The sequence below is a fragment of the Salmo salar genome, chromosome ssa19 (assembly GCF_905237065.1).
Source record: "Salmo salar chromosome ssa19, Ssal_v3.1, whole genome shotgun sequence".
In the NCBI taxonomy this organism is placed as follows: Eukaryota; Metazoa; Chordata; class Actinopteri; order Salmoniformes; family Salmonidae; genus Salmo; species Salmo salar.
Genome location: NC_059460.1, coordinates 65,020,016 through 65,150,822, shown reverse-complemented (window position 1 = coordinate 65,150,822; position 130,807 = coordinate 65,020,016). Strand labels below are relative to the sequence as shown.

The 130,807-nt window shown below is 41.7% G+C and overlaps 3 protein-coding genes across 10 annotated transcripts; 2 read left to right on the top strand and 1 right to left on the bottom strand.

The window, feature by feature from the left end:
- Window positions 1-12,758: 12,758 nt before the first annotated feature.
- cabp5a (calcium binding protein 5a) lies at window positions 12,759-18,815 on the bottom strand. The gene is made up of 7 exons (XM_014159346.2): window positions 18,617-18,815; window positions 17,658-17,707; window positions 16,369-16,399; window positions 15,828-15,971; window positions 15,392-15,501; window positions 13,659-13,806; window positions 12,759-13,342 (listed from the first exon to the last, which is right to left on the bottom strand). Exons 2-7 carry the CDS (start codon window positions 17,703-17,705, stop codon window positions 13,314-13,316), a joined length of 510 nt encoding a protein of 169 aa, XP_014014821.1. The 5' UTR covers window positions 17,706-17,707; window positions 18,617-18,815; the 3' UTR covers window positions 12,759-13,313.
- A 22,074-nt stretch (window positions 18,816-40,889) lies between these two features.
- Window positions 40,890-113,453, top strand: taok2b (TAO kinase 2b). Of its 6 annotated transcripts, XM_014159280.2 has the most exons (21): window positions 40,890-41,299; window positions 54,122-54,273; window positions 57,581-57,721; window positions 58,313-58,384; window positions 58,519-58,620; window positions 59,060-59,105; window positions 59,388-59,484; window positions 59,973-60,086; window positions 63,915-64,006; window positions 69,702-69,795; window positions 70,106-70,187; window positions 70,674-70,841; window positions 72,523-72,729; window positions 74,458-74,663; window positions 76,722-76,899; window positions 77,364-77,492; window positions 92,848-93,051; window positions 93,609-93,848; window positions 101,514-101,726; window positions 103,332-103,514; window positions 111,683-113,453. In XM_014159280.2, the coding sequence occupies exons 2-21, from the start codon at window positions 54,271-54,273 to the stop codon at window positions 112,574-112,576; spliced, it is 3,465 nt and encodes a 1,154-aa protein (XP_014014755.1). In that variant the 5' UTR covers window positions 40,890-41,299; window positions 54,122-54,270; the 3' UTR covers window positions 112,577-113,453. The 6 variants fall into 6 exon arrangements, with proteins under 6 accessions (XP_014014755.1, XP_014014750.1, XP_014014749.1 ...); XM_014159275.2 differs by lacking the exons at window positions 101,514-101,726; window positions 103,332-103,514; window positions 111,683-113,453 and adding an exon at window positions 47,153-47,194 and having other exon boundaries at window positions 93,609-99,093; XM_014159274.2 differs by lacking the exons at window positions 101,514-101,726; window positions 103,332-103,514; window positions 111,683-113,453 and having other exon boundaries at window positions 93,609-99,093.
- A 3,389-nt stretch (window positions 113,454-116,842) lies between these two features.
- mazb (MYC-associated zinc finger protein b (purine-binding transcription factor)) lies at window positions 116,843-128,773 on the top strand. 3 transcript variants are annotated; one of them, XM_014159273.2, is made up of 7 exons: window positions 116,843-117,803; window positions 118,109-118,259; window positions 118,718-118,824; window positions 119,427-119,674; window positions 123,888-123,960; window positions 124,259-124,430; window positions 126,465-128,773. In XM_014159273.2, the coding sequence occupies exons 1-7, from the start codon at window positions 117,771-117,773 to the stop codon at window positions 126,809-126,811; spliced, it is 1,131 nt and encodes a 376-aa protein (XP_014014748.1). In that variant the 5' UTR covers window positions 116,843-117,770; the 3' UTR covers window positions 126,812-128,773. The 3 variants fall into 3 exon arrangements, with proteins under 3 accessions (XP_014014748.1, XP_014014746.1, XP_014014747.1); XM_014159271.2 differs by having other exon boundaries at window positions 118,718-119,115; XM_014159272.2 differs by having other exon boundaries at window positions 116,844-117,803; window positions 118,718-119,115; window positions 123,888-123,951.
- The last annotated feature ends 2,034 nt before the right edge of the window (window positions 128,774-130,807 follow it).

Below are 130,807 nucleotides of genomic sequence, written 5' to 3'. Positions count from 1 at the left end.
AGACAAACTGATATCTTTCCGACGGATAAGATAAACCAGGCAAGAACTTGTCCGTGTAGACCAATTTGGGTTTCCAATCTCTCCAAAAGAATGTGGTGATCGATGGTATCAAAATCAGCGCTAAGGTCTAGGAGCACAAGGACAGATGCAAAGCCTCGGTCTGACGCCATTAAAAGGTAATTTACCACCTTCACAAGTGCAGTCAGTGCTATTGTAACGATTTTGACTTGAGGTTATAATTTATAGGGGTGCCAGGTAGGCTGTGCCTACCAGAGAAAATATTAGTTTCTCCTTTTAGTTTGATAGGGAATGAGTCCCATCTGGTCCGTCAAGTCTACACCAATACAAAGGACTCATGAAAATGTCAGGATGGAAATACACTTTTCATGAACCCTTAAAACATTGGAAAGAACTTACAAAACAACTGTATTATTTTGCGTGGTTGTATTACTAACATAAACGATCACACACAACAATATAACAATAATGAGCTTTAAACAGCTCTGGTTCCTCCAGAAATGTCCTGTACCTCGGGCCTAAAAAGAGTCCAGCCCGGTAAACAAGTTCAGGGAACTCAAGTGACCTTAGTCACGCAATGGTTGTCCGTTCATACAGTGTAGCGTAAACCCAGTGTCAATCATTCAATCAAAATTACAAATATTGTACCACACATTTCAATAAATCCTCAACTACAACTAACTACATAAATCATCACGGTATACATCACACCAAAACAAATGAAATACCGTATACAAAAAAGGTTGTAGTCAGTCGGTCAGTCAGAGAAGCCAATCCGCCGACAGATCTCCAGCGGAGAAAGGCCACGAAAACCAACGGAGGTGTAGTCCACGGATGCAAAGAGTGGATCCGATCCTGGGTAGATTTTCTATTAGGCTACACAAAGCACACTTTTACGGCAACACAACAAACGGAAGAGAGAAGCTTCAGAACTGAGGGTTTAACACATCCTCATTCACGTTTCCATCACAACTCCACTTTTGCACAGCTGATGCTGGCTATTTAATTGGGAATTAAAGGGGAAGCGCCCTATTGGAAGGAGAAGCACTAATTAATTGAGAATTAAAGGGAAAGCGCCCTATTGGAAGGAGAAGCACTGAGACGGTTCAGAAACATTCAGGGCCGTCACACTATGATGGGGTCTAAAACCAGACTGAAGCGTTTCGTATACATTGTTTGTCTTCAGGAAGGCAGTGAGTTGCTGCACAACAGCTTTTTCATTTTTTTTGTTGAGAAGAATGGGAGATTCGATATAGGCCGATAGTTATTTATATTTTCTGGGTCAAGGTCTGGCTTTTTCAATAGCGGCTTTATTACTGCCACTTTTAGTGGATAGAGTGCCGTTTATTATGTTCAACATAGGAGGGCCAAGCACAGGAAACAGCTTTCAGTAGTTTAGTTGGAATAGGGTCCAGTATGCAGCTTTGAAGGTTTAGAGGCCATGATTATTTTCATCATTGTATCAAGAGATATAGTACTAAAACACTTGAGTGTGTCCCTTGATCCTAGGTCCTGGCAGAACAATGTGCTTAAAATATTAGGAAAGTTGAAAATATATATATATATTAGGCCTAGCCTATAGAAAGCTGATGGGATCCTCCTCTTTTTAATAGAGGCCATCATTCTGTTTTCTCGCGCAATTGCATAGCATTTAGAAATGTTGTGCCACATGAGCTCATGGGCCCTCAAATTGTTTGATTAGATTTTTGATTACATTTGCATTGATGTCAGAGTGATTAGAGGGACAGTAGAGTGCTGAGTACCAGGCAGTTATCAAGTTTGGTAGGCTACTAATGACCATCAGCAGCATCAGAGCATGGAGAAGCCTAATTACCGTGACTAAACGGTCACGTGGAATTTGACTGCCTTCATGACTCGTGACCGCTGGTGTGGCAGTAATACAGTCACAGCAATACCCCTAGTGTTGATCCAGAGTCACATTTTCTGAGATTTACCAGAGATGAGTATATCACTTGTGATTACTATAATATTAAACTGCCATGAAGGTTGTTAAATTATTTATCTAATTCCAAGACAAGCTTATTTTCTACCTTTCATTTGAACGTTCACAGTCTTCCTAAAAATCATGAAAAATTCAGAAAAATGGTTGACTGAAGAGACAACCATGCTTTATGACGGTTCCTTATAATGCTGTTCACCACTGTAGAACATCAAGAGTGGGAGGAGTGTTCATTTTTGTTCATAATCGTTTTCAATTCTTTGTAAGAGAGGATCTCACACTTACAGTTGAAGTCGGAAGTTTACATACACCTTAGCCAAATACATTTCAACTCAGTTTTTCACAATTCCTGACATTTAATCATTGTAAACATTCCCTGTCTTAGGTCAGTTAGGATCACCACTTTATTTTAAGAATGTGAAATGTCAGAATAATAGTAGAGAGAATGATTTATTTCAGCTTTTATTTCTTTCATCACATTCCCAGTGGGTCAGAAGTTTACATACACTCAATTAGTATTTGTTATCAATGCCTTTAAATTGTTTAACTTGGGTCAAATGTTCTTCCACAAGCTTCCCACAATAAGTTGGGTGAGTTTTGGCCCATTAATCTTGACAGAGCTGGTGTAACTGAGTCAGGTTTGTAGGCCTCCTTGCTCACACACACTTTTCAGTTCTGCCCACATTTTTTCTATAGGATTGAGGTCAGGGCTTTGTGATGGTCACTCCAATACCTTGACTTTGTTGTCCTTAAGCCATTTTGCCACAACTTTGGAAGTATGCTTGTGTCACGGAATTCTAGGACCAGTGGAGATGCAGAATCAGGCGCAGGAGACAGAGGGCCGGAGCAACAGAGTTTTAATGCAACGGGCAAAACACAATAGCCGAAAGGCACAGGGCGCTCAAAAAGTCCGCCAGGGAAAACACATTCCCAAAATAAACACGAGGGAAAAAGCGCACGGGGCGCAGCCCAGCAATAAAGCTTACACAGGCCAGCGAAACAGGCCACACACACAACTGTCCTGAGTGGCCATTATACAATCCCGCACGAGAACTAAACTGAAAATACACACTAAATAACCCCCCACTAATGACAGACACGAAACAGGTGCGGGATAGACAGACAAAACCAAAAGACACAGAAACATAGATCGTGGCAGCTAATAGGCCGGCGATGACGGCCGCCGGGCGCCGCCCGACCGAGGAGGGGCGCCACCTTCGTTGGATACTGTGACAGCTTGGGGTCATTGTCCATTTGGAAGACCCATTTGCGACCAAGCTTTAACTTCCTGACTGATGTCTTGAGATGTTGCTTCAATATATTCCCATCATTTTCCTGCCTCATGATGCCATCTATTTTGTGAAGTGCACCAGTCCCTCCTGCAGCAAAGCACCCCACAATGCTGCCACCCCCGTGCTTCACGGTTGGTGTGGTGTTTTTCGGCTTGCAAGCCTCCCCCTTTTTCCTCCAAACATAACGGTGGTCATTATGGGCAAACAGTTCTATTTTTGTTTCATCAGACCAGAGGACATTTCTCCAAAGAGTCCTATCTTTGTCCTCATGTGCAGTTGCAAACGTAGTCTGGCTTTATTATGGCGGTTTTGGAGCAGTGGCTTCTTCCTTGTTGAGTGGCCTTTCCGGTTATGTCGATATTGGACACATTTGACTGTGGATATAGATACTTTTGTACCTGTTTCCTCCAGCATCTTCACAAGGTCCTTTGCTGTTGTTCTGGGATTGATTTGCACTTTTCGCACCAAAGTACGTTCCTCTCTAGGAGACCGAACGCGTCTCCTTCCTGAGCAGTATGACGGCTGCGTGGTCCCATGGTGTTTATAGTTGCGTACTATTGTTTGTACAGATGAACGTGGTACCTTCAGGCGTTTGGAAATTGCTCCCAAGGATGAACCAGACTTGTGGAGGTCTACAGTTTTTTTTCTGAGGTCTTGGCTGATTTCTTTAGATTTTCCCATGATGTCAAGCAAAGAGGCACTGAGTTTGAAGGTAGGCCTTGAAATACATCCACAGGTACACCTCCAATTGACTCAAATGATGTCAATTAGCCTATCAGAAGCTTCTAAAGCCATGACATCATTTTCTGGAATTTTCTAAGCTGTTTAAAGGCACAGTCATCTTAGTGTATGTAAACTTTTGACCCACTGGAATTGTGATACAGTGAATTATAAGTGAAATAATCTGTCTGTAAACACTTGTTGGGAAAATTACTTGTGTCATGCACAAGGTGATGTCTTAACCAACTTGCCAAAACTATAGTTTGTTAACAAGACATTTGTGGAGTGGTTGAAAAATGAGTTTTAATGACTCCAACCTAAGTGTATGTAAACTTCCGACCTCAACTGTACATCTGATAATATTGATGTTGAATCTCTTTTCATAGAAATTCCCTACTGTTAGATGTATCCAATTACCACTTTTTTACCATAAAAAACTATCGGCCACCCGATTCTGACCTTGATGGTTTCATTGATATCCTTGCATCAACCTTGGATTTGAATAATAATGAAGATAAAATGTTTTTTTTTTATTGGGTGATTACAATATAAACTCATTTAAAAGTGAAAACCACTCACTGAGATCTGACTTTTTTAATACTTTGTAATCCATCTATCTCTATCCCCTCATCTATAAGCCCACAAGAGTGACCAGTTCATCTGCCCCCCTTATTGATAATATGTTTTTTTACAAATTCTTTGAACAATGTGGCTAATACAGGTATACTATATACTGACATTTCTGACCACTTTCCAATTTTCTACTTCTCTTTGGCAGCTAGAAATGAACAGATGGGAGTGATTAGTAGCATTAAAGGTATACTATTTATCAAAAGTAATTGTGAGCACTTTGAGATGTTAATTGATGATATTTCACCAAACATTTTAATAATCAAGCTGATGTAGAGGCTGCTTACCACACTTTTCTCACATCTTTGAATTCTGTATTTCACCACTGCATTCTCTTTGTTAAACCATTAATTTTTTAAATACTCAGTATAAAAAGTTTCTCACAAATCCCCTCCCATGAATTCTGCAAATATCAAAAAGTACAAGGACAGATTTACTTTGTATACCCCAAAAAATAAATGTTATTAACAAATTCCAATAATCTTTAAATAATATCAAGTCAACATGGAAAATCATCAATCTAGTGTTGAATAAGAAAAAAACATCACATTGTTTGGGGTGAAAATAAGACCTACATTGATCCTGATGTTATTTGATGTGAATTTAATACATTTTTGTGAATGTGGGTTCCTCTCTGTCAAAGAAAATGTTGACAAACTGATGAAAATCCTTTGAATTACATTAAGGGAAATTTCCCTTCTCTGCTTCAGTTTGATCCTCCTGATGTAATGGTAACTTAATGATATCAGCAGCAGGTCATGATGAGATTGGTGCCTCTTTGGTGAAATCAGTGTATTCCTGGATTACTGGTATTATTCCTAAAGATTTGAAAATTACAAAAATGATCCCCCTCTATAAATCTGGGGATCCAAGATCTTTTACAAATTATCGCCCAATATCTGTACTGTCATGTTTTTCAAAAATCCTAGAAAAATTGGTGTATAAGAGAATGTTGAAACATTTAAATCACCACTGTATTCTATATGAGCACCAATGTTTTTTGTAAAAACGTCTCTTTTATAACTTTCGGATAAAATCTTTAAAGCTCTGAACAACAATGAATGCACTCTTGGCATCTTTTTCAATTTATCCAAAGTGGTTGACTCGGTGGTTCATGAAATATTACTTTCTAAATTGCATTATTACGGTTTTCATGATTATACTGTCAGGTACCAAGGTAAGACCCAGATGCAGACACGTCGAATTGACAATGGTTTAATATTCCAACAGGGGCAGGCAATAGACAGGTCAAGGCAGGCAGGTGTCAGTAAACCAGAGGTGGGGCAACGGTACAGGTCGGCAGGCAGGCTCAGGGTCAGGGTAGGCAGAGGTCAACAATCCAGAGGTGGGGCAAAGGTACAGGTCGGCAGGCAGGCAGACTCAGGGTCAGGGGCAGACAGAGTGGTCAGGCAGGCGGGCTCAGAGTCAGGACAGGCAAGAGTCAAAACCAGGAGGGCAAGAAAAAGAGAGACTGGGAAAAGCAGGAGCTGATAACAAAAACGCTGATTGACTTGACAGACAAGACGAACTGGCAACAGACAAACAGAGAACACAGGTATAAATGCACAGGGGATAATGGGGAAGATGGGCGACACCTGGAGGGGAGTGGAGACAATCACAAGGACAGGTGAAACAGATCAGGGTGTGACATATACATATAATTGTCTCTATAGTTATGTTTATGTGCACCAATTATGCACTTTCAACTACAAATACTCATACCTCCCAGACAGTTTACCTAAACCCTTCAATGGATTCTTCCAGGTTAATTCTGAAATCCATCTATATAACACAAGACACTGCAATAATCTTCACCCTCCCCACTGCCGCACCTCACATATTCAATTCTCCATCAGATATAGAGGTACCATACTCTGGAATTCTTAATACCATCATCCCTAAATAACTTCAAGCGAAGACTGAGGATCAGCCTGATGAACTATACTACTCAGTTATCTCCTCCATATAGCCTAATTCTCACACACTCACATGCACACATGCATACACACATTTAAATTTACTGATCAATTCATTTATACATTTATAATAGTAGGTTTTGTTATCTGTTTTAACAAACCTTTTTGTATTTTTGTACTATATATTTTGTATATAGTTTTTGTTGTTGTGTGGTTTTCATATATAAGCCCTTGGGCTTCCAACCACACCTGCACACTGTTTATTAATTTTTGTTCATCTGTATTGTTGTCTATCACCTGTTTTCTTTGGTGCAAATAAATAAATCAAATAATAAATAAATCAAATAAATGATGGACCTCGATTTCAGACAAAAAGATTGTTGCCCCATTAAATCTTTCTCTAAATTGATGTGTGACCTTCATAACATTCCACATTGCTCTGAACTACATTAATGAATGATTTTCCCTTTTTTTCTATTGGTGAGAGACTGACCGTAATAGTGGAGGCTGGTGAAGGTGGAGAAAAGTAATGGACGAGCTCAAATCAAATTAAATCACATTTTATTTGTCACATTCGCCGAATACAATGGGTGTAGACTTAACTGTGCAATGCTTGCTTACGAGCCCTTCCCGACGATACAGAGTTAAAAAAAATGTAATAAAAAAATCATTGTAGCACAAGAGGAATACTCCTGAACTTATTTAGGCTTGCCATAACAAAGGGGTAGAATATTTCTTGACTCAATAAACTGAACACCATCCAAAATGTAATTATTAACTCAGGATAGATAATAATACAAGTAAAATTAAGAATAGAGTAGCAGCAGCAAAAAAAAAGTGTGTGTGTGTGTGTGTGTTGGTGTTGTTTCGGTATGCGAATGTGTGTGTCTGTGTGTATGTGTGTTGTTGGTATACATGTGTGTGTTATGTGTGTGTGTGCACATGCAGTGTATGTGAATGTGTGGGTTTTGTGTGAAAGTGTCAGTGTAGTGTGTGTTTGAGTGTGTTCAGTGCCTTCATAAAGTATTCATACCCCTTGACTTATTCAACATTTAGTTGTGTTACAGCTTGAATTCAAAATGTCTTAAATAGATTTTTTTTCTCTCACCCATCTACACACAATACCCCATAGTGAAAACTTATTTAAAACATTTTTTTTTACAAATGTATTGAAAATGAAATACAGAAATATCTCATTTACATACACTACCGTTCAAAAGTTTGGGGTCACTTAGAAATGTCCTTGTTTTTGAAAAAAAGAAATTGCTCATTCAAATATCAGCAAATTGATCAGAAATAAAGTGTAGACATTGTTAATGTTGTAAATGACTATTCTAGATGGAAACGGCTGATTTCTAATGGAATATCTACATAGGCGTACAGAGGCCCATTATCAGAAACCATGTCTAGTTTAAGAAACAGATGCCTCACAAGTCCTCAACTGGCAGCTTCATTAAATAGTACCCGCAAAACACCAGCATCAACGTCAACAGTGAAGAGGCGACTCCGGGATGCTGGCCTCCTAGGCAGAGTTGCAAAGAAAAAGCCATATCTCAGACTGGCCAATAAAAATAAAAGATTAAGATGGCCAAAAGAACATAGACACTGGACAGCGGACTGGCCAGTCACCGGATCTCAACCCTATTGAGCTGTTGTGGGAGCAGCTTGACCATATGTAATGGTACGTAAGAAGTGCCCATCAAGCAATTCAACTTGGGGGCGGGGCTTCAGGAAGCATGGGGTGAAATCTCTTCAGATTACCGAAACAAATTGACAGCTAGAATGCCAAAGGTCTGCAAGGCTATTATTGCTGCAAATTGAGGATTATTTGACGAAAGTTCGAAGGACACAATTATTATTTCAATTAAAAATCATTATATATAACCTTGTCAACGTACGTCTTGACTATATTTCCTATTCATTTTGCAACTCATTTCATGTATGTTTTCATGGAAAACAAGGACATTTCTAAGTGACCCCAAACTTTTGAACGGTATTGTAAGTATTCACACCCTTGAACGGATGGTCATATGTAAAAAAAAAAAAAAAAACTCAGATGATCCATTCTCAGAAGTGTTAACAGGAAATGGAGTCGTTTAAAAGGAATTCAATCCGGACACATGGAAAGGGAGAGAGAGAAAGAGAGAGAGGCTTCAGGGATACAGGAGGTTAGACCCTAAGAGCGTAAGGGTTAATACTGTCATGGATGGACTCACTATAAACTACTGTAGCCAGGGTTGCATCCAGGCATGTTGGAATTGACAGGGAGCAGAAAGAATATCTATGTCCCAATGGTAGTGCATTATAGAAATGCACTATATAGGGAATACGGTGCCATTTGGGACACAAGAAGAGAGAGAGAGAGAGAGAGAGAGAGTGCGAGCGAAAGAAAGATTAATTTGGATTAATGAAAGTGAAGCCTGCCCTGGATGTTAGAGGGCTCACGCCATCAGCATTACAGCATTTTTTTATCTCCCCCCTCCCCCCTAAATGATTAATCCCACATTTTGTTCAGTATTATAGTTTTTTTTTCTTCTATCAGGGACTTGGATTATGGACTTTGTCATCTGGCTGTGTAATTGCTTGATATTTCATTCTTAAAGGGCCAATGCAGCCATTTTTATCTCAAAATCAAATAATTATGAGCGGTCTGACTAGGGATGGGAAATCTGAAAACTAGCTGTTATTGGCAGAGAGCTTTGTTATTGGTTTATTAACTCATTAACTCATTTAACTCATTTCAGCCTGTTTTGGTGGGATGGAGTTTTGGCCTGCCTGGTGTTATCATCTGGTGTTATCACCTGGTGTTATCATCTGGTGTTATCACCTGGTGTTATCATCTGGTGTTATCACCTGGTGTTATCATCTGGTGTTATCACCTGGTGTTATCATCTGGTGTTATCACCTGGTGTTATCATCTGGTGTTATCACCTGGTGTTATCATCTGGTGTTATCATCTGGTGTTATCATCTGGTGTTATCACCTGGTGTTATCATCTGGTGTTATCACCTGGTGTTATCACCTGGTGTTATCACCTGGTGTTATCATCTGGTGTTATCACCTGGTGTTATCATCTGGTGTTATCACCTGGTGTTATCATCTGGTGTTATCATCTGGTGTTATCATCTGGTGTTATCACCTGGTGTTATCATCTGGTGTTATCACCTGGTGTTATCATCTGGTGTTATCACCTGGTGTTATCATCTGGTGTTATCATCTGGTGTTATCACCTGGTGTTATCATCTGGTGTTATCACCTGGTGTTATCATCTGGTGTTATCTGGTGTTATCATCTGGTGTTATCACCTGGTGTTATCATCTGGTGTTATCACCTGGTGTTATCATCTGGTGTTATCACCTGGTGTTATCATCTGGTGTTATCACCTGGTGTTATCATCTGGTGTTATCACCTGGTGTTATCACCTGGTGTTATCATCTGGTGTTATCATCTGGTGTTATCATCTGGTGTTATCATCTGGTGTTATCACCTGGTGTTATCATCTGGTGTTATCACCTGGTGTTATCATCTGGTGTTATCACCTGGTGTTATCATCTGGTGTTATCACCTGGTGTTATCATCTGGTGTTATCACCTGGTGTTATCATCTGGTGTTATCACCTGGTGTTATCATCTGGTGTTATCACCTGGCAGGTCAAAACTCCATCCCACCAAAACAGGCTGAAATTTCAGGCGGTCTTTTCAAACAGCTCTTTCAAAGGGCATTATTATAATTTTCACAATTTCCCTTTATTATTTCAACCTTTCTTCATATCTTCACAGGAAATCAAGTTTTTGACTTTAAAATGTGCCAAAAAAATGCCAGTTGAAATGTACATTTCTCTCTCTGTCTCTCTCTCTCGCTCTCTCTCCTGCAAATGTTAATATCATGAAACTTTACAATTAAGCAAGTATAGTGGACCTACTTATTTAATATCATGTTATAATATAATGTTATAGTGCACCTGCAAGGGACTCCTAGGGATCCATCCCAACACTGTGAACAAAAATCTGCGCAGCAACACCTCTGACGCAGCTGTAGGAGTGCATCCCTTCTCAAATCTCATCTCACTAAAATCACAGAAGTGCATTATTTTCTACCTCAGTATGAATCCACAATTTGACACTGTAGTACGAGGCCTACGGTGTATGCGCTTTCGAACAGCTGTATTTAATCTCTAGATTGCCTGTTTGACAGATGTGCAAATAAGTTATTAGGTCTGGAAACGGTGTTCTGCGAGGGTGTCACATCACTTTTGTTAATTGGTGCTCTAAGCCATCGCGCCCCAGCTGTCAACCCGGTCCGATAACCTGCCCAGTCTGTCACGCATCTTACACTACCAGGCCTCTGTAGAAAAGTCGGCGTCCAAAACAGCACCCTATTCCCAATGTAGTGCAAAACTGGTCAAAAGTAGTGCACTACATAGGGAATAGTGTGCCATTTTGGACTTTCTCACAATGTCCACGTCAGCACTGTCAGTGTGCTGCAGTATGTTTCTTGTTCAAAAATAATTGGCTTCCGAGTCTAATGAGTCGAACAAATGTGCAAAGACCAAGTAGAAAATTATGTAACTCACTTCTACTTCACTAGAATGCCACTGGTCAGATTAACATACAAATCCCCACCACTCTCCCCCAAAAAAGAGGGGGTGAGAATTTAATCAAAGTTAGAGCTTCTTAATTTAAGGAGGGACTCAGAGTGCACTTTTTCCTCTGCCAGATTTTTGGCTCAAGAAAGCGTTCCGTGTTTTGGCTTTTAATAGCTCCAAATCCGATGTTTTGACCAATTGACTCACTATGTCATCATTTTGAGACTGTATAGCATGAGAGGAGCTCTGTTAAATCACCAGGGTGTCCACTTTTGGTCACGCAATAACTTTTAACCTTCAAACGTCCTTCCTATCCCTATGCAACCAACATCAAATCCTGAACCTTTTTATCCCACTGTGTAATCACAATGACTTATCTTTTTCATTGCCCAAGCCAAGCACCCATAGTACCCACGTGTTCCGTTATGCAAACTCATCGTCATATCTTACTCATCATAAAAATATTTTTTACACCAAAATGTATAGTTTCTTTGAAGTCTTTGCTTTACGATTATGTAAATCAACGTAAGGGTCAGCACTCAAATAATAGAATCGTGATGATGGTAATGTTGGGTCAATAGTAGTTGGATAACTGAATTCTTAGTGTGATTGTTGCAATATGAAGACCTATTGATGATCTGTCAATACCAGTTACAAACATTTTATTTAGACTGATTAACTATGTGTATAAGTATAGCATTGAATAGCTATGTATGTGTAATTATTTCTTTCTCTCTTTCTTCATATCTTCCTTCCTTCGTATCTGCCTTTCTCCCCCTTATCCCTTTCTCCACTCTTTTACATTAACTTTTTCCTCTTATCTCATGTAGCCACTTTAAGACAGCTATGTTACTCCCCAGCTTTCACACTCATCTTTCTTTCTCCACCGTCTGTTCTCTACCAAACTTCCATTACACAGATTACAGAGATTCTGATGATTTTCAAAGAAATGCAGATTAGTGGACATGTTGATTATTTACGGGGTTGATTCTGTCTGACTCCATTCATAAATTGATGGTGTCACTCTTATTTCACACTGTGTTGCCTCTAACCGTCTCTATAAGGGGTCTGGATTTATGGGGTGTTCACCTGCTATCAGAGCTATCTGAAGTTCATAGTTCCGACTGGGAAATTTCACTTGAATGACCCTCCTGATCATAATTACAAGTGGGAAACTCAGAGAAAATGTTAATTAACCAAGTTGTGACGTTTCACCACTGGCTTTTCACTTTTTCAACTAAAAGATTACCACAAATTAGTTTTTGACAATTACAAATATGTAAAGGTGATGAATGTAGCTAGTTTGACCATATTGTCAATGATAAGCAAGCTAGATAACTTTATTATCTAGCTAGCTAAAATCTTATTGGTTGAACAATTGTTCTGACTTAAAAGCACTTGAACACAAACATGTTGGACTTATGACCTCCTTATTGGGAAGTTTCCCACATCCGACGAACATATGAATGCCCCATTAGTGTAGAGATACTTGCAAGATCATATGTTTGATCACGTCTGCCAAATATCATATGCATGGACATTGATAACGGGTGATTGTTCAACCGAAATTGGATTCAGAATGGTGTGTTAATGCTCCTTTGACATAGGGTGAACATAACCAAAGTATTTTTTCAGAATAATTTATTGTAGAATACCTTCAAAAACAAAACAAAACACAAGCTAGACAAATAGCATTGCATAATTTCCCATATATATACAAATTACATAAAACAATGTATGTGCTTGAAAAAAAACATGTATAGTTTGTGGTCATGTTACTAATGATTGTATTATATATTGTAATTATATTAGGTGTGTGTTAATAAAAGAATTGTATTAATATAATTTTTCAAATTGCATAAAAGCATCCTGAAGATTGCATAGACATTCTCTCTTTCTGTTAATGTGTGGCTGTGTATCAATTGCAGCCCTGTGTGTGTGTGTGTGTGTGTTGTGTGTGTGTGTGTGTGTGTGTGTGTGTGTGTGTGTGTGTGTGTGTGTGTGTGTGTGTGTGTTTGGTTTTGGTTTTGGTTGTGGGAACATTTCGTCGGTCCCAACAAGGAAAAAGGCTATTTTAGGGTTAGGGGTTAGGGAAAATAAGATTTTAACGGGAATCAATTGTTTGATCCCCACAAGGATAGTAATACAAACGTGTGTGTGTGAGAAATAATAATTTTTCCAAGAAGTCCTCCTCACTGGCGTGACATCATTCTAACAAACTCTGTGGGAGAGAAAAAAGGAGAATGTAAGATACTACACAAACATACAGTACCAAACATAAATACAGTTCATTAATTAATACATACATCTCTATCACTTATATTCTGCAAATAACTCCTCATTCCCCACAGTAGGATTCAATGGTCAACAACAACAATGTCACTGTGTATTGCTGCTGTGTTTTTTTTGTAATCTATGTTGTTTTGTCTATGCTGCCATTGTTGACGTCTATGTTACTGCTGTTTGTGTCTAGAGTGTTGTAGCGTCTGACTATGTTATTTGTTGTTGTTCAGATGACCATTGTCAATTCTCCTTACCTTCAAAGTCTACTGTCCCATCACCGTTGTTGTCAGCCTCTCGTACCACAGCGTCAATCTCTCTTCGAGACATGTGCTCCCCCATCAGCTTGGTCATGGCGTTTCGTAACTCCTCTGTTGTGATCTCTCCATCTCCGTCCGCGTCAAACTAACCCGAGAGGGGAAAGGATTTGAGTTTGCATAATCAACCAGCTAGATAATATTATTAAACAGAGGGTAGCGAGAGTACAATTCCAATGAAACTGAGTCAGACTAATTGAAACAATATTGATCCAAACCCTGGTTAAGGGAATGGTATGAATGTACAAAGTCTTACCATCATACAAAATCATAACAAAACTAGAAAAAAGTGGTTCTGAGTAGGATTATGGTCTTGATAAGGTGATATTGAACTGACTTTCTTGCACTGACTCTATGCACACACACTGGACTCATTTATTGTTATTCGTTATTCACTATGTATTTATTCCTCGTGTCACTCTTACTATGTTTATTCAAGATTTTTTTATCTTTATCTTTAACTCTATATTGATGGAAAATAACCTGTTAGTAAGCATTTCACTGTTAGTCTACGCCTGTTGTTTACACAACATGTGACAAATAACATTTGATTTGATATGGTCAGTGGTGGAAAAAAAATACCCAATAGTCATGCTTGAGTAAAAGTAAATATACCTTAATAGAAAATGACTCAATGTCACGGATCCCTCCGGAACTTTCATCACGCACACCTGCCCCTATTCCCACTGATTAGTATTGGTATATATGTGCCCTTTGATTCTCATGGTCTTGTCGATTATTGTTAAAATGTCCGTTGGTGCGTGTGAGTACCTGTGCTGTGTGTTTTGGGGATTTCGTGCCCCTGTGGATTGCGCAGATGATTATGGGTCTCGTCCGGTGTGATAATCATTGTGCATGTGTGTTATTTAATCGAGGTATTCCTCGATCTTTTGTTTGGGTTTCAACCCTGTGTTTTTGTATAGTGCTTGTTTGGTCTTCGTCCCCGTGCCTTTACACAGCACACTGTAATTTGGGCTTATTCCTGCGTATGCCTCCCGATCCTTTATGCCAGCGTGACACTCCAGTAACAGTGATAGTCACACAGTAAAATATTACTTGAGTAAAAGTCTAAAACTATTTGGTTTTAAATATACTGTAATTGCTAAATGTAATTGCTAAAATATTCTTAAGTATCAGAAATCAGAAGTAAAAGTATAAATCATTTCATATTCATTATATTAAGCAAACCAGACAGCACAATTTCCTTTTATTACGGCAAGCCAGGTGTACACTCCAATAGTTAGGCAATAATTTACAAACAAAGCATTTGTGTTTAGTGAGTCCACCAGATCAAAGGCAGTAGGGATGACCAGGAATGGTCTCCTGATAGGTGTGTGAATTTGAACATTTTCCTGTCCTGCTAAGCATTAGCAATGTAACGAGTACTTTTGGATCAGGGAAAATGTGTGGAGTATAAAGTACATTCATTCTTTTTGGAATGTAGTGGAGTAAAAGTTGTCAAAAATAGAAATAGCAAAGTAAAGTACAGATACCCCCCAAAAACGACTTAAGTATTATTACTTAAGTACCTTACACCATTGGATATGGTTGGATGGGGAGAGCATCAGGAAAGTTTTTGTTGTTGTTAGGGTATCATGTTGGTTGTCTTTGAACAATTCCCTGACCATTTCAGATGGGTTATTCAGGGAACTTGGAAGACTTCTCTCTCTCACCTCTTTGAAAGCGTCCTTCAGTTCTTTAACGCCAATCATCCCAGCAGTCTCAGCCAGCAGCTTTGGGGCCATCAGCTCAACAAAGTCCTCAAAGTCTACTCTCCCACCAACTAGGAAATTGAAAGAGATTAAAACAATTATAACGAGAATTCCACTAACCTTAATTTGCTCTAGTTATGACTGTTATTCTGGTACTGTGGTCCTCTTCAGTATTGTATATTTATCTGAATTACTTCTAGGGTTGCAAAATTCCTGCAACCTTCCCAAAGTTCCCAGGTTTTTCTGAAGTCCTGGCTGGAGGATCCCCGGTTGGAGGATTCCCTCCCTGCTTATTCCCTCCTCATTCCTGCAACCGGGATTTCTGACAAACCTGGGAATTTTCTAGAACCTGGGAAAGTTTCTTGAATTTTCAAAAGAGAATTGTCTAATGACTCACGGTTCATGTTGATGTTCTGGCTCAGCTCGATCAGCTCCATCTCAGTGGGCATGTAGCCCATTGTCCTCATCAGGTTGCCCAGGTCCTTGCAGCTGATCAGCCCATCCTTGTCCTTGTCGAACTCAGCAAACGCCTCGCGCAGCTCTGAGAGACAGTAGGAACAACTTATCCGTCTAAAAAGATACTGTGAGAGACCGAGATTCGGCAAACCTCTTGGGGAAGTTGGAACATTTCTTTCTCTGTATTTTCATTTACTTCAGAGGGAACATCTATAATGAGATGAAGACTGTTTTTGAGTTTTCTTCAAGATACATGATAAATGAAACATAATTGGTTGATGGACATTTGAAATGTACTGTAAGGATAATCTTATAAAAAAGTATTTTCCATTTTTTATCAGAAATCAACCAACATTGAACATTTATTTAGAAATTGGTTGTAAAAAAGGTACTAATATAACTTAGAAACCCTGTTACATTGACCAAATGGAACGGAGGACAAACGGAAAGGGTGAGATGACGCTGACACCATTTTCTTTTACCTTCAATTTCGTCATCGGCCAGCTCTCTGTCCTGCAAACAGTATTTACCAGAGTCAATGTATGTCGGATTTGATAGAATGTTTGCTTAGAGAGATGGTATAGTAATTTGCATGAGGAATACTTCCATTGAACACATTACCATAAAGTGCGCTTTTCATTTGATACATAATAATGCAAATAAATACTTCTCCATAACACAACACCTCATATTTTTCTACTCTCTCTCACACACACGCGCCACACACACACACACACACATGTGCGCGCTCACACATGAAAAGCATCCTTTCCCTATTGCACCCAACATTTTGATTTAAAATGACACAAACTGAAATGAGATTATGCCCAGATATTTAGAGAAGTTCGAGTGCATGTGCATGGCAGCTACCCATATATGAAGATAATGCCCATCTAGCAGGCAATATTTGGGGAGTAGTGAACCACATGTAGTTCAACTAGTAATTTAACTACATTATTTGCAGTAGCTTGGTGGTAGTTCAACTAAATTCAAATCTAGGTAGTTTTTTCATTAGTTAATTACTTTTTTGCCATGTAGTGGTGTTGCTAACTACAGGAACTACATGTTTTCAGACCTACCTAATTGTCACTTGAAAAATTGTTTTTATGTTAAATATGCTAAATTACACATTCTGGTAGCATATGGCTGTGAAAGTGATCTGTTCTTGTAAATTGTAGTCTATTCACATTAGAAGAAGTTAAGCTATACTAAAGTTATCCTTAAGCTTTTGTGTATGTGTGTTGTTTTTTTTATAAATGTAATGAATGACTTTATCAAAGTAACTTTAGTTAAGTAAACTACATTTTCTTGAGGGTAGCTTTAGTATAGCTTAACTTCTTCCAGTGTGAATAAATTGGTAGCTTGGTAAACTATATTTTCAAAGTAGCTTCCCCAACACTGCTAGCAGGTAGAGAGATAACGCCCATCTTTCTCTCTTTCTCTCACTCTCTCTCAATTAAATTAAATTCAAAGGGCTTTATTGGCAAAGCAAGTGAAATAGATAATAAACAATAAAAAATGAACAGTAAACATTACACTCACAAAAGTTACAAAGGAATGGAGACATTTCAAATGTCATATTATGGCTATATACAGTGTTGTAACGATGTGCAAATAGTTAAAGTACAAAGGGGAAAATAAATAAACATAAATATGTCTCTCTCTCTCTCTATAATATATTTTTTTCAGAATCCACTCAACATATCATATTAGTTTGCCAGCACTTCCACACATACAGCATATTTTAGAATAAAATGTTTGTAAAACTTACAATATGCTTCCCTCCCCTCAGGAAGACACATGCTGCTCCTAAACTCATGTCTGTTAGATAGGGAAACAGTCAAAGATTAGCAAAGGTCCCTTGTCTTTCTATAATTAAATGTATTTTACTTTATTGTACTCTACTCTTCTGTCTTTGGCATCACTGGGGAGGGGACAGGATTAGTCTGCAGTGACTAGTCTGTTTTTGTGATCGACAGGATTTAATATTTATATATGTTAATATTTAAAGTATATGTTTGTACTTTGAGTGTTTGTACTTTACATTTACATTTGAGTTATTTAGCAGACGCTCTTATCCAGAGCGACTTACAGTTAGTGCATTCATCTTAAGATAGCTAGGTGTGACAATCACATATCTCAGTCATAGTAAGAAAATTTTTCCTCAGTAAAGTAGCTATCAGCAAATTCAGTGCTAGTGGGGGGGAGTCAAGTGTTAGTTCACGAAAGGCAAGTTTTGTACTTTGTATAAAGTGTGTGTGTGTGTGTGTGTGTGTGTGTGTGTGTGTGTGTGTGTGTGTGTGTGTGTGTGTGTGTGTGTGTGTGTGTGTGTGTGTGTGTGTGTGTGTGTGTGTGTGTGTGGCAGGTAGCCTAGCGGTCAACAGTGTTGGGCCAGTAAAACCGTAAGGCTGCTCGTTCGATTCACCAAGCCGACTAGGTGAAAATCTGTCGATGTGCCCTTGAGCAAGGCGTTTAAGCCTATCAAGTCACTCTGGATAAGAGTGCGTGTTGTTTTTAAATAAAACATTTGCGATAGTATGCATTGATACTAAAACTATATGCATGGTGAAAATCCATTGTAGTTTCCATTCCATTTCCATTGTAGGCTTTTTAATCCACATACAGCATCTATGACTGTCACAGTAAATTAATGCAGGCATTATCATCATGATGTTTATCTGCAAATATTGCTATTTTGTAAACAAAACAGAATGGTGTATATTCACTTACCGTTTTATTTTCCTCTTCACTGAAGTATGTGCATCAATATCCCTACTGTCGGAGATGAGTGGATAGCCCTCTTTCTCTCTTCACCTCTTTTTCCCTCTGCTCTATGTGTCCACTCCCTCTTTCAGCAGTCTGTCCTGCCTCTCTGTCTGACTGACCAACACTCTTGAATTCTGTGAGGATGGTGAGAAGGTGTGGTGTGTCTGAGGTTGCATTTAGGATGGAGGGGTATTTGAGTGACAGGAGGGGGATGGGGGAGGGTTTGGAAGGCTGGTCACGGATGATCGAATCAGTTGTCCCATTAGTAAACTCTGCCCCTATGTCACAAAATTAAACAACACACAGTAAAACAAATGTATAAATACAATTAATTTACATTAGATACCATTTATATTTTTTATTCATTTTCAAGCAATATACAATTCATAAATTAGAGGGGTGGTGACATTTCAATGATATCATTATCATTCAACAAATATTCATAAAAGAAGGTGGTTGTATACATAGACTGGCGGAGGAGGAACATAATACAAGTAGAGGGTACACACGTATTAGATACAACTGTGGATACAATTACTTGTTCTCATTTGCTCTTATGAATTCATAAAAATCTGCACTATTTGCAAAGTTTTCTTTAATTCATATCACTATCTAAATGTTGTTTTAGCTCATTGATTACCTCAATGCTCTCGGTACCCATTATTTTATCATAGGGCGCTGTTGTTGCTTGTTCGATTATCATGTTTAATGTGCATTCGTAAAGTGGAGTTGTGCCTCAGACTTTGTGTAATCCTACCTATGTTTACAGAGGCATCAATGGAAAGGGTATTTGAGGACTGGATTTGGAAAATCAACTTGTAGCGACAATACACAAAATCAGTAACACAGACTATGTCGACTTCATAGAAGTGAGACAGAGCAAGAGAGCAACGTAAAAATATGTACAGTATATTCTGCACAATTGCATATATTGAAAACATTTAACTTTTTAACCACTTTTTTATCCATTATATTATTGTTATATGTAACCTACATGGATTAAGAACCGGAAATATCAGATTCAGAACCGCTAAATGATTACAACTGATATGGGTCTTTTTATAAACTAGGGTACCAGTGAGGATTTCCTACACTGGACAACTTGTTACAGCTGTTGATAAGTCACTGATAGTAATCTGGCAATTTTTTTCATGTCATTCCATGAAGATATAATTGATTAGTTGATTTAAAACCTATGTTTAACACTTTATCATGGACATGGTCGGTGTCTTGAGGGATTTGTCCAAAATCATGTAACTTACTTTTCTGTCCTTGCATTTATGGCAGTGTAAGTTGTTATTATATCATAAATTAAACATTACTCAGTTAAATTAGACATTGAACTTGAACCCTGTAAAAATCCTGGATCTAACTTTTGGACAGTGTTTTGTATAGAGATCTCAGAAATGCAGTATAACTTCTTAACATTTCGTTAAGCAAAGCGTCAACACAGGACTAAGATTGAATGGAACTAAACCGGCTCCGACACTCGTCAAATCTGTCAGGACTTGCAAACTATGACAGACTACAAAGGGAAGCACAGCCGAGAGCTGTCCAGTGATACGAGCCTTCCAGACGAGCTAAATAACTTCTATGCTCGATTCGAGGTAATTAACACTGAAACACGCATGAGAGAATCAGTTGTTCCGGACGACTGTGTCATCATGATCTCTGCACCCAAGTAAGACCGTAACACAGGTCAACATTCACAAGGCCGCAGGGCCAGACGGATTACCAGGACGTGTACTCCAAGAATGCGCTGACCAACTGGCAAGTGTCTTCACTGACATTTTCACCTCTCCCTGTCTGAGTCTGTTATACCAACATGTTTCAAGCAGACCACCATAGTCCCTGTGCCCAAGAACACTAAGGTAACCTGCCTAAATGACTACCGACCCATAGCACTCACGTCTGTAGCCATGAAATGCTTTGAAAGTCTAGTCATGGCTCACATCAACACCATTATCCCAGAGACCCTAGACCCACTCCAATTTGCATACCGCCACAACAGATCCACAGATGATGCAATCTCTATTGCGCTCCACACTGCCCTTTCACACCTGGACAAAGGAACACCTATGTGAGAATGCTATTCATTGACTACAGCTCAGCGTTCAACACCATAGTGACCTCAAAGCTCATCACTAAGCTAAGGACCCTGGGACTAAACACCTCCCTCTGCAACTGGATCCTGGACTTCCTGATGGGCCGCCCCCAGGTGGAAAGGGTAGGTAACATCCGCCACGCTGATCCTCAACACGGGGGCCCCTCAGGGGTGTGTGCTCAGTCCCCACCTGTACTCCCTGTTCACTCATGACTGCACTGCCAGGCACAACTCCAACACCATCAGTAAGTTTGCAGATGACACAACAGTGGTAGGCCTGATCACAGACAACGATGAGACAGCCTATAGGGAGGAGGGCAGAGACCTGACCGTGTGGTGCAAGGACAACATCCTCTCCCTCAATGTGATCAAGACAAATGAGATGATTGTGGACTACAGGAAAAGGAGGACCGAGCAGGCCTTTTATATGAACAATTATATAAATTATTCAAATGTATAACATTGCGGTCCTTGGAAATTACAATGAAGTGCTTGAAAAAGTCCCTGAATGTCCTTGAATTTGACTTGCCAATGTCTTTATGAACACTGCTTAAAGTTAAAGGATGTATAGTCCTTGGCCTATGTCGTTGTATAGGTAGAGTTATGGGCTAATTTGAATATATTCACTTTTATATATTCCTCTAAGTACACGTGGAACTGCATGAAAATCCTTTTTATTTTTGTTTTAAACCATCCCAATGTCACACATTGGCCCCAATATTTATAGAAAGACCCATATACATCATCTGAAATAAGTCTCTCACTGTTGCCGCCTGTTATAGACCCCCCTCATTTCCCAGCTGTGCCCTGGACACTATATGTGAATTGATTGCCCCTCATTCTGTTAGGTGACCTAAACTGGGATATGCTTAACACCCAAACAGTCCTACAATCTAAGATAGATGCCCTCAATCTCACACAAATTATCAAGGAACCAACCAGGTACAACCCTAAATTCGTAAACATGGGCACCCTCATAGATATTATCCTGACCAACTAGTACTCCAAATACACGTCTGCTGTTTTCAATCAGGATCTCAGTGATCACTGCCTCATTGCCTGCATCCACTATGGGTCCGCGGTCAAACGACCACCCCTCATCACTGTCAAATGCTCCCTAAAACACTTCTGTGAGCAGGCCTTTATAATTGACCAGGCCCGGGTATCCTGGAAGGATATTGACCTCATCCCGTCAGTCGAGGATGCCTGGTCGTTCTTTAAAAGTAATTTCCTCACCATCTTAAATAAGCATGCCCCTTTAAAAAAATGTAGAACTAAGAACAGATATAGCCCTTGGTTCACTCCAGACCTGACTGCCCTTGACCAGCACAAAAACATGCTGTGGCTGACTGCAATAGCATTGAATAGTCCCCGCGATATGCAACTGTTCAGGGAACAGGAACCAATACACACAGTCAGTCAGGAAAGCAAAGGCTAGCTTTTTCAAACCGAAATTTGCATCCTGTAGCTCTAACTCCAAAAAGTTTGGGGACACTGTAAAGTCCATGGAAAACAAGAGCACCTCCTCCCAGCTGCATTGAAGCTAGGTAACACGGTCACCAACGATAAATCCATGACAATCGAACATTTCAATAAGCATTTCTCTACGGCTGGCCATGCTTTCCACCTGGCTACCCCAACCCCGGCCAACAGCTCCGCCACACCCTGCAGCTACTTGCTCGAGCCTCCCCAGCTTCTCCTTCACCCAAATCCAGATAGCAGATGCTCTGAAAGAGCTGCTAAACCTGGTCAGTCATGCTAAACGACCTGTATGCTCTAGTCGGCGAGCCCTCGCTACATATCCATCGCCAGACCCACTGGCTCCAGGTCATCTATAAGTCTATGCTAGGTAAAGCTCCGCCTTATCTCAGCTCACTGGTCACGATAACAACACCCACCCGTAGCACGCGCTCCAGCAGGTATATCTCACTGGTCATCCCCAAAGCCAACACCTCCTTTGGCCGCCTTTCTTTCCAGTTCTCTGCTGCAAGTGACTGGAACGAATTGCATTAATCCCTGAAGCTGGAGACTTTTATTTCTCTCACTAACTTTAAACATCAGCTATCTGAGCAGCTAACCGATCGCTGCAGCTGTACATAGTCCATCTGTAAATAGCCCACCCAATCTACCTACCTCATCCCCATATTGTTTTTATTTACTTTTCTGCTCTTTTGCACACCAGTATCATTACTTGCACATCATCATCTGCTCATCTATCACTCCAGTGTTAATCTGTTAAATTGTAATTACTTCGCTACTATGGCCTATTTATTGCCTTACCTCCTCATGCCATTTGCACACACTGTATATAGACTTTCTTTTTTCTATTGTGTTATTGACTGTATGCTTGTTTATTCCATGTGTAACTCTGTGTTGTTGTTTGTGTCACACTGCTTTGCTTTATCTTGGCCAGGTCGCAGTTGTAAATGAGAACTTGTTCTCAACTAGCCTACCTGGTTAAATAAAGGTGAAATGAAAATAAAGTAAATAAAAACTATACTGTATAGTGTTATAAGCTCAACGGATATTGTTTACATTCATATGTAACTATAGGAATAAACTATTTTCTCCATAGAATACAAGTTACAAAACATTGTAACTCGAAGAGTATAATAGCATATCAGTGGACCAGGGTCCTGACTGTATGTGTGTGTGTGACTGTGTCCACTGTCCTGACCCTTTCCCCTCTGCCTGTCTCGAGCTGTTATGTAAAATCATCAAAAATCTGTTTGCATAAGAGATTTAATCCACGGCTTTAGCCCGACAGGAACTTATACAGATTTCATTATAATTTTGGTTATTGCGCCGCTGGGGCAGCGGCTGAGGTTATATAAGGCTGAGTTAGGTGAGAGAGGGAATGGGGGGAGAGGAGGGAATGGGGGGTGTGGGGTAGAGAGGGAGGAAGAAAAAGAGTAAAGAGTGCGGCATGTTTTGATTTTATTTAATTGAACCTTTTTTTAGGCAGGGGAGTCCCTATGAGACCAAGGTTTATTTTCCAAGGGAGCCCTGAATGACAAGACCAAGCAAATACAAAAACCACAATCATAAAAAACAACCATATTCCTCAGTTAAGAAGTCCTCTACCAACAATCTGAATTGCCCGAAAGGCACCAATGTGCTCATCTGTAGGGTATTCTGAAGATTGTTCCATAAGTGGGGTGAGAGGAAATTTAAAGCCATTTTACCTAAATCTGTAGTGACAGAAGGAATTTCAAGAGTAACTAAACATACTGCGCTGTGGTAAATTGCATCTAACGGTTTTAATGATGTGGCAGCTGCATTCATGTTGATGATGTCGCCACAGACTAGGACCGGAAGGAATGTCGACTGAATGATCTGCTTTCTACTCTTAAGCGAGAGGCACAACCTACTGTATTTCTACACAAGAAGCCGAGAAATGTTTTGGGCTCCCGAGTGGCTCAGCGGTCTAAGGCACTGCATCTCAGTACTAGAGGTGTCACTACAGACCCTGGCTCGATTCCAGGCTGTATTACAACCGGCAGTGATTGGGAGTCCCATAGGGAGTTGCACAATTGGTCCGGTGTTAGGGTTTGGCCGGGGTAGGCCATCATTGTAAATAAGAATTTGTTCTTAACGGACATGCCTGGTTAAATTAAATTAAAAAGGCCAGTTTTATTTTCAGATTCTTAGTAAACTCATCTATATTAGACAACTGTCACAGTATCCAACGAAGGTGGCGCCCCTCCTCGGACGGGCGGCGCTCGGCGGTCGTCGTCACCGGCCTTTTAGCTGCCACCGATCTATGGTTCTGTGTCTTTTGGTTTTGTCTGTCTATCCCGCACCTGTTTCGTGCCTGTCATTAGTGGGGGGTTATTTAGTGTGTATTTTCAGTTTGGGTTCTCGTGCGGGATTGTTTATTGTCCACTCAGGACAGTTGTGTGTGTGGCCTGTTTCGCTGGCCTGTAAGATTTATTGCCGGGCTGCGCCCCGTGCGCTTTTCCTCGTGTTTTATTTTGGGAATGTGTTTCCCTGGCTGACTTTATTAAGCGCCCTGTGCCCTTCGGCTATTCTGTTTTGTTTACCGTGGCATTAAAACACTGTTGCTCCGGCCCTCTGTCTCCTGCGCCTGATTCCGCATCTCCACTGGTCCTAGAATTCCGTGACAACAACTAATTCTCTATTCTAATGCACAGATATTTGTACGCATGTGGAGATGGACAGAGGGAAAGATATGGAGGTGAAATAAATGGAAGGTTTTGAGAGGGATAGATGGATTTCAAGTCAAGCTGGGCAGCTGTCAGAGTTTGATTTGCGATTCAAACAACAACAAAGTAAGGGTAAACAGCTAATGGATGGGGCTGGAGAAATGTAACCAATCTCAAATGAACAGACAGAGCTATGGATGCAAGAACTGAAATGGATAGTTTTCACTATATTTTCAAGCCATACAGTGTTTGTTTACAATTACATTGTTTACAAACAATGGAGTAAAACATGCTTATGTACAGTATTTGGGGTTAAGTTGGCGAAAGACAGTTGAACTTAGCTCATGAGGCATGTATAAGTTATATTCTTCAAGAATCAATGGCATTTGTTTTAAGAGTCCCAAATTGGATGTAGCAATCCCAGATTGCCCCTTCAAAGAGAGAGGGGGGTTGGTGGGGACATTGTCGCGGAAATCCCAGACAGGACTAACATTGTTAACATTGTGGGAACATGTCTGTCTAGAGAGACTATAATCTCTATATAGTGTGACAGAATAATCTAAAATATGGTCAAATTCCAATTGCAAAGGATGAAGAACCAAGGTACAGATAAAGATCAAACATTTTGGATGAGTCTGGGAAAATACATAAGGAAATGGATAATCTAGAATTTAGTGATGTCATTGTTCGTTTGGGTGTTTTTAGACTTAGCAATCAAAAACATGTTATCTGCAGTCTGAAGGTTTTAGAAATGTAAATGTTGTGATGATTTTCTTATGTTTGGCGATTAAAAGCTGATCATGATGATAATAATGAATTCATACAGTTTACACATTTTTTTATTTAACTAGGCAAGTCGGTTAAGAACAAATTCTTATTTACAATGACAGCCCAGGAACAGTGGGTTAACTGCCTTGTTCAGGGGCAGAATGACAGATTTTTACCTTGTCAGCTCTGGGATTTGATCTAGCAACCTTTCGGTTACTGGCCCACGCTCTAACCACTAGGCTGCCTTCCACCCCACATCTGTAGTAACTCTTAAATACAGGGTCCTTAAAACATTTAAAAGCATGAAAACGTTGTCACATCAATAGCACTTCAGAACATTTGCACTACACATTTAAATCTATAAGCCTATTGTATTGTGTATTTATGTGTTTTGTATTTTTTATGGTATGGGGTGATGTATTGTATTGGGGAATGGGACTTCTAGTGTATACTGTATTTTTTATGTTGCGGGTTTTGTGTCGGTTTGATATTTGAAAAACGGACTTGCCTTTCTTAATTGCCCCCTGGGGGATTAATAAAGTTGAATTGAATTGCATTAAATTGAGTTGAATTGAATTAATGTCATTTAACTATTACACCTTCATAAAGTATACATAATTAATTGTGAAATATGAATAATTGCAGGCTGCAGCAGATTGACATAGTAGGGTTTTCTATACCAACATACTGCTTAGAACTGGAGTTCATGGTCTCAGATTTGAAAATAATTAAGTCAGATGGTCTACAAGAAGAGAAACAGAGAAACAGAATTGAGTACACAATATTGAGTGGTATAAGCATTTTTTCTCCTTGTATTTACATTGTGTTGTGGTGTTTTGACTTCAATATTGCACAACAGAGATTACGTTGAGTGGATTATGAGAGCAAAGGATAGACTGTGAACGTGTGTGTGCATGCGTGACAATGAAACATGATAGAGTATTGTATACTTATCTAATGCGCAACTAACGCTTTTAATTTTATCTCAGTGGGACTGACGATCGTCCTATAATCTCTGTCACTTATCAAAAGAGATGACTAATATAAATTACCAGCCATTGTTTATGGAACAGTTTATGAGTACCACATTTATTAATTATTTTTAATGTCTTGATTACTATCTTATGTCATTCTCGCTGGCACCAAAAGTAAAAAAAAAGTGTTGATGGGGACAGAATGCGGTTGGACCGTCAAATAATGGGCATATATATTACTCTTACAGAATTTCCACGTGGGAGAGGATATTGGAAATGTAATCAAAGCCTAAGAATTTGTAAAGGACTTTTACCGACATAAGATAGGTACAGCAGATCCCCTTATTGTATGAGACACTTTTAAATGTGCCTTTCGAGGCCATGCAATTCAGTACTCATCTCTAAAGCAAAAGCAATTTAGGTCAAAAGAGTCCATATTAACAAAGGAAATTGAAGGACTAATAGTACAGATATATAGCAATAAACACTGTACCATAGAGGAACATAATAAGTTAGAGGAAAAACAAAAAGAAATGGAGGAACTTATTCAAGAAAGTTCAAGTGTAATATATTGTAAAAAATAAAGCGTACTGAATGGAACATGGGGAAAAATGCACCAAATAATTTTTTTATCTACCAAAAATAATTCACTGGAATTTGTGACAAATGGTGGAGTCACCCATGATTCACGTAACTATATTTTGAAACAGGAAGCAAAGTACTTTAAGCACATGTTTTCATTTCAGTCTCCTCCATCTCCACTAACCAAAAATAACTGTATGGATTATTTTTCTATTAATAAATGTAAAATTAACAGCTGTACAGCAAGACTCATGTGAAGGACAAATTACAGAGGAGGAACTTATTGATGCAATTAAAGCATTTAAGTCTGAGAAAACTCTGGGTTGGATGCCATACCAGTGGAGGTATACCAAACCTTTTTTGATATTCTCAGAGGACAATTATTAGCATGTTTCAACCACACCTCCAAAAATGGTAGAGTATCAGATACTCAACAAGAAGGTGATTTCATTATTACTGAAGCAGGTGGCAAGTGGTAGATACAAAGATCCGGTCCATTTTAATAGAAAGTTAGCAGAAATAGATACGATTTTGCTGCCATGGAAAGGAAAATTCCTGTCTTTTTGTGGAAAAATCACCCTGATGAACTCATTAGTCATGTCCCAGTTTACCTATTTGCTTATGGTATATGAGCAAAAAATATTTAATTTGGATCGGCAACCCAGACAAAAATAAACGGGCCTATTTATATAATTAATATATATATGGAGGGAAGAAATGATTAAATATTAAAGCATTACACCTAAATAAAGGCGTCAGTCATACAAAAGTTTGTCAGTGTCAGTTATGTGGAGGTGAGGATAGAGTCAAGCGCAGGACACAGAACTGAGTAAAATAACGTACTTTACTCTCGAAGAAACTCATATGTCAAAATCCACGCAGGGATAAATAATCCTGACACAAACCAACTAACACGATGACAAGCAAACAATCACGCACAAAACATAATGAGAACCAGAGGGTTAAATAGGGAAAATAATCATAACGAGATGGGAACCAGGTGTGAACAATCAAGACATAACAAATGGAAAAAGAAACGTGGATCGGTGGTAGCTAGAAAGCTGGTGACGATGACCGCCGAACGCCGCCCGAACAAGGAGAGGCACCAACTTCGGCTGAAGTCGTGATAAAGTTATATTTAATCCAAACTGTTTCTTTAGCAGATTAGTAAGAATGTCTCACCCCATGTTCAAGAATAGCCTTTTCCCCTTTATTCAGATTACAACCTCTCACTTTCAGTTATTTGAAAATTAAATAATCTACAAAATATCCCTGTTTTAAATAAGCCAAAGAAAGTTTGCAATTTCAGTTTAATCCACCAGAAAATACAGAACTAACAATACAACAAATATTGTGGTTAAACTCAAATATACTAATTGATAAAAAAAGGTATAATCTTTGTAAATTATATCATAAATAGGACTGTACGAGTTATTTCACACATGCAGCTAAGAAAAATATATTGAAATGTCTGCTCTACCCAGACTAAAACCAAATAATTGCTGCTTTACCGCAAAAATGGAAGAGGCAAGTGGAAGTGGGAAAAAGGAACTTCTGTTGGCCCTGCATTAAAGACCAAAATTGTATATAATGTATATAGGTTCAGAACTTTTGTGACACAGCACAGTTAAAAATATATGACAAAAAATAAATCTAACTGGATGGGCTTCAGAGATAGATGGGAGGGGTTGATGGTAGGTGAAGGATGGGATTAAAAACAAACAAAAGATAACTATTGTAAAATACATTGTGTCCGTCAAATGTATATGTATAAGTTGGAAGTAGAAGCCTAAGTGTTGTCCATTAGATTACTCATGTTAGGAGAGGGGTGGTAGGGTTAGGGGAAAATAATAAAGGAAGGTATATTGAAAAAATATTTATATGTCATGACTTGCCCTCCTGGGTGAGGATCAAAGAGAGCCCCCCCTCCCCGCTCTCCCACCAGAGAGGAAAGGGGGGGAGTTGGGCCGGTTGTATGACTTAACGACTAGTCATAAACTTTCTCTCTCTTGCCTTTGCAATATTGAGAATGGAATGTCTTGTGTTACAACAGAGAGAGACTTTGTAGTACTTTAACACCAAAAGATTGGACATTGAAACAATATTTTTAAGATAAATAATGGGGGAAATGGTTAGTGGGGCTCCAAACAATAATCATGTCAAATCAGTTGTTGTTTTGTCATGTCATTAGAGATGGTATAACAAGATATATGTCCCAGTTATCAGATTTACATCAACATTTTGTAAAACTTATATGATTAAATATAAAACTATTTGTAAAAAGACAGAAACGTGATTTCAGCCTTCTAAATTAGATAATTGTTGTCATATAAAGTTTTACCCAGTCAGAAAACCCCGCCCACGTAAGCACAGACATTATGCCTACAGGATGGAACGCCCCTTTTTCCAGAGTGCATAAAAGGACTTCTAACAAAATGTACATTACATCAAGCAGGCGGACGGTGATGAGCCGGACATCACGAATGGTTAGACTCTACTAGACCAGAAAGCGCAGAGCGGTGGCTACACGTTGAAATGGTTTAAAACTACCAGACCAGAAAATGGTAAGACTCAAACTTTCGAGTGAAAAAGATAAAGACTACATCGGAACATTCAGTCTGCAGCTGTTTAAGTACTTTAGTCTGTAAACTCGACCAAGACCACAGCGTGTATTCCTCTGATGTATCCAGTCTAACGAACACTCAGAGACAATGAAGCCTACTACAAATTAGGACAACCAGAGAATTACACAACCAGAGACTTTCTGTCGAACTATTCGTCACAGACGGATTGAGTGGTTTCAACAGAGAGATGACAGACAAAGACATCTACAGTTGAAGTCGGAAGTTTACATACACTCAATTAGTATTTGGTAACATTGCCTTTAAATTGTTTAACTTGGGTCAAACACATCGGGTAACCTTCCACAAGCTTCCAACAATAAGTTGGGGGAATTTTGGCCCATTCCTCCTGACAGCGCTGGTGTAACTGAGTCAGGTTTTTAGGCCTCCTTGCTCGCACACACTTGTTCAGTTCTGCCCACAATTTTTCTATGGGATTGAGGTCAGGGCTTTGTGATGGTCACTCCAATACCTTGACTTTGTTGTCCTTAAGCCATTTTGCCACAACTTTGGAAGTATGCTTGGGGTCATTGTCCATTTGGAAGATCCATTTGCGACCAAGCTTTAACTTCCTGACTGATGTCTTGAGATGTTGCTTCAATATTTCCACATACTTTTCCTGCCTCATGATGCCATCTATTTTGTGAAGTGCACCAGTCCCTTCTGCAGCAAAGCAACCCCACAACATGATGCTGCCACCCCCGTGCTTCACGGTTGGGATGATGTTCTTCCGCTTGCAAGCCTCCCCCTTTTCCCTCCAAACATAACGATGGTCATTATGGCCAAACAGTTCTATTTTTGTTTTATTAGACCAGAGGACATTTCTCCAAAAAGTCTGATCTTTGTCCCCATGTGCAGTTGCAAACTGTAGTCTGGCTTTTTTATGGCGGTTTTGGAGCAGTGGCTTCTTCCTTGCTGAGTGGCCTTTCAGGTTATGTCGATATAGGACTCGTTTTACTGTGGAAATAGATACTAGATAGACACCCTTCACAGGGTACTTTGCTGTTGTTCTGGGATTGATTTGCACTTTTCGCACCAAAGTACATTCATCTCTAGGAGACAGAGCGGTATGACGGCTGCGTGGTCCCATGGTGTTTATACTTGCATACTATTGTTTTTACAGATGAACGTGGTACCTTCAGGCGTTTGGAAATTGCTCCCAAGGATGAACCAGACTTGTGGAGGTCTATACTTTTTTCTCTGAGATCTTGGCTGATTTCTTTTAATTTTCCCATGATGTCAAGCAAAGAGGCACTGAGTTTGAAGGTAGGCCTTGAAATACATCCACAGGTACACCTCCAATTGACTCAAATGATGTCAATTAGCCTATCAGAAGCATCTAAAGCCATGACATCATTTTCTGGAATTTTCCAAGCTGTTTAAAGGCACAGTCATCTTAGTGTATGTAAACTTCTGACCCACTGGAATTGTGATACAGTGAAATAATCTGTCTGTAAACAATTGTTGGGAAAATGACTTGTGTAATGCACAAAGTAGATGTCCTAACCAACTTGCCAAAACCATAGTTTGTTAACAAGACATTATGTTAGTAATCAATTCAACCTATATTGTGTGTGTTTATGTATTTCTGTGTGATTATTTAGTTAGTTAGTAAATAAATAATTAACCCAATTTGTGTATCACTGAGTCATCATGTAGACTAGGGTTCTTGCAGATTTATAGAATATTACGACCTCAGAATGAGACTGATTTGAGGTAATGATAATTAATAATTGACTGTTTTTGATGAAAGAGATATTTATATCTTTAGAGTTTAAGTCAGGAGATAGTAACTCGTTAAATAACTTTTCCCATAGTGCCCCAAGATTGCTAATGAGTTAGTTGTTACATGATTAACCTGTCTGGGAACCTGGGACGCTTGCGTCCCACCCTAGTCAACAGCCAGTGGAATCGCGTCGCGCGAAATACAAATACCTCATAAATGCTATAACTTCAATTTCTCAAACATATGACTATTTTACACCATTTTATAGCTACACCTCTCCTGAATCGAACCACGTTGTCCGATTTCAGAAAGGCTTTACAGCAAAAGAAAACATTAGATTATGTCAAGAGAGTGCCCAGCCAAAAAAAAAGATTCAGCGCTACAATTTGCAAAATTACTATTCGAAAACATGTTTAATATGTAATATTGTCATTCAAAGAATTATAGATTAACATCTCGTGAATGCAACCGCATTGCCAGATTTAAAAATAACTTTACTGGGAAATCACACTTTGCAATAAACGAGGTGGTATGCTCAGAAAAATAGGCTAGGCTATACAGATTAGCGCCATCTTGGAACCATCTAAAATCAAATATACTATTGTAAATATTCCCTTACCTTTGATTATCTTCATCAGATGGCACTTCCAGGAATCCCAGGTCCACAACAAATGTAGTTTTGTTCGAAAAAGTTAATAATTTATGTCCCAATAGCTCCTTCTTGTTAGCGCGTTCCGAAGGCTACTCATAATGTACTGTAGCGCGCGGGACTTGTCGTCACGAAAGAGCAAAAAATATATATTTACGTTCGTTCAAACATGTCAAACGTTGTATAACATAAATCTTTAGGGCCTTTTTCAACCAGAGGTTCAATAATATTCAAGGCGGACGATTGCATTGTCTTACTAAACGTTTCGGAATGAGAGAGTACCCATGGGCGTCCGCGTCATAGTAGTAATGGCCCTCCCCCTGTGACCAACTTTCCAAGCCTCTCTTTCGGTCAGTTTCTACCATAGAAGACTCAAACCACATTGTAAAGACTGTTTACATCTAGTGGAAGCCTTAGGAAGTGCTAAATTAATCCTAACTCACAGTGTGTTTTATAGGCAAAGTGTTGAAGGTGATTCCACAAGTAAGATTTCCACTTCCTGTTTGGACTCTTCTCAGGTTTTGGCCTGGCATATGAGTTCTGTTACACTCACAGACACCATTCAAACAGTTTTAGAAACTTTAGAGTGTTTTCTATCCAAATCTACTAATTATGCATATTCTAGTTACTGGGCTGGAGTTGTAACCAGATTAAATCGGGTACGTTTTTTATACGGCCGTGCAAATACTGCCCCCTATCCTCAACAGGTTTTAATTTAATCACGTAATAATTAAACATAGTTAATTGATTTGATAAAATAACAGTCATCACATTAATGGTGTCACGACATACTTGTATAAATATGTACAGTGCATTCGGAAAGTATTCAGACCCCTTGACTTTTTTAAACATTTTGTTACGTTACAGCCTTATTCTAAAATGGATTAAATCATTTTTTTCTCCTCATCAATCTACACACAATACCCCATTAGGAAAATGCAAAACTAGGTTTTTAGACATTTTTGCAAATGTATACAATTTTAAAAACTAAAATCTCACATTTACGTAAGTATTCAGACCCTTTACTCAGTACTTTGTTGAAGCACCTTTGGCAGCGATTACAGCCTTGAGTCTTCTTGGGTATGACTCTACAAACTTGGCACACCTGTACTTATTCTCTGCAGATCCTCTCAAGCTCTGTCAGGTTGGATGATTTTCAGTTCTCTCCAGAGATGTTCGATCGGGTTCCCTTAAGGACATTCAAAGACTTGTCCCGAAGGCACTCCTGCGTTGTCTAGGCTGTGTGCTTAGGGTCATTGTCCTGTTGGAAGGTGAACCTTTGACCCAGTCTGAGCTCCTTAGCGTTCTGGAGCAGGTTTTCATCAAGGATCACTCTGTACTTTGCTCCATTCATCTTTCCCTCGATCCTGACTAGTCTCCCAGTCCCTGCCACTGGAAAACATCCCCACAGCATGATGCTGTCAACACCATGTTTCACTGTTGGTTCAAGAGGGGGAAAAATGTATTTAATGAATTTTAGAATAAGGCTGTAACATAACAAAATGTGGAAAAAGGGAAGGGATCTGAATATTTTCCAAATGCACTGTATGTATATTTGTGTATGTACAGTATATATGTATATACAGTACCATTCAAAAGTTTGGACACACCTACTAGTTCCAGTGTTTTTCTTTATTTTTACTATTTTCTACATTGTAGAATAATAGTGAAGACATCAAAACTATGAAATAACACATATGGAATCATGAAGTAACCAAAAAGTGTTAAACAAATCAAAATATATTTTATATTTGGGTTTCTTCAAAGTAGCCACCCTTTGCCTTGATGTCAGCTTTGCACAGTCTTGGCATTCTCTCAACCAGCTTCATGAGGTAGTCACCTGGAATGCATTTCAATTAACAGGTGTGCCTTGTTAAAAGTTAATTTGTGGAATTTCTTACCTTCTTAATGCGTTTAAGCCAATCAGTTGTGTTTTGACAAGGTTGGGGTGGTATACAGAAGACAGTCCTATTTGGTAAAAGACCAAGTCCATATTATGGCAAGAACAGCTCAAATAAGCAAAGAGAAATGACAGTCCATCATTACTTTAAGACATGAAGGTCAGTCAATGCGGAAAAGTTCAAGAACTTTGAAAGTTTCTTCAAGTACAGTCACAACAAACATCAAGCATTATGATGAAACTGGTTCTCATGAGGACCGCCACAGGGAAGGAAGAACCAGAGTTACCTCTGCTCCAGAGGATAAGTTCAGTAGAGTTACTAGCCTCAGAAATTGCAGCCCAAATAAATGCTTCACATATGTCAACATCAACTGTTCAGAGGAGACTGTGTGAATCAGGCCTTTATGGTTGAATTGCTGCAAAGAAACCACTACTAAAGGGCACCAATAAGAAGAAGAGACTTGCTTAGGCAAAGAAACACAAGCAATGGACATTAGACCGGTTGAAATCTGTCCTTTGATCTGATGAGTCCAAATTTGATGTTTTTGGTTCCAACCGTCGTGTCTTTGTGAGACACAGAGTAGGTGAACGGATGATCTCCGCATGTGTGGTTCCCACTGTGAAGCAAGGAGGAAGAGGTTTGATGTTGTGGGGGTGCTTTGCTGGTGACACTGTCTGTGATTTATTTAGAATTCAAGGTACACTTAACCAGCATGGCTACCACAGCATTCTGCAGCGATAAGCCATCCCATCTGGTTTGCGCTTAGTGGGACTATCATTTGTTTTTTGGCAGGACAATGACCGAACACACCTCCAGGCTGTGTAAGGGCTATTTGACCAGAAGGAGAGTGATGGAGCTGCATCAGATGACCTGGCCTCCACAATCACCTGACCTCAACCCAATTGAGATGGTTTGGGATGAGTTGGACCGCAGAGTGAAGGAAAAGCAGCCAACAAGTGCTCAGCATATATGGGAATTCCTTCAAGACTGTTGGAAAAGCATTCCATGTGAAGCTGGTTGAGAGAATGCCAAGAGTGTGCAAAGCTATCATCAAGACAAAGGATGGCTACTTTGAAGAATCTGAAATATAAATATGGATTTATTTAACACTTTTTGTTTACTACATGATTCCATATGTGTTATTGTATTGTTTTTAATGTCTTCACTCTTGGCATTCTCTCAACCAGCTTCACATGGAATGCTTTTTATATATATATATATAGGTTCAGAAAGTTTTGGGGGGGGTGGAGACAATCACAAGGACAGGTGAAACAGATCAGGGTGTGACAATAAGGTCCCACACTTGACAGTGTATGTCAGAGCAAAAACCAAGCCATGAGGTCGAAGGAATTGTCCGTAGAGCTCCGAGACAGGATTGTGTCGAGGCACAGGCCTGGGGAAGGATACCAAAACATTTCTGCAGCATTGAAGGTCCCCAAGAACACACTGGGCTCCATCATTCTTAAATGAAAGAAGTTTGGAATCACCAAGACTCTTCCTCGAGCTGGCCGCCCAACCAAACTGAGCAATCGGGGAGAAGGGCCTAGGTCAGGAAGGTGATCAAGAACCCGATGGTCACTCTGACAGAGCTCCAGAGTTCCTCTTTTTATTTTATTTAACCTTTATTTAACTAGGAAAGTCAGTTAAGAACAAATTCTTATTTACAATGACGGCCTACCAAAAGGCAAAAGACCTCCTGCGGGGACGGGGGCCTGGGATTCAAAATAAATAAAAAATACAATATAAATATAGGACAAAACACACATCACGACAAGAGAGACAACACAACACTACGTAAAGACAGACCTAAGACGATAACATAGCAAGGCAGAAACACATAACAACACAGCATGTTAGCAGCACAACATAACAACAACATGGTAGCAACACAACATGGTAGCAGCACAAAACATGGTACAAACATTATTGGGCACAGACAACAGCACAAAGGCCAAGAAGGTAGAAACAACAATACATCACAGAAAGCAGCCACAACTGTCAGTAAGAATGTCCATTGTTGAGTCTTTGAATGAAGAGATTGAGATAAAACTGTCCAGTTTGAGTATTTGTTGCAGCTCGTTCCAGTCGCTAGCTGCAGCGAACTGAAAAGAGGAGCGACCCAGGGATGTGTGTGCTTTTGGGACCTTTAACAGAAAGTGACTTGCAGAACGGATGTTGTATGTTGAGGATGAGGGCTGCAGTAGATATCTCAGATAGGGGAGAGTGAGGCCTAAGAGGTTTAATAAATAAGCATCAACCAGTGGGTCTTGCGACGGGTATACAGAGATGACCAGTTTACAGAGGAGTATAGAGTGCAGTGATGTGTCCTATAAGGAGCATTGGTGGCAAACCTGATGGCCGAATGGTAAAGAACATCTAGCTGCTCGAGAGCACCCTTACCTGCTGATCTATAAATTATGTCTCCGTAATCTAGCATGGGTAAGATGGTCATCTGAATCAGGGTTAGTTTGCAGCTGGGGTGAAATACGAGCTATTATGATAGAGGAAACAAAGTCTAGATTTAACTTTAGCCTCTGTGGAGATGGAAGAACCTTCCAGAAGGACGACCATCTCTGCAGCACTCCACCAATCAGGCCTTTAGTAAAAGATTTCGGAGTTTGCCAAAAGGCACCTAAAGACTTTCAGACCATGAGAAACAAGATTCTCTGGTCAGATGAAACCAACATTGAACTTTTTGGCCTGAATGCCAAGCGTCACATCTGGAGGAAACCTGGCACCATCCCTACGGTGAAGCACGTTGGTGGCAGCATCATGCTGTGGTTATGTTTTTCAGAAGCAGGGACTGGGAGACTAGTCAGGATCGAGGCAAAGATAAACGGAGAAAAGTACAGAGAGATCCTTGATGGAAACCTGCTCCAGAGCGCCTAGGACCTCAGACTGGGGAGAAGGTTCACCTTCCAGTAGGACAAAGACACTAAGCACACAGCCAAGACAACGCAGGAGTGGCTTTGGGACAAGTCTCTGAATGTCATTGAGTAGCCCAGACAGAGCCTGGACTTGAACCCGATGGAACATCTCTAGAGAGACTTGAAAATAGCTGTGCAGCGACACTACCCATCCAACCTGACAGAGCTTGAAAGGATCTGCAGAGGAATGGCAGAAACTCCCCAAGTACAGGTGTGCCAAGCTTGTAGCGTCATACCCAAGAAAACTCTACGCAGTAATCTCTGCCAAAGGTGCTTCAACAAAGTACTGAGTAAAGGGTCTGAATACTTATTTTATGTACTGCACCCATTGGTTCTTGAAGAATATAACTTATAAATGCCCCATGAGCTTAGTTTAACTGTCGTACCCCATCAGAACCCAAAATATAAGCTTGTTTTACTCCAATGTTTGAAAACAAAGTAAATGTAAACAAACACTGTATAGTTTCGAGTTTCAAGTTTTATTATTAATATGTACAGGATACACATGGTATACACCGTCCAATGAAATGCTTACTTGCAGGTTCCTTCTTGACAATGTAACAACAATAAGAAATAATTTAAGATAAAAATACAAACATAAATAAATGGCTCAGAATAGAAGAAACATTTTAGCCTAAGTATATTTACATGTGTTTTGGGGAAGGGGGGATTGGGGGGCAAGTGTTTAAATTGTGCAGTATTTAGCATATAGAATTGTAAGGGTTGCGGAACTGGTGGCAGTGAAGTCAGACGCAGGAGAGCAGAAATAGGTCATAGCCAGAGTAGTTCAATACAAAACCCACGGCAATACAAAAGAACCTACATGGGTACAAAACCCGACGCGCGCCAGTAACATAGAGTACAAGCACTTACAAACAAACAATTCCACACAAGGACATGGGGGGAGCAGAGGGTTAAATACACAACAATTAATGAGGGAAATGGAAACCAGATGTGTAAGAAAACAAGACAAAACAAATGGAAAATGAAAAGTGGATCGACGATGGCTAGAAGACCGGTGACGCCGACCGCCGAACACCGCCTGAACAAGGAGAGGAAACAACTTCGGTGAAAGTCGTGACAATAATAAGAGTCTGGTGGCTGCAGTAGGGATGTGTATTTGGCGTGAATGTATATGTGTGTGTTTTTATCATTTTATTTTTATTTCACCTTTATTTAACCAGGTAGGATAGTTGAGAACAAGTTCTCATTTACAACTGCGACCTGGCCAAGATAAAGCAAAGCAGTGCGACAGAAACAACAACACAGAGTTACACATGGAATAAACAAGCGTACAGTCAATAACACAATAGAAAAAAAGAAAGTCTATATACAGTGTGTGCAAATGGCATCAGGAGGTAAGGCAATAAATAGGCCATAGTAGCAAAGTAATTACAATTTAGCAGATGATGATGAGCAGATGATGGTGTGTAAGTAGTGATACTGGTGTGCAAATGAGCAGCAAAGTAAATAAAAACAATATGGGGGATGAGATAGGTAGATTGGGTGGGCTATTTACAGATGGACTATGTACAGCTGCAGCGATTGGTTAGCTGCTCAGATAGCTGATGTTTAAAGTTAGTGAGGGAAATGTAAGTTTCCAGCTTCAGCGATTTTTGCAATTCGTTCCAGTCAGTGGCAGCAGACAATTGGAAAGAAAGGTGGCCAAAAGAGGTGGTGGTTTTGGGGATGACCAGTGAGATATACCTGCTGGAGCGCGTGCTACGGGTGGGGAAGAGGCGAGGAAGAGGCGAAAGGAATAACTGAGCCCAAAATCTGTCTTCTACAGCAATTTGGTTAACAAAAAATTTATTTTCTTATTTGCTACATGTGGCTTATTTGACCAAATAGACGTTTTTTATTGCTTAGGTTGTTGTGAGTGTACTGATAAGTAGTACACATGACTTCCTGGAAACACTTCGTGTCTGTTGTTCACACACATATCTGCCCTCTCATTGGCTAGAGTGGTGCCACCTGATCTTGCCTTCTCCCGAGTGCCTTCGAGTTTGTGTTCCAGGCTTTGGCACATGACATGGAGTGCAGGGAGTGGATTAGCTAAAGAGACTGGTACTCAACCTAACTGTCTTCTATTTTTTAAGACATTTCTTTTTATTGTTAGAGCGGCCACCACGTTACTGTTGTCTTGTTACCCTTTGTTAAAGTAAACCTTTGCTGGACTACAACTGGAGAGTTTGGCTTGGTTTTTAGCACTTATGTGAGTGTGTTGTTGTAGTTGGACCTCAGATTTATTTCATATTCTTTATAATTTACACATTTCGGTTGAATGCATTCAGTTGTGCAACTGACTTTATTTATTTATTTTTTATTTATTTTATTTAACCTTTATTTAACCAGGTAGGCAAGTTGAGAACAAGTTCTCATTTACAACTGCGACCTGACTAGGTATCCCCCTTTCCCTTTCCCTAATTTGGCCTAAGTAGCAATAATCTGTCAAGTGTTTTTAGTTGATTACAAAAATGCAACTTCTGTTATTCCTCAAATTAATAGTCTGAATAAAATGGGCTAGATCATGAATTAGATTATTACAATGGACAATTATTTTATTTTCAAGCACGGCCAGACTTAGCCTTTTATTTATTTTGTATCACATTTTCCTTTTTAGAGGGGTTTCAGCAATTATAGTGGATGCGTAACCAAGCCAGCCCAGTACAGCTCGATGGCTTGGCTTGGCTTAGTTTGGCTTTAACGTGTGAATCTGTCAAGATATTGTTTTTGTTGACCTCATTGCAAAGAATTATTGAGTTTACCATGCATATTAGACGCATAATAAAAGGTGATTTGTCACAGTCAGTTTAGTCCTCTAATATCCTGCAGATATGCCTATATAGGATCAGTGTCCCTTCTCCCAATCCTAACATTAACAATTAGTGGGGAAAATGCTAAGCTGACCCAAGATCAGCGACTACGGACAGCTTCACCCTAATCCCCCTAAAATAAATGGATTCGCATGACCTCTAGTAGGCCAATGTTCTGGTACTCCAATGTAGTCCCTGCTCATGGCCACTGGATAGAGATAGACAAGCACATCCTCTAGTCTCTACCAAAGCCTATACATTATAGACCATCTCTGTGTCAATTGATGTGTGCTTGTTTACATGCAATTAACTCTCACCACTCCCAATGATTTTGCCAGTATTTTAATAGAATACAGACATCTGGATACATGCTCAACAATTATCTATTAGATACATTACATGTAAAATGTATACAGGTACCACCAACTGTCTTCTTGTGACCTCTTTATGTAGAATACCCCTGAGCTACGGTGGCATGCACCATTGCACATCATCATCTGCACATCTATCACTCCAGTGTTAATGCTAAATTGTAATTATTTCGCTTCTATGGCCTATTTATTGCCGTACCTCCCTAATCTTACTACATTTGCACACACTGTACATATACCTTTTCTATTGTGCCATTGACTGTACGTTTGTTTATCCCATGTGTAACTCTACGTTATTGTTTTTGTCGCACTGCTTTGCTTTATCTTGGCCAGGTCGCAGTTGTAAGAACTTGTGCTCAACTGACCTACCTGGTTAAATAAAGGTAAAATACAAATAAAAAAATACAATTTGTGTCCAAATCAGGTACTTATGCCGCGTTCATGTCCTAGTCGGAACTAGGAAACTCGGACATTTCCGACTTGCTAATATGTTGTGGTTAAACATGTGCTGGCTTAACCAATTAGCTTGTCGGACATTTCAGAGTTTCCTAGTTCTGACTAGGATATGAACGTGGCATTAGCCCATATGTATCGTAGAAGAAGTCCTTTAATAAATTATTATCTTTCTCTTCCGGTTTCCGGTCGGCTCCCGCCCCACTCCGCCATCATGAAGTTGTGAACCAAAAAACGAATGAGACAGAAAGGGTAAAAAAAGGAAAACAATTCATGAATAACATTTATGTAATGATAAAATATGGTCGAGAGTGGAGCAATTACCGGGGTCAGCTTTAAATTGATGAACTGTTTCCCAGTCGTAATCTTCTGATTGCTGGTGAGAAGACCAGCTCGTTAGCATTTTGATAGACTGCCATAGCTAATGCTAGATAAATCATTTGTGAAGAATGGAATATCAATGAAAACAATGTGGCTCGCTCGTGTTGAATAGAGCAGAAGAGGTAACGTTAGAAGAGCAACCAATATTTTCCATCCCAGGCCAGCTAGCTAGCTCTCCAGCTAGCTACAGTGGACCCCAAAAGCCACGGTAAGACATGTCATATAAGGCTAAGGTTAGCTCGCTTGTAACGTCTCAAATACTGTCGTTCATTGGCACTGTAGCAAACATTAGCTAGCAATGCCAGCAACAGCCATTTCGCCCATGCAAGAACCCTGCTATTCTGCGGTATACTTTTATATTAAAGATTCGGACTTTGCTCGTCAATACAATTTACACTGATACAAATGGCACTCTGAATCAGCTGACGATAGCGAACAAATTACACCCCTTGTTTTTGCAATTCGGTGCCGTATTTCTTTGGGGAGGCGAAATGTAGTTATAATGTTGCTCTCCTCCACTGAGTGTTAAGGGACCGTCTTAAAACGGCAACGCTTTAAAGTGCAACTGAAGGCAATAAACAACTTATCTGATAGAAAATGGCCTATGTGGCATCGATATTAGTCAAACATTTGTAATGGTGTCAAAATTGGCTACAAAGTGTAAATAGGATAATTCTGTTCATAAAGTCCGTCTCGTCCAAAACTGAGTTTTGTAAGTGAGTTAGTTCATCATGACTTATTTGAGGGTTGGGTTTTGATTTTGACAATACTCCATTGCCCACTAACATGGGATACACACCTGCAGATATTGTGCTTATGGGTGCCTAACTTTGTCTGAAAGTGGGGGTGTAAAAGCTTGGGAGGGGGAGTCTGGGGGACCAGTTGTGCATTTTTAAAATCATGTTCTTGCAATTCTACACTCCCAGCAGGGGGATCCATATTTATAAACAGAACACAACTATTGTATTTAGATTTTGCCACAAATTATTTAAAATGTTTTAATGACTAATCTACTCCCTTCCTTGAAAATCCCACCCCCAATAATTAATTGACAGGTCTGAAACATACAATCCTGTGACTCAGACATCCCTTCCCTGAAAATCCCACCCATAGTGATAGATTGCCAGGTTTGAAACCCTACCAACTTTGTGACTCACAAATATCTTGCTTCTCCCCTGACAATTGCTATTTCATTCTTAAAACCACACATTTTGACCAAAGATGGCATATATTTTAATCTCACTTTCTATCTACGAACTAAATATACTTGCAACCCGCCTCACCCAATGTGGTACGGATCTGATATTTATATTCCTTATAACTGGAACTTCCATCAGGAGCTAGCCAGCTAACTAGCTATTAGTCTTTGTTAGCCATGGCTAGCAGTCTTCACCTTTAGCTCGGACACCAGCCAGCTTTAGTTCAGACAATACCTGCCAGTCTGCACAGCGCAATATCAACCCAGAGAATATCGGACTGCTTCTCTCTACCACATCACCGGATTCCTGCTGCTCTGGTTCATTACACCAGATCATCGCAGCTAGCTAGCTGCAACCGAGTGGCTATTGTTGGCTAACTCCTCTGTCCCGAAGCAAGCACCAGTTAGCCTTGAGCTAGCCTTGAGCTAGGCCCATATACCAGCTATTTCTAGGGCTACAATACCTCTATTGCCAATTGGCCTGGACGCTTTATTGTCGACACGGCGCCCTGACGATCCATCACAAGTGGTCTGTCTTCGTAATCGCCCGATGTGGTCTCAACAGGCTTTTCTGTTGCGATTTCGCCGAAGACCCATCTGCTAGCCCTGGCCTGCTAGCTTTCTGAATGCTGTCTATCACACGCCTAGCGTAGTAGTGACTACCGAACGGCTCCCTGACTCGCCTATTGCTGCTCGTTGGACCCTATGATCACTCGGCTACACAGCTGATGCCCCCTGGACTGTTTAAATAACACGGTACCTCATTTTGTTTACCTGTCGGCCCCAGCCTCAAACTCAGGTCCTGTATGTACCAAACTGACCTGCTCTGCCCATTCATCGCCATTTACCCGTTGTCTTAGCTCTCCTGATCAACACCTGTGATTGTTTTATGTCTCTGTAATGCCAATATGCCTTGTCTACTGCTGTCTCAGCTAGTTCTTATTGTTTTATTTCACTGTAGAGCCCTCTGTCCCACTCAATGCCTTAGATGGCTCTTTTGTCCCACACACATTTGGAGACCTCACCTGGCTTAACTGGTGCCTCCAGAGATGCAACCTCATTGTCACTCAACGCCTAAGTTTACCTCCATGGTACTCACATCCTACCATACACATGTCTGTACATTATGTCCTGAATCTATTCTACCACGCCCAGAAATCTGCTCCTTTTATTCTGTTCCCAACGCACTAGACAACCAGTTCTTATAGCTGTTAGTCTTACCCTTATACTACTCCTCTGGTGATGTAGTGGTTAACCCAGGCCCTGTAGCCACCAGTACCACACCTATTCCCCAGTCGCTCTCATTTGTTGACTTCTGTAACCGTAAAAGCCTTGGTTTCATGCATGTTAACAGCAGAAGCCTCCTCCCTAAGTTTGTTTTATTCACTGCTTTACCACACTCTGCCATCCCTGATGTCCTAGCTGTGTCTGAATCCTGGCTTAGGAAGACCACCAAAAATTCAGAAATGTCCATTCCCAACTACATTTTCCACCAAGATGGAACTGCCAAAGGGGGTGGAGTTGTAATCTACTGCAGAGAGAGCCTGCAGAGTTCTGTCATGCTATCCAGGTCTGTGCCCAAACAGTTAGAGCATCTTCTTTTAAAAATCCACCTTTCCAGAAATAAGTCTCTAACAAGCGGCAACAGTGATAGAGGCACAGTCCCCAGCTGTGCCCTGGACACTATTTGAATTGATGGGTCTGCGTTTTTTTTATCCGTCTGTGTAAATACTGCCCCCTATCCCAAACAGGTTAACCTGTTGGGTCTAGGGGGCAGCATTTGCACGTCTGGATAAAAAAAATGTACCCGATTTAATCTGGTTACTACTCCTGCCCAGTAACTAGAATATGCATATACTTATTATATATGGATAGAAAACACTCTAAAGTTTCTAAAACTGTTTGAATGGTGTCTGTGAGTATAACAGAACTCATTTGGCAGGCAAAACCCTGAGACATTTTCTGACAGGAAGTGGATACCTGATGTGTTGTATTGACTTTAAACCTATCCCATTGAAAAACACAGGGGCTTAGCAATATTTTGGCACTTCCTATTGCTTCCACTAGATGTCACCAGCCTTTACAAAGTGTTTTGAGTCTTCTGGAGGGAGATCTGACCGAACAAGAGCCATGGAACGATGATGTCCCATTAGACACCTGGCGCGCGAGTTCATGTTGGGTACCCTCGTTCCAATACGTTATAAAAGAGTATGCATTCGTCCACCTTGAATATTATTCATGTTCTGGTTAAAAAGGCCCTAATGATTTATGCTATACAACGTTTGACATGTTTGAACGAACGTAAATATATTTTTTCCCCCTCGTTCATGACGAGAAGTCCGGCTGGCTTACATCATGTGCTAACGAGACGGAGATTTTTGGACATAAATGATGAGCTTTTTTGAACAAAACTACATTCGTTATGGACCTGTGATACCTGGAAGTGACATCTGATGAAGAGAATCAAAGGTAATGGATTATTTACATAGTATTTTCGATTTTAGATCTCCCCAACATGACGTCTAGTCTGTATCGCAACGCGTATTTTTCTGGGCGCAGTGCTCAGATTATTGCAAAGTGTGATTTCCCAGTAAGGTTATTTTTAAATCTGGCAAGTTGATTGAGTTCAAGAGATGTAAATCTATAATTCTTTAAATGACAATATAATATTTTACCAATGTTTTCTAATTTTAATTATTTAATTTGTGACGCTGACTTGACTGCCGGTTATTGGAGGGAAACGATTTCCTCAACATCAATGCCATAGTAAAACGCTGTTTTTGGATATAAATATGAACTTGATAGAACTAAAAATGCATGCATTGTCTAACATAATGTCCTAGGAGTGTCATCTGATGGAGATTGTAAAAGGTTAGTGCATCATTTTAGCTGGTTTTATGGTTTTGGTGACCCTGTCTTTGACTTGACAAAACATTACACACAACTCTTGTAAATGTACTGTCCTAACATACTCTAAATTTATGCTTTCGCCGTAAAACCTTTTTGAAATCGTAAAACGTGGTTAGATTAAGGAGATGTTTATCTTTCAAAGGGTGTAAAATAGTTGTATTTTTGAAAAATTTGAATTTTGACATTTATTTGGATTCAAATTTGCCGCTCTTGAAATGCACCTGCTGTTGATGGAGTGCACCACGGGTGGCACGCTAGCGTCCCACCTAGCCCCAAGAGGTTAACCTCTCTTTCGTATCGTCTGAGATCACTAAAGATTGTAAAGCTGCCGCGGTCATCCCCCTCTTCAAAGGGGGAGACACTCTACACCCAAACTGTTACCGACCTATATCTAACCTACCCTGCCTTTCTGAAGTCTTCGATAGCCAAGTTAACAAACAGATCACCGACCATTTCGAATCCCATCGTACCTTCTCCACTATGCAATCTGGTTTCCAAGCTGGTCACGTGTGCACCTCAGCCATGCTCAACGTCTTAAACGATATCATAACCACCATAGATTAAAAAAAAAACGATACTGTGCAGCCGTCTTCATCGACCTGGCCAAGGCTTTCAACTCTTTCAATCATCGCATTCTTATCGGCAGACTCAACACCCTTGGTTTCTCAAATGACTGCCTCGCCTGGTTCACCAACTACTTCTCAGAGTTCAGTGTGTCAAATGGGAGGGCCTGTTGTCCAGACCTCTGGCAGTCTCTATGGGTGTACCACAGGGTTCAATTCTCAGGCCAACTCTTTTTTTTTTTTCTGTACATATCAACAATGTCGTTCTTGCTGCTGGTGATTCTCTGATCCACCTCTACTCAGACGATACCATTCTGTATACTTCTGGCCCTTTGGACACTGTGTTAACAAACCTCCAGACGAGCTTCAATGCCATACAACACTCCTTCCGTGGCCTCCAACTGCTCTTAAATGCTATTAAAACTAAATGCATGCTCTTCATCCGATCGCTGCTTTCACCCGCCCTCCCGACTAGCATCACTACTCGGTTCTAACTTAGAATATGTGGACAACTACAAATACCTAGGTGTCTGGTTAGACTGTAAACTCTCCTTCCAGACACTTATCAAGCATCTCCACTCAAATTAAATCTAGAATCGGCTTCCTATTTTGCAACAAAGCCTGCTTCATTCATGCTGCTGAACATACCCTCGTAAAACTGACTATCCTACCGATCCTTGACTTCGGCGACGTAATTTACAAAATAGCCCCCAACACTCTTCTCAGCAATCTGGATGTAGTCCATCACAGTGCCATCCGTTTTGTCACCGAAGCTCCATATACTACCCACCACTGAAACCTGTATGCTCTCGTTGGCTGGCCCTTGCTTCATACTCGTCGCCAAACCCACTGGCTCCAGGTCATCTACAAGTCTCTGCTAGGTAAAGCCCCGCCTTATCTCAGCTCATTGGTCACCATAGCAGCACCCACCTGTTGCACGCGCTCCAGCAGGTATATCTCACTGGTCATCCCCAAAGCCAATTCTTCCTTTGGCCGCCTTTTATTCCAATTCTCTGCTGCCAATGACTGGAACGAACTGCAAAAATCATTGAAGCTGGAGTCTCTTCTCTCTCAGTAGCTTTAAGCACCAGCTGTCAGAGCAGCTCACAGACCACTACACCTGTACATACCCCATCTGTAAATAGCCCATCCAGCTACCTCATCCCCATACTGTATATTTATTTATCTTGCTCCTTTGCACCTCAGTATCATTACTTGCACATTCATCTTCTGCACATCTACCATTCCAGTGTTTAATTGCTATATTGTAAATACTTCGCCACACTGCCTATTTATTCTTACATCCCTTATCCTACCTCATTTTGCACATGCTTTATATAGACTTTTTGTACTGTATTATTGACTGTATGTTTGTTTATTCCATGTGTAGCGTCATCCCGAAGAATACTCAAGGATGTAATCGCTGCCAAAGGTGCTTCAACAAAGTACTGAGTAAAGGGTCTGAATAGTGTCATATTTGATAAATTAGCAAAAATTTAAAAAAAAAACTGTCTTGCTTTGTTATTATGGGGTATAGGTTGAGGTAGGAATAAAACATATTAATCCATTTTAGAATAAGGCTGTAAAGTAACAAAACATGTATAAGTCAAGCGGTCCGAATACTTTCCGAAGACTAAACAGTACCAATCATAAGTTTGGACACCCTACTCATTCAAGGGTTTTTCTTTTATTTGTACTATTTTCTACATTGTAATAGTGAATTCATCAAAACTATGACGTAAATGGAATAATGTAGTAACCAAAAAAGTGTTAAACAAATCAAAATATATTTGAGGTTCTTCAAAATAGCCACCCTTTGCCTTGACAGCTTTACACACTCTTGGCATTCTCTCAACCAGCTTCATGAGGTAGTCACCTGGAATGCATTTCAATTAACACGTGTGCCTTAAGTTCATTTGTGGAATTTCTCTCCTTAATGCGTTTGAGGCAATCAGTTGTGTTGTTCCAAGGTAGGGGTGGTATACAGAAGATGGCCCTATTTGGTAAAAACCAAGTCCATATTATGGCAAGAATAGCAAAAAATAAGCAAAGAGAAACGACAGTCCGTTACTTTAAGACATAAAGGTCAGTCAATCTGGAAAATTGCAGTTGCAAAAACCAGGCGCTATGATGAAACTGGCTCTCATGAGGACTGCCACAGGAATGGAAGACCCAGAGTTACCTCTGCTGCAGAGGGCATGTTCATTAGCTACCAGCCTCAGAAATTGCAGCTCAAATAAACGCTTCAGAGTTCAAATAACAGACACAACTGAACATCAACTGTTCAGAGGAGTCTGCGTGAATCAGGCCTTCATGGTCGAATTGCTGCAAAGAAACCACTACTAACGGACACCAATATGAAGAGACTTGCTTGGGCCAAGAAACACGAGCAATGGACATTGAACCGGTGGAAATCTGTTGTTTTGGTCGAAGTCCAAATTTGAGATTTTTGGTTCCAACCGCTGTGTCTGTGAGATGCAGATTAGGTGAACGGATGATCTCTGCTTGTGTTCCCACCGTGAAGCAAAAATTCATTGTCAAAATGGTCAAAAGTCGCAAAACTAGTTGCCGTGGTTTAGACTGCCACGGTCCCTGATCCCATAACAGATGTGTTCATGCAAACAAATTGGGTTGAAAATATTGAAGTTACGGATTAAAAAAAAAAGTAAGTCAATTAAAATGTATTGTAAATGGACCAAATAAAATACAAAAGCAATTGCCGTAGATTGTACAGATGAGGTCCCTGAACCAATAACAGTTGGTTTTATTCATGCACATGGTATCGGGTGGAAGCTATTGAAGTAAAGGAATATTTTTATTTATTTATGGTTAGTCAAAGCATTAAAAAAATACTCATAATTGCCGTAGATTGTACAGGTCCCTGAAAGTATTAGTTGGTTTGAGATGTTTGTCTTGTGGTTGCAAAGCTTTTTAAGTTAAAACTAGGTTTCAATTTCACTTGTAAGATGGCCCCTTAGGTGCGACTACACAGAATCAGCCATTGAAATGAACTTATTTTTTATAAACGGAAGAAGCATAAACAAGGGGTTTTACTTGTTCACTATCGTCAGTGGATTCAGAATAACATTTCTGTCTTCCATGTATGTTCCCTTTAGGAGGTATTGACGAGCATAGTCTGAATCTTTAATATAAAACTAACTTCACTGCACTCCCAGCTAGCTAGCTCGCTGTTGAATAAGCTTGCTGTCCTCTGGCTACTGTTGAGTGATCTGTTATCGAGCCAGAGAGCCATCTAATTTAGCTAGCATCTATTTACATGTGATTGGGTCGGATGGCTAGTAGCAAGGGCTTGCGATCGGGATTGTATTTCTCTGCAGCTAGCTAGCAAAAATGAGTTGGCCAGAGAGCCTAATTTACCTGCCAAGTGCAATGCAATCCCTCAGCTGTAAATACCAACAACATGTATTAGCTAGCTAACACTAGCTAGCTGTGGCAGGTTAGCTTACTAGCTAGTGTTGGTTACAATCATACAGAGCTTATGATGCGCATCACCAATGCACAAGTGAAATAGCTTATTAACGGGTAACGTTAGACCCATTTCACCCACTCCTTCAATGGGGCCATCTTTCTCCGTTGTGTGTGTTTATGATAGCAAAATTTGAACTGTAGCTACCTATGGTCTTTAAATGTAATTAGCCTAGCTACAGTGTTTTCAGAAAGTATTCACACCCCTTGACCTTTTCCACATTTTGTTATAGCTTGAACTTAAAATGGATACAATTTAGATGTTGTCACTGGCCTACACACTAGCTCATGTCAGTGGAATTATTTTCTTTACGAATCAATTAAAAATAAAAAGCTGATGTCTTGAGTCAAGTATTCAACACCTTTTTTTATAGCAAGCCTAAAGTTCAGCAGTAAAAATTGGTTTAAGTTGCATGGACTCTGTGTGCAGGACTAGTGTTTAGCATAATTTTTGAATGACTACCTCATCTCTACCTGACACATACAAGTATCTGTAAGGTCCCTCAGTCGAGCAGTGAATTTTAAACACAGATTCAACCACAAAGACCAGGGAGGTTTTCCAATGCCTCGCAAAGAAGGGCACCTATTGGTAGCTGGGTTAATTTTTTAAAATTGAATATCCCTTTGAGCATGTTGAAGTTAATTACACTTTTGGAGTATCAATACAGAGGAAGGGAACCGCTCAGGGATTTCACCATGAGGCCAATGGTGACGTCAAAACAATTAGTTTAATGGCTGTGATAGAACTGAGGCTAGATCAACAATGTTTTAGCTATTCCACAATACTAACCTTTAATGAGAGTGATAAGGAAGTCTATACAGAATAAAAATATTCCAAAACATGCATCCTGTTTGCAATAAGGCACTAAAGTAAAACTTTAAAAAATGTGGCAAAGCAATTAAACTTTTTGTACTGAATACAATGTGTTATGTTTGGGGCAAATCCAACAATACATCACTGAGTACCACTCTATATATTTACAAGCATGGTGGTGGATGCATCATGTTATGGGTATGCGTGTCATTGGCAAGAACTAGGGTTTAGGATAAAAATAAATGGATTATAGCTAAGCACAGGCAAATAAAGACACCGGGAGACAAGTTCTACTTTCAGCAGGACAATAACCTAAAAGACGAGGCCAAATATTGGAGTTGCTTACCGAGATGACATTGAATGTTCTCGAGTGGTCTAGTTACAGTTTTGACTTTGGCTTGACAATTTAATCTATGGAGAGTCTGTCTAGCAATGCTCAACAACCAACTTGACAGATCTTTAAGAGTTTAGAAAATAATAAATGGGCAAATGTTGCACAATCGGGGTGTGGAAAGCTCTTAAAGACTTGCCCAGAAAGACTGGCAGCGATTACAGCTGTGAAAGGTGACTCTAACATGTATTGACTCGGGTGTGAATACTTATGTAAATTAGATATTTCTGAATTTCATTTTAATTGAATGTGCAAAAACTAATTAAAGCATGTTTTCACTCATTATGGGTTATTGTTTTTAGATGTGGCGGCAGGTAGCCTAGTGGTTAGAGCATTGGGCCAGGAACCGAAAGGTTGCTAGATCGAATCCCCAAGCTGACAAGGTAAAGATCTGTCGTTCTGCACTTGAACAAGGCAGTGAGCCTTGTTCAAGTGGCCGTCATTGTAAATAGGAATGTTTTAACTGACTTGCCTAGTATAAATAAAAATTAAGTGAATTTTTATTTATTTACAGGACAATGGTGGAATGAGTCAATGGGTATGAATACTTTCTGATAGCACTGAATCTTACTTCTCCTTTTTATAGGGAACCTAGAGACTTCCTTGTTGGACTGCCTTCAATTCATGGCCACATGAGTTAAAAAAAAAAAAGAATTCTGAAGCACTGTAAAAGAGACATGTTTAAGTGACAAACTCAGCAAAAAAAGAAACGTCCTCCCACTGTCAACCGTTTTATTTTCAGCAAACTTAACACGTGTAAATATTTGTATGAACATAAGATTCAACAACTGAGACAAACTGAACCAGTTCCAAAAGTGACAGTCAGTGTAGCTGGTGGCCACACCAGATAATTTCTGCAGTGCATCTCCTCATGCACTGCACCAGATTTGCCCGTTCTTGCTGTGAGATGTTACCCCACTCTTCGACCATGTTCCCGGATGTTTCTGGGGGGGAATGGCCCTCACCCTCCAATCCAACAGGTCCCAGACGTGCTCAATGGGATTGAGATCCTGGTTCTTCGATGGCCATGGCAGAACACTGACATTCCTGTCTTGCAGGAAATCATGCCCAGAACGAGCAGTATGGCTGGTGGCACTGTCATGCTGGAGGGTCATGTCAGGATGAGCCTGCAGGAAGGGTACCACATGAGGGAGGAGGATGTCTTCCCTGTAACGCATAGTGTTGAGATTGCCCGCATTGACAAGCTCATTCCGATGATGCTGTGACACACCGCCCCAGACCATGACGGACCCTCCACCTCCAAATTGAACCCGCTCCAGAGTACAGGCCTCGGTGTAACGCTCATTCCTTCGACGATAAACGAGAATCTGACCATCACCCCTGGGTGAGACAACTGCAACTCGTCAGTGAAGAGCACTTTTTGCCAGTCCTGTTTGGTCCAGCAACAGTGGGTTTGTGCCCATAGGTGACGGTGAAGTCTGATGAGGACCTGCCTTACAACAGGCCTACAAGCCCTCAGCCCAGACTCTCTCAGCCTATTGAGGACAGTCAGCACTGATGGAGGGATTGTGCGTTCCAGGGGAACTCGGCAGTTGTTGCCATCCTGTCCCGCAGGTGTGATGTTCGGATGTACCGATCCTTTGCAGGTGTTACACGTGGTCTGCCACTGCGAGGACGATCAGCTGTCTGTCCTGTCTCCCTGTAGCGCTGTCTTAGGCGTCTCGCAGTACGGACATGGCAATTTATTGCCCTGGCCACATCTGCAGTCCTCATGCCTCCTTGCAGCATGCCTAAGGCACGTTCATGCAGATGAGCAGGGACCCTGGGCATCTTTCTTTTGGTGTTTTTCAGAGTCCTTAGAAAGGCCTCTTTAGTGTCCTGAGTTTTCATAACTGTGACCTTAATTGCCTACCGTCTGTTAGTGTGTTAACGACCGGTCCATAGGTGCATGTTCATTAATTGTTTATTTTTCATTGAACAAGCATGGGAAACGGTGTTTAAACCCTTTACAATGAAGATCTGTAAAGTTATCTCGATTTTTACGAATTATCGTTGAAAGACAGGGTCGTGATAAAGGGACGTTTATATTTAAAAAAAAAAAATGTTTGCTCCTTTGCACCCCGTTATCTCCATTTATACTTTGCACTTTCTTCTACTACAAATCTACCATTCCAGTGTTTTACTTGCTATATTGTATTTACTTTGCCACCATGAACTTTTTTTTGCCTTTACCTCCCTTATCTCACCTCATTTGCTCACATTGTACATAGACTTATTTTTCTACTGTATTATTGACTGTATATTTGTTTTACTCCATGTGTAACTCTGTTGTATGTTGTTGAACTGCTTTGCTTTATCTTGGCCGGGTCGCAATTGTAAATGAGAACTTGTTCTCAACTTGCCTACCTGGTTAAATAAAGGTGAAATAAAAAATAAATAAAATATGAGACAGATAAATAGTAATTGAAAAACTAGGACTAAAAGAGATCTGCAACTGCTGTGTGTTTGGATTTATGGTGTAAGAATTGTGAAAATGCATGCAGGCCTTCTAGCCATCTAGTTACAGTGCCATCAGAAAGTTCACACCCTTTGACTGCGATTTAAAATGCATTTAATTGTTATTTTTAACAATGATCTACAGAAAATAATCTAATGTCAAAGTGGAGAAAAATTCTAACATCTGTAAAAAAAAATAAACAAGATGATCTAGATTAGATAAGTATTCAACCCCCTGAGTCAATACATGTTAGAATCACCTTTGGCAGCAATTACAGCTGTGAGTTTTTCCGGATAAGTCTCTAAGAGCTTTCCACACCTGGATTGTGCAACATTTGCCATTTTTTATATTTTCAAAATACTTAATGCGCTGTCAAATTGGTTGTTGGTCATTGCTAGTGTTAGGTTCTAATTTTCAGAGTAAAGACAACACTAGATAACAATTTTCAGGTCTTGCCATTGATTTTTCAAGTCAAAACTGTAACTTGGCCACTCGGGAAGTCACTGTCCTCTTGGTAAGCAACTCCAGTGTAGATTTGGGCTTGTGTTGTAAGATTGTCCTGCTGAAGGGGGAATTCATCTCCCAGTGTCTGGTGGAAGGCAGACTGAACTCAGTTTTCCTCTAGGATTTTGCCTGTGCTGAGCTCCATACATTTTTCTTTTATCCTGAAATCCCCAGTCCTTAACGATTACAAGCATACCCACAACATGATGCAGCCACCATGATGCTTGAAAATGTGGACAGTGGTACTCAGTAATGTGTTGTATTGGATTTGCCCAGAACATTACACTTTGTATTTAGGACTTAAACTGGCAAAGCAATTAACTTTTATTTTGCACTATTATGTGACTTGTTAAGCAAACGTTTACTCCTGAACTTATTTAGGCTAGCCATAACCAAAGTGTTGAATATTTAATGACTGAAGACATTTTAGCTTTTATTTTTAATACAGTTAAAAAAATCTGAATTCCACTTTGACATTGTGGGGTATTGTATAGTGACACAAAATCTCAATTTAATAATATTTTTATTCTGGCTGTAACACAAGAAAATGTGGAACAAGTCAATGGGTGTTAATAGTTCCTTAAGGCACTGTGTGGTCTTGTATCTAAAATGTTTCCTGTTTATAATCTCCAACATCAAATTGTGTCCTCATGACATGCAGGTGTGGCTAATATCCAATTCCTCTCTTGTATTCGTTTGCCCACAGATTTGTCTTTGGTGGGGTGCAGGCATGCACCCAAATTAGCAACTGGGATGCCATTGCCAACACCAACATGAACATTTTCGATTGAAAACAATTGAAGGATTTTTGGCGTTGGGCAACAGAGCTAGGAAGGGGCAACCCCATCCTTCATAATGGTAGGGGAAACACTGTCTTAACCAAAATGCATTTCACCAAAAAACATGCTCCTGAAATGATTTTGATCTGTGTAGTATTATTATTCATTGTAGCACACAAGTTCATATTTTGTATTTCCTTCATCCTATACCTGTGGTTGAATGCAAGAGATGGACTGTGGCTGTCCTGGGTTCAATTTCACATTGGTCTATTATCCCATTTGTTTTCTTCTTTCAAATACTCTGAGTATTTGATTTGATTGAGCCTGTCTGCCTGGAGTGACAGAAATGGGTTGGATAGTTTTGCACTTTTGGGACAGTTGTGGAAATTCTTACACAGGGAAACTCGAAGTGAATCTTAAATGAATCATTGTTTGCCAGTGCGCTGGAGAGGTTCCAACAAACTTAATGCACCATAGTGAACGTCTGTCAGAAGAACTAACGGGGCAGTCCTGTTTGTTTTCTCTTATATACTGCAGACAAGTCATAGTTGCATGATTTAGCTTATTCATTAATCGTTAACATTTGCTTCATTCATGTGACCAATCAATACTGGGTCATGCATGTGACAGACCAGTATCTCACGAGGATTCTTTAAGCTGAGACCTTGAAACTGAGATCTCAAAACAAGGGTCTGGGTGTACTGCCAAATTGCAGATACTGATAGTGAGTGTTTGTTCAATCACTTACATGAACACAGAAAACGGTTATTAGAAAAACACAAGCGGAGCACAAATGTATAAAATAGAAAAGCACCAACAACATTTTCCATCACAGGACTATTCCATAGACGGTTTGGTTGTTTAGCAACAACCGATGCGTGCACAACTATGGGGCAAAACAGCCAGAGTTGGCTTAGATTGTTGACGATGTAAACTATATTTAGTCCGAATGTTTATTGAAAACAAATACGTTGTTGAATTGTTGGTTAGCTTGCCAATTTTAACCATACTAGCATTCACATGAAAGCAGTCAAAACATCTCAAAACAAGACTAGCTGAAACAAACCACCTATGATTCCCCACATCGCAGCTTCTTGTCATTGTTGCTATCTGACTGTTCAGACTCATAACAATGCACAGTTTCTTGCAAAATTGATGCGAGTAGATCAATTGTGATGTTGTCAAGCCAACCCGTCTATTGGTTCCACAGGGATTGACAAAGGTCTGAAAGGCACTCGCCCAACGGGCAAGTCAGGTCTTTTTTTTGGTTGCCTCAATATTAAGATTGGGGTGGCAGGAAGCCTATTGGTTAAGAGCATTGGGCCAGTAACCAAACGGTCACTGGTTCGAATCCCCGAAACAAGGTGAAAAATGCCCTTGAGCTAGGCACATAACCCTAATTCATCCTGTAAGTCACATTGGATAAGAGTGTCTGCTAAATGTAAAAAAAAAAAAAAAAAATATTACTGATTCTCCAGAAATGTTGTATAATTTCAGCCAGTAGTTAAGTGGTGCTAAAACTGGTACTTTTTTTGTGTACAAAGTCATCCAATTGGTATATCTTAGGAATTTGTTGTGCTTAAGATTAATTAGGGTTGTGAACGTTTAAACTTTTAAACTAAATTAGAATCCTTAAAGTTAATACTTTTTTCGGTAGAATCTTTTCTTATTTTTGCTCCACAACATTACACTAAACAAGGGGCCTCCTGAGTGGCGCAGCGGTCTAAGGCACTGCATCGCATTGGTGCGACGCACATCTCTCGACCTTTGCCTCAAGTCCGTACGGGTGTTGCAGCGATGGGACAAGACTGTAACTACCAATTTGGATATCACGAAATTGGGGAGAAAAGGGGGTTAAAAAAAGTGTTAAGAAACAAAAATCAGCGCAACATGCAACAATTTCTACGATTTTACTGTTAGTTTATAAAAGGAAATCAGTCAATTGAAATAAATGAATTAGGCCCAAATGTATGGATTTTACGTGACTGGGAATACAGATATGAATCTGTCACAGATACTTTTTTAAAAAGGTAGGGGCGTGGGATCAGAGAACCAGTCAGTATCTGGTGCAACACATCTCCTTTGCATAGAGTTGATCAGGCTGTTGATTGTTGCCTGTGGAATGTTGTCCCGCTCTTCTTCAATGGCTGTGCGAAGTTGCTAGATGTTGACTGGAACACACTGTCGATCATGAGTATCCTAAACATGCTCAATGGGTGACATGTCTGGTGAGTATGCAGGCCATGGAAGAACTGGGATGTTTTCTGCTTCCAGGAATTGTGTACAGATCCTTGCGACATGCAAAGGAGATGCTGAAACATGAGGTGCTGGCAGTGGATGAATGGCACTAAAACGGGCCTCAGGATTTCGTCACGGTATCTCTGTGCATTGGTATTGTCATTGCTAAAATGCAATTATGTTCGTTGTCCGTAGCTTATGCCTGCCTGTACCATAACCCCACCGCCACCATAGGGTACTCTGTTCACAACGTTGACATCAGCAAACTGCTCGCCCACACGACGCCAAACATGCGGTTTTGAGGCGATTTGGACATACTGACGAATTCTCTGAAGTGAAGTTGGAGGTGGCTTATGGTATAAAAATGAACATTCAATTCTCTGGCAACAGCTCTGGTGGACATTCCTGCAGTCACCATGCCAATTGCACACTCCCTCAATTTGAGACATCTGTGGCATTGTGTTGTGACAAAACTACACATTTTAGAGTGGCCTTTTATTGTCCCCAGCACAAGGTGCACCTATGTAATGATCATGCTGTTTAATCAGTTTCTTGATATGCCACACCTTTTAGGTGGCTGGATTATTTTGTCAAAGGAAACGTGTACGACAGATTGTTCCAGACAATCAGTCAACTTCACACAGCCATTTCAGAGCAGTGGGACAACATTCCACAGATCACAATGAACATCCTGATCAACTATATTTGCTAAATAAACAAAAGTAACAAGATTTCATAACAATAAAGAGGTTATATACAGGGGGTACAGAGTCAATGTGTGGGGTTACAGGTTAGTCGAGGTAATTTGTACATGTAGGTACGGGTGAAGTGACTATGCATTGATAGTAAACAGTGAGTAGCAGCAGTGCAAAAACAAAGGGGGGGGGGGTCAATGTAAATGGCCTGGGGGGCCGTTTTGATACATTTTTCAGCATTATTATTGCTGGTGGTAGAAGCTGTTAAGGAGCCATTTGGAGGCCGCCATCTTTATGCACGTCCGATATTCAAAGGCTTTGAGGAACATTTTAATTTCTCTTCTGGAATTGAAATGGAATTCATCACAATCCTGACATGTTGGCTACATTTCAATGCAGACAAACTTAAGCTCAAAGCCTCATACCGGTGTGTGTGTGTGTGTGTTCGTTCAGGCGCTGGCCATGCCATCCAGTGTGCGGGCCGGGAGCCTGAAGGACCCGGAGGTAGCTGAGCTCTTCTACAGAGATGACCCTGAGAAGCTGTTCACCGACTTGCGGGAGATCGGCCATGGCAGCTTCGGAGCGGTCTACTTCGTAAGAAAGGGGGCATCTGTGGACTTGGCTTAAGTGGGCAAATGGATGCATCTCACTCAGTAGTTTACTGTTTTATTTTGTGTCCCTTTTTGAGAGATGATTTCTTAGAATGGATGAGCTGTAGTATAGAGATATTTGTCACTTGGTGCTGCATACATTTTTACCAAACACACAGTACATAGTAAAAACTTGTAGTAGGGGAATTCAGGCATAACTTCAGTGATGGATGCATGAAAACTGGGAAGAGAAATGGAATGGGTGTTGATAAGATGAAGGGTGAAATCATATGGAGGCAGCCACTAGGCTAGGTAAAGACAACTGAAGAATGAAAGGTAGGTGGGTAGTTATGGGTAAAAAGGTAGCACAGGGTAAGAGATGGGTGAAGGATGAAAGGTCCTTTTTTTAAATGGATGGTGAAAAAGTGACTAGTGAAGGATGGAGGGAGAAAGGAGTGTGAAAGAGGTGACGCTGCAGTTTATCAATTTGTCTGTGCATGCACTTGACGATGTGTGTGCGGCCAGTGGCCACTGTTAGCATGATTTCTAAATCATTTATTTTTAATGCTTCCTTACCACCTATTCCTTACATTAGGCACATGACATCCGCACCAATGAAGTGGTGGCCATTAAGAAAATGTCCTACGGTGGCAAGCAGTCCAATGAGGTATGAACACAGATTGAGTAATGGTCAAATGTACCTTGTTATAAAAAAAAAGGGTTCACCACATTTGCCATCTGTTGCAATGGCGTAGGCCAAGTTTTTTTTGTTTTAAAGCTCCTTCTTTCTCTCTTATGAAGAAATGGCAGGATATCATCAAGGAAGTTAAGTTTCTCCAGAAACTGCATCACCCCAACACTGTGGAGTACAGAGGTTGCTACCTGAGAGAGCACACAGCATGGGTAAGTGAAGCACTTCTTCAACTCAAACATGGTACCCTATTCCCTCTATAGTGTACTACTTTTGTGGCCCATAGGGCTCTGGTCCAAATTAGTGCACTATATAGGGAATAGGGTGCCATTTGGTACTGACACATGGACTGAGGGTCACTGACAAATTCACTTTCACTCATTGGTTATTGATGTTTTCGGTCAGCCCCTATTCACTCCCTATCCCTTCCCCTTGGCCCTAACCCTTCAGTGTTGGCAGATCTGAAGGGTCTGGATAGATATAAGCAGTGTAGTGGAGGAACTTGCATCATTTTTCATCCACCTTACAAATATGCAAACATTGAAGTGGCCAAGGGGAAGGTGTAGGGAATACATTTTGACCAGCTCTCCATCGCGTTTCCCCCCTTCTTGCTCCATATGTTAACCATCTCTCTCTCCTTCATTCTCTTAGCTGGTAATGGAGTATTGTTTGGGTTCAGCCTCTGACCTACTGGAAGGTGAGTAGAAAACAACCAGATGGTTTATGTTCAAGTTTACGTTCAAACAAGTACCTCATCTGATGTACACTGGGGTGGTGGAAGTAAACCAGGGTTGTGTTCATTAGGCACGTAATGGGAGAAAACGGACTGAAACGGGGAGGGACAACCTGGATTTGTCGTCAAATAAGAAATGCTTATTTTCGTTCTGTCGCAAAATGTTTTGTGTGCCCTAATGAACACGACCAAACTGTCAAAGAATGAGTGTATAACTGTTCATTTTGTCTCCCTCTGTGTGCGTAGTCCACAAGAAGCCCCTCCAGGAACAGGAGATAGCAGCCATCACCCACGGTGCATTGCAGGGCCTGGTGTACCTTCATTCTCACAACATGATTCACAGGTGAGTGAACCTCTCTCCTCCCCCACACGATGGGACGGGAAGGGGAAAAAAAGAGAGAATGAAAGAAATGTAATCCAAACATAAGCTCTCATTGTTGAATGGGAGGTGTGTCATGGATGTTTTAACCCCCCTTTTTGAACTTATCTATCCTTTTCTATCTTGGTCTCTCTCTCTTTGCATCTCTCTCTCTTCCATTCTATTTATCTCTTGCTCTCTTTCCCTCCCTCTCTCGCTTCCTCCTTTCCCGTCTCTTTTATTTTCTCCACCCCACTTCTCTTTCTCCCTCTCTCCTTCCAATTAAAAAGGCTTTATTGGCATAGAAAGTGTTACCACATACATTTCCAAAGAAAACATATTGACTTTGTGTGTGTATATATATTTTTATTTATTAACTTAATATTATTGAGTCAATGATGACGTCAATTAATGATAAGGACCCGAATACTCAATGAATAATAATGGTGTCTCCCCCCACACTTTCTCTCCAGGGATGTGAAGGCTGGTAACATCTTGCTGACCGAGCCTGGCCAGGTGAAACTGGGTGATTTTGGCTCAGCCTCCATCATTGCCCCGGCCAACTCGTTCGTGGGCACGCCCTACTGGTGAGACACTGGTCTCCTCTGTTGTTTCTATGGTCATTATTGGAAGATTGCCAACTCTATTAGTGACAATAGCGATATGATCCACAAGTAGGACAAAATACCAAGGATGTGTCCCAGATGGCTCCCTATATACTGCCACTATGACATAGGCCCTGGTCAGAAGTAGTGCACTATATAGAGAATAGGGCACCGGTCGGCAGGGTGGGCCGACCGGTGCCCTATTGATGACAGCTTTACACATTCTTGGCATTCTCTCAACCAGCTTCACTTGTAATGCTTTTCAAACAGTCTTGAAGGAGTTCCCACATATGCTTTGCACTTGTTGGCTGCTTTTCGTTCACTCTGCGTTCCTACTCATCCCAAACCATCTGTTGTGTGACTGTGGAGGCCAGGTCATCAGATGCAGCACTCATTGCTCTCCTTCTTGGTCAAATAGCCCTTACACAGCCTGGAGGTGTGTTGGGTCATTGCTCTGTTGAAAAACAAATGATAGTCCCACTAAGCGCAAACCAGATTAGGTATTTTATTAGGATCCCCATTAGCTGTTGCAAAAACAGCAGCTACTCTTCCTGGGGTCAACACAAAAGATGAAACAGAATTGCATAATACAGAACATCAGTAGACAAGAACAGTTCAAGGACAGAACTACAAACATTTCTTTAAAAGACACATGTAGCCTACATATCAATCCATACACACAAACTATCTAGGTCAAATAGGGGAGAGGCGTTGTGCTGTGAGGTAGATGTCGACCGATTAATCGGAATGGCCGATTTCAAGTTTTCATAACAATCGGTATTTTTGGCCACCGATTTGCCAATTTTTTTTATATATATATATATATTTTACACCTTTATTTAACTAGGCAAGTCAGATTAAGAACACATTCTTATTTACAATGACGGCCTAGAAACGGGGGTTAACTGCCTTGTTCAGGGGGGATTCGTTTTTGCAACCTTCGGTTACCAGTCCAACGCTCTAACCACCTGCCTTACATTGCACTCCACAAGGATTAACAGGCTGACTACTTGTTATGCGAGGGCAGCAAGAAGCCAAGGTAAGTTGCTAGCTAGCATTAGACTTATAAAAAACTATCAATCTTAACATAATCACTAGTTAACTACACATGGTTGATATTACTAGTTTATCTAACGTGTCCTGCGTTGCATATAATCGATGCGGTGCCTGTTAATTTTCATTGAATCACAGCCTACTTCGACAAACGGGTGTTGATTTAACAAGCGCATTTGCGAACAAAGTACTGTCGTTGCACCAATGTACCTAACCATGAACATCAATGCCTAACAGGAATATTTAGACTTAGCCACCCGTTAGATAAAATACGTCACTGAAAGAAAAAAAACTTTTGTTTTCGAGATGATAGTTTCCGTATTCGACCATATTAATGACCTAAGGCTCATATTTCTGTGTGTTTATTATATTAAAATTAAGTCTATGATTTGATAGAGCAGTCTGACTGAGCGGTGGTAGGCAGCAGCAGGCTCGTAAGCATTCATTCAAACAGCCCTTCGCTGTGCTTCAAGCATTGCGCTGTTTATGACTTCAACCTGGGTGGGTATAATTTGTTGAACGTTCCAACAGGAATCTATTCCAAAAACTTTGTAAATAACAAGGTTTCCAAAAAACAACGCATACAAAGTTGTATAGCGGCAGAATAAGATACCGGGTAGGGAGTGGTCTATTTCATTGCGTTTTTCACTCATCACGTTTTTTCCGAAAAATGTCTGTCCTCACATGTCTGTTTGCCTATGGACAAACACTATTTGGCAGCTTGTTAGCTAGGTTTGTATGCGTTGCTACTTTGTATGCGTTGTTGGTTAGCAACCTTTTACTTGGTGTTTTTTGGAACAGATTCCTGTTGGAACGTTCCACAAATTATACCCACCCCTTCAAGCCTGTCAACTCCCAAGATTAGGCTGGTGTAACTGATGTGAAATGGCTAGCTAGTTAGCCAGGTGCATGCTAATAGCGTTTCAAACGTCACTCGCTCTGAGACTTGGCGTGGTTGTTCCCCTTGCTCTGCATGGGTAACGCTGCTTCGAGGGTGGCTGTTGTCGATGTGTTCCTGGTTTGAGCCCAGGTAGGAGCGAGGAGAGGGACGGAAGCTATACTGTTATACTGGCAATACTAAAGTGCCTATAAGAACATTCAATAGTCAAAGGTATATGAAATACAAATCGTATAGAGAAATAGTCCTATAATAACTACAACCTAAAACTTCTTACCTGGGAATATTGAAGACTCATGTTAAAAGGAAGAGCTGTTGGGATGGCGTATCGCTACAGAATGCTGTGGAAGCCATGCTGGTTAAGTGTGACTTGAGTTCTAAATAAATCACTGACAGTGTCACCAGCAAAGCACCCCCACACCATCACACGTCCATGCTTCACGGTGGGGACCACAGGCATAGATCATCCGTTCACCTACTCTGCGTCTCACAAAAATCGAACATTTGGACTCATCAGACCAAAGGACAGATTTTCACCGGTCTAATGTCCATTGCTCGTGTTTCTTGGCCCAAGCAAGTCTCTTCTTATTGGTGTCCTTTTGTAGTGGTTGCTTTGCAGCAATTTGACCTTGAAGGCCTGATTCACGCAGTCTCCTCTTACAGTTGATGTTGAGATGTGTCTGTTACTTGAACTCTGAAGCGTTTATTTGAGCTGCAATTTCTGAGGCTGGCAACTCTAATTAACTTACCGTCCGCAGCGGAGCTAACTCTGGGTCTTCCTTTCCTGTGGCGGTCCTCATGAGAGCCAGTCATCGTAGCGCTTGATGGTTTTTGCGACTGCACTTGAAGAAACATTCAAAGTACTTGACATTTTCCGCATTGACTGACCTTCATGTGTTAAAGTAATTATGGACAGTCGTTTCTCTGCTTATTTGAGCTGTTCTTGCTGTAATATGGACTTTTACCAAATAGGGCAATCTTCTGTATACCACCCCTACCTTCTCACAACCCAACAGATTGGCTCAAATACATTAATTAAGAAGGAAACAAATTAACTTTTTAACAAGGCACACTTGTTAATTGAAATGTGACTACCTCATGAAGCTGGTTGAGAGAATGTGCGACGCTGTCATTAAGGCAAATTCCGTATGTGTTATTTCATAGTTTTGATGTCTTCACTATTATTCTACAATGTAGAAAATAGTAAAAACTAAGAAAAACCCTGGAATGAGTAGGTGTCAACTTTTGACTGGTTGTGTGTTTGTGTTTGTTTAAAGGAACTCAGTCCGGCTTTCACCTTACTCTTGAAAGTTATAGTAGTAGAATGCACAAGGTGTAATTTTGAAATTGACTACTGCATCATCAGTTTTCTGCTTGCCATGTCAGTTATTACATACCTTTAGGGAGCTATTTATTACTTGTCAAAAATGTCCAGATCAACTAGCCCATGTCAGCTCGTTTTCTTTTAGCCCATAGATTTAGTTGTAATATTTGAGTCACTCATATCACATGAACACACATTCGACATGACAAAATGTGTAGAATTGCAGGAAATAAACTTTAAAGCCACAATGTTTTCTCCACCAACGAGAGGCGTGAACAGTTTGTCATGAACAGTGCTTGTGCCCATAGAAATAGACGTGGCGCACAGGGGGGTGCAGTATGTTCCTCAATGCTGAAAGAGGGGGCTGTGTGAAAAAAATTGGGAACCCCTGGTATAGGATGTGTTCACAAATTGAGTTCTTCCCTATATATTGCACTACTTTCTACCAGTGCCCATTGTTGGGAATAAGTTGTCATTTGGGATACAGAAATAGTAGTGTCTCACATTGGCTTCGATGTGTTTTACCTCTGTACAGGATGGCTCCTGAGGTGATCCTGGCCATGGACGAGGGCCAGTACGACGGCAAAGTGGATGTGTGGTCACTGGGCATTACCGCCATAGAGCTGGGTAAGCTAAGCAAAGGCCACATGTTCACAAGCTTTTAAGGTGTATGTACTGTATGCGTATTAGTTTTTATGCCAATACTTTGTGCTTCATTGAGCTTGCCTTGCACGATGGTAGAAATTGCCTAGACCCTGAAGTGCCAGACTGAGCCTTCTGGCACTTTGGGCAAGCACAATCAAACGCTTGATTTATTTATGTAAAATACAGTCTCATAGTTTTAACTGTGTTTCCTGTGTGATCGGTCCAGAGAAGTTCAGATTTATGCGATAGCAAGGTGTGGTGTAAACGGAGGAAGAGTCAGATTTTTATGTTGCAAAAATCTAAATGATATACACTATATATACACAAGTATGTGGACACCCCTTCAAATTAGTAGATTCAGCTGTTTGTCAATCGAGCACACAGCCACGCGATCTCCATAGCTAAACATTTTCAGAAGAATGGCTGAATAGCTCAGTGACTTAAAACATGGAACCGTCATAGGATGACACCTTTCAAACAAGTCAGTTAGTCAAATTTATGCCCTGCTAGAGCTGCCACTGGTAAACTGTAAGTGTTGTTATTCTGAAGTGGAAAACGTCTAGGAGAAACAACGGCTCAGCTGCATAGTGGTAGGCCACACAAGCTCACAGAAGGGGACCAGCGACTGCTGTAGCGTGTGTCCTCGGTTGCAACACTCACTACTGAGTTCCAATCTGCCTCTGGAAGCAACGTCAGCACAAAAACTGTTTGTCTGGAGCTTCATGAAATGGGTTTCCATGGCTGAGCAGCCACACACAAGCCTAAGATCACCATGTGCAATGCCAAGTGTCGGCTGGAGAGGTGTAAAGCTCACCGCCATTGGACTCTGGAGCAGTGAAAACGCGTTCTCTGGAGTGATGAATCATGCTTCACCATCTAGCAGTCAGACGGACAAATCTGGGTTTGGCGGATGCCAGGAGAATGCTACCTGCCCCAATGCATAGTGCCAACTGTAAAGTGTGGTTGAGGAGGAATGATGGTCTGGGGCTGTTATTAATGGTTTGGGATTGGCCCCTTAGTTCCAGTGAAGGGAAATATTAACGCTACAGCATACAATGACATTCTAGATGATTCTGTGCTTCCAACTTTGTGGCAACAGTTTGGGGAAGGCCCTTTCTTGTTTCAGCATGATAATGCCTTTGTGCAAAAGGCGGGGTCCATACAGAAATGGTTTGTTGAGATGGGTATGGAAGAACTTTACTGGCCTGCACAGAGCCCTGACCTCAACCCCATAAAACGCCTACTTGATGAGTTTGAACGCCGACTGCGAGCCAGGCCTAATCGCCCAACATCAGTGCCCGACCTCACTGATGCTCTCATGGCTGAATGGATGCAAGTACCCAATGCAATGTTCTAACATCTAGTGGAGTTCTTCCTAGAAGAGTGGAGGCTGTTATAGCAGCGACGAGGGGACCAACTTCATATTAATGCCCATGATTTTTAGAATGAGATGTTCGATGAGCAGGTGTCCACATAGTTTTTGGTCATGTAGTGTATTTAATGTTCACAGAATGTCACAAGGCCGGTTCAAGAAGGGGGAAACAAAATCCAAGCCCGGTTCATAGCACTTCACTTACAAACTGAAGATCATTTCGATAATCACCAAATGAGTCTCTTTTGTGGCTAAACTTGTCTGTCTCTCCTTTTATCGTCTTTGTTCTATATTTCTCATTTCTTTGTCTGTTCTTTCTCCCTGCGGGTCTCCATTGTTCTCCTATTTTTCTTGTGCGTAATTGTCCCCGTCCTTTCACCTGCGCTGTTAATAAGGGGTGTGTCGTTGGGGATTCCCAGAGTGGCCACGCCCTTCTGAATATCCTTGTCTCCCACACCTCTGGATGGTTCAAACACCCCCGTCCTCAGAATCAACACAGCAGGTTGAGCACCAGCCGCGACTAGGGCGTTGTGGCAGGATAGTGTGGCAGTTTCCGTGATGGTCCCCGGATCTATGGATGATAGAGAAGTTAAAGGGTTGCAAGCTGAAGAACCATCTAGTTACCCTACTGTTGGTTATTTCTTTTTTTGTGAGACGCTGCAACTTCCCAACCCAGCATATCTTACCCCCACTGACAATTTTTGTTGTTGCGCAGCAGAGATTCTGTAAGGCCTTAAGTTCACTCTTGCCTGGCTCTGTGTATATATGATGCTGGATGAGATCTGTATTCCCTGGGAGGGCTGAGAATATCTCCCAGCGTCGGTTCACTAGGGCCCGTAGGTCCTGCTCTTGCTTGTGCGTCAGCGACTTCCCCACCTGCACCTCTGTCGGGGGTTGATCTTGTTGGGCTGCGGGAAGGGAGCAGAACATAACATTTTCCATTTCTCTCGTTGTACTCCTTCATAAGGTTGGTGTAGCTGTTCCTGTCTGCCTAACAGTAATTTACAGGTTATAATTTTGCCAATACTTCATATGGACCCCTCCATTGCGCTAAGAACCTATGTTCAGCTTTCAGAATTAAAAGGAGTACCTTATCTCCTACATTAACTTTGGGGCTGGAAAGTCCTGTTGTAGGCTGTCGGTTGCGCTTGCTGCTCGCTCTCCATGTGTTCCTTCACTGTTGGCCACACTGCGGCCATCCGTTCTTGCAATAAGGTGGCATGTTCAGTCAGTTCTGTGGGGAATCGGCTGGGCTTCCCATGCCTCCTTGTTAAGGTCCAGGGATCCCTCGGCACAGCCTCCCATATAACAGTTTGAATGGGGAGAAGCCCGTTGACGACTGGTGCACCTCCCTAAGAGCAAACAGCAAGTGAGGTAATAACATGTCCCAGTTCCTCCCGTCCCGTTTCACAACTTTTTTTTTTTTAGCATTGACTTAACTGTTTTATTCAAGCGTTTGCATAAACCATCTGATATACACTCGTGCATATCTGTTTAACCTGGTACAAGGCACACAAGTCTTTCGTTATGCAGTACATGAACAGGGTCCCCTGGTTGGTCAAAATAGAGGAAAGTAGGCTGACTCGGGGAAAACATTTGAAACGCTTTAGCAAATCCTTTTAGTGGATAAATTGCACAGGGGAATGGGTTTGGGGTAGAGTGTGGCATAATTGATTACCACCTGTATATATTTGTGCCCCTGGACTGATTTGGGAGTATGACCCACCAGATCCATAGCTATCCACTCTAAGGGTGTTTCAATGATGGAGGGGAATGAGCAGGTTTCTGTAATTGAATTTGGGGACATTCTTTTGGTACTGGTCACATGACTTACAGTACTAATCTACATCACTTGTAATGCCCGGCCAGTAGATTCTACTTATGATGCACTCCTTAGTTTTGTCTACTGCCAAGTGGTCTCCCAACACATGCGAATGCGCAAGGTACAGTACCATTAAGTGCTCCAGCACTTCACCCCTTCTCTTAACCACCCAGTACAGTGGAAAGCCCTTCTTTATGCAGTAATAAGGGGGATTTTGCTCATTGACACCCTCCATGCGCTTCACTCTGCGTCGCGCCGAGACCAGGTCCGGGTCGCACAGCTGTGGTGCCAAACTGTCCTGTCAACTCATCAGTTAAATGAATGTCTTGGATGTCTATTCTCACAGGGGGCTGTGCGGGACCTTGGTCTCCTCCGTTGGAATACCTGGGCATGTGTCCTCTTGTCTTTTCTTGAAACAGCTGCCTGAGCCCCTCTGACCTTGTATTTCCTTTTCTTCCTCCCCACACTCAATCTGGGTGAAGACTTCTTCTCCCTGTAGTGCCAGTGGGACACCTTTTGGGGATGTGTTTTCTCTGTGTGCCGGGGACTGCGTTGCATTTCTTATGAGCTCCGGTGCGGGCTTGGTGGTTCTGTTTAGTCTCTCTCTAGCAGTACCGGTAAATGCTTCACCGCCTCCACCTTCATGGTGCACAGTGCCACTGGGTATATGCATGTGTCCCCATAGATACATGAGACTAACCTCTGTTCCTGACACACATCTCCCTCCTGTACTAAGTGTGACAGAACAAGGGTAATCCTACTACCTGAGTCGAGCACCCCTTCTGCGTCCTGTCCTTGGATTTCCACAGGTACCATCATGGCTGGGGCTCCCTCTGCGGTCCAACACTGTGGGTATAGATTACATGGATGCACGCCCTTTTTACCGGAGGCATGGATTCATCATTAAGGGGACACTGCCATGGTTCCTGCCTTTCTACTGAGTTTTTCCTAGCCACCGTGCTCGTGCTTCTACATCTGCATTGCTTGCTGTTTGGGGTTTTAGGCTGGGTTTCTGTATAGCACTTTGTGACATCGGCTGATGTAAAAAAGTGCTTCAAATCAATTTGATTGAAGTATACCTGAGCTCCTTACATCAAAAATACTCTCTCACTGACCTTAGGCGGATACCTCCTTGGTACTGGTTCGGGGAATGTTCCACTGGGCTCTCTCGCCTCCGGTTCAGGTCTCCCCTGGGGCCTTTCCGGCGGCCTCTTCAGACTGGGCTTTGGTACCGGAGCGGGCCATCTCTGCTCTAGACGTGCACACCAGCTCCGTGGTGGCTTGGCAAGTCTCTATTAGCTGGACCAGCTGATCTGCTGTCTGGGGGTTGCCTTGCCATACCACTCCAGTGGGAGCTGTCCATCACCGGTTTTTCGATGACTTCCCCGGTTCCTTTTTTTTTTTTTTTGGTTCAAGTCAGCTGTGTTAGTTGCCGCATTTGGGCTCTCTGATGCATTGCTATTGATGGTCCACGCGTGGAAACGCTTGGTCTGTGCCCGTGGATTCAGACAGTAACGAGAAGATTTCGGCCTTTCATTTATTATAGTCCTCTGCTTCTGCAGAATCCAGGTTGAAATATGCAGCCTGCCCAAGCCCAGACAGAGGGAGCCGGCATCCCTGCCCACCGCTGCGGGGCCCTTAGTTCTCTTACTGCTGACCTCTCGAATGAAAGTAGATAGTCCTCATTGTCATCCTGTTCTTGTAGCCTAGGTATTTGGGTCCCCACTCCAGGCTTACTGTTCTTCCCTGCCTGAGCCAACCTGGCCACTTCAGTTCTCAAGAGGTCTGTGCCTTTCTTTTGCGCAATTGGGCACGAAGCCAACTGTTTTAACAATGCAGCATCCATTCTTAATATACCAAAGTAACTCTGTCACCACTTCTAGTGCCTGCGTTTTCCACCACTGATCAGTCCACAGGGGTTCTGGTCTATGTGGTAGCGAGGGGTGGTGTAAACTGAGGAGGAGTTGCAAAAATCCAAATTATATATTTAATGTTCACAGAATGGCACTCAGCCGGTTCAACAAAATCCAAGCCTGGTTCAGAGCACTTCACTTACAAACCAAAGATCCTTTAGATTATTACCAAATTAAATAGTCTCTTTTTTGTGGCTACAGAAATCACTCTCACAAGTTCTTCCTCTTTTAAGCCGTTCTTTACCTTTGTCTCTCAATGTCCTCTGTCCTTTTATCTTCTCTTCATTCTATAGTTTTCCTTATTTCTTTGTCCCCCTCCGCATCTCCATTGTTCTTCTCTATTTCTTGTGCGTGTTTGCCACTGTCCCTTCACATGCGCCAGTAATAAGGGGTTTGTTCAGGGGGGATCTATGATGTCGACGGGGATTCCCAGAGCGGCCCCGCCCCTCTGACTCCCCTTGGCCCTCACGCCTCTGGATGGTTCACACCTGTATTTTATGTTACAAATCTGGCCTTGAGTGTGTTTGATGCTGTATGTCTCCTGAACTTTGTCTCTGTCTCTCTATGCAGCGGAGAGGAAGCCGCCTCTGTTCAATATGAATGCTATGAGTGCCTTATACCACATTGCCCAGAACGAGAGTCCTGTTCTGCAGTCCAATCACTGGTGAGCCACTGACTGAGCACGGAGGAGGTTCTTGTGCCCTCTTTGTTTAGTGTCAATATACTTTCTGGTTAGCCTGGTCCCAGATATGGTTGTGCTTTATAGCCTTCAATGACAATGACCTTAGGACTTACCACAAACAGATCTGGGACCAGGCTACTTTCTGAGAACAATATGAGCCATTGGTGTAGATCAGGGGTGTCAAACCTATGGCCTGCTGGCAAAATAAGTTTGACACTCCTGGTGTAGATGACTACCGTTTTTATAGTGCGACTGTGAATAGTTTCTCGTTGTTTGGTCTCGTCCTTTTCAGGTCTGATTATTTCCATAACTTTGTGGACTCGTGTCTGCAGAAGATCCACCAGGACAGACCTACCTCTGACGTGCTGCTGAAGGTAAACGCTATCTCTTGGTCTACGTTTCCTCTTTAAAAATAAAGTTATTCGATGCTTAAGAAAATCGAAAGAAGGCAGTACACAAACATGTAGAAACCAAGGAATGGCCATGAACTCTTTACCCGTTAATAATATCAGAGGTGGCCTAAAGAGGTGCTGTGATTCCTTATTCTCATAATGGCAAAGAAGCTTCTCTTCAATGGCTCCAGTTTAAAGTGAACCTTAACTTGCCAACAGCGCCAAGTGGCACCATCAGGTAGAAATTGCGTCATTACAACCAGAATTGGTTGAACGCTGTAATTGGGTTTCAAAGATCTCATTGCAACCAGTTTTCCCAGCTAGGCTAATGGTTGACGCATTAAACCAACAAAGATGGCATTGATTGACATGTCATTACAACTAGACATTATGTAATTCCAACATCAATTTGGCCAGTTTTGCCTGCTGGATTAACCTTAGAACCCATTCTCCCTTCCTCTACCTCAGCACCATTTCCTATGCAGAGAGCGTCCTCACACGGTGGTGATGGACCTGATAGCTCGCACCAAAGACGCGGTGCGGGAGCTGGACAACCTGCAGTACCGCAAAATGAAGAAGATCCTTTTCCACGAGGCCCTCAACGGGCCCCAGCCCGAGGGAGGGGAGGAGGATGAGGTATGAGGAGTGAGGAAGGGAGGTGGTGGTAAGGGGGTGTGATGAGGGATGGGAGGTGGTAAGAAGGGAGGTGGTAGTAAGGGGGGTGATGAGGGAGGTGAAGGGGGGTGTGATGAGGGAAGAGGAGTAGGTGGTAAGCATGGAGAGGAGTTAATGAGGGTGGGAGGTGGTAGAAAGAAGGGAGGAGGAGAGAACTGGCAGGTTGAGAGGAGAATGGGAGGTAAGGAGGGAGGAGAGCAGGTAAGGAGGGAGGGGAGGATGAGAGAAATGGCATAAAAAGGGAGATAACGAGGGATAGGGAGAGACGGTGAACTTGGAGAGGCAGTAGAGGGACGTACAAAAGAGAGATGGCGGTGGGGGAGAAAGAAAGCGGGGAGGACATGGAGATGTTACGTAGAGGGAGAAAATGAGGAGGCAGTAGGGAGAGAGGAGAATAGTAACAGTTAGCCGAGGATGATGTAGGACCAGAACCAAACAAAAGGATGATGTGTTGAGTGAGGAGGGGAAGACAGACTACAGAACGCACTGGTCTTAAAACCTCGTAAGTATCGGACCCCTTTTTTCAATATTCACCTAAAATGACATACCCAAATCTAACTGCCTGTAGCTCAGGACCTGAAGCAAGGATGTCCATATTCTTGAAACCATTTGAAAGCAAACACTTTGAATTTTGTGGAAATGTGAAATGAATGTAGGAGAATATTACACATTAGATCTGGTAAAAGAAAACCTTGTTTTTTTGTATTTTCTTTTTGTTCCAGCTTTGAAATGCAAGAGAAAGGCAATAATATATTCCAATTGAGTTGCAATTTAGATTTTGGCCAGCAGTGTCTGCGCTTTCAGATTTGATCAAGTGAAGAATTGCACTACTGCCCAGTAGTTTGTATCAAGTTTGCCCAAATGTGCCGAATTGGTCAATTGATAAGTACATAACTGTAGAAAACATACATTTTGTATTACCATATAATTTTTGTACGTTTACACACTCCAGGAATGTCATACATAATGGATCATTTAGCTTATACACTAACATTCACAAATCTAGATGGCGGGGTGGGTGTGGACCAGAGACGGCAGGGGTTCAAACTGTAGAACCCAGTTCCTACATTTGAATATAAAAATATATAATTTTTTTTTCAAACAAAACAATGCTACATTTTATCTATGGGACCCTCAGGATGACAAATCAGAGCAAGATTACTCAATGTAAGTACATTATTTACATTCAGAGGTGGATATATCAAACCAGTTGCCGTGATATTATTATTTTTTATTTTTTTATTTTTTGGTGCACTCCTCAAACAATAGCATGGTATTTTTTTTCACTAATAGTTACTGTAAATTGGACAGTGCAGTTAGATTAACAAGAATTTTAAGACATGTCTATGTCCTGGAAAGTTTGCTGTTACTTACAATTACATTCTAGTCACTTTAGCGCACGTTAGCATCAACCGTCCCAGTATAGGGACACCGATCCTGTAAAGGTTAATTTAGAGGAAGAGGATTGGGCTGTGGATTTGAACTGCATCTGAGAGTGCGTTTTTTTTTTTAGGTGTGTGTGCGGGGGGGTTGTGTGTTTGTAGGCAGTGTTATGTGTATGCAGGCGAGCTATGCATTTGTGTGTGCGTGATCGTGCTTATGTTATCACCACTTCTCCTAACCACCGTCCCTTTGTCTCCAGGACGTGGAGCAGTACATGCTGCGGACAGGTACCGTCAACAGCATGGAGAGCTCCCATTCGCTGCCTTCCATGTCCATCAGCGCAAGCTCCCAGAGCAGCTCGGTCAACAGCCTGGCGGACGGTTCTGACGACAGCGGCGAGATGGCCATGATGCAGGAGGGCGAGCAAACAGTCACCTCCAACAGCTCAGTCCTGCACAAGCCCCTGGTCAGTTGGGACTTACCTTTAGACATTAGTCACAGCAGTGTTTCCTTTAGACAACCTTTTCCAAGGCGGGGGGCATAAGATAAGACCCCCCCCCCAATTTTCCCAAAGCATCACCCAAGTCCTATTTCACAATTTTGTCAGTATGTAAACACTGTGCTGTGTGAGGTGGGTAAACGATTACTACACTGAACAAAAATATCAACGCAACGTTTAAAGTGTTGGTACCATGTTTCATGACATGAAATAAAAGATCCTAGAAAATGTCCGTACGGACAAAAGTGTTTCACTCAAATTCATTACGCAGGTGCACCTTGTGCTGGAGACAAAAGGCCACTCTAAAATGTGCAGTTTTGTCACACAACGCCACAGATGCAATTGCCATGCTGACTGCAGGAATGTTCACGAGCTGTTGCTAGAGAATTTGTTTCTCTACCATAAGCCGCCTCCGATGTCATTATAGAGAATTTGGCAGTATGCCCAACGGTCTCACAACTGCAGACCATGTGTAACAATGCCAGCCCAGGACCTCCACATCAGGCTTCTTCACTTGCGGGAATGTCTGAGACCAGCCACCCGGACAGCTGATGAAACTGGGTTAGCTAAATTGAATAATCTTTTGCACAAACTGTTAGAAACCGTCTCGGAAGCTCATCTGCGTGCTCGTTGTCCTCACCACGGTCTTGACCTGATGCAGTTCGGCGTCGTAACCAACTTCAGTGGGCAAATGCTCACCTTCGATGGCCATTGACACGCTGGAAAAGTGTGCTCTTTACAGATGAGTCCTGGTTTTAATTGTATCGGGCTGATGGTGTCGTGTGGGCGAGCGGTTTGCTGATAATGCTGTGGGACTATTCTACAACTCTTCTCAAACCATCGTATTATGCTACTCTCATCACCCCACTGGGAACCATCGACCTGGCTGGCTAGCCTATCTTCAAAGAAGCATATTCGAGAGCGAATGGAAGGAAAATAAACTCCGTAGTTCTGTTCAGGACTACGCAACAAGTCACCGGACAACTACACAGGAGAACAGTAGAATACTTGTTGGAAGCCTTTTGGACAATCGGAGCCTTACAAGCGTGCCGCGAAAAGGCCCAACTCCCTTGGAAAAAATCTGCATGAGTCAGATGGTCACACCAGATACTGACTGGTTTTCTGATCCACACCCCTACCTGATGCATATCTGTTTTCCCAGTCATGTAAAATCCGGGGCAGCAGCTAGCCTAGTGGTTAGAGTGTGGGCCAGTAACCGAAAGGTTGCAAGATCGAATCCCCGAGCTGACAAGGTAAAAAATCTGTCGTTCTGCCCCTGAACAAGGCAGTTTAACCCACTATTCCTAGGCCGTCATTGAAAATAAGAATTTGTTCTTAACTGACTTGCCTAGTTAAATAAAAGTTAAAAAAAGATATATTGGGTCATAAGGAATTTATTTCAATTGACTGATTTCATTATGAATTTTAACTCGGTAAAATCTTTGAAATTGTAGCATGTTGCATTTGTTCAGTGTATTTAGCTAGATATGACGATTGTAAAATACCGAAGGTGAGCTGTTTTTTGGGGTGTATTTGTTGCGCTGATTCTAAACTGTAAATTATGGTTTTACCTCCATTTAGTTTACCACATAAATGGCTCACTAGTGGCTAACTACCTATTCTTCCCCCACCTCCAGATTGATTCCACAATGCAACACGTGATTTACACAAAAGATTTCTCTCTCTCTACATCAGAGCCATGACAACATCTACGACGACCCCTACCAGCCCGAACTGGACGCACCGCAGCAGCCCCCGTCACGGGGTGAGGGAAGAGAAGGTGGCCGGCGGAAGGGACACCGCAGCCGAGATCACTTTGCCACCATCCGGACAGCATCGCTGGTGACCCGGCAGATCCAGGAGCACGAGCAGGGGTCGGCGCTGAGGGAGCAGATGTCTGGGTAGGAGAGCTTTTATGGAATGACCAATAGAAAGGGCCCATCTGTAATTAGAAGGCAAAGGATTGGCTAGTCCATGGAAATCAAGATAATTGATTTACTCCAGTCATCATTCACCTTTCAGTTAACATTGAGCAAAACAATCTGCAAATTCATCCGCTGTCACACGCTGGATGTGGTTATGTACAAGTAATATGGTACCGGCCTCCCGATTGGCAGTGCTAGCCGATCGCAGTGCAAGCTGTGCCTCTAGAGATTCTGGATTCGAATCCAGGCTCTGTCGCAGCTGGCCCCGACCGGGAGACCCATGGGGCGGCGCACAATTGGCCCAGCGTTGTTAGGGGAGGGTTTGACCGGCAGGGATGTCCTTGTCCCGTCGCGCACTAGCGAGGGCGCAGTGCACGCTGACACGATTGCCAGGTGTACGGTGTTTCCTCCGACACATTGGTGCGGCTGGCTTCTGGGTTAAGTGGGCATTGTGTCAAGAAGCAGTGCAGCTTAGTTGGGTTGTGTTTTGTAGGACGCACGGCTCTCGACCTTCGCCTCTCCCGAGTCTGTACGGGAGTTGTAACGATGAAACAAGATTGTAACTACCAATTGGATACCACGAAAAAGGGCTAAAATAAAAAATGGCATATGGTACCAATTTAAACATTTGTCCAATTACTTATGTGAATTTAAGTGAATTTGTCCAATTACTTATGACTTCTTCACATGGGAGGACTAGATGCATAAAGTGCTTACATTTCTCAATGGTAAAACATGTTTGAATATACTCAAATAAACGTTCTGTACTGTCACCTCATGAAACGTTTGATCTCAAATAGAAAATGCTGGAGAATAGTCAAATGAAACAATTTAGCTTCATTGTCCAAATACATATGTAGGGGAGTGTACTAATATAGTATTTTTCAGAGGTACTCACTACTAGTATTCTAACGATACCAGAATGTTGACTTCAATACTGATACCAGGGTTAGTATCACGATACTCGATACCAAAATCATCCTACGGGACCCAAAAAATTAAGTGGAGAGCAGGATTGTGGTTTTCCCCTTTTTTTCTTTTTTCTGGTTTAACCCAAAATCACACTTTAAAAATAGAAAAACAACAACATTGGAAGTTTTAACTCCACAACAATGCTTAGACCACGTCGGGGACCACTTTTGAGGTCTGGGAATAATCGTAAGTTAGATTTTTGTTTTGTGTAGTTACCCTTTAATTCAAGTGGCATGCACTTAACACTCTTGTTTGGTTAGCAATGTTTTATGTAGTGCACGTGATGTAGTTTGCAAAACAAATGGCCACTGGATTGATGCAGATAATCTTGATTCTGCCAGGAAGGCATAGGCTACTTTGTTGTTAGCTTTTAATTCAAGGTTTTTGGGGAAGCCTTTTCATCTACCCGGAGACGGTTAACATTTGCATCGCTAACGGCTACACAAAGTGGTAGACATACGCGAACCATACACACATGAACAGGTGCATTTCCGTGCCGTTACCTCATCAGAAAGTTGCAGGGAATAAGAATCACTAATGCATTCTGTTCATGTCTTATGATAAACTTGGGCAAATTAATACATTCAAAGTTCAATACATTTAGTTTATTTCCGAATGTAAGACCTATTTGATAGAATAACTGAAAGTAACAGAGCCATTTTTCATGTAGTATTGAAGAAGTACAGATGTTTCGGTGTATCGTACAACACTATTTGCGCATAGATCTAGCCACGCTGTGACACACAAAATGGATATCTATCGGCCATAACTGGTTGAAATTATTTGTAAAAATCATTACAACCAAATGACAACATATGGGTTGTAAACTGGTTTTAATGATGCCATTTCAACCAGCTTAGCCCACTGGTAATAAATGTTCTAAATTCTCATTCGTGGTTAGAAAGCAGTTCATGGAACTATGTAAAACCGACCGGCGCAGTTGGCTGTACTGGTTGTCAAAATATCTGAATCGGGCTGCTTAAGTAATTGCCAATTCCACTTGGCTGTACTAGTTTTTGACATACTTTTCTCGTGTCCATTCCTCCTTTTACCCCTTCCCAGGTACAAGCGCATGCGGCGGCAGCACCAGAAGCAGCTGATGGGCCTCGAAAACAAGCTGAAGGCGGAGATGGATGAGCATCAGCTGAGGCTGGACAAGGAGTTGGAGAACCAGAGGAACAGCTTTGGAGGGGAGGGGGACAAGTTGAGCAAGAAGCACCAGGCTATCCTGGAGAAGGAGGTAAGGGAAGAAGGGAGGTATGGATCAGGAGCGAGGTAGGTGGGGACAACTTCAGCAAAAAGCACAAGGCAATCCTGGAGAAAGAGGGGTGGAGGGATGGGTGGGGTGAGGGGATGGGGACAAACTGAGCAAGTAGCACAAAGCCATCCTGGAGGGATAGGAAGGGAAGGAGGAGTGTGAGATTGGGAAGGTGGGGACAACCTTAGCAAGAAGCACCAGGTTGAAGAAAGAGGTACAGATGGGGGGGGGTTGAACAGGAGTGGAATGAGATGGAAGGAAACGTTGAAAGAAAAGAGGAAAGGGTATTGACTACGGCGACACGGGGCGGCTATCCCAGGATCTCAATGTACATTTGTAGGCCAAAGTTTTAAGTAGATAGTCAAGCCGTATTTTAGCTCTAGAATTTGGGGGGGGGGTTAGCTCTATTCTTACCCAGCTTATGGCCTTGTGTGGTTGGTTTTCAGACCAAGGCAGCCCTGGCTGAGGAGAAGAAGTTCCAGCAGCACATCCTGGCCCAGCAGAAGAAGGAACTGACCAGCCTGCTAGAATCCCAGAAACGCCAGTACCGCGCACGCAAGGAGCAGCTCAAAGAGGTACAGCCACACTGCAACCATACTGTAAATACTCATCAACTATACCGCAACTACACACTAACCATACTGCAATTACAAACTAACCGTACTGCAATTACTCAATCAACCAATAATCTATCTACTAGGGCTGCACGATATTGGCAAAAAATCTAATTGCCATTTTCTTGACGAAATATTGTAATTTGACATGCAATCTAAATCAAAACACTTGGGTTAGCTGTTTGAATCATAGAAATGGAATGACTTCTATTAAGAAGCAAAGTGGAAAGCAGCATCATTCTTGTTTGGAACAATCGGTTGACTGCATTTGATCTAACAGAACAGCATGTGAACGTAAAGTGAATCTAACAGCTAGGATGGCTTGGAGTTTGTGGGAAGCAGCTGCAAGAGGAGACAACTTTTTTTTTTCACTATAAAAACAGACATTACACACTGCTGAGAATACGTTTCGAAATATTGCGTGCAATATGGATATTGCACATGTCCGTATTGTGATAACTTGTTTTCCTTTTTTTTATATACAGTACCAGTCAAAAGTTTGGACGCCTACTCATTCAAGGGTTTTTCTTTATTTTTTCTATTTTCTACATTGTAGAATAATAGTGAATCATGTAGTAACCAAAAAAGTGTTAATCAAATGAAAATATATTTGAGATTCTTCAAAGTAGCCATCCTTTGCTTTGAAAGGAAGACCTGGAGTTACCTCTGCTGCAGAGGATAAGTTCATTAGAGTTACCAGCCTCAGAAAATGCAGCCCAAATAAATCCTTCAGAGTTCAAGTAACAGACACATCTCAACATCAGCTGTTCAGAGGAGACTGCGTGAATCAGGCCTTCATGGTCGAATTGCTGCAAAGAAGCCACTACTAAAGGACACCAATAAGAAGAGACGTGCTTGGGCCAAGGAACACTAATGGTTGCATGGCTAGCAATGGTAGCATGGATACGCCATCCCACCTGATTTGCGCTTAGTGGGAGTATCATTTGTTTTTAATCAGGACAATGACCCAACACACCTCCAGGCTGTGTAAGGGCTATTTGACCAAGAAGGAGAGTGATGGAGTGCTGCATCAGATGACCTGGCCTCCTCAATCACCTGACCTCGACCCAAATTGAGATGGTTTTTGATGAGTTGGTCCGCAAAGTGAAGGAAGGCACTTACTGGCTGCTTTATCACATGTGGGAACTCATTCAAGACGGTTGGAAAAGGATTCCAGGTGAAGCTGGTTGAGAGAATGCCAAGAGTGTGCAAAGCGGTCATCAAGGCAAAGGGTGGCTACTCAAATATACACTGCTCAAAAAAATAAAGGGAACACTAAAATAACACATCCTAGATCTGAATGAATGAAATATTAAATACTTTTTCTTTACATAGTTGAATGTGCTGACAACAAAATCACACAAATAATCAATGGAAATCCAATTTATCAACCCATGGAGGTCTGGATTTGGAGTCACACTCAAAATTAAAGTGGAAAACCACACTACAGGCTGATCCAACTTTGATGTAATGTCCTTAAAACAAGTCAAAATGAGACTCAGTAGTGTGTGTGGCCTCCACGTGCCTGTATGACCTCCCTACAACGCCTGGGCATGCTCCTGATGAGGTGGCGGATGGTCTCCTGAGAGATCTCCTCCCAGACCTGGACTAAAGCATCTGCCAACTCCTGGACAGTCTGTGGTGCAACGTGGCGTTGGTGGATAGAGCGAGACATGATGTCACAGATGTGCTCAATTGGATTCAGGTCTGGGGAACGGGCGGGCCAGTCCATAGCATCAATGCCTTCCTCTTGCAGGAACTGCTGACACACTCCAGCCACAGAGGTCTTGCATTAGGAGGAACCCAGGGCCAACCGCACCAGCATATGGTCTCACAAGGGGTCTGAGGATCTCATCTCGGTACCTAATGGCAGTCAGGCTACCTCTGGCGAGCACATGGAGGGCTGTGCGGCCCCCCAAAGAAATGCCACCCCACACCATGACTGACCCACCGCCAAACCGGTCATGCTGCAGGATGTTGCAGGCAGTAGAACGTTCTCCACGGCGTCTCCAGACTCTGTCACGTCTGTCACATGTGCTCAGTGTGAACCTGCTTTCATCTGTGAAGAGCACAGGGCGCCAGTGGCGAATTTGCTAATCTTGGTGTTCTCTGGCAAATGCCAAACGTCCTGCACGGTGTTGGGCTGTAAGCACAACCCCCACCTGTGGACGTCGGGCCCTCATACCACCCTCATGGAGTCTGTTTCTGACCGTTTGAGCAGACACATGCACATTTGTGGCCTGCTGGAGGTCATTTTGCAGGGCTCTGGCAGTGCTCCTCCTGCTCCTCTTTGCACAAAGGCGGAGGTATCGGTCCTGCTGCTGGGTTGTTGCCCTCCTACGGCCTCCTCCACGTCTCCTGATGTACTGGCCTGTCTCCTGGTAGCGCCTCCATGCTCTGGACACTACGCTGACAGACACAGCAAACCTTCTTGCCATAGCTCGCATTGATGTGCCATCCTGGATGAGCTGCACTACCTGAGCCACTTGTGTGGGTTGTAGACTCTGTCTCATGCTACCACTACAGTGAAAGCACTGCCAGCATTCAAAAGTGACCAAAACATCAGCCAGGAAGCATAGGAACTGAGAAGTGGTCTGTGGTCACCACCTGCAGAACCACTCCTTTATTGGGGGTGTCTTGCTAATTGCCTATAATTTCCACCTGTTGTCTATTCCATTTGCACAACAGCATGTGAAATTTGTCAATCAGTGTTGCTTCCTAAGTGGACAGTTTGATTTCACAGAAGTGTGATTGACTTGGCGTTACATTGTGCTGTTTAAGTGTTCCCTTTATTTTTTTTGAGCAGTATATTTTAACACTTTTTTGGTTACATGATTCCATATGTTATTTCATAGTTTTGATGTCTTCACTATTCTACAATGTAGAAAATACTAAAAATAAAGAAACTCTTGAATGAGTAGGCGTCCAAACTTTTGACTGGTACTGTGTGTGTGTTTATTTATTTAATAACAAATATTGGACATATAAAGAGAGAAATTACAAATTGAACAGACATCATTTTGTCCCCCTATACTTAGTGAGACACCCCCCTCCCCTTAACAAAAGCAGCATACATGCTAAAATAAATGAAAACATACAATTAGAGATAATAATATATAAATATACAGTGTCTTCAGAAAGTGTTCACACCCCTGGACTTTTTCCACATTTTGTTGTTACACAGCCTGAATTTAAAATGGATTAAATTTAGTTTTTGTCAGTGGCCTACACACACTATCCCATGTCATATTTTTCAAAATTTGTTGTGAATTAAAAATGAAAATCTGTCTTCAGTGTAAGTATTCAACCCCTTTTATGACAAGCTTGAATAAGTTCATGAGTAAACATTTTCTTAAGTCACCGAATGAGGGGACTGTGTGCAATAATAGTGTTTAAAAAAAATATATATATATATCACTACCTCATCTCTGTACCCCAGTCGAGCTGTGAATTTCAAACAGATTCAACCACAATGACCAGGGAGGTTTTCCAATTCCTCACAAAGAAGGGCATCTATTGGTAGATAAATATAAAATAAAAAGTAGACATTGAATACGCTTTTGAGCATGGTGAAGTTATTACACTTTGGATGGTGTATCAATACACCCAGTCACTAAGATACAGGTGTCCTTCGTAACTCTGTTGCCGGAGAAGGAAACCACTCAGGGTTTTCACCATGACGCCAATGGTGACTTCAAAACAATTAGAGTTTAATGGCTGTGCTAGGAGAAAATTGAGGATGGATCAACATTGTAGTTACTCCACAATACCAACCTAATTGACAGAGTGAAAAGGAAGCCTGTACAGCATAAGTATTACAAAAAATGCATCCTGTTTGCAACAAGGCACTAAAGTAATACTGCAAAAAATGTGACACAGCAATTAATTTCTATTTAGGACAAAAAGTTATGTTTGGGGCAAATCCAATACAACACATTACTGAGTACCACTCCATATTTTCAAGCATATTGGGGGCTGCATCATGTTTTGGGTATGCTTGTAATCGTTAAGGACTGGAGTTTTCAGGATAAAAAAGAAACAGAATGGAGCTAAGCACATGCGAAAACCTGGTTCAGTCTTCTTTCACAAGACACTGGGAGATGAATTCCCCTTTCAGCAGAACAATAACCTAAAACACAAGGCCAAATCTAAACTGGAGTTGCTTACCAAGAGAGTGAATGTTCCTAAGTGGCCGAGTTACAGTTTTAACTTAAATCTACTTGGAAAATCTATAGCACGATCTGAAAATGGTTGTCTAGCAAAGATCAACAACTACTTTGACAGAGTAGACAAAATTTGAAAAGGATAATGTGCAAATGTTGCACAATCCAGGTGTGGAAAGCTTTGTGACTTAACCAGAAAGACTGACAGCTGTAATCGCTGCCAAAGATGCTTCCACAAAGTATTGACTCGGGTGGAAGTACTGTGGTGGAATATTCTATTGAAGTGATAGACTTTGTAATTTTTTTCAAATAATCATCTTTATTCAATTTCGATTAATTATTGCAATAATTAAGACCAGTCAGCCCAAAAGTCAGACCTTAAATTCATCATCCAATGTCTCGGCTTTCTAGTGAGGGCGATCAAACCACACTAGACAGTCAGAACTGAGGTCAGAGGTCATTCAAACCCTTCAAATAAGTGTTTCTTACTATATTAGACTAATGAAAAACAATTAAACGTTTCATCTCAGGTTTACAGTAAGTTTCTATTACATTTCTTATCAAAATAATTTACGTGTTTAATTAAAACTCTGAAAATAAAACTTCTGAAAATTCTGTGTGCCCTTTTTAAGATACCCAAATGAAATAGAACTCACAATAAATCAGACATAGTAAAAACACCAACAAATATTCATAAGTGTGTGGGTTCCTGCAAACCATATGGTAAAAACAAACAAAAATGGCCAGGCCTTTATTTAATTTGGTAGTTGACGGCCTAATCCGGATACATTTATACTAACTACACTGCAGAATTTCACTCACTGCTCTCCCAAGACCATAGCCCCAGGAAACATTTCGAAGAGAGAAAATGACTACCCACATTCTCCTGGAAAAGAGACAAAACAGTTATTTAGCATAAGGAATCAGTGATATTTGATCCATGGCATCTATTAAAAATTTGTTAGAGACGTGGTCTCCTACATCTCCCTTAACATACATACTGTAGTGTACTTCTGTCAATCCTGGAAGAAAGAATCCTACTCAAGACACATCAGATAATGTTTCATTAAGTGGGATCGACCCCTTATAAAATAAACAAACCCATATTCCCTTTCCGGTAATCTAAACATTGCAACCTGTTGTGTTAATTTAGTAAAAATATAAACTTGTGGTTTAACAAATCTAGAACCTTCAAAAAGTTAGTGCTGTCTCATCAGCTTAATATTTAATACTTATTTCAATCTACTTTAATTACTGGACACTGTTCCACGTAATGAAAACGGATTCTAATTTTAAGATGCATAAACTAACTGCTCAAATTCACTTGTGTTACCTAAATTATGAAACCCAGCAACAGTAATCAGAAATGATCCAAGAACGTTTCTCATACCTCTACTTCAAATGTCCCATTGCCCTCGCTTTCAACCGCAGCTAATCTATTTGACCTATTTTACTATCTCTAGGCTCAATCTCTCTACTCATCGTTTAACCTTGTACCTTGTATTACTAAAATATTGCATCATTTAGAATGCTATCCAAAAAAACTCACTAACATATTACCATTCACATACCGTCACCCATCATAATGTTTAGAAAATAAAAGAAAGTAAACCATGATTATTCTCTCCTTACTAGACAAATAAAATGTTTACATGTAGTCTACCCTAATAATATTACTCTATTTTTATACCAACCTCTGCCTCACACTCATTAAATGTATATTTTAAGATTAACCTTTAATGTGCCAAATGTAGACAATACATCAGCCAATTCTTAATCAATCCAAACAATTCAAATTTGAAATTCCTAGTTTCCAATTGACTTACTTTCCTTTGTTACCTTCACTAGTCTACATCTCCGTTTCCCTTTACTCAGAAAGCTCTCTACAATCTCAACCATACTCTACCTCTGTCTTTCTGTCTAACGTTACTATACCAGGTGAACATTTTATTTATTATTATTATAGTCAAAACAAACACAACTTCGGTTCACAGGGAGTCCACTTTAATGACTCCTGACCCCTCCCACTTGTCAATTCTATAAATCAATTTTAGACTAAAGTGTTCTTGAAACTCCCAAATATATGTTGTCTTGATTCGCTGGTTGTACTTCACCATATGTGACTCACCACCTGGATATGGTCTTATGTAGCAACATTTGAATAAAAAAAAAAAATATGTTTTGACTCGGAGCTACAAAATGGTATATAATACACGGGGAAAGTAATTCTGCTTTGATAGTTGATCAACTTGTAAACTCACTTTTGAGAAAACCGTCTTTCAATGTTTTGGTACTACTATTGGAGAGCCCTTTGTCTACACCCATTCAGCATTGTTCACACCCTCTTAAGCCTTAGCCCCACCCATCAATTTAAGGGTTGATCCAACCGTTCTGTACTAACTTGCCAGCTACTTCCAGACATCTAAGAAAGAGAATAGCTCACTGAACATTACTCGCCCGATCTCTCTGTGGTTTGGCTTTCAGAGCACACGCTGGCCGCTCTGGACAATAAGTAGGGTTATTCCGAAAGCTCTGATCTCACAACTACAGTCAAGCACCCAAGCTAACTGTCAAACATTGGCTAGCTACTTCCAGACACATGTGAGAACACCGCACTCTAACCATTTTAGTCGCCTTAGCAGAGCTGGTTAGGCTTTTTTCATGTTATCCAGAGCGTTGGTGACTGTAACTGTGCTGCTGGCAACAATTGAATTACGCTTTGTTGCCGACATTTACTGACACCAGACATATTCAACAGGTGTTGAGCGTTCAAAAATTCCTCTGTTATTCTGTGCTCTGGTACACTAAGACTAGAGTCTTTTTGTCAAGAAATGTAGCTAGATAACTCGCTAGGCAAACAATGAATCCCAACGCATGACGGAACGTTAGTTTGCGAGCCAGCCAGCTAACATTAGCCAGCTAGCTAACAGTACACTTTAACTTGAAATGAAAATACTTTGTCATAATTAGAGTGGAGTCTTTCGTTAAGACCTGTTTAGCTAGCTACAATGGACCGTAATCACAACTCATGACGTTACTACCCTGCATGAATCTGCAGGTAGCTAACCAACCAGGGTCTATGGCTATAACTAGTCAAGCAAATGTGTCTGAGATACGAAGAATAAGATCATACACATAACGTTAGCTAGCTAACAGTACACTTGAAATGAAACCACGTTGTCAAAATTAGAAACGTGTAATATCTGAAATTATTTCCAGTATACATCATGGTTGGACACGTCTGATGCCATGCATGGTTGCCTTAGTTTGACGATGTAATCCAGACTGGTATTTTCTCCATCTCCTTAGCTATCATACTCGAATTCCACCGATTTTCAAAACTTGGTCCTCCAGAAAGTGGAGAGCATACACATAACGTAAGCTAGCAAACCAGCCAGCTAACATTAGTTAGCTAACCGTACACTTTAACTTGACATTAGGTTTATGCAGTTTTACTACGCGATACATTTTTAAAAGCCGCGTTTGACACGACCTAAACATACTGACCAGCTCCAATAGACAGACACGTGATATATGGTAGACTAATCCAAACTCATCTCTCGACATGTCCAGCCCACTCATTATCTCAGCCAATCATGGCTAGCGGGAAGGTTGCTTACTTTTTCTGTGGCTAAACCAACTAGGCTCGTAATTTAACAATTTTATTCGTATTTACAGATGGCATACAAGTTGGATATTAAGGCACACGGAAGTTTACATGTCCGAGAAGGTATTTCTGCCAAAAAAACGCATTTTGATAAAAAATATTTTAAGTTCAAACTGCTCTCCTGTGAAATCGTGACTTGTTACATACGCCTAGTTTCCTGAATCAGGTCACATATGATGCCTTGTGACCCTGCTCTACCACAGTTTCCTAATGTGGTAATGTTTGGCAAATGAGTTCCTTCATCTTTTTACACCAAAAACAAATTCACTACATATTGTATCAACACAGATCCCTCAAATCTACACCCTTTAACGATTTGTTTGAATGTGGCGTGAAACAAAGTTTGACTATTTGTAAACATCATTTGTGCTCTCGCCCATATATACTGCCAATTTTAATGTTACCTACTGTCCTTGATTCTCACAAGGATTATTCAACCCCAAAATCTGCTGAAGAACAGGGTTGGTCCAAGCTCTCTGATTTTCATAATGCATAATGTTTTTCTTAACTCACAAGGCAGTCCAACACCTTTGGCTAGCTTGCTTGCTAACGTTACTTCCAGACACAAACGAGAAGACGTCTTCACTCTCCGTCCCCTAGCAGAGCTGGTTAGGCTTGTTTTTCCAAGTTAGTCACCAACATTTTGAATAACTGTGCTGCTGGCAATTTTAAATGACGTTATTTCCTTAACATTGACTGACACAGGCCATATTCAACGAGCGTTGCGCATTCGTAAATAAATCAGTTATTCTGCGCTCTGGTACATTCAGACAACTCCTCTGAAGTCCGAACAATTGCCTGAGTGAATTTACCAAGTACCCCATTTAATAATGTCCATTGAGAACGCACAACGACTATACCATTTAGCTAAGCTAAGAATGACATGAATAATCAAGTCGACAAACGTTGGGTAGTTGAATAGCATATAGTTAATAAATGATATGCCATGCGTTTCATAAGGATGGCGCAAGCAACAAATTTGTCATACTTATACCAGAATGTATATCTTAATACCAATAAGCATACTGCATACTCAAATTACTTCACAATTAGTGCGATTACACTGAGAACGCTAACATCAATATGCTTGTGTATTGAGCTAATGATCCTTCTTTTATGTTATTTTGCCCACTCACAATTGCATCCCTGAATTCTCTATTAGTTTGGAATTTTCCTGTCAGCAGGGAAATGCTACCAAATGCTATCCATGATTAGGTTTTTTTCCCCCATATTCGAGCCGAATTGGTAGAATGCTTGTGCGCTTTGCTGTAGTTTACCTCTTCTATGAATTTCTTTCTGCCCCTCTCCTCGTGGTTTTAATATACTCATCTTTTTCTGAGATTACCCAGACTGAGAGAATCCCATAAGCGTTTAGACAGTCATAAAATGCTTTTAACTTGATCTCTATCAAATGATCCATAAAGAGACCACTGAACCTACGTACGTCTACGTATGGGTTGTTTAAGTTGCATCTCATTATTTCCAGTGTTACTTTATCAAATCTATAGTAAAATAGTATATACACACGCATCGTTATTTCGCGTTCATTTTTTTTTCATATCTTCAAAGAATCAATATATAACGTAGGGAATCTTAGGTACTCACATGAATTAACAACTTCATGTGTGTTTCCTGACTCTCCATCGCTACCACTCCCAGCGGAAACCAAAAAACGTTATTTTCCCAGACGCTGCCCGGCCGGTCATTGGAATAATTCTCAACTGTTCTCTAGACTTCCAGAAATTATAGATTTGCCGCTACTTTCTAAAATAACATCTAGCACTTAGAATATCACAGGGTGGTATTATTATGATGAGCAGTGTTGAACGGACCCCAAGATAACGCTACGTATCGAAATGTACTTTCTAAACTATCAGCTTATTATACACATTTCTATATCTTATTATCCAAACTTCAGATTGATACATTTCCATACTCTCATATCACATTCATAACCACAGTACACAGAGGAAATGAGACGGTCGAGGAAAAACCCAGTTTAGCGCTGTTTTTTTTTTTAGATCACAAAACCATGTCTATGAACAGGGAAACCCATATCATTATCAAAATATTGCCTAATTAGTGGTCCCACAACGGGGTGTTGTATCCACACTGGGATTACTATGGTATAGATTCTCTTACGTCTATCCAATTGTGCAAAACTACCAACAGTGTCTCCTACCTATCTAACACGGTCCCAGAAAATCCAGTCTTACCTCGTATTTTAAGTATCAGGATTAACAAACATGCACAATAACACTTAACAATAGTAACCCAGGGCATACCTGTTTGCCTCATTTATCAAACATTTTACATTACACGTTAAAATATGAACTTCACCAAGCCAGATGCCCTCGCAACCCCTCGCCTGCACTCTAATCCCTCATTCAATGAGCTTCACCAAGCCGAGTTCTCTCGCAAGATTACCCACGCTCTAGTCCTTCACTCCACATTAACCTCACCTGTCCTACTGTGATCAACTCAGACCCACGCAACTCGCTAATCAACAATTATGCCCAAGGATACCTCAGTCTGGCTTTTTATTTAAATGTTTTTATTTTATAACCTGCAGGAACATTTTCTATATTTCTATAGCGCTTTTTACTTTCTCTTTTAGGCCATAATTGGTCCTCACAAGGTTCTAGTTATACATCCGGTACACACAGATTTGTATGTCATTCCGTTCCCCAAGGTTCTAGTTATACATCCGGTACACACAGATTTGGATGTCATTCCGTTCCCCAAGGTTCTAGTTATACATCCGGTACACACAGATTTGGATGTCATTCCGTTCCCCAAGGTTCTAGTTCTTTTGATCATAACTAGTTCCCACAGATTTGGATGTCATTCCGTTCCCCAAGGTTCTAGTTCTTTTGATCATAACTAGTTCCCACAGGTTTGGATGCTAACGTTAATTAGTCTTAAAGGATTGAACCCTTTTTTTTTAGCAATTTTCCCCTAAAATGACATACCCAAATCTAACTGCCTGTATCTCAGGACCTGAAGCAATGATATGCATATTATTGATACCATTTGAAAGGAAACACTGAAGTTTGTGGAAATGTGAAATAAATTTAGAAGAATATAACACATTAGATCTGGTAAAAGGTAATACAAAGAAAGAAACTCTTCCCCCCCCCATCTTTGAAATGCAAGAGAAAGGCCAAAATTAAATATTCCAGGTTAGGCGCAATTTAGATTTTGCCACTAGATGGCAGCAGTGTATTAGCTACGTTTTAGACTGATTCAATGAACCATTGCATTTCTGTTCAAAATGTTGTATCAAGACTGCCCAAATGTGCCTAATTGGTTTATTAATACATTTTCAAGTTCATAACTGTGCACTCTCCTCAAACAATAGCATGGTATTCTTTCATTGTAATAGCTACTGTCAATTGGACAGTGCAGTTAGATTAACAAGAATTTAAGCTTTCTGCCCATATCAGATATGTATGTGTCCTGGGAAATGTTCTTGTTTCTTAAAACCTCATTTGCTAATGCTAATCACATTAGTCTACGTTAGCTCAACCGTCCCGCGGGGGAGATACCGATCCTGTAGAGGTTAACTAGTTCATACCGATCCTAGTTGTCATCCGATACACACAGATTAGGATGTTAACGTCAGATGGCAGTTCCCTCGGAACTCCATTGTAATTATTATTTTTTTATTGTTTCCAAGAAATGTCAGTCTCACCCTATTTCTGTCTCTGTTCGGAACACCGTAACCACCCGCCTGACACCCTCCTTCAGATCTTAGGCAGGCCAAATGCACGGTTAAACCCAGGTCCTCAGGAGCCGTCAGCAGAGTTTGCTTTCCCATCTGTGGTGCCAAATATTGTGGTGAATTATCTATTCAAGTGAGAGAGACTTGGTCATTTCTATCAACAATTGTCTTTATTCAATATCGATAAATTATTGCAATAATTAATACCAGTCAGGACTGTTGGGCTGAGCAGCCTACCCTTTGCAGGCCATGCTGTTTCTTTTTTACCTGATACCAAGATTGCTCAGTCATAGCTGGTTCAACCCCCCCCCCTATAGATTGGGGGCACCGTAAGCCACTGGGTTCATCCTGTGGTCATCTGCCTCTGGTGTTTTCTCCCAGGTGCTAGAATAATTAGGAATACTGATCCTGGAGGAACAGAACAAAGGCCTATCTCGACACCCACCACATCTGATATATGGAATGCCAGCTATTGTTTATATTTTTTTATCACCGAGCCATCACTTGCCAGCCCAAGCTTAAGGGGTATGAATACTTTTGGAAGGCACTGTACAGATTCAAAACCGTTCAAAAGTTTGGGGTCACTTAGAAATGTCCTTGTTTTTTAAAGAAAAGCACATTTTTTGTCCATTAAAATAACATCAAATTGATCAGAAATACAGCCTAGACAGTATTAATGTTGTAAATGACTATTGTAGCTGAAAACGGCAGATTTTTTTTAATGGAATATTTACATAGGCATACAGAGGCCCATTATCAGCAACCATCACTCCTGTGTTCCAATGGCACGTTGTGTTAGCTAATCCAAGTTTATCATTTTAAAAAATGTATTAATTGATCATAAAGAAAACCCATTTGCAATTATGTGAGCACAGCTGAAAACTTGTGCTGGTTTTAAAGAAGCCAAACTGGCCTTCTTTAGACTAGTTGCGTATCTTGAGCATCAACATTTGTGGGTTTGATTGCATGCTTAAAATGGCCAGAAACATAGAACTTTCTTCTGAAGCTCATCAGTCTATTCTTGTTCTGAGAAATTATGGCTATTCCATGTGAGAAATAGCCAAGAAACTGAAGATCTCGTACAACGCTGTGTACTACTCCCTTCACAGAACAGTGCAAACTTGCTCTAAACCAGAATAGAAAGTTGGAGACCCCGGTGCACAACTGAGCAAGAGGACAAGTACATTAGTGTCTAGTTTGAGAAACATGCCTCACAAGTCCTCAACTGGCAGCTTCATTAAATAGTACCCGCAAAACACCAGTCTCAACATCAACAGTGAAGAGGCGACTCCGGGATGCTGGCCTTCTAGAGTTCCTCTGTCCAGTGCCTGTTCTTTTGCCCGTCTTAATCTTTTCTTTTTATTGGCCAGTCTGAGACATGGCTTTTTCTTTGCAACTCTGCCTAGAAGGCCAGCATCCTATAATTTGCCCCCCACAACCGCAAATGTTCCATGTCATCAGTCTGACTGGAAGCCCCAAAATACCATCCTGAATGGTTGTTGAACTAGACATGAATCCTTAAGAGGTCAAATGAAAAAGAGAGATTGAGAGAGGAGCAGCATGAAAAAAACAAATCTGGAAAAAAAGAGCACAATAATCTTTGCCCCACCACCCCCAACATGCATAAAAGTGATGGTATAATACCATTTTTTTAAAAAGGGAAAAAAATTATAATCCTGTTCTCGTCATGAACGAGACAAGCAGCAGGAATTCTTACTCAGCATCCGTTGCTTACCCTAAACATGTGATGTGAGGTCAAACCGACCTAGGAAAGAAGTTACATATACCCTTGAAATGAAAAAATTAAATATGGCATTAGGCAAGTGCACAATTTGGGTTTCGGTCACACTTTAAACAAAGAGTACACCTTAAGCTTCAGTTATTCAGTTGTCAGAGACCTCATTTGACTAAATTTCTACATCGCTCAACCGGGAAGCCAGTATTGCGATTTCGATGTGAATTTGATTAATTGTGCAGCTCTACCATCTACTCACCAACCCTACTAAAGACATACTATAACTGAGGTATTCAGCTGGGGGTCCACAAAAAAAAAATGTGGACACACACACTGTGGATTTTTTTTATTTATTTCAATGGCTTTATGAATATTGCTAGCAACAGAAACACATTTTTTTATTACATACCTACAGTAGAAAAGAGAATCTTTCTAATGATGTGAACTTTATTCCTCAACTCCTAAATATTGAGCAAATGACACTCATTGGAGCCAGTTACACTCCCTGGAGTGTCTGACATGGGCTTTGAAAGAGCACCCGTGAATAGGCTACCAGTGTGTCAAGTACCGATGGCTGCTGGTAAGATTTCTTGGACATTTTTGCCAACACATGGCTAACCTTTGTTTAAACAGCTGCTCTTAGCAAAATTGTGTTTATAGTTACTACCTTTCTAGCTAATAGGCTATGTTAGAGTTTATACTTCCTCTTCCAATTATGTGGGAAGGTCAAAATAATGTCAAACTATTTACCAAATGTATTTATTTTAAAATGTTCATTACTTCTCCTTGCCATTATCATTCACCTGATAAGATGAGACTTGATATATCGATTGTTTTTTGTTAACGTATACCGGTGGTCCCTGAGTCGCCGGTTTGCCTGGGAGCCGGTCCCTGGGCATGAATAAGTTTAAGTCCCCTGCTATAACAACTAACCAACCATAGTTTAAATACACTGAACAAAAATATAAACGCATGTAAAGTGTTGGTCCCATGTTACATAAAAAATACCAGAAATTTTACGTACCCACGAGGCCTATTTCTCTCAAAATTTGGACGCATTTGTTTACATACCTGTTAGTGAGCATTTCTCCTTTGCCAAGATGATCCATCCACCTGACTGGTCAAGCATATCAAGAAGCTGATTAAACAGCATGATCATTACCCAGGTGCACCTTGTGCTGGGGACAATAAAAGGCCACTCTAAAATGTACAGTTTTGTCACAACACAATGCCACAGATGTCTCAAGTTGAGGGAGTGTGTAATCGGCATGCTGACTGCAGGATTGTCCACCAGAGCTGTTGCCAGCTAATTGAATGTTAATTTCTCTACCATAAGCTGCCTCCAACCTCATCCGTCTTCACCTGCGGGATTGTCTTTGGCGGGGGTGTAATAATATTTGTCTGTTTTGTGGGGGGAAAAACTCACTGGTTGGCTGGGCCTGGCAGCCAACTGCGTGGGCCTATGCCCTCCAAGGCCCACCCATGACTGCACTGCTGCCCAGTCATGTGAAATCTGTATATTAGGACTAATTAATTTATTTAAATTGACTGATTTCCTTTATATGAACTGTAACTCGGTAAAATCTTTGAAATAGTTACATGTTGCGTTTATTTTTGTTCAGTATACTTACCAACCCTACTTCAATTACTCACCAACCTTAGTCAACTGCTTACCAACCATACCCATACTGTAACAACTCACCAACCATACTGCAACCAAACCCTCAATTACTCACGAACCATACCGCAACCCCTAATCATAATTACACACTAACCACATCGCAATCGTGATGTAACTACTCACCAACCATACTGCAACCACTCATAGCTGAGAAGTACAGCTACGCACCCAAATCATCTGGATGTTAACAATGGCCGTTAAAAGATACAGCCATATACCAACCACGCAGCAACCATTATTAACCCCTGCCAATCTGCATGCCACCACTATACCTTAATCACAAGCTATTATATTGACTTATCAAGTGGTGGTGTCATGCTCTGACCCTTCGCGCTGTATTTCACAGGAACTGAACGAGAACCAGTTGACCCCCAAGCGGGAGAAGCAGGAGTGGCTGGTGCACCAGAAGGAGTGTCTCCAGCAGCTGCAGGCGGAAGATGAGGCGGGGCTCCTGCGCCGCCAGAGGCAGTACTACGAGCTGCAGTGTCGCCAGTACAAGAGGAAGATGCTGCTGGCGCGCCACAATCTGGAGCAGGACCTACTCCGAGAGGTATAGTACTTCAATAGTACCCATAAAATACATTTTTCATTTGACCAAGCAATAGAGGTGTTTCAGAGTTCCATTAGGCTCTGGTCTCAGACCTCAGCTCTTCTCATGATATAATGCAGGGGTTAAAGTTCTCTCACTGTGACAGATTATTTATTTTTTTTTGATTAAAAAAAAATGTAAATGTTACATTTCTGAAATTGGTCAAACGCGCTGTTTAATACATGTACAAAATGATCCTCTTTCCCTAAAAGCATGATGGTCATAACCTTTTTTTTTTATTTTATTTTTTTTTACATGAAACCTCGGTTAATTGGGCCCCAGACAATCGATATGAGATCGACTTAAGTTTCAGCCATGGGATTTTTTCCCTTTTAACCCCGATATAATGCTACCTATGATGTTATATAGTACAGCACTAATGCCTAATACCCCAACAGGCAAAAAGGACATCATATTTGGGTTGTTATCTGGTCAGATTCCAGATTCTCTCCATTTATCCAAACGTCTTTCCCTACCCTCCTGTTGCTCTCTCCTTTGTTTCTTCCTTCTCCATCTAGGACCTGAACAAGAAGCAGACGCTGAAGGACCTGGAGTGCGCAATGCTGCTGCGTCACCACGAGTCCACCCAGGAGATGGAGTTCCGGCAGCTGGGCTCGGTGCAGCGTACACGGGCTGACCTGATCCGCACACAGCACCAGACGGAGCTCACCAATCAGATGGAGTACAACAAGCGACGTGAGCAGGAGCTGAGGCAGAAGCACGCCGTGGAGGTCCGCCAGCAGCCCAAGAGCCTCAAAGTGAGTGAGAGCGAGACCCCCAGTACCCAAACCCAGAACCAGCCACCTCCAGAGGAGGACAAGGGGGAGGAGTGGCAGGAGACAGGGGGGCTAAGGGGAGCCCAGGCTGGGACTGAGGGGGTGGAAGAGGTTGGGCTGGTAGAGGAAGGGGAGAAGGAAGAGGTGGAAGAATGTGAAACCAAAGAGGAAATGGAGGGAAACAAAGGAGAGGTTAGGAAAGGTTTTGAAGGAGGGAAAGAAAAGGTGGTGAGAGACCACAGTGGAGATGGAGAGATTGAGAAGGGAGAAGAGAAGGACGTGGGAGATGGGGATGAGGTTTGCTCCATTGTAGAAACAAAGGTTGACGTAGAGGAGGAGAAGAGCGAGAAAAGCAAAGATAACGAGGGTCAAGAACTTGAGTGGAAAACGGGGGAGGGAGAAGGAGAGCAAAGGCAGGTGGAGGGAGTGCAGTGGGGGGAGGAAGATGAGGAAGACGAAGCGAGATATGTTCTCGACGATGACGACGATGAGGAGGAGGATAGGGGCGTGGCAGACGGCTGTCCGTCTGAGCTCATCTCCTCCCCATCCCTGGAACGGAGGCATGTCCGCGATCAGCGCAAGGCGGACGAACTCTCTGAGTTCTACTTCCCCGACACCCTTGAGGAACTCGAACCCCTTCACCCCTCTGCCCCACCCCTTTCTCCGCCCCCTGTCCCCTCTTCCTTTCCCTCCCTCTTCTCTCATGCCATCTGCCTCCTCCTCTCCCTCTCAGCCGCCGCCCAGCCCTCCAACCTCACCTTCCTCATACTCTCAGTCTTCCTCCTCTCCCTTCGTCGCTCTCCCCCTCTCCCCTCGCTGGCCTCCCTCCTCCTCTCGGGTGAGCTCGCCCTCCTCGCCCTCTTCTTCTCCTACCTCTTCCTCCGCTCCTGCTGCTCCCTCTCTCTCTCCACCTACCTGTCCCTCACTCTGTGGGCATGCGGTCTTTTCAGCCTGGGCCTCTCGCTGAGCCTGGGTCTCTATTATGTCCCCGTAGCCCTGATCTCTGCCTCCTTCCTCAGCTCGCCTTCCCTCTTCCTCTCCCTCTACCTTGTGGTGGTGCTGGTGGTGCGACCGGCGCGCGTCTTCCTACAAAACGCCCCCCGGAAACTCAACCGTTTGTGGATGAGATTCCTCTTTCGCCTCCCCCGCCCACTCTTCAACATCTGCCAGTCTCTCCTTGGGGGCCTGGCGGAGCGCAGCCTCTATGACATGTTCCCCAAGGCCGGGCGCAACTGGGGCGGGCGCCAGTCCAAAATCCCTGTGCCCCTAAAGAGCCTGCCCTTAGTGCGCCTAGCGGGCAGGGGCCACGTTGGCTCGCCCCTTGCCATGTGCCTCCTCTGGGTCAGGCGCTTTATCAGACGCCCCCTAGGGGTCCTTGCTGACCTGGCCAACTCGGTCGTGCTAAAGCTAGCTAGCAGGGTCCTTAAAGAGCTGCCTCCCGAGTGCCTGAGCAGACTTCGTACATTCGGTCTGCTGAGAGAGGAGAAACCTAGCAGGTTGCCCAGGCTACTGCCCAGGGAGGTCAGAGAGAAGAAACAGAGTGAGAGGAGGAAGAGAGAGAGGGAGAGGCAAAGAAGGGAGGAGAGAGAATGTATGTTCAGAGATGAGGGGAGGTGGGAATGCGGGTTGAGACGAACGTCATCTGGGCGGAGTGTGAGGGGTAAAGTGCGACCATGGAGATAGTAAGAGAGGGAGGGAGTTGGATTGGGTGTGTGTTCCATCTATTACTGTCTGACCATCGTGTGTTTGTTTCCTTTGATTCAACCCTCCCAAAGATGGGTATACCTATGATGCACACAACCTAACACTGTGTTGCATTGGCTGAATGTAATTGGCCATTTAATGTACTGTATTGCCAAAAGCATCCAGCAACTCCTGTCATGTCACTGTCTTATACCCCATTGAAGTTTCACTGTTTATCACTCACTATTGTGCTTTTTGTAAAAGTTTAAATGTTTTCTTTATTTTGTTCTTAATTCGTAAGACTATGTTTATGGTTATTTCTGAGACCATGTTTGTGCAATCTATTCTTGTGTTTTTATTGAAGTTTTACGACTTCAGGAATCTTTTTAGTGCACTGTTCACGCACATGGAATTTCTTGTCAGTGGATAATGGTTATCATCAATGGCCACTATTGATAGATATTATTGGTTGTGGATTGTCCACAAATCAAGCATTTCACCCATTATAATACTAAATTACTGTGAAAGTAGAAGTAGGCAAACATCCTGGTCATTTCATTTAACCACCCCCAAAAAACACTACTAGGTCATTAATATAGTGCAATAAATAATTAACCACACAGAAACTTCCAGAACAAGATTACTTCAATCCACAAAGCGAACTTTAATACATTAATGTAAGCTAAACTGTACAATTATGTTAAACGCATAGTGTTTGATACGTAAAACTTGACGTAAATGCGGTAAACTGTAAAATTTCCACGTTTTTGTTCTAAAAATCCAGTCATCCGAATATAGGATACAATATGCCATATTATACTCAATTACAAGTTAGCCAATGTTTTGGGATACTGCGTCTTGTATTTGGCTGGGTAGGCTTTGGCTGTCAATTTAGTGAGATGTATTAGATATTTAGTTAGTATTGCTCATTGAGAAAAGTCGGCACAGCCAGAAGAGGACTGGCCACCCCTCAGCCTGGATCCTCTCTAGGTATGTCTTCCTAGGTTCTGGCCTTTCTAGGGAGTTTTTTTCTAGCCACTGTGCTTCTACACCTGCATTGCTTGCTGTTTGGGGTTTTAGGCTGGGCTTCTGTACAGCACTTTGACATCAGCTGATGTAAGAAGGGCTTTATAAATACATTTGATTGATAGTAAGACCCCAAATGTGAACATGTAGAGAGCAGTGGAAGCTGGTGAAATGGTTATTACCGTTATTAGAGGTATTACGTTTCAGCTTCTAGTTAAGTAGTTTCATTATTCATAATTGTGCTATTGGCAATCTTATATAACGAATGATTTGCCATGTAAACATTGTTTTTATCATTCTCCTAAATGAAGATGCAGCGCTTGTCTGTTCGGCTGTAATTGTTTGAATGACTGTTCTGTTATACAGCCACAGAGGTTAGGCTACCTCCATATATGCAAAAAAAAAAAGTGTTATATAGTTTTTGTTCATTTTAGTGTCACCATACGTTTAATATTTTATTGTTTAATTCGGATATTGGTTAAAATAAGTCTTTATGGCTTTAAAACACAAGTCCAAAGATTGAGGGAACAATGCAATACTCAATGAAGAGATTTACAGTCGTTCAAATTGGTTAAAGGGTTTTAACTAGTGTAAAACGATGCAAAAGTATTTTTCCCAAAAAGGGCTAGAAATTGACTGGCCCCTCAACTAAGTACTAGTGAGTTTGTCACGCAAATTATATTGAAAGATGTTATGTATCCAATAAAATATATATATGGAGTGTATGTTGATATAGATCTATCATATCACACTATATATATATATATATGTATATGTATGTATGTGGACACACCTGGATTTAGCTATTTAAGCCACACACGTTACTGACAGGTGTATAAAATCGAGCACAAAGCCATGCAATCTCCATAGCCAAACATTGGCAGTAGTATGGCCTTACTGAGAGCTCAGTGACTTTCAACGTGGCACTGTCATAGGATGCCACCTTTCCAACAAGACATGTAGCGTTAAGATTTCCCTTCACTGGAGCTAAGGGCAAGAGCTATGAAAAACAGCCCCAGGTCATTATTCCTCCTCCACCAAACTTACAGTTGTCACTATGCTTTGGGGCAGGTAGAGTTCTCCTGGCATCCGCCAAACCCAGAATCATCTGTCGGACTGCCAGATGGTGATGCGTGATTCATCACTCCAGAGAATGTCAGCGAGCATAACACCACTCTAGCCTAGCCTATGCTTGGCATTGCACATGGTTATCTTAGGCTTGTGTGCGGCTGCTCAGCCATGGAAAGCCATTTCATGAATCTCCCGATGAACAGTTATTGTGCTGACGTTGCTTCCAGAGGCAGTTTGGAACTTGGTAGTGAATGTTGCAACTGAGGAAAGACGATTTCAGCACTTGGCGATCCCATTCTGTGAGCTTGTGTGGCCTACCACTTCGTGGCTAAGCTGTTGTTGCTCTTAGACGTTTCCACTGGTCTATGGAGATTGCATGGTTATGTGCTCGATTTTATTCACCTGTCAGCAACGGGTCAGACTGAAATGGCCAATTCCAATCATTTGAAGGGGTGTCTACATAATTTTTGTATAGATAGATGGATAGAAATAAAAAATTATTATATACTTAACTACGTTGAATGATTGCTTGGTCACCCGTCCATTGAATTGCAACTGGTTGTTTAAATGGGCAGTTGGCTATTGAAGAGCCAGGGTAGATGGAGGGCTAATTTAGAAGGATACATTTCAGTAAAACATTTTAGCGAAGAAAAGATTATTAATTAAAATATATCTATCTACTTGGGAGGTCAGGGGAAATGTACTTTAAAGTGCAGGAATACTACTTTAAATGCAGCTCACCCAGAAAATAGTCCCCTGCATTTTACAGGTGAGCCATTGATGTGGAAGGGTATTATTGAGAGTGATGCGGCAGGAGGAGCACTCCCTCTCTCCTGCACTGTATTCTAACACACAGAAAACTAGGGCATTGCTTTCTGGATGGCTTGCATTGGAGGGAGAGTTGGCGAATCCCTAATCCCCTTTTTAAAGGGTGATATATTACATTGTATTCTGGCTCTAAAAAGAGGCATATCTTTTGTTCAGTTTTTCACCTCTTGTTATTTTGTGAATGTAATTTATGATTTCAAATTATTTCTGTCAGTGTACTTGTCTTATTTTTGTATGTTTACTGTTCTATGTTTGTTAGAATTTCCAGAGTTTTTTTATATGAATATTTAATATATGCAGTATTTCTAAGGTTAGTACTGCATTCTGTGCGTTGGGCCAGTAAGCGAAAGGATTCTGGTTCAAATCCCTGAGCCGACTAGGTGAAAAATCTGTCTGTGCCCTTGAGCAAGGCACTTAACCCTAATTTCTCCTGTAAGTTGCTCTGGATAAGAACATCTGCTCGATGACAAAAATGTAAATGTGTTCAGCAGCCATTTTGTTTGCATTTCAGCCTTATTGTGAGTGCATGAGTGGTGTATTTTATGTGTAAGTATACGCAGCATTTTGGCATATTTAGTTTTTTTTTTCTCCAAACAGAAATAAATTATTTTTTTGTTAATCATTTTGTCTTGTTCATTTTTATGATTTACATCTTTGTTTTGCATTATTTCCTTGTTATAATTTACCATAATTTCCGTATCTTTATTCATTAACTCAGTTCATCAGTCTTTAACCAAACATGGAGAAAATTAGTGAAGTAAGTATTCCGGATTTACATAAACTCACTCATTTCATCTCATAACTTCTGTTTTTGTCATCCTCTGTTTTCCCTGTCCCTACATCCACCTCCAACGTGAATAAAAGAAGTCCAATTTAGTTTTGACACGTAACACTTTGTAAAGCTGGGACGATAAACTGAAAATTAACGACACCAACCATGCCGATCACTTATCGCAGGCATTCTTCAGATATCGTTCATTACGATAAGTAGCCTATATTAGAGAGATGTGATTTAAATTAAATATGTTTGCTGGTATGGGTGATTGTTAATGGGACAATTGATTGCTACAACCATCAAACTAGTAGTTGAAAGGATCTTTTTATTTCTTTTTTACTGTGGTGCACATTAATGATATAAACGTATGGTTTTATTTATCGTTATCGCATCAACTCAGGCACTTTATTGCGATATGAACTGTTGTCCATATTGCCCAGCTCTAACACCATGGCTACGTCCCAATTATCGCTCCTCTCTTCCAAGTGTGCACTTGTTCATTTCCCTTCTCGGGTTTGAAAGGAAATTACTAGTATAAGAAATATGGTGTCCCCCTGCAATCCAATGTGTTTAGATTTATGGGAAGTAGTGAACGAGCGTACACTTCAGGAGAAAGGAGATATTATTGGGATGCACCCAGTATATCTGAATTCCACATCGACCCTAGCCTTTACAGTCTAGGCACTCATTTAGATCTGAGGATTGGATAGATATAAGCAATATGGTAATAGCTTTATCTTGCCTTCTGATTGCTTGGGTGGAGTTTTTGCCACATTGCTTCAATCTATCCTATCCTCAGATCTGCAATGGCTACGGAGAAGGAGCTAGGGATCGATTTGAAACTGAGAATATAATCACATATATTACGACTTTGTCTTATATGTGGGGGAGTGGTTAGGGAAATGTTAGTCAATATGAGTTGGGTTATGGTTTGTCATTGGTGATCAGCAATACCTTGAGCTAACTAGGGGTAGGCAGTCAATTCTGAAAATAAACAGAAATTCAACAAATGTATAAAACAGTATTTACCGGTATAGGAAGCAGTGGGCAATGTTCAATTTGTTGACCATTATTAAATCAGGACATCCTGATTTGATATGGAACATACAGTACATAGAATGGGATAAAGACTAGGAGATGCTTTTTCAGCTGAAGTTGTTGCTTATTATACTCAGACTTACCCTCAAGGACATTTTAAGAAATGTCTAACTTCAGCGGATATGAAAAGTTGTAGCTCAGTTGGTAGAGTATGGCGCTTACAACGCCTAGGTTGTGGTTTTGATTCCCATGGAGGACCAGTATGAAAATGTATGCACTCGCTACTGTAAGTCGCTCTGAATAAGAGCGTTTGCTAAATTACTAAAATGTCAAATGTATTGCAGGTAAGTAACGGGAAATATTCATTGGAAGCCCCGCTTTCATCCAACGGCTGGCTCACGGTGTCTTGTAGGAATACATTACTTTCTTCCTCACAATAAGTGAACAGAACACATACTGAATTGGTAGTGAAAAGGATAGCGTATTGGTTGTACACATACCACACCCCGCCTCACACCACTTTTCTTTTTTTTTTAGGAATGCACATCCTATTATAGATAATAACCATTTATGAACTTACAACTTGAATTTGCATATGGTTTATACTGTTCCAGTCATTCCCAGTCAGAGATTACAAGGAGTCTTTCCCAATTCTGCCTCCACTAATGCATACATAGGGTTTAAATCAGAGGGGAGGAGTTCCACCTCTTTCAGGGTTGGGACATGGTATACAGTAGGCAGCCATTCAATAGATGTACTTGTTTTTTTAACTACCATAGAAAAGCAAGTGATTATGAGGTCACTAGTACCTCTGTAAAAATCCAAATACACACTCCACAGCCCTATATAGCCTATACACATATTGGATCTTCACATATTCAAAAGAACACATTCAAGCACATCAGCCAAAACAGTTGTCTCTCTCGCTCTTTCTGTATTGGTAAGGAGACAACCAGGACACCATTATGTTAGCCTTAGTATCTTTACAAATTCTCTTTCTCAATTAGTCTTTCATAGATTCCTCACATCCTCTGTTCCTGCCTCCTCAAAACCCATTGGAGTAGTAGGTCAGAGGGGAGGGGAGCTTGGAAGTACAATACATTTGAGAAAGATGCGAGGAATCAGAAAAAGACAAATTGAGAAAGAGCTGATAAAAACCTGATATGTTACAAACAAAACATTGTGGGTAATGTAGTACATCATGCCACGCTCTCTCTCTCATCCAGTCCAAAGAACTCCAGATCAAGCGTCAGTTCCAGGATACGTGCAAGATCCAGACGCGCCAGTACAAGGCCCTGCGCAACCACTTGCTGGAGAACACGCCCAAGTCGGACCACAAGGCGGTGCTCAAGCGCCTGAAGGATGAGCAGACGCGTAAGCTGGCCATCCTGGCTGAGCAGTACGACCACTCCATCAATGACATGCTGTCCACACAGGCTGTGAGTAAGGCAAGGAGGGTTGTACACTCTGTACCGCACCACCTCCAACCCACCGTAGCACCTTACCCACACCTGCCTGGGCATGCGAGCCAACTGCCTGCACTCCTGGCTGTCCCCAGACTTGACACCATCACTTTATTTGTCTTCACTTTGTTACAGTATAATACCCTCTCGGCACTTGGCTAGCAAGCTACACCCTTTCTCTCCGTAGTTGACTAACTACCGCTACTAAAAAACCATGCCATACCCTTTGCCCTGGGTCTGACTGTCCTTGCATGGCACAACATGGGCCTGTTCAGAGGATGTAGCGTTACGGAGCGTTCAGATAGAAATGTGTCATATAGAACAGAACTTTTTGTCAGAATAGGGGAATTGTGTCAGCGCTATTCATTCTATTTATATCTGCGTCATTACACCTGAGATGTTAGAAAGTGAGACATCTCACTGGCAATCGGGGCGAGTGGGGAGGGAAAAATAAGTAGACCAGAGCCAGCTGTTATTGGGCAGTTTCCAATTGAAAAAAAAATTCAGTTTAAGTGGGCGTTTCCTCTCTCACGTGAGCATGTCAGCGATTTATGGAGGAACCACAAACTCACGCGGGAAAGCCTGCTCACGCGAGAGAGGGAATGCCTACTTATGCAGACCGGAAAACTTCTCAATTTCTTCCCAATGGTAAACTGCCTGAGTAAGACATTTATCAACCATCTTTGGTTACACCCCATACCTACTAGAACAGCAGGGCCGCATTCAGCTGGGCACAACATTGTGGAATATTCAGATAGAAATATATGATGGAGAACAAATACTCCTCTCTGACATGAAGAAAAAGGAATCCTGTCAGCTCTAATAATGGCACTTCTATCTGTAACGTTCCACAGCGGTGCACCCTCCTGAACAGAGCCCAGTTACATGCATCTGTTAGGTCCTCACGTAGCACCAATACACATCCAAGACACTCAAGCAAGCCAAACCCCCTTTCTCTGTCCCTACACGACACCACATCTGCTGGCACACAGAAAGCTACATAACATCTCTTGTGTCTCCGAATAGCACCAACTCACATCCACAGGCACAGATCTGCGATTTGTCAAAGCCTCATGTAACACCTTACATAGGCCACACACACCCCCCTGTCCCTATCCTCACCACACTCCTCCACTTGTAGGCTACTAGCCAAATGCCTATTCACATTGTTACAAGCTATACCCATCTCTATACAGTCTATACTATCTCTACTGTATTACTATCATCAATACCACAGCATGTATCAAACAAACTACGACACCCTATTCATGTCACACAATACCACACTTATTTCCCCATCACACACTCATGGAAAGAAGTGGAGGGTGCTCAACCATCACACACTCAACCACATTCACTCGGAACAAACCCCTACCTCGTCAATAATATCTACCCAAAACATTTCCATTTAGTAACTAACACACCTCCCTCACACTAAGATCGACATCCCCTTCCTATACGCCACATCCCCTGATCTGACCCTCTGGCTCCCTATGCCTAAGTACAGGAAGAACTCCGTTTCCCACTTCCTCCACCTATTTTTATGCTGATGCCCCACCTTATTTGCCACTCTGACTCCAGCTCCGATTGGATGAGACGCAGGAGGCGGAGTATCAGGTGCTGCGGATCCAGCTGCAGCAAGAGTTGGAGCTGCTCAACGCCTACCAGAGCAAGATCAAGATCCACACCGACTCGCAGCATGAGCGGGAGGCCAAGGACCTGGAGCAGAGGGTGTCCATCCGCCGGGCACTGCTGGAGCAGAGGGTAGGTGTAGGGGGAAGTTGCCCCTAAACTCTGATCTGGGGTCAGTTTATCATTTCCCCCACTAATGGTTAGAGTTGTTGGAGGGGAAACTGATTCTAGATCTGTACCAAGGGGAAACATCACCCTGGAGCAAGGGGTGGAGAGATGCATGCTAGGGTTAGGGCTAAGGGGAGGGATGTATGTGTGGTCTGGATAGGTACAGTGGTGATTTTAGCATGTAAATCTTGGTGATGCAGAAAGAAAAAAAAGTGGGATGCATGCCAGCAAAGCCACAACAATAAACAATGCGCTGCTAGACCTGGCTATCAGCAGAGCCTTGTCTGGCAGCGAAACAGTTCATTCAGCCTCAGTTACTGCCTTTTAAAAAAACATAGCTGATATTGCTGACTTGCTTAAACAAATGTGGTTTCTAATTTCGATTAAGACATTAATGAGCGAGCTAGGACGGACGTAGTCAATATAACTATTTGTTTAGCACTTTTGAAATGTACAGCGACAAAATTCAGAACATGGGCCGTTCTTTGAGTTCTCCCTGTACACCAAGTCAGAACCGTAGGATAAATAAAGGGGGCATATAAGCAGACAATGAAAGCTCTAACAATATTCGATGATTACATTTCTCTAAAACAGGTTATAGGCTACATGTGCACCACCAAGTCAGAACAGTTGGTGAAATTAAGAGGGGTAAATATAACAAATTATTAGGGTGAGGCACATGGGCTACTAATGTCTTACTACACAACATACTACACAACATATTTCTTTCATCACATTCCCAGTGGGTCAGAAGTTTACATACACTCAATTAGTATTTGGTAGCGTTGCCTTTAAATAATTTACTTAAGTCAAATGTTTTGGGTAGCCTTCCACAAGCTTCTCACAATAAGGTGGGTGAATTTTGGCTCATTCCTCCTAACAGAGCTGGTGTAACTGAATCAGGTTTTTAGGCCTCCTTGCTCGCACACACTTTTTCAGTTCTGCCCACATGTTTTGTAGGATTGAGGTCAGGGCTTTGTGATGGCCACTCCAATACCTTGACATTGTTGTCCTTAAGCCATTTTGCCACAACTTTGGAAGTATGCTTGGGGTTAATGTCCATTTTGAAGACCCATTTGTGAACGAGCTTTAACTTCCTGATTGATGTCTTGAGATGTTGCTTCAATATTTCCACTTAATTTTCCTGCCTCATGATCCCATCTATTTTGTGAAGTGCACCAGTCCCTCCTGCAGCAAATCACCCCCACAACATGATGCTGCCACCCCCGTGCTTCACGGTTTGGATGGTGTTCTTCGGCTTGCAAGCATCCCCCTTTTTCCTCCAAACATAGCGATGGTCATTATGACCAAACAGTTATATTTTTCTTTCATCAGACCAGAGGATATTTCTCCAAAAAGTACTATCTTTGTCCCCATGTGCAGTTGCAAACCGTAGTCTGGCTTTTTTATGCCGGTTTTGGAGCAATGGCTTCTTCCTTGCTGAGCGGCCTTTCAGGTTATGTCGATATTGGACGTGTTTTACTGTGGATATAGATACTTTTGTACCTGTTTCCTCCAGCATCTTCACAAGGTCCTTTGCTGTTGTTCTGGGATTGATTTGCACTTTTCACACCAAAGTACGTTCATCTCTGGGAGACAGAACGTGTCACCTTCCTGAGCGGTATGACGGCTGCTTGGTCCCATGGTGTTTATACTTGCGTACTATTGTTTGTACAGATGAACGTGGTACCTTCAGGCGTTTTGAAATTGCTACCAAGGATGAACCAGACTTGTGGAGGGCTACAATTTTTTTTCTGAGGTCTTGGCTGATTTCTTTTGATTTTCCCATGTCAAGCAAAGAGGCACTGAGTTTGAAGGTAGGCCTGGAAATACATCTACAGGTATACCTCCAATTGACTCAAAGGATGTCAATTAGCCTATCAGAAGCTTCTAAAGCCATGACATCATTTTCTGGAATTTTCCAAGCTGTTTAAAGGCACAGTCAACTTAGCTTATGCAAACTTCTGACCCACTGGAATTGTGATACAGTGAATTATAAGTGAAATAATCTGTCTGTAAACAATTGTTGGAAAAATTACTTGTCATGCACAAAGTAGATGTCCTTACCGACTTGCCAAAACTATAGTTTGTTAACAAGAAATTAGTGGAGTGGTTGAAAACAAGTTTTAATGACTCCAACCTAAGTGTATGTAAACTTCCAACTTCAACTGTAATTTATGCAACAGCATACAATACATTTTTGGACTCGACTTGTTGTGCTGTGCTCACTTGAACATGAAGGTGGCGCTGCGGTCCTTCGTGGGCAAATTTTATCATCAAAGTCTGTCATTCTCTGGATTTATGGTGCTTTCAAAACAACTGGGAACTTGGGGGAAAAAAACAAGGTTGAATCATGATGATGTCATTGATCTTCAGGTTGTAGCTCTAGAAAGAGGCCGGATTTATAAATCCGAGTTGGATGACCATTCAAATTTATTTTCCCAGTCGGAGCTCGTTTATTCCTGACTTCCCAGTTGTCTTGAACTCACTGAAGTCAAGTTTTCGCAGTTCCGAGTTAACAGTTGTTTTGAGCATGGCACAAGTCATGCTTCATTGACAGCATGGCCAATGTTGAATGTTTTATCATTTTAGACTTGGAATAGAGCCACTTAATCCAAGATTTGGGACCACACAGCCACTGCTTTGCAATGCTTGCAGTTACCACTATCACTGATTCCTTCCAAACCACTCCTTGTTGAATTTGCGATTTCCTACTCGTTGTGTAATGTTTATGTTGAATGGCCAATGAGTACCGATATGTTTTATCTATAATTTCTCCATTATTTCTCTTAATATGACAAGGATTAAAAAGGATTTGCCAGTAGATTGTCGACTTGATTCATGATGATGACTTCTAGCAAAGATTTTGAAAGTATGTTGACATGATCAGTCCAATCAAAGCTACTGTACATATAACGTGATTTGATGTAATTTTATCTGTGGCCAATGACCTTGGATGGGCACTTCTATTGTAACTCTATAGCAGCACCCAAGGGGCTAGAATTTTATAGCTCTACCCTTAGACTTGGAGGTGACGTAGTGTCCCCATGAGGGACAGAACACTGAGCCAATCACGACTCAACGCTCCGTATTTTCTGCTGGCTTGCCCCATCACCACAGAAAGCACTGAGCTAAGCTGAAACACCTGCATTTTGGAGCTGCCTTACTCAAGAAAACAAAAAGAGACCATGTTTGTATGCAGCTTTATTAACTCGATTATATATATTTTTTTACATTGTTTGCAAACTGATATGTGACGCGTATTAATGTCAAAATAACATACAAAACAGGCAAGCCCTGAATGACGGGTCGACACTGGATAGGTATAACCAGTGTAGTGGAGGAGCTTCCACCTTACATTTCTGCACACATCAAAGGGGTTAGGGCCAAAAATAGGGTTAGGGAGCGAATTGGGACTGACAGAGAGTATGGCTTAATTACATATTGACCGCCTAGCCCTGGACTTTTGTCTTGGATGTTAAGAGATGTCTTGGATGTTTGTCCAAAATGTATATCCAAGGTTACATATCTGGCCCATTGAAAAATGCAAAGAATGTATACCTAACTCTAGCACCCCTTCATTCTAGGCACTCCTGTAGATCTGACCGAATTGGATAGGTGGATGCAATATTGCAACCAATTAGAGGCTATTACCAGAATGCTTATCTATCCTCTCAGATCTACAGGAGTGCCTAGGCCGGTTGTGGAGGTTAGAGTTTGTGATTACATTTTTGGACTTTTGGAATGGGCCTGATATGGAGCGATTTCAGTGGCAACAGAAATTGAATTTGAATTCCATAATTTTTTCTTTGTATGAGGATATTTTAATTTAATATTTTTGAATTTGTAATACACAAATTGAATTCATTATGAATTACATTTCAATTTAATTGAATATTCAAGTTCAATATTTATATATTAAGTTTCAATTAGAGTATGTGAGCGGAGTTGATGAGTGGTCGGAAATCCTATTCATCGCTCATGGAGCTTGCGCAGCTCTCTGGCACTCCACATCCTGCTCCGAGACCTTTCCAACCGCTCCGCTAAAAACCGCTCCTTGCTCAAAGAAAATAAAAACTGGCACTCCAAATTCACTCTATTCATTAAAATCACAATTTAACCAACACACATCTATTTCTATGACTACCTGGACCTACTGTACCATTTTGTTTTGAAGTATTGAAACCAAACCATATGATTTGAATGAAAAGTATTTTAATAAACAACAGGAAAAGGTGACTGTAAGAAGGGCTCGTCATTTCAAATAGGCTACATGTCATATTAAACAGCATATAAACACTCTAAATATGTCAGGAGCCAGACAGCTAGCCAAATATGGAGTGCAAATTATTTATTTTGGCTATATTATTTAAATTATTTCAAGGCTATAGCCTACAGATAGATAAATTGTGAAGCTTTTGCATGTTCGCACATGCAAAAGCTAGGCTGGCAGGGACACTAGGCTGGCAGGGACACTAGGCTGGCTGGGACACTAGGCTGGCTGGGACACTAGGCTGGCAGGGACATTAAGCGCTCAGCATATTAATGTAATGGCAAAATGTAGATTTCCTCCTAAATAGACATACCCAAAAGTAACTGCTATTCATGTGTAATTACATGATTGACATACAAAACTTGGTATTTCTGGAAAGAAGACATCTGGGAGATTATGAGGAAATGATCAGAAGATAGGAGTTACATAGTACAGAATACACAAGATCAAGCACACACAAAATAACAGTTTTATTGTTTGTTTTTTAAGTCATCTTTCATTGACAAGCTACAAGTGAATTATTGATGACTTGAGCTGGCTTCCACAACATGTGAACAATATCAGAAAAAAATGGGATTGATAGACCTAACAACTAGAAATGGGCAGATGTTTTAGTAAGTGGTGTCAGGTGTGGTCACGGGACGTTTCCAAGTGTCCCTAAACCTGTCAAGTGGCATATGTCTGTAAATTAGATAATTCCAGTGCTATTACATATTTGCAATCCCTAAATGCTATTTGTTCAGAATAAAAACTCAATATCGACCATATCAACCTCACTTAAACATTATGGTGGTGTTATGGGGTCTCCAGGGTACATTCAAGTGCCCTTTCAACCTCTCCAAAGTGTCCGAATGTGGTAATTGCACTGTTTTTGCACACTGGATGTGCCTCTTGCTTTGTCCCACCCAGGTCAACTGCATATCCCTGGAAAACGTATCATTGGCTACAAGACTGTCGAGGTGCCATAGTAGCCTACAGGCAACCTCCTATTTCTTTATGTGCAAAATATATAGTCACTCGGTGGACATTAGATGTTACCATTAAGTCATACATCATCAGATAACATTGGCAATAGGATTTGTTCCTACCAACCTAAGGATTAATTTGATACCCTCCATGTAGCTATAGCTCAAACACAGACCAAATTGAAGCTTACCTTGCAAGATGTTTGGTGAAAACGTTGTGTAAAATAAACAGTTTGACTCTCGGGACTGGTGATCAATAACGGTAGTTCACAGGCAGACAAATAAGATATCCTCATGATCTGTGGAGTCCCGGCTTTTGGTGTGTACCAACGTATTCCGTGTTTATTTTGATTATACTTCACAACACTAACAGGAATGTAGGTAGCAGCCATCTTGAAATGAGGTCATCAGCTCGGTCTGCCCTTATAAATTTGTATGCCCATATGGTTGTAAGGCACACCAAAGATTTGAAGGCACCGATCAATAGCCAAGATACTCAGCTTTCCGCAGACACCCTGCTTTTGCGGACAGGGGCTACCTTTCTCATACCAGACTGAATTGAATAAAGAAAATCGAATAGGGTCCCCAAATATGGGAACTTTACATTTAAGAGGTACAACATTTCGCTGTATTAAATCATTATAGTCTATAAATTGCATATGTAGCCTGTGACTTAAATTAAATACAAATTAAACGTAGACTGCCTTATTTTTTAGGCTCCATCTACAGTGCCTTTGAATTCATTTTAGAGTTTGGCGAGAGTCTATGGCTTCAGGCTCATGCGATGGTGCCTGGAGAGCAGGCCAGCAGCAGAGACTATCCTCTCAGCACTTGCAGAGCCACTGGGGATGCTAAACACCCTTCGGGCCACTCGTGCAGGGATGTGTATTTTTAATTAACTTTTTTGGAAGTAGGACTAAAATATTTTCGGTAAAATAACCCTATCAAAACGTAAAGCTCCTTGAAAGAGGTAATATTCCAGGCCTATTGTGCCAAAATCAATCATGGCCTATTGTATACAGTGCATTCGGAAAGTATTCAGTCTTATTCTAAAATGGATGAAGGGAAAAAAAATCCCTCATCAATGTACACACAATACCCCATAATGACAAAACAAAAACAGGTTTAGACATTTTTGCCCCCCCCAAAAAAAAATATATTGAAATATGAAATTTACACAAGTATTCAGACCTTTTACTCAGTACTTTGTTGAAGCACCTTTGGCAATGATTACAGCCTCATTTCTTGGGTATGACGCTACAAGCTTGGCACAGCTGTATTTGGGGAGTTTCTCCCATTCTTCTCTGCAGAGCCTCTCAAGCTCTGTCAGGTTGGATTGGGAGCGTCGCTGCACAGCTATTTTCAGGTCTCTCTAGAAATGTTCGATTGGGTTCAAGTCCGGGCTCTGGCTGGCTGGGCCTCTGAAGGTCATTCAGAGACTTGTCACAAAGCTACTCCTGCATTGTCTTGGCTGTGTGCTTAGGGTCGCTGTCCTGTTGGAAGATGAACCTTCGCCCCAGTCTGAGGTCCTGAGCGCTCTGGAGAAGGATTTCATCAAGGATCTCTCTGTACTTTGCTCCATTCATCTTTCCCTCGATCCAGACTAATCTCCCAGTACCTGCTGCTGAAGAACATCCTCACAGCATGCTGCCACCACCATGCTTCACCGTAGAGATGGTGCCAGGTTTCATTCAGACGTGACGCTTGGCATTCAAGCCAAAGAGTTCAATATTTGTTTCATCAGACCAGAGAATCTTGTTTCTCATGGTCAGAGTCCTTTAGCTGCCTTTTGGCAAACTCCAAGCAGGCTGTCATGTGCCTTTTACTGAGGAGTGGCTTCCATTTGGCCACTACCATAAAGGCCTGATTGGTGGAGTGCTGCAGAGATGGTTGTCCTTCTGGAAGGTTCTCCCATCTCCACAGGGGAACTCTGGAGCTCTGTCAAAGTGACCATCGGGTTCTTGGTCACCTCCCTGACCAAGGCCCTTCTCCCCAAATTGCTCAGTTTGGCCGGGTCGTCAGCGCTAGGAAGAGTCTTGGTGGTTCCAACCTTATTCCATTTAAGAATAAGTGAGACCACTGTGTTTTTGGGGACCTTCAATGCTGCAGAAATGTTTTGGTACCTTTCCCCAGATCTGTGCCTCGACACAATCCTGTCTCAGAACTCTACGGACAATTCCTTCAACCTCGTGGCTTGGTTTTTTTCTATGTCATGAACTGCCAATTTTGTGACCGTATTTAGACTGGTGTGTGCCTTTCCAAATAATGTCCAATCAATTGAATTTACCGCAGGTGGACTCCAATTAAGTTGTAGAAACATCTCAAGGATGATCAATGGAAACAGGATGCAGCAATGGGTCTGAATACTTATGTAAATAAGGTATTTCTGTTTTATTTTTTATACATTTGCAAAAAAAATTAAAAATCTGTTTTCGCTTTGTCATTATGTGGTATTGTGTGTAGATTGATGAGAGGAAAAAAACAATTTAATCGAGTTTAGAATAAGACTGGGGTCTGAACTTTCCAAATGCACTGTAACCTGGATTTTTTTTTTTACAAACATCCAAGACATCTGTGTGTGTTTGTTTGTGTGTGAGTTTGCGTGTATGTGCTTTTGGTTAGTAAAAAAAGGAAAATTCGGACTACTGGGGACATTTTTCCAATCCTATTTTAGGTTTAGGGTTACAATTAGGTTTAGGAGTTAGGGTTAGGGGTTTTGGATTAAGGTTAGAGTTAGGGTTAGGTTTAGGGGTTAGGGAAAATAGGATTTTGAATGAGAATCAATTTTTTGGTCCCCTTAAGGATAGTAAAACAAACGTTTGTCTGTGCGTGTGTTTATGGGTGTTTTCTCACGTTCAACACTTCTGTGCCCTTGTTCCCCCTATTACCCACAGATTGAGGAGGAGATGCTTTCTCTTCAGAATGAGCGCTCTGAGCGCATCCGCACCCTCCTGGAGCGGCAGGCCTGTGAGATCGAGTCCTTTGACTCGGAGAGCCTCCGTCTGGGTTTCAGCAACATGGCCCTCACGGGCATCCCCAGCGAGGCCTACCCCAAGCAGGGCTACACCAACGCCCCACCAGTGTTCCGCTCCGGCGGGGGCCACTGGAGCCATGGCATGCACCCCCAGCCCCAGCCGCACTCGCGCCGCAGCCACAACATTAGTAGCAGTGGAGGGGGAGGGGGTGTTGGAGGGGGGAGCAAAGGGGAGTCTTCTTCTTCTCACGGCATGGCTCTGGGGTTGGGTCTGGGGAGGGACGGGAGGGAGGTGCATCCTTCATCTCGTTCGTCAGCCTCTTCTTCCTCCTCCTCCCAACAACACCACCACCGCCATCACCTGCCACAGCACTACCACCACCAAAGCACACCCCAGCTCTACCGGGAGCGGGAGAGGGATAGAGAGAGGGAGCGGGAGAAGGAGAGGGACAGGGAGTGGGCCGGTGTCCGAGGCAGCGGCGACCTGGCCCACCCACAGCACCCCCACCACTTCTCCCACAACCTGCCCTCTCGCTCCTCCTCTCAGTCCCTGGCCCTGCTGCCGCCGCCGCCCCCCGCGCCACCCTCCATCTCGGGGCCCTCCTCGTCCTCCTTGCAGGGAGGGGTGTATGGCGGGGGGCTGGCCGTCAGGGGTGGTCCCAGCCTCATGGCCCTGAGGAACAGCCCCCAGCCGCTGAGGAGGACGGCATCCGGAGGGGGACCTGGCGGGTCGGGTGGAGGCGACGGGGTGCTGAGCCGCAGCACCTCGGTCACCTCGCACATCTCCAACGGCTCCCACCTCTCCTACTCCTAAAGAGGTGGGAGGCGGTGGAGGGTGTTCACCCGAGAGAGAGCAGGAGGTAGGGGGTAGGCGGGGATGGGGGAATGTAGCTACCTGTCTTACCATTGAAGTGGGTGAGGGAAAAGGATGCAGAGAGGGTGGTGTCTGCTGACTTTTTTTCTGAGGTGAGGCAGGGGAAGGGAGGGGGTTAGGTGTCAGTTTGAGGGTTGCTCTTCAAGGTAGCCATGTCTTCGTCTATGATGTTCTATATTGGAATGGAGGAAGCGAGAGAATAGGTGGGAAAGTGCATGGAAAGGGAAGAAATAAAGACAACAGACCTAAAAGTGAATGTATGTATGTAGTGTGTGGTGTCCTGATAATCTAGCAAGCACTTGTGTTGTATGGCTTCAGAAAGGGAAGACATGGGGAACAATAAAAATGCTGGTTTTAGTCTGCATTCAGAAAGGTAGCTATTGTTCGGAACACATTTTATTGGTTTATAACTACTTTGTTGACATAGTTTTTTGGTTTATTTTGTAGATGTGTTAAAAACAAGTGGCTCGGGACGTCACCAAGGCCTTTAAGAAGTCTTAAAGGGATGGTGTGATGACCACGCAAGAATTACGGCTGATGTAAATGAATATGAATACACAGAATGTTTATAAAGGCAACAAACAGACCCGGTTTCATAAAAAATTATGAAAGCACCTGGAATGGAGAGAGACATTTGTGTGGACAACAAAATGACCTCAAAAACTTTTCCGTCATCCATGACATACACTATATATACAAAAGTATGTGGACACCCCTTCAAATTAGTGGATTCGGCTATTTCCAACAAGTCAGTTTGTTAAATTTCTGTCCTGCTAGAGCTCCCCCGGTTAACTGTAAGTGCTGTTATTGTGAAGTGGAAACATCTAGGCGCAAGAACGGCTCAGCCGTGAAGTGGTAGGCCACACAAGCTCACAGAACGGGACAGCTGAGTGCTGAAGTGTGTAAAAAGCGTCTGTCCTCGGTTGCGACACTCACTACCAAGTTCCAAACTGCCTCTGGAAACAACTTCAGCACAAGAACTGTTCGTCAGGAGCTTCTTGAAATGGGTTTCCATGGCCGAACAGCCTCACACAAGCTTAAGATCACAATGCCAAGCGTTGGTTGGAGTGGTGTAAAGCTCGCCGCCATTGGACTCTGGAGCAGTGGAAACACATTCTATGGAGTGATGAATCACACTTCACCATCTGGCAGTCCGACGGCCGAATCTGGGTTGGCGGATACCAGGAGAACGCTACCTGTCCCAATGCATAGTGCCAACTGTATAGTTTGGTTGAGGAGGAATAATGGTCTGGGGCTGTTATTCATGGTTCGGGCTTGGCCCCTTAGTTCCAGTGAAAGGAAATCTTAATGCTACAGCATACAATGACATTCTAGACTATTCTGTGCCTCCAACTTTGTTGCAACAGTTTGGGGAAGGCCCTTTCTTGTTTCAGCATGGCAATGCTCCCGTGCACAAAGCAAGGTCAACACAGAAATGGTTTGTCGAGATCGGTGTGTTAGAACTTGACTGGCCTGCACAGAGCCCTAACCTCAACCCCATCAAACACCTTTGGCATGAATTGGAATGCCGACTGAGCCAGGCCTAATCGCCCAACATCAGTGCCTGACCTCACTAATGACCTTGTGGCTGAATGTAAGCAAGTCCCCGCAGCAATGTTCCAACATCTAGTGGAAATCCTTCCCAGACAAGTGGAGGCTGTTATAGCAGCAAAGGGGGGACCAACTCCATATTAATGCCCATGATTTTGGAAGGAGACGTTCAATAAGCAGGTGTCCATATACTTTTGGTGATGTAGTGCATTTATTATCTTTAAAAATGACATGGGTGTCCATGGGAGTCGCTCCAATGCATTACATAAATGTACAAAACATTTGTAAACATGACCAAAATCACATTTGAGATGTACAGTATTAGTTGTCCAAGTTTCACTGGTATTTAAAGACTAGTGTAGTCAGAAACGTTATTTTCCTGTGTTTTACACTGCAAAAAGTGAAATCTAAGCAATCCTAAATATCTTCTATTGAGTGATAATTTTACCTTCTTGAAAAATATCTTGAAATAAGTTAAATGACTTGTATTAAGACTTTTTTTTTTAGGTTAAAATAAGCACAATTATTTGCCAATGATGTTAGATAATTTAGCTTAGTAAGAAAAAAAGAAAAAAACATGAATTATCACTCGATGTAAGATATTTAGGCTTGCTTAACGTTCACTTTTTTGCAGTGTATATATATTTCCACACTGTGGTTGGAATAATATTGTTAAAATTATGATAATGCCCTTTTAGTGTAAGACATGTTTGAAAAGACCGCCTGAAATTTCAGCTTGTTTTGGGGACATCACCAGACAGTTAATAGACCAATAAGAAAGAGTGTTCCAAACCTCTCTGACAAAAACTTCTAGTTTTTAGTTTTCCCCTCCCCCTCAGAACACTCCCAGACAGTCCTAGCAAAATTATTGCTTGATAAATGGCTATTCTTGTTTATTTTCTTTTAAAAACAAAAATGTATCAGTTTTATGGAGTAATAACGACAATGATCATAGTAATTTTGATATATTCAATGAGTATTGAACCCAGGATTTAGACTAAGAAAGCATTTTCTATAGGTCAATATTACCATTACTAATCCATATATAGTTGTTGTAATCTTGTACAAAAATGTGTTTTTATCTTGCAAGAGAAATGCCACTTTTGACTATGGGGCTATGGTTGATAATGTGTAAAAAATAGATATACATTGAATTGTCAGGTATGGTGTGTGTAACAGGTATTAATGATTATTAATAATGTTTTATTAATAATTGTTGATTATTCATGTGTGTATATGTGTTGGTTGAGTGGTATACAGTCTAGTTATATTGCCACTTTTGTAGACAAACAAACATTATTGCATTTTAAAGACACTTGTGTAACCTTTATAAAAGGTCTGACCCCAATGAAAAGGAAGGTGACATATCCAAAAGAAGCAACATTGGTTGACATGAACATTATTAACCTCTTCTGGATTGTTTCTGTTCGTTTGTTGGATTTTGAAATGAAAACGTTGGGTGAATTTTCTAGAGATTTCACAATTTATTCTACTGAGCCCACACATATTCTAGCATGAAGAACAAAATGAAGTTCAAAGATAAAGAATGGTGCACAATTCAGATGATAATCTCACAGTGCACACCATCATTGCAAGGTGCGAGCCACTTGTCAGTGAGCTTGTGCTGCAAGTTGAAGTAAATTGTAAGGTCAAGGGTTGTCGACCATTTGTTGTGTACTTAAGCCTACACTCACCAGGGCCATATTACTAAAACACTTAACTTCCCCTTTCTTAATTAAAGGGGTTTGCCTCATTCAGTTAGCTAAGACTCTGTTTATATCTAGGGATTCTGAGATGCTGTTCCTTTGTACAAACAGGCTGATATATTTATTCAATCTCAAAAACACCAGCTCTGACAAGTCCCCTGTAGCCTAATACTTCATGCTTGGTTGAAATCTAAGTGCATGCAGAAAACTCCTTATATAAATAAGACTGGTGGGTTTCGATATGTAGATGGATGGTTGGTAACATGCTAATTCATAGGTATTGGGGGGTGGTGCAGTAAAAGGTGTTATCTTAATTTCTTAAGGTCTAGGAAATCATGATGGACATCAGGAAGAAGAGATCCCAATTCCTTTGTCACAGACATAGCTGGTTAGATGATGATATGGACTGCTCTGTGTGGACTTGTACGGTTTGCAAAGGGGACATTTTCAGTTAATATGTAAACATAGTTGAACATTCCAATCAGGCGATTCCAAGCTTGAGGGAAAAGAATAGGGGTCTTTAAAATGTGTTGAACATGAGGGTAAAAGCAAAGTAATACAAAATAAAAATGAATGATAAACATTGGTGTTCCTGTCTTTTTTATATATATATATATTACAATGTGCATTAATTTGTTTAGGCTTGAGCATAATCCCAAATTGATTGAAGGGTTGTTTTTGTCATAATTGCATCCTGCATGTTTATGTAGCCTATACAAAACAAGAACAAGATAGGCTATACTAGACACGACAATTATGGCATATGAAAACGTTTTGATAGCCTATGTTGTCATTGTCCTGTAGCTGTGCGTGTTTTATGCCTGACACTTCCATCCCCACAATTGCTTCCGTGCGTCCCGCCCTTTAAGAGGCACTCGTATGGAATGGTTTTCTCGACGTGTTCCTAGTACGCGTGCGCTGCGGATGAGCTCTATATAGCAACTGCAGACATCTATTTTTGACGGTCTGAGAAATACTGTAGTGAAATGTCTGTCGGACGAAATCCCGAGTAGGAGGGGGCAGAAAGCATGTGCTCCGGGAGGGAGACGGAAATGAAAGGGGGTGTCCGAAGAGAAATCCGATCCCTTTAAGAGCAACTGTGACATAGTCGTGCGAGGAATAGGAGAGGAGGGGGAGAAGAAAGAGGAATTTAAAAAGAAAAGGAAGAAAGAGACAGGGAGGGAGGAGGGAGAGCGAGCGAGCGATAAAAAAAGAAAGATGACATCCTCGCATTTGAACAGCCGAGGTGGAGCGATAGGCTGCGGCCCGGAGCAAGCGCTCTTTGCCAGGGTCAGGGCTTGAATCCAACAACGAGGCTTCGACAAACACCCGATTGGCCTATTGGGGGAAATCGGACGAATTTATTAATAAATTCAAAAGCATGAACTGCTACTCTTTCAGATGCGTTTATTATAACGCTGTTAATAGTTCGCATTGTGCGTAAAATGCATTCATTTAATTTTAAAATCGAGTTATGTATGACTACGGCTATATAAATAACATTTGATTTTTGTGCACACATATTTGGTTTGAAAGTTAACAATGCCAAAAGATATACGTTTTTTAAAATAATTGTGCTTTTCTAAATTAAAGTTAGAAACCACAGTCAAAGAGAAATAGGCCACTATTGGAGCAGGCAATTCCACTCAGGCAGACAGCCTAGTCAGCCTAATCGTAACGCCTGCGTGAATACGAATAGCTTGAATCCTTAAATTAGTACATGTTTTTGCACTTCTTGCTCCATTTGAATATTGTTTACTTAGATCTTCGCGCCTCAATAGCCAATAGGGTGATTAAAGAATATGCCAACGATTCACTGTCGAATCGCAATCAGGATTACTTAACTGACTTTATACTCTTCGTCACTTTGGTTCAAAATGGATGCTGCTTGGAGCAATTTTCTCTTCCAGGTAAGTCTTAATTGACCTTTCTTGTCGTGTTTGTGTGCGCGCTTTTCTGAAGATTGGCTTTTGAAGAATGTGTGCCCCGCTGCTCCGGGGCCTATGCATTTATGTGACGCAAAGTAGCATCTAGTCTAGACCAGTGGTTCCCAATCAGGGTTACTAGGACCCCTGGGGTGTACTTGAGAAGACTCATGAGACAATAGCCTTACTGGTAAAATGCACATGAAGGGGTACTCCTGGCAGAGCAAAATGTTGTTGGTGGTATACAATGCAGTGACTTTATGCTAATAGATCTGTGTTTATTTCTCCAGACTACTCCCACCCAAAACCAAGTGGAGGGGACCCTCCAATCAGAACTCTTACCAGTCCATACTGCCTCTCCTCAGACCCCTCCCACAGAGAACATAGCCCAGCCTCCTTCCACGGTGGACACTGCTGCCCTCAATGAAGAACCCTTACCTGGTGAGAGAATCATGGGGTGTGAAATACATATAAATACTATTGATTTTTCAGCAGTTATCAGCAATTAAGTTGAAAAGGATGTAATGTAGATTGCTAAACAAGATGTCTGTTATAATATGATACATTATGTAAGGGGATCCTGAGTAGCGCAGTAGTCTAAGGCACTGCATCGCAGTGCTAGAGGCGTCACTACAGATCCGGGGCTGTATCACCACCGGCCGTGATTGGGAGTCCTATAGGGAAGTGCACAATTGGCCCAGCGTCGTCCGGGTTAGGGGAGGGTTTGGCTGGGGTAGGCCGCCATTGTAAATAAGAATTTGCCTAGTTAAATGAAAAAAATAAACATTAGGCTGTCTTCATATCGTTATATTTAGAATTTATCGGGATATTATTATTAATGAGCATTTCCATGTCTTAATTTCTCATTCCCTCTCTTCTTCCACTCTTTTGTCCTACAGCGAAGACAACTTCCCGGCCTGCCCGTGTGCCACACATCTGTGCCATATGCAGCAAGCAGTTCAAGAACAACTACAACCTGCGGCGACACCAGTCGGTCCATACAGGGGTACGCATGAGGCGAGCAGGGGAGCAGGAGGAGGGGGCGAAGGAGGTTGGCGGTGGCGCAGGGCCGGCGCAGGCGGTGTCGGGAGAGAGGGCGGAGAGGCATACGGTCCCCCTCTCCCTGCTTCACCTCTCCGTTCCTCCCCCTCTCCCCCCTCCCAGCATGCTGGCGTCCCAGCTGCCAGCTCTGGGTAGTCAGGATGGCGAAGGGGTTTCCATGGCAAGCGTAGTGGCTAGAGTTAACCCCCATGCTCCTCCTGCTGCTGTCGTCATGGTGGCGGGGGCGACAGTACAGGTGGGTCATGGCGCTTCTGGAGGTTGTTGTTGTCGTCCGTGAAAAAGAAAAGTATAATTTAGGTTCCTCTTGCATGGTCTTTATGGAGATTGTGGGAATAAAGGGAATTCGGCATGTTATGCAAATGGCCCAGAGAAATGATCTAGGTGTCGCGAGCCGTGTGTGTCTGAGTGGTTCGGAAAGACCCAAAGAATGGACAATATGATATGTCAATAATCTACACAGATGCATGTGTAATTATCGACTACTACAATAAATAAAAAACTGTTTGTACTGTAAGCGCATCTCTTTCTAATCATCCCCCCCCTCAGAGGCCATCGAACCCCAACCCGAACCCCGTGCGGAAGAACCACGCCTGTGAGACATGCGGGAAGGCTTTCCGAGATGTGTACCACTTAAACCGACACCGTCTCTCCCACTCGGATGAGAAACCCTTCTCCTGCCCCATCTGCCAGCAGCGGTTCAAGCGGAAGGACCGCATGAGCCACCATGTGCGCTCTCACCAAGGCGGTGTGGAGAAACCATATGTGTGCCCTCACTGTGCCAAGGCTTTCTCCAGGTGAGAGTGGTATGCTATAGGCCAGAAAGCAGGGTCGTGTTCATTGAGCCAGAGTGCAGGGTCATGTTCATTAGGGCAGGCAACATAATTATTTTCTTCAGATAGTACCTTTCCCTGCATTTAGGGCCGTTTTCTTCTTTGTGCCTCAGTGATACGCTATACAGTGCATTCGTAAAGTATTCAGACCCCTTGACTTTTTCCACATTTTGTACGTTACAGCCTTATTGTAAAATTGATTAAATCATTTTTTCAATCAATCTACACACAATACCCCATAATGACAACCGTTTTTTTTTTTTTTTTTTAAACCTATTACAAATAAAAAAGAGAAACCTTATTTACCTAAGTATTTAGACCCTTTTGCTATGAGACTTGAAATTGAGCTCAGGTGCATCCTGTTTCCATTGATCATACTTGAGATGTTTCTCCAACTTAATTGGAGTCCATCTGTGGTAAATTCAATTGATTGGACATGATTTGGAAAGGCACACACCTGTCAATGTAAGGTCCCACAGTTGACAGTGCATGTCAGAGCAAAAACCAAGCCATGAGGTCGAAGGAATTGTCCGAAGCATTGAAGGTCTTCAAGAACACACTGGCCTCCATTCTTAAATGGAAGAAGTTTGGAATCACCAAGACTCTTCCTAGAGCTGGCCGCCTTCTACCCTTGAGCAATCGGGGGAGAAGGGCCTTGGTCAGGGAGGTAACCAAGAACCCATTAGTCACTCTGGCAGAGCTCTAAAGTTCCTCTGTGGAGGTGGGAGAACCTTCCAGAAGGACAACCATCTATGCAACACTCCACCAATCAGGCCTTTATGGTAGAGTGGCCAAATGGAAGCTACTCCTCAGTAAAAGGCACATGACGGCCCGCTTGGAGTTTGCCAAAAGGCACCTAAAGGACTCCGACCATGAGAAACAAGATTTTCTGGTCTGATGAAACCAAGGTTGAACTCTTTGGCCTGAATGCCAAGCGTCACGTCTGGAGGAAACTTGGCACCATCCCTACAGCTAGGCATGGTGGTGGCAGCATTGTGCTGTGGAGATGTTTTTCAGGGAAATGGAGACTAGCCAGGATCGAGGGAAAGATGAACAGAGCAAAGTACAGAGAGATCCTTGACAAAACCTTGCTCCAGAGCACTCAGGACCTCAGACTGGGGCAAAGGTTCACCTTCCAACTGGACAATGACTCTAAGCACACAGCCATGATAAACGCAGGAGTGGCTACGGGACAAGTTTCTGAATTTCCTTGAGGGGCCCAACCAGAGCACAGACACGATCGAACATCTCTGAAAATACCTAAAATAGCTGTGCAGCGACACTCCCACTCCAACCTGACAGAGCATGAGAGGATCGGCAGAGGAGAATGGGAAAAACTACATAAAACTAGAAAAACTACGCCCCAAATACAGGCGTTCCAAGCTTGCAGCATCATACCCAAGAAGACTCGAGCCTTAATCGCTGGCAAAGGTGTTTCAACAAAGTACAGATTAAAGGGACTGACTACTAATGTAAATGTAACATTACATTTTTTTATTTGCATACATTTCTAAAAACTTGTTTGTCATTATGCGGTATTGTGTGTAGATTGATGCGGGGGGGAAATTATTTAATCCATTTTCGAATAAGTGTGTAACGTAACAAAATGTGGAAAGTCAAGGGGTCTGAATACTTTCCGAATGCACCGTATATTCAAATGTGGACACCTTCAAATTTGTGAATTGGGCTATTTCAGCCACACCCGTTGCTGAGAGGTGTATAAAATCTCCATAGACAAACATTGGCAGTAGAATGGCCTTACTGAAGATCTTGGTGACTTTCAACGTGGAACCGTCCTTGGATTCCACCTTTCCAACAAGTCAGTTGGTCAAATTTCTGCTCTGCTAAAGCTGCCCTTGTCAACTGAAAAGTGCTGTTATTGTGAAGCAGAAACATCTATGAGCAACAACGGCTCAGCATCAAAGTTGTAGGCAACACAAGCTCACCGAATGGGACCGCCAGGTGCTGAAGCACGTCGCAGGTAAAAATCGTCTGTAACAGGGTGACTACACCGCTCGCATCGCGTGCATGAGCGTTGCAAAATAAATTTTGAAATCTATATTATTCAATTATTGCACCCACACTGCTCGCACGCGCCAACGAGTGTCTGCATTGTCAAGGACTAAAATAGAAGTCGTTCTATTTGTGACGCAGATCGCGCTGCAAGTCCTGCCCCTCCCATCTCCTCATTGGTTTATAGAAGCAGGTACCCACGTGCCATCTCCTCATTGGTTATACCCACGTGGGTGACTGAAAGACGAACGAGGTCAGTGGCGGTAATGCACCTAATTTATGAAAGTTGCCAATTGCAATATAAAGTCAAGAGAAGAAAAAGCCTGGAAGGAAGAGAGATGACTAGAAACGATTCGGTTGACCGTTTTCTGTGTGGATTAATTGTCGGAGTAGAGGACCTTGTGCATTTCAGGTAAAATAACAACCTAATGTTTATATCCCAGGACAAATTAGCTAGCAACAGTAAGCTAGCTAAATGGGACAAATTAACTAGCAACATCAAGCTAGCTAAATGGGACAAATTAGCTATTGATTGCAAGCTAGCTAGCTTAATTGCCATAAATGTTTAATGCTTTTCGACCTGTCCCCAAAGTAATGTAATTGGTTCAGTTTGTTTTGATATTTTAACCTGCGTGTCGTGATCGTGTTTGGTGTGGGGGGACAAAATACATTTATGCACGATGGCGCACGCGCACAGCCGGTTTGGGTTTCGTGTAACACTCACTACATACTTCCAAACTGCCTCTGGAAGCAACGTCAGCACAATAACTTAGTCGGGAGCTCAATGAAATGTGTTTCCATGGCCGAGCAGGCGCACACAAGCCTAGGATCACCATGCGCAATGCCAAGCGTCAGCTGGAGTGGTGTAAAGCTCGCTGCCATTGTATTCTGGATCAGTGGAAACGCGTTCTCTGGAGTGACGAATCATGCTTTACCATTTTTATTTTAAATGTAACCTTTATTTAACTAGGCAAGTCAGTTAAGAACAAATTCTTATTTACAATAACTGCTTACCCCGGCCAAATCCGGGCACCACTGGGCCAATTGTGCACGGCCCTATGGGTTCTCCCAATCACAGCCGGATGTGATACAGCCTGCAATTGAACCAGGGACTGTAGTGACGCCTATTGCACTGAGATGCAGTGCCTTAGACCGCTGCGCCACTCGGGAACCATCTGGCAGTCCGACGGACGAATCTGGGTTTGGCGGATGCCAGGAGAACGCGACCTGTCCGAATGCGTAGTGCCAACTGTAAAGTTTGGTGGAGGAGGAATAATGGTTTGGGGCTGTTTTTCATGGTTCGGGCTAGGCCCCTTAGTTCCCGTGAAGGAAATCTTAATGCTACAGCATACAATGACATTGTAGACGATTCTGTGCTTACAACTGTGGCAACAGTTTGGGGAAAGCCCTTTCCTGTTTCAGCATGACAATGCCCCCGTGCACAAAGCCAGGTCCAAACAGAAATGGTTTGTCAAGATTGGTGTGAAAGAACTTGACTGGCCTGCACAGAGCCCTGACCTCAACTCCATCGAACACCTTTGGGATGAATTGGAATGCTGACTGCGAGCCAGGCCTAATCTCCCAACATCAGTGCCCGACCTCACTAATGCTCTTGTGGCTGAATGACTTTTTGTGGATTCCAATATAAACAAACACTATATAGCTTCAAAACATGGTTAATTGTATTTTGATATTAAGGATGGTCAGTCCTTGCATCCATAGCTCTGTCTATGAATTTGAAAGTGGTTACATTTGTCCAGACCCATCCCTCAACATTTTACCGAAACAGGGGTGGGGAAAACACTTTATTGTTTCTACTGCTGATTGCTGCTTTAAAGGGGCGTTACATTCCAAAATCAAGTCTGTCACATGTTTTCACACCTCAAAAGTAGTCGAGATAAGTCCACATCCCATGCCATTGGTTGTCTGTGAATGGGAAATGTAAGCACCAAAAATGTGGGAATTACATGGTGCTCATCTTTTTCATTCATAATGGTTTGTGGCCTGGGACTTGAACTTATCTCAAAAGAAGACTTCTTGCGGTCTAAAAACATCTGACGAAGTTTGAATGTAATGTCCCTTTCACAGATTCACAGTTTCTGCTGGAGAAAGTCTATAACAAGGTGTTGTTGTCTTACCCCTTGCTATCTCTCACTTCTTTCAGGCCTGATCATCTCAATAGTCATGTCAGACAAGTTCACTCATCTGAACGACCCTTCAAGTGTCCGGTACTTGATGTTTGTGCTACTTTATATCCTTTTACACCTCTGAAATCTCAATACAGTCATTCTTAGCCATCAATTTGCTTCTCTATACCTTAAATCCTTCGTACCATAACTATCCATTGTAATAAAATCGGTATTGGGATCAATTCCATTTCAATTCAGGAAGTAAACCGAAATTCCAATTTGAGTTTACTTCCTGAATTGACCCCAACCCTGAATTAAATACAATGAGAGATTGTTATGCTATTAAACTGCTGCCTTCTGTGTCTTTATTGATAACCAGTCATTCCTCATCACTCTCTGTGTTTAGACATGCGAGTCCAGCTTCGCCACGAGGGACCGGCTACGTGCTCATATGATCCGCCACGAGGAGAAGGTACCGTGCCACATCTGCGGCAAGCTCCTGTCGGCTGCCTACATCACCGATCACATGAGGGTGCACAACCAATCGCAGCACCATTCCTGCCATATCTGTAACCGCAGTGAGTGTCTGTCAACAACTTGTATTGTTTGATGAAAGGGTTCACAAATAGTTTATAAGCTGTTAATAAACGTTTCACGGCCTCCCGAGTGGCGCAGCGGTCTAAGTCACTACAGACCCAGGTTCGATACCAGGCTGTGTCACAGAGAGACCTATGAGGCGGTGCACAATTGGCACAGCGTCTTCTGGGTTAGGGGAGGGTTTGGCAGGCTGGGATTGTCCCATTGCGCTCTAGCGACTCCTTGTTGCGGGCCCGGGCGCCTGCAAGCTGACTTCAGTCACCAGCTGGACGGTGTTTCCTCCTACACATTGGTGTGGCTGGCTTCTGGGTTAAGTGAGCAGTGTGTCAAGAAGCAGTGCGGCTTGGCAGAGCCATGTTTTGGAGGATGCATGGCTCTCGACCTTCGCCTCTCCCGAGTCCGTAGGGGAGTTGCAGTGATGGGACAAGACTGTAACTACCAATTTGCATATCACGAAAAAGGGGTAAAAGTACCAAAAAATTATATACAGTACCAGTCAAAAGTTTGGACACCTACTTATTCAATCTTTATTTTTACAATTGTATACATTGTAGAATAATAGTGAAGACATCAGAACTATAAAATAACACTTGGAAGGAATCATGTACTACCCAAAAAAGTGATGAACGAATCAAAATATTTTTTATATTTGAGATTCTTCAAAGTAGCCAACCTTTGCCTTGATGACAGCTTTGCACACTCTTGGCATTCTCTCAACCAGCTTCATGAGGTAGTCACCTGGAATGCATTTCAATTAACAGGTGTGCATTATTAAAAGTTAATTTGTGGAAAGGAAGACCCAAAGTTACCTCTGCTGCAGAGGGTAAGTTCATTAGAGTTAACTGCACCTCCGATTGCAGCCCAAATAAATGCTTCACAGAGTTCAAGTAACAGACACATCTCAACATCAACTCTTCAGAGGAGACTGTGTGAATCAGGCCTTCATGGTCAAATTGCTGCAAAGAAACCACTACTAAAGGACACCAATAATAAGAAGAGACTTGCTTTGGCCAAGAAACACAAGCAATGGACATTAGACCGGTGGAGATTTGTCCTTTGGTCTGGAGTCCAAATTGGAGATTTTTGGTTGCAACCGCCGTGTCTTTGTGAGACGCAGAGTAGGTGAACGGATGATCTCCGCATATGTGGTTCCCACCGTGAATCATGGAGGAGGTGTGGGGGTGCTTTGCTGGTGACACTGTCTGTGATTTTTTTGTATTGTTTTTTTTTAATTCAAGGCACACTTAACCAGCATTGCTACAACAGCATTCTGCAGTGATGCACCATCCCATCTGGTTTGGGCTTAGTGGGATGATAATTTGTTTTTCAACAGTACAATGACTCAAAACACACCTCCAGGCTGGGTAAGGGCTATTTGACCAAGAAGGAGAGTGTTGGAGTGCTGCATTAGATGACCTGGCCTCCACAATCCCCCGACCTCAACCAAATTGCGATGGTTTGGGATGAGTCAGACCGCAGAGTGAAGGAAAAGCAGCCAACAAGTGCTCAGCATTGGTGGGAACTCCTTCAAACCTGTTGGAAAAGCATTCCAGGTGAAGCTGTTTGAGAGAATGCCAAGAGTGTGCAAAGCTGTCATCAAGGCAAAGGGTGGCTACTTTGAAGAATCTTAACACTTTTTTTTTTGGTTACTACAACAGTCCATATGTGTTATTTTGTGGTTTTGATGTCTTCACTATTATTCTACAATGTAGAAAATAATAAAAATAAAAACCCTTGAATGTGTAGGTGTCCTAAAACTTTTGACCGGTAGTGTATAAATAAAAATGTAGAGTTTAAGTGGTTTATAAGATGTTAATAAACATTCAAAGTTTAGAAATGGTTTATTAAATGGTTAATAAACAATTGTCAAGTCCTGGAAAACACACACTTAGTAATTTTCCATACAAAATCTTATCTAGAAAGTTTTCATTCTAGCCTGCCTACCGTACTCTATAAAGCATTACTTGTAAAGGCCTAAAATGACGTTAACTGCTAACTCTCTCCGTCTCCTCCAGGCTTCACCACTCTGACCTACCTGCGCGTCCACGCCCAGAAGCACCACGGCCAGGAGTGGAAGGAGAGCGCTGGCGGCTTCGGCGGCACGGGCTCAAGTGGTGTTCTTGTGTGCCAGCTGTGCGGGGTGCACTGCAAGACCCCCACCCAGCTGCAGGGCCACATGGGCACCCACAGTACTGGGGGCCAAGGGGGCTCCTCCGGCACTGTTACCGCTAGCGGGGCGTCCAGCTCCTCCGTGTCCCTCAGCAACATGGTGTCAGCCCCAACCGTCTACGTCAACAGCAACGCAGTGGTGGACCTGCTGGTGTCGGACTGCTCCAGCATACAACCTCAGTCCCACAGTTAGCAGAGCCGCAGTTGAACTTCAGCCACTTGAGTCCCTAAGACCCGTAGTAATAAGATTAGGAGGCTTGCTTAGGGGAGAGCCTCAGTTGTAAACTTTGGCCCCTCTGAGTCCCATAGCTAGAGGAAGAGGGCGGGAAATGGAAAGAGGGGTCTGGCTTAGGGGAGAAAGAGAGAGAATATTGTAGAGAGAGGAGGAGGGGGACATTGTATGTCCTGTACGCTGATTCGATGACGCTAGATAACGACAAATACAGACGTGTCCCCAACGTGGCTGAACTCTCTCGCTCTTTCAATACTATAACACTGTGGACTTGTCTGCTCTATCCCTTTCCCTCCCTCCTTTCTCTCCCCCTTGCCCTCCCTCAGTCCCAGCAACTACTCCCCTCTGCTAGTAATGCACCATGTACTGTAACTCAATGTCAGTCACACCAACCACCTCTCCTTTTGTTTATTTTGTCGCTCTCTTCTCCAAACGTTCATAAGATAGCCTTGTAGTAAGCTGAGGAGTGATGTAATAGGAACATGATATAACAAGGGGGTGTGTAGAAGAGTCGAATTCTGAAAGAGAATGAGAGGTTCAGGAGGTGAATTGCACATAAGTCAGGGGCTGCTATCCTCCAGAAATGATGAGGAGTAGATGTGACGTTTTAATTGTGTAGTGCTGCGAGCGTATGTATGTAGTCTGTTTTAAATAGGGCCACCGCTGGATCTGGAGGTTAGTCCATACCCACTGGGCAGACACTGGTTGAATCAACGTTGTTTCCATGTCATTTCAATGAACCAATGTGGAATAGACGTTGAATTGGTGTCTGTGCCCAGTATCGGTGTTTATGAACAGTGGAGGGGTGTACTGCATTGAGTGTCAAGCACCTTAAAAATGTTGACGTTTAATCCGCTGAAGGTTCAGACAGGTTTCGTAAAGATGCATTTGCTCTGCGTCTTCCTCTTTGGGCACAACCACATTTAATACATAATGGTTATTCTTATAACTGCTACTGTACAGCCACATTCATGACACCTAAAAACACCATTTGCATTAAAGTGAAGCTAGCTAATACTACCTAGAAGAACGTTAGCAGCAGTCCCCCTTACACTAGAGATGGTTGAAAACAAATATTTTAAGAAAAGTATCGATTGATTCAGTCAAATGAGTTGTACCCATGTCTGCCATTTTATTTCTTTGTAACTGTTATTGCCATTGTGTTCTTTGTTTTGTTCCTAGTATGAGTCCACCATATTAAAACTAATTCATTAACACCACCATGTATAGCACACAGCATTCTGAATACAACTCGTATTATAACTCACCGCTCTCCATGAATCTGAGAAAGATCACCTTTCCTCAGATATCTTGGATTGTTTGACTTTTTCAGTGGTTAAGAGTGATGTCATGGAAGGGCTTTAAAGGTCATGTCGAGGTAAGAATATCCAGGAACTTTATACTACTAGCATTCGATGGCCCACCCCTGGTATGCTTTCAACAAATCCTGGTTTTGTTGGGAAGTGCTTCATTTAATCAGTTTAGTGTTGGTATGTTATATATTTTTTTGAACGCTTCTAATTATTTAATTTGGAGGCTTGTTCTTCCTGTTGAGAAAAGTAGCGTTTTATTAAAAGTTATTTTAGGTTTCCCGCGTTAAGCAACAACAAAAAAATACCTCTATTCTAGGAACCTGTACAGCTCTTGTGATACATCGTAATGCCTTACTGTACTCAACTGCATTTTAATTATTTTATTCTGAACTATTTTAAATCTTAGTCATGGATTCATTAAGAATACTAATGGGATGTATTTATTATATTTTTATATTTCTCAACAGTATGCATGTCTGAACAGTTAGAGCAAAAAACAGTTGATGCTTACCGTGATCATGAATATTACGTTATTATTTTGTAGATGAAGTATAGAGATCATGTTATTATTTTGTAATTTTGACTATTAAAAGTAAAAGGAGTAAACACATGAGGTGAGGTGTGTCCATTATTTGTGTGTGTGTGTGTGTGTGTGTGTGTGTTACATGCTTGACAGAGGAAGCGTTTGGATTTTGTTTTAATAAGGTGCAGTGAAAATGGTGGGTAGTGGCATGCAGCTGGTAACATAGTGTGTGTGTTGGTATCTTTGACATAAAATATGTTAAGCGTGAGATGAGCATGTAACCTTGACCCCTGTTGTTGTGTAATCGTATTTGGCTCTGGCTCCTGTGCGTGTGTTGCTGCACACTGAGTAATCCCTCTACACCGATACTAGTAATAATCATGATGAAATGTACAGTCCCTACAATAGTATATCTCTATTTTCCTGGAAATGGAAGAGCATGTGATCTTATTACTGTGCAGATCTGGTCCTTTCTAAACCAATATTAGCATGTGTATTTTCTGACCGATATAAACGGGTGTAAACAAGGCTTTCTTCCACATTCTCTTCTGAAGAGGTCTTCCTGTATTTTTGTGGGGAACTTATGAGTTTTGGATGCAGCCTTGCAAACTAGCTTGCAAACTATCTTCATATTGTATTTTATTCCAAATATTATTTTATTTAGTTTTTACTAAGTAGTACTTGTTGATACTCTTCCAATGTGTAACGTTATACACAGTTTATTTTACAATGCCCCCATTGTGTTTTATATTTCTATGGTCAGAATGAACTGTTCTGTCATTCTACTGAAGCATGAGGACCTTTCTTGAGCCAATTTCTCAGCTGTGTAGTGAGGGCATTAAAAAAGTTACCCAAAAAATATTCGGTAATGAAACACATTACACTAGTTTTCCAATCTCTCTGACATAACTACTATTATAAAAAATAAAGCATGCTGATTGCCTGCCATGCATTGCTACCTGTGAGATATTTTATCCCATCTCCAGACCATCTTGATGTATTTTGCACTATCCACCTTTACAAATTGTACTTCACAATTTTTAGGTATATCTCTCCATTCTCAAAATGTTCTACTGCACCTGGAAGGCAACTGTGAAGTTGTTCCTGGGGCAGTTATCAGTCGACAGACCTGCTGGACTGTCAAACACCAATTATTGGTGACCAAATTGAATGTGCTTACAATGCAAGGAACTTTTATTGTGGAGTTAGTAATTGTAATGTAAATGAGTTACGGTTCATACTGTACAAGCAAACCTTACACACAAACAACAGGACCTAAAAAAACAAAATAAATAGTGCCGCTCTCCATGGTGCTGGCTATAGACAAGCCATAGGCTGTGCTCATTAAGTACTGTTCAGAACACTGGTACATGAGGCTTCTGCAACGAAAGTTCATGGTCAGACTCAGGATCAGTTATTTGAACTAAGATGATATGCAGAACCACATCCATATAGAGACAATTCGCAGGCAACCCCAGGAACCACCCTAGACATACAATACCAGTCAAAAGGTATTTTTTTTATTTTTACTATTTTCTACATTGTAGAATAATAGTGAAGACATCAAAACTATGAAATAACACATATGGAATGTTGTAGTAACCAAAAAAGTGTTAAACAAATCAAAATATATTTTAGGTTCTTCAAAGTAGTCACCCTTTGCATTGATGACAGCTTTGCACACTCTTGGCATTCTCTCAACCAGCTTCATGAGGTAGTCACCAGGAATGCATTTCAATTAACAGGTGTGCCTTGTTAATTTGTGGAATTTCTTTCCTTCTTATTGCGTTTGAGCCAATCAGTTGTGTTGTGACAGGGTAGGGGTGGTATACAGACGATATCCCTATTTGTTAAAAGACAAAGTCCATATTATGACGAGAAAAGCTCAAATAAGCAAAGAGAAACGACAGTCCATCATTGCTTTTAAGACATGAATGTCAGTCAATCCGTAAGTTTTAAGAACTTTGAAAGATTCTTTAAGCACAGTCACAAAAACCATCAGGCGCTATGATGAAATTGGCTCTCACGAAGACAGCCACAGGGAAGGAACACCCAGAGTTACCTCTGCTGCAGAGGATAAGTTCATTAGTGCTACCAGCCTCAGAAATTGTAGCCCAAATA

What these genes read in the sequence shown, in the direction of transcription:
- cabp5a (XM_014159346.2), bottom strand. Translation starts at nt 17,705, where the DNA reads ATGAGTTTAGGAGCAGCATGTGTCTTCCTGAGGGGAGGGAAGCATATT. An exon ending in TGAGGGGAGGGAAGCATATT is followed by an intron (nt 16,400 to 17,657) that starts GTAAGTTTTACA and finishes TACTGTTTGCAG; the next exon opens with GACAGAGAGCTGGCCGATGA. An exon ending in TGGGACAGTAGACTTTGAAG is followed by an intron (nt 13,343 to 13,658) that starts GTAAGGAGAATT and finishes TCTCTCCCACAG; the next exon opens with AGTTTGTTAGAATGATGTCA.
- taok2b (XM_014159274.2), top strand. An exon ending in TCTCACAACATGATTCACAG is followed by an intron (nt 59,485 to 59,972) that starts GTGAGTGAACCT and finishes CTTTCTCTCCAG; the next exon opens with GGATGTGAAGGCTGGTAACA. An exon ending in CCTCTGACGTGCTGCTGAAG is followed by an intron (nt 70,188 to 70,673) that starts GTAAACGCTATC and finishes CCTCTACCTCAG; the next exon opens with CACCATTTCCTATGCAGAGA.
- mazb (XM_014159271.2), top strand. Translation starts at nt 117,771, where the DNA reads ATGGATGCTGCTTGGAGCAATTTTCTCTTCCAG. An exon ending in GGAGCAATTTTCTCTTCCAG is followed by an intron (nt 117,804 to 118,108) that starts GTAAGTCTTAAT and finishes TTATTTCTCCAG; the next exon opens with ACTACTCCCACCCAAAACCA. An exon ending in CAATGAAGAACCCTTACCTG is followed by an intron (nt 118,260 to 118,717) that starts GTGAGAGAATCA and finishes TTTGTCCTACAG; the next exon opens with CGAAGACAACTTCCCGGCCT.